This window comes from Diabrotica undecimpunctata, chromosome 9 (assembly GCF_040954645.1).
Source record: "Diabrotica undecimpunctata isolate CICGRU chromosome 9, icDiaUnde3, whole genome shotgun sequence".
Lineage (NCBI taxonomy): Eukaryota > Metazoa > Arthropoda > Insecta > Coleoptera > Chrysomelidae > Diabrotica > Diabrotica undecimpunctata.
In genome coordinates this window covers 118,454,451-118,567,181 of record NC_092811.1, presented here as the reverse complement: position 1 = coordinate 118,567,181, position 112,731 = coordinate 118,454,451, and the positions used below count along the sequence as shown (strand labels likewise).

The 112,731-nt window shown below is 33.1% G+C and overlaps 2 protein-coding genes across 2 annotated transcripts; one reads left to right on the top strand and one right to left on the bottom strand.

Annotated features, from left to right (window-relative positions):
* Positions 1-43,331: 43,331 nt before the first annotated feature.
* LOC140449927 (transmembrane protein 145) lies at positions 43,332-95,564 on the bottom strand. The gene is made up of 5 exons (XM_072543343.1): positions 95,040-95,564; positions 65,828-66,233; positions 57,114-57,251; positions 52,761-53,016; positions 43,332-45,187 (listed from the first exon to the last, which is right to left on the bottom strand). The coding sequence occupies exons 1-5, from the start codon at positions 95,516-95,518 to the stop codon at positions 44,937-44,939; spliced, it is 1,530 nt and encodes a 509-aa protein (XP_072399444.1). The 5' UTR covers positions 95,519-95,564; the 3' UTR covers positions 43,332-44,936.
* Positions 95,565-95,878: 314 nt separating this feature from the next.
* Socs44A (Suppressor of Cytokine Signaling at 44A) lies at positions 95,879-109,627 on the top strand. The gene is made up of 4 exons (XM_072544731.1): positions 95,879-96,376; positions 97,726-97,839; positions 101,258-101,490; positions 102,897-109,627. The coding sequence occupies exons 1-4, from the start codon at positions 96,065-96,067 to the stop codon at positions 103,255-103,257; spliced, it is 1,020 nt and encodes a 339-aa protein (XP_072400832.1). The 5' UTR covers positions 95,879-96,064; the 3' UTR covers positions 103,258-109,627.
* Positions 109,628-112,731: the final 3,104 nt, after the last annotated feature.

The window sequence follows — 112,731 nt, the reverse complement described above, 5'->3', positions numbered from 1 at the left end:
CCTGCTTCGAAAATCTTGTGTTTATTTTTGAGCATGGTAGATAGAGTGGAACTTGAAATTCCTCTTTGACGACAAACTTCTGCTTTATTCTTACCGTTCTCAATATCTTTAAGGATGTTAATTTTGTCTTCTAAAGTAAATGCTTTTCTTTTAGAAGTCATAGTGTGTAATCTATGTGACTATGTAATCTACAACACAAATTTCAAGACGCGAAAGCACAATCAGGAAACAAACGATAAACATCTACGACAAAAACGACTGTAAAATGAAATTCTGGTGAAATTTGTTTCATTTGTCATGTTTTTAAGCAATCTGAATCATAAATTGTAAATTTCAGACAACACAATATCGGTCGGACAGAAGTATATTGCGGACGGCAGTTAAAAAGGGTATTTATTTATAGCCACGGCCGGGCTAAAAACGTAAAAAAACACGTTTTTTGATCTTATTTTCTCTCGTTATAACCAAATTTGCCTCGCTATAGAGGGTTATAGTTCAATAGAAATTTCACAGGACATGTAATGTACCTCGTAATAACCGTGTTCGTTATAGAGGGAATATACTATATGTACAAGCAATTTGCTCTGTATGCAATTTACCTCCACTGTTTTGGGTGCATAAAAGCATTTGAAATTTATTCCATGATATTTTCCAATTTTGGGTTTCTATGAACATTTTTTTAAACTAAAAGTATGATAATAGTGATTAGTATAATACAAAGTAAGAATAGGAATATCTATTTGATTTCTGTATCTATTTTCTGGTGATATCCAAGTGTATAGTCGTCTTGGAGGATGTTGAAAGCCTGTATTAATAACAAACAGGTTGTTTTCTTTTTAGAAGTGTAGCAAGCGTTCTCCTCTGTCATTTCTTTGGCCAAGTCCATATAATACGACGGTCTCTCGCAAGTTATGATCTGTAGTTACACCAATTTTAGCGTCGAAATCGCCTATCTCTTTTTGGAAGCTTCCTAAGCGTCTACTCCAACGCACTGTAAAATATTTCGCTCTCTTCATTGTTAGCTTCGCTGATTGGTGCATATGTTTGTACTACATTAAGATTAACTGGACTGACATTCAGTCTGACAACAATTATCCTATCACTAACTGCTATGTATTCTTTTACAGTGCTTTTAATGGTATTATTTACTATCACTGCCACGCCATTCTGAGATTCTTTATCATTACCAGAGAAGTAAACATCATTGGCATTTTTTTATATAAAATGTCCTTCCAGTGGGTTTCAGATAGACCTACCATGGCATACTTTATTATCTAGTTTTCCACTACATCAAAATTTCCGGGTTCCAACAATCCTCAAACATTCCACGTATCAATTGTAATGGTAAAATAATTCCTCGATATCCGCGGACTCATCAACCGCGGTTACGATATCTGTCGAATCTTTAATGAGAATATGTTATTATTTTTATATACTTTTTATAATTTGACCAGTCGCCTTAAATTAATCATGATACGCCACTGGCAAAGGTTTAAAATACCGACGAATGTAGACGCTGATCTCAGCGTCTTTATTTTTGTTGATATGATAATACTATATCACAGATATGCAATTACATATTTTGTATTTCTACGTCGAACATTACATAGTTTTGATACTGAAAAAATGTCTTCGCCTGAAAGGAATAGTAAAGATTTTGTTCAAAGAAAAAGATGCGTAATGAGTTTAGATAAAAAAAAATCAGTTGTTAGACTGTTTAGCTGCAGGAGAATCATTTGTAAGTGCCGCAAAGAAGTTTAAATTGAATGAGTGTACTGTAAGGACTATTAAAAATAGTGAGACTTGCAGTGAAATTCGTTTCAGTGTTTTGCATGGCACTAGTTCAAGCAACAAAGTAACTTGTTTTTCGCGATCTCAAACCTTGGAAAAAATGGAAAAAGCACTTGCAGTTTAGATCGAAGTTCAAACAAAAAAGAGACTGCCAATTAGCACATGAATAATAAAAGGAAAGACTCTTCGTCTTTACGAAAATCTAAAGGCTGAAAACGAATCTTCTAGTTTCCAAGCGAGTAAAGTATGGTTCGAAAGATTTAAAAAAAGAGTTTCTTTACATAACGTCAAAATCGTGGGAGAATCAGCTTCAGCGGACCAAGACGCGGCCAACCAGTATCCAGCTAACCTTAAAGAACTCATAGAAAGGGAGGGGTATAAGCTGGAACAAGTTTTTAACGCCGACAAAACAGCCCTTTTTTGGAAAATAATGCCTGCTCGTACCTTCATCTGCAACAGAAATCTGCACCAGGTTTTAAAGCAGCAAAGGACATGTTAACTGTTTTATTTTGTTGTAACACTTCAGGTGATCATAATATGTTAAAACCAATGCTGATTTATAAGTCTCTAAATCCACGGCCTCTTAAACATAAAAACGAACTACCGGTATTTTGGAGGGCAAATAGAAAAGCGTGGGTTACGGCAACATTGTTTACGGACTGGTTTACTAACTGTTTTCTGCCTAGCGTTAAGCAATATTTAACGTCAAGATCGCTACCGTTTAAAGCACTTCTTCTTATCGACAATGCTCCTGAACATTCAGAATCCATTAACTTAATAGATTCACATGTGAGAATTGACTTTTTACCTCCCAACACCACTTCGCTTTTACAGCCTTTGGCTCAGGGAATAATAGCTGCATTTAAACGGTATTGCCTAAGGCGTACATTCAGCCGCATCTTCAATTATATGGAATTAGATCCTTCATTGACCGTTACCGATTGTTGAAGACAATTTAATATTTCTCACTGTATAACTATAATCAAAGAAGCCACCGATGAAATACGCCCATCAACTATAAAAGTGTGTTGGAAAAATCTATGGCCTAAAAATCTAAATATCTATGGAAAAAAAAATAAGTTGTTATTGTAACCTCAGAAGTGTCCCATAAAGCAGAGGAAGTAGATGATATTCTACAAGTGATGTACAAAATACATGGGGAAGGTTTTGAAAATCTGCAATCAAGTGATGTTGAACAAGTTCTAGCCGCCAATGAAAGTGAACTTACAGAACAGGAGCTCCTTGAAATACTGGAAAATAGTAAATAAAGCGATAAAGACGATAACTCCGAAGAAGTAACAGCAGAGACGGCAGTCACGTCTGCCGTCATTATCATCTGCTCAAAAACTTCAGGTTATGGTTTTTGACGTGGATCCTTCTATGGAAACGAGCTTGAAATTCAAAAATGGCTTAGAAGGCTTATTGGCACTGTATAAAGAAGCGCAAAAGGAAATTAGAAGCAGCCAACCATCCTGTCATATTTTAAAAAATTAAATTTTTAAAGCATTTTATACTCTTAATACAATGTAGGTATGTATACATTTAATAAATATAACAAGCTAACTGCATATTTTATTATTTCATTTATATATAATGTACATAATTTCGTCATATTTCTTTCTATGTACTAATATACGTATCCAAATTGGGATTATATGTCATATTCTTCTTCGGATCATGGATCCCTCGCCAACAATGGTTTCACCAACCGCACCTTTCTCTTCGAAACGTAACCACCGCGGTTGAAGAGGGATTGCTGTACTCCATATTTTTATTCCAGACAGAGTTTCCATGGTGTACCTGGTTTTCCACATCATTTTAAGTAGCCAATTTCACACCATCGTCCCCGGACTCTGATTGGCTCCAATTGCTAGTTGGATGGCTCGGCATACTGATATACTTAGAGGTCATCTTTCATGATAGTTCTGCTGTACATCTACCTGGTCTAAAACCAGTTTGGAATTCATCTAGTGTTGTAGCATTTGAAAATTCTTTGGATATGTATTGAAATCCCCTCGTATTTGTTAAAATATTAAAGAATAATCTTAGTGTATTTCTGTTTCCTTTCGTACAAGTTAAAATACCAAATCTTTCAATTTCCTTTCATTTGCGTTGCTAGAGTTATTGTAAACCATTTTATAGTTTGTTTATATTTCACAAGATACCTATTTTGCTGGTATTCTTTGATCGAAGCATCTTTTAGGATATTCTGCGTTTCATATAAATATTCCAGTTTAAGTGTTTTGTTTATGCTAAGTTAAGTGAATGAATTTTAAAGATAATTTCGTGATTCTCGTTAGAATCGCTACCAGAGGTAGTCGATTTTAGCTTGGATCTAAATTTATTCGTCGAATTTGTAAAGTTTTCTGTTTTTGCCCCTTTTCATGGAAATGTGTAGCAGTGTAAAGTAAATTGTGAAGTATGTGTAGTTACGGAGGAGGTTAAAAAAGTATTTAAGAGATTTGTGTCGCCTGCAGCAATTCTGATGTTCCAGTTTCCTGTTTTTTTAAGAAGTCCAGTTTGAAGTTTATATCTAGTGCCGCCCATTTCAATCTTCCATGTCCTAAGCAGCCGTTTCGAGATATTTTTTCCACAGTTTGGAGATGCAGTTTATGCGTGGCAGAGAAGGTAATCCCAGAACTTTTTCAGTGTATTTTAGTGAAAATCCAGGTAACTGTTTGTGTTTAATTAAAAGTAAAGTAAACATTTTTTTATAACAATAATTGCTTTCATAACAATTTAAATTTTTAATAATTAAAAAATTATAAATTTTAGAGTTTGACTTTAGCTGTCAATTTATTTGTTTTCAGTTTTTAAAATTTAATGTTAACATATGACAGCTAGCTTTATTATTTTTGATATTCATTTGTTTTGTTTTTAAAAAAGGTTAACCTTCATTGCAGTAACAATTTCTTTGTAAGTTTTAGTAGTATCTCCAACTCCTAGAGTTTGTAAACGGCTAGGACACATGTAAGTTTTTTTTTGTTATTCTTGTACTCTGTAACTATTAATCTATATATTAATTTGTGCCATTTATTTTTGTAACTGTTTGAGGTGAGGCACAATAAATGTTTAATTTTTTTTCTAATCATTTTGTTTATTTCCCTCTCTAACCCCTTTTTTGAGTTTCATTTGAAAAGATATATTGTTTATGTTTAATAATTATTTCAATAGTTACAACCAGCTGTTGTAATGGTTATAATTTGGCACCTCGAAGCGGCGTTCTTTTTAAATTGCTAGAGTTGTTTCCTTTTGTTTTGTTTGTCCCAAGAGATTCATGTAAGTACCCCTTTGTTTCATTTTTTTTGTAGTTGCCCCAATCCGACCCCTTTTCATTTACTTATCCACGACCCCAGCTCTCCAAACAAACCCTAAGTGCCGTTCGCACAAGTATCGATTATTTTGCTTGCTATCTCCACCCCCAGTAGTTTCTGTCCCCAATTTTCTACCCCTTACCATAATACTCCATGTGGTAGGCAAAATATTTTCGTTACAGTGTCGGTACTATTATATGTCTCAGTTTCTTTTCTAATATATTTTTTTTTCAGTCAAGTCTATCATCAGGTCATCATCATCAACCTATATGCGTCCACTGCTGGACATAGCTCTCCCTCAGCAGTCTAATAGGTACTTGTATCGGAAAGCTGTATGAGAGAATGCTACGTTCGCGTATCGAGGAGGTGATTGTGATGTCTGGAGGCCTGTCTCCGCGACAATATGGTTTCTGCCAGGGTAAAAGTACAGTGGATGCGGTGACCGATGTGCTCCGGGCGGCACGGGGAGTTGGGGCTGATCATCGATGGGTCATCCTGATTCTCTTTGACTTCCGAACTGCTTTTAATACATTGCAGTGGGGTCACGTAATGGGCTCTTTGGAAGCAAGGAAATGTCCTGGGTATCTGAGGAATGTGGTCGCTGATTACCTTTCCGAGAGGAAGATTGTGGTGGAAAATGGTGTGATGGTGGATGTAACGGCTCCGACGTTGTGGAACCTAGCATACGACGGGGTCTTAAACTGCGAATATGAGGAGGGTGTGACCCCCTTCGCATTCGCGGACGACCTTGCTATGCTGGTGGCGGCGCGGGACAGGGAGGAACTCTTGCTTCGGATTACGCGTGCGTGTTTACTAGTTGAGGATTGGTTGAGTGAGCATGATTTTTCTCTCGCGGAGGATAAGACGGAAGCTGTAGTACTCAGAGGCTATAGAAAGAGAGATAGGGTGGAATTTGAGTGCGCGGGAGCGAGAGTGGCGCCCAAAAAGTACGTTAAGTATCTGGGAGTTACTCTACAACAGGGTGGGAATTGGGGGGAACATCTGAGGGGGGTGACCCGCAGAGCTATTCAGAGAATGGCTGCGCTGGGGAGGTTAATGCCTAATATCGGTGGCCCCAAATCCGAAAGGAGAAGGGCGCTCCACGGTGTTGTGCAGTCTGTCGTCCTCTACGCGGCCTCAGTCTGGAGTGAGGCGGTAGAAATACCAACTTACAAGACTTACCTCAATTGGTCAGTGGCAACAGGAGTGGGAGGCAACACGTGATGTGGAGGAGTGGATTAGTCACTAATCCCGAACCTTCGAAGCTGGGTGGACTGTGGGCATAGGCTGCTGGATTATTATCTAACGCAAATGCTCACAGGCCATGGCTGCTTCCTCAGCTACCTTTTCAGGTTTAGGAGGGCTCAGTCCGATCAGTGCCTTTAGTGTGATTTTTCGGATACTGTGACACACACGATGTTGGAACGTGAGCGTTGGGCGGATGAAAGAGAGAAGTTTGTAAGAGAGTGTAACTGCATAATGTTTGATCCGTGAGAGAAATGGTGGAGAAAATGATGACGGATGAGTGGTGGTGGACACAGATCCACAAATTTATCAGGGAGCTGCTCTCTTCAAAAGAACGAGAGGAGAGGGAACTCGCAACAGAATTCTAAAACAAACGAGTAGCACCTTGGTGGGGTTCGGACTGTCGCAGGCCGAAATAAGAGCAAATGAGAGACAGACGACGCGAGAGAGATGGCAGCCTCGCTAAGGCAGGGGTTGAAAGTCCTTGGTGGTTCGTGTGGGTGTAGTTTCCTCGATGAATGTGTCGGAGAAAGAATGGGAATCGGGCGATAGCAGGGCATCAGGAGAGATGTTTGCCTTAACCGGCCCTTCCATCCTGATGTCTGGTGTGACAGAGGAGAGATTTTTAGTTGGACGCCGAATTGGTTTAATTATGTGATTCAAAGTAACATATGAATTTTCTACGTTCATTACATGGCGTACTGAATTTTTCCAACTTTCTGGGGAGATATCATCAACACATTTCCTTATTAATTCGACTACACTACCACTTAAAGTGGGAGAAACATTTTGTGACCTAACATTTGACTTTAGTTGGGGCCACATATGCTCTATGGGATTAAATAAACAATAGTAGGGTGGAAGCCGTAACACTGTATGTCCCATGTCCTCGGCCAATGCGTCACAAACATATACTTTTTTAATAGAAAATGATTTTAACACTTCTAACAGTTCATTTTTTAAATAACTTTCTTCAAAATATATATCGTTTTCTAACAGGTAGTTTTGAATTTCAATTTTCGTGTTATTTGCACTTGGAGACTTATGTAATTGACAACTGTGGTAACTTGCATTGTCCATTACTATCACACTATTTTGAGGAAGGTTAGGTATAAGACAATTCGTAAACCATTGCTCAAAAAGCTCTGCCGTTGTATCCTCATGGTAGTCCACGTAGTAGTCTTTAATGTTCTTTGCAGAAAGCCATAAGGCATTTGGGACCCAACCATTTTCTGATCCTGCATAGAGATGACTGTCAAAAGGTGCACCTATTCTTTTGAACCGAGTTCGCCGCCGTGACTCGGTGGACCTAGTTCGTCCTTTGTCAATAAGCAGGTGCAGGTGCAGAGCAACCAATTCCTTCGAATCATGTTTTGGAACTTGGAATATTTGGATTCGTTCGGCAACGGCCGAGCTGCATAGTCGGAATCGGAACGGAATTTGGAACTCGACTGGGGTTAATAACTGAATAGTGAATCGATTATACCCTGGCCCTGCTGCTGAGTTGGTTCGTTTCATGCTCTGATTCGAGATGGTAAAATTCGGTTGGTATCGGGTCACTCATAGCAGTTAGGGAATGGGCAAGGATGCTATTTGAGCAAGTTTGTTTTTTTTTGATGATAATTAATGTGGTGTCAAATTACACCACAAGGTGTCAAAAAAATAATTAGCTATTAAAAAATAAATTCTTTAATATATATATATATATATATATATATATATATATATATATATATATATATATATAAATATTATTATATATAAAAAAACAAATACGCAAAATGATATTTATAAGCTAGAATGTCTAAAATTTCAAGTCATTGTTTATAAGCAAAAATAATAATTTTTCTACTTTTTGAGCACTTAATCGCGTACGTCTTTCATTTAAAATTTGTCCAGCTTTCGAAAATAGACGTTCGCATGGACCAGACGTGGCTAAAGCAAATTTGTTTCTTATTAGTGAACTTAAAGTGGGATAATTATGTCGATTGTTTTTCCACCAAAGAAGGGAATCTTCGTCTTTATTTAAGATATCATCTTCAATATAACGCTGCACTTCAGTGATAGCTTTACTTATCCCTGTTCCTATCGGTTGTTTTTAGATATTTTGTTATCTAAAGACGACCAAAGCGAATATTTGCATCTCGTTGATTCACTGCCAGTAGTAGGTTCTTTTTCCATTTCTGACTGCGGTGGAGCCCTATTTTGTACAACGAGATATGCTGCCATATTTGTCACTTTTTTCTTGATCTGCAGCTACAGCGCTTTGAAATGGTAGAAGCTTGAAACCATGGATCTAAAAACTTATTGGCAGCCAGCGTAACATTAAATTCAATATTAGTGAATCGTGTTTGGAGTCCATTTTTTAGTTTACCAATAACTTGGTTTGATAAATCCGATTTCAGTTCCTCAGAAGTAATCATTTCCTCCATTACATTTAATAGACCTGCAGTAAATACAATTACTAATGACGCCGATATGTATTTTTCTCCACTAACTGATGAAGTTACAGTTTCAAAAGGCGTAAAATGTCTACCAAATTTTTAATCAAGTCCCATTCTTCTAACGTTATAATAGGTAATGAAATGTTTAAGAGAGCAATTGTCGATCGTATTGATTCCTCCAATTCCATAAATCGCTGTAACATGAAAAAGGTGGAATTCCACCTTGTAGAAACGTCTTGCTTTCACCATTTATAGAAGTCCAACAGTCCGTTGTCAAACAAACACTGCATATTTCCTCTTCTTGAACAAATTTTTTGCATTGATTATATATTCTCCCTCGAACTAACTTGTTACTCCTACCACAGATTAACAAAACAGACAGATGTCACAGATGCGAATCAGTCGCGTTAACACTGAGTACCGAGTGATTTAGTTACAATTTGTTGTCAAAACCTGTATAGGTTACCAGGTGCACCTGCACCTGCAAAAATGAACCGAGTCTGCAGTCGGAATCGGAGTCATTGCACCTGATCCCTTGATGGAACTGACTTTGTCATCTCTAATCCTGCATGTATTGTTATTCTTTCCCTTTGTTTGATGGAGCTTTTGTTTGACACCTGTTGGAAGAATCGGATCATCCTTTGGATGGTGTTTCATGAGTGTCAAACCATGTCTCGTCCAGATAAATTATTGGTCGATCTTCTGTACGGTACTTTCTTATGGAAGTTATATATTCAGTACGCCACTTTATAAACGATGGGACTCCATAAGCACTTGCCTTTTGTCAATTGTACGATATCTGAAGCCCATTTTAGACAAAATCCTCCAAAGACTAATGCGGCTACAGTTTATTTATGTATCATCATTAGTAAGCCGTTGTTTTAAAGCATCTAATGTAGTTATCCGTTGCTCTTCGTACATTGTGTAAATTTTTCGTCTTATTAAGTCCTTATCACTTTCGTCAATACATTTGGTAGAACCGGCATCCTTACGCTTCCTTCTTGACTTATTGGGATTTGATGTAATTCTTTTCACTGTGGTTAGAGGTATTTTTGTTAAATCAGATATTTCACTGGCAGCAGTATTAGCAGTAAGTCCCCTTGTAAGTAAAGAACTATATATTGTTTTTACGATTTCTCTAGCGTCAGCAGATAAATGCTTTTTCTTTGCTGGAACACTGGAAGAAGCACCATCAATGTTTTTCCACGGACGCCACATAATGCTGTTTTATAGGTATAAATAGATATAACACTGGGAACACTTTCAACTAAATGAAACAAAACGTATATTTAAAAATTTCTCATCGGTTTTATATACTTTTACAAATTATACAGAATAGAGGGAACCTGTATAATTATTCCAGGAAATACTTAACGATCAACAAATTTATTGTGGTCATTAAAAGATCAACCATTGATAGTGAAACTCACTGTTAAAATGTTTACAACTTTATGAAATAAAATGTATTCTAATCGTTTTTATAATTTTATACGATTTTTTAATCGTTTTTATATTACCAGGAATTTATTATACAAACAAGATAACGACACTCCACAGTAGCTTCAATTTTACCTGAATACTTACCTGCTCAACTAATGTTGACTAAGCTGGGGTACTTGCGGTCGGGTTTTATTGCAATCACTAAGCACTCAACCATTTTTCGTGAAATAAACTATACAAGAAGGACTAAAAGGTATCAAATAAAACAATATTATTAATTTTAAATCATTATAATTGTGTTACAAGAATAATATCTGTACATTAAAACTTTTCACTAATTTGCTCGATGTAGCTTTCTTAAAATTGACCATACTAAGACATAGTCTAAAGAATAACGTATCAGGTATATCTGAACAAGAGACCCGAGAAGCGTTTTTAGTTTTGGTTGCTAAAAAACTCTTTCCCATAGGAGCTATAGAGCGTTGTACGATGTGCATGAAATAATTTTTAAGTGAGTGAAATTGAAATTGATTTTAAAGATAAAATAATAACATATTAATTATTATATACATTATATTGTTCGCTGCAATTGATAAAAACAATAATTGTTTTAATAGAAAGCAAAGTAATTAGGCATAATAAAATCTCACTATACTACTTCGAAAACGATACCAGACAAGGTGAAAAATAAGTAAGGTTTATAGTAACTACAAGACTGAGAAAATTTATTATCGCATTTAATCAATATCAGACAGAATTTGCATCATAAGACTCAAAGGTAAATTGCATAACGTGACAATGGGCAATGTATACGCATTGGCGTAGGATGCCGAGGAAGAAGTGGACAGATTTTAATGCTAAGTTGGGAAAAGAAGGTAGTTTTGTTAACATATTTGAAAAAACATAGTTTACATATTAAAACCTGTCAAAATGCACTTAGAACAGCACCATTCGCAGCAGCAAATAATTATGTAGAAAGGAATGTGAAAAATACCAGGAACCAAACAAGCCAATCAAACTGGCCACTTCCTAATTTCAAAAAGATGGATAACAGGCATAACTAATATCAGAATGTATCGCGAGGCGGACTCTAACTCGAATACGGCCGGTTTGCGCTCCACCGTTTTGCGCCCTTACCTGAAATCGGCCGGTTTGCGCTTTGCAATTTTCATAATAGAAATATCTAACTACTATAGTTTCCTTAATCGGCCGATTTGAGCTCTCTTGCAATATAATTTTAATTTCATTCTACAATAATAGTCTCGTGAACCTGCAATGAACAAACTAACATGTCAAATAAACAGAAACATCTTTTTCCTTTAGATTTGAAAAAAAAATGTCAAATCAAAACTAACAAAATTATTAAATTTTTCTAATACTGTCGAACAACAGAGTGTTCTTTAATCTTTAATACCTCTGTTTATAATCCTTCCACCTGGAAGTTAATTGTTTAGATATAATTAGTAACTAGAATTCCCAAAATGAGAGATCGCCGGAACTAACTTTCCTTTCTACCTGATAATGCGAACTGGTAACTACTTAAGTCATTAACAAAGGGTATGGTAACAGAAAAATTACCTGAAAATTCTACGTGATAATGACCATATTGATGGTCAATCATTTCTATTGCGTTCTTTGAGATAGGATTATCAAGAATTATTGTGAATCAGTGTGAGTTAGTGTTTTAAAAATGGATGTGCAAATTATTGAATCTTCGAAGGGAAAACCATGTGCATTGTATAAAGGGTACAGTTTTCGTATGAAAAAAAAAACAAACAAACAAAGCCAAACTCGGCTTACACAGCTCGGCTGTGTAAGCTGAGTGTTGCGGCGACAGAAGTGAAGCAGTGTGTCTTTAATGCCCGAAAAAGAGCTAGGGAAGACAATAGTTATTTGCCGATGTCAAAAATATATCAAGATGAATTTCAAAGATTATATAGGCAAGGACTGGATTTCGTGATAGACATCCCAAAATTCTCTTCAAAGAAAAGTGGTTTAAACGATTGTAGAAAACGTGCGCGTGGGCTGCTCACAGATCCAGCGGCAGCATCCGAAATAGTATTTCCAGAAGAAATTATTACAATGAGCGACAAAACGAAATTTTTATTTATCGACAAGACCACTCTCTCGGGATACAGAATCTTGGTGTTTGCCAGCAACAAAGCTAGGAAGATTTTGGTTAACAGTAAGGACACTGTATTTATGGATGGAACATTCAAAAGCTGCAGTAAGCAATTTAGTCAAATATATACCGTTCATATCGATATTGGTAGTACGTCAGGAGACAAATACAATTCCATTGATATTTGCGTTACTTCCTAACAAAACCAAAGAGACATACGATATTTTATTTTCATCAATGAAAGAGAAACTACCAAATTGAAAACCATCTCTTATAAAACTGGATTTTGAACAGGCAGTGATTGGTGCCTTAGAAAATTATTTTCCCGAAGCCAAAATTTCTGGTTGTAATTTTCATTTCAATCAATGTATATGAAAAAATGTTCAAAATATTGGACTTGTTTCTGAATACACTGACAACGAAGAGATACGTTTGCACATAAGAATGTGTGCTGCGTTAGCGTATCTACCCATAGAAGATATCGATGATGGCTGGTTATGCATTCAAGAAACCTCTCCTATTTCTGAAAAAACGGAACGGTAGTTTTATGACTACTTTGTCAAACAATGGTTAGAAAATACTCACATTACCAAGGAAATGTGGAATTGCCATGATCAAAGACATCGCAGTAATAACGTTTTAGAAGGTTGGAATCATCGTCTGAATACATTAATAAGACCACATCCCAATGTATTCCAATTATTGAAGTGCCTGTTTAAAGAAGCAGAATATTGTATCACCTTTATGATCGATTTACTTTCAATTGATGAAAGAATATAAAAAAAATTTCAGAAATATAAAGATACAAGGGACTTAAGGTTGTGTTTAAGGACATTGGCATATACCCAGAAGCTGCAATAAATAGACAATTTTTTATTGCCAAGAATTTTTTGTATTTTACTGTATAAAAAGTTTGAAAAAAAAACAAAAAAATTAAAAAAAAACAAAAAAAAATTAAAAAATTAAAAAAAAAGAAAAAAAAAATGGAAAAACAAAAACATTTTCTAAACACGCCAATGTTTATATTATGTATAAACTATGACAGTCCTAACCCTGAATGATAGTGTGAAGGGAAGATGGTTTATTTTTATTTTTTTATAGTTTTATGATTTTTAAAACTAATTTTACTATCCTAACCGTTACCTGATCGTTATGGTAGAATAAAATTAAACGTCGATTACAAGAGAGCGCAAAACGGTCGATATAAGAAAATAATTAGCTATACATCTCCATTAAGAAAGTGTTAGAGCGCAAACCGGCCGATTTCAGGTAAGGGCGCAAAACGGTCGAGCGCATATCGGCCGACACCCTCTGACTTAGATCATCATCTTGTGGGGACAAAACTTGTTGGCTGTTGACTCAGTTGTCTTGTATAGTTTTCTTTAACATATAAGAAATTAACACCTGTTACTGTTACTAATCCCTCAATTATCTTTGCAACGGGTGGCGATACTAAACCGACCACTTTGTACGTTTTGGGATAGTTTACTAGGACCGGACTTTATATTTTTTACAGAACTATGACTCGTTAACTGCCAATGCAAATAAATTATTAAAATTAAATTATCTACACAATGCTAACAATTGGTATAAATATCTTTTCCATAGCTATTCCATTCAGAAGGAGATTTAACTTCAAAAAAGCAAATACAGACCTGGAATACGAACTAAAACAAAGAAGAAGAAGAAGTAGGCATCATGTCTCGGCAATAATTCGTCCTATAGATATGATTTGGTCCCAAATCATTTCGAAATATAATTGCAAAACAAAATGTTTAAGTTAGAAGCAGTTACGGATCGAACAAGAATTTGTCACAGTAACTGCATATAACAGGAGGAAACCGTGTGAATATTTCGTCAAAATCGAAGAAAAGTATTTGGAGAATGAAGATCACATATATAATTACTGAATAATTAATTAAAGGAATATATAGGTTTTAGTTCTCACTTAACTACTTACATCTGAAAGAAGCAGACGTTACCAATGTTAATAATAAATAATTCCTTAGTTGCCACACTTTCAAACCTTTCCAAGTTGTCGTTTATTGATATTTCCCAGATGACTTCGAATTGTCACGGTTTTATAACTGTTTTTGAAGTAGAATAAGAAGAGAATCTATTAAAGCCGCTTTATTGGTTTGCACATAAAATTCTTTCTTTTTCGAGCATGCTTTGCATTACCATTTTCATATTTGGAGTTAAAAAATTTATTTCAAGCGTGTACCACTCGTTCTTTTAGTGACCAATCCCGTGTTCAGATATTATTCAAAAACGAAGTGAACATTGCAGAACAATACATAAAATCTAAACATGCAGGTTTGAAAATGGACGTGTGAATTTGTCTTTTGAGCAATGTAAATTATTTTAAAATGTGCACTCACATATCACTTCTAAGGTAAATACACAATAAAATAATGGGTTACTTCTATACTTGTTCTGATAATGAATGAATCACTATATTTTACAAGAATCACGTATCAAAAAATTACAGGTAGGTAATATAATTACTACGAGAAGAGGAAATAATATACTAGTTTTGTGGAGCCTTAACGGAAGAGTATTGATAAATTACTAGTTAAAAAATGCCAATTGATAAATATTATAAAAAAATAAATAAATGAATAAAATATAAATTGACAAACAAACGATAGTTAAATACTAAATCTATTGTACTGTTGAGTTTTATTGATGACAGATAACTTAAACCACTAGGTAGGCAACTTGTGTAACAATTAAAGAATAAACAAAGCCAGGATTAGTTAAAGACATGGAAAAAAAGGTCACGTTAGCAAAAAAATGAAGTCGGTTAAACATTATTTTAATTACAATACTCGACTGTGTATAGCAGCATATATTTTTAAAAATGTTAATGCTAATACAATTGTTTCAAACGTAATGAACTTTCTTATACTGCAATACTACCAACTACCGAAAATTATATAAGTACAATTTATTACAAATATTACATTTTAGTTCAAACTAACAATTTATCAATACGTCTGTCCATTCTGTTATCAAAATAATACCAGTTTGCACAAAGGTTTTATTATAATAAATGTATGTATGTATGTATATATATATATATATATATATATATATATATATATATATATATATATATATATATATATATATATATATATATATAAATTGGACCATTAAAAAGACCACATTGGAATGTGGATACATCGTAGAATGATGCGCATACCCTGGTCAGCACATCGCACAAATGTCTCAATATTGACAGAACTCGACATCAATACTAGGCTTACCACAATCATCAATCAAAATATATTGAGATGCTTTGGACACATTACCAGACGAATGGAAGGCATGGAGAGGTCGGTGTATGAAGGCAAGGTAGGTAGAAAAGAACTCGAGGAAGATCGCCACTCCGATGGTCAGAAAAAATAAAGTGTGCTACCGGTTACTCTCTGTCTGAGGCAGCACAGGAGAGAGAAGAATGGATAGCAACCATTCGTCAAAAACAATAACGTCACCACATCCTTACGAAGGATAAAGGATAGAGGAGGATAATATATATATTGCAGATAAGTTAAATAGTAAACTCTTAAATATTGGGGAAATCTGCAAGAAAGACTCTAATGAGTATCAATTGTTTCGCCGAACCTTTTCGCCACAGAGAATTAATTTGGCTTCTTCAGGGCTGAAAGAGAATAAATTAAATTAGCTACCATATATTATCTATTAAAAACATTATTGATCTTACCGTAACTTAGAATTGTAGAGTTAGAATGTTAAAAAACTTAGCTAGTAACAACATAGTGGTGTTTTTTTATCACTATGTGCAAAAAAAGTTTTTTTTAACGTTGGAAATGTATGGTAGCTTTGAACTTAAAACGCAAAGGTTTACCCAAGGTTAATCGAAAAACCCAATGTAACTACATTTAAAAGGAGGTAATTCTTTGAATTGTCGGCAATAACTAAATTTTTGATTGTTAGAAAGTTTAAATGTGAGGTTCTGTTTTACCAGAACGCATGTCTGACAATTCAAGTAGTTCTTTTGAATCTTTATGTCGTTAAGGTTCATTGGTAAAACCGAATGAAGTTAAATCCCAGTATAGGGAAATATTATTTTAGATTTTCTTAATTGAAAATTTTTTATAATTATATTATATTGTTCATGTATTATTATATATCTCAATAAGATATTATTATAATAATACATGAACATATAATATAATAATATCGTGGAGGAGGTGGTAAAAAGTTAAAGTTGTTACATAGCCAAAACTATTCGACGGTTATGACCTCTTATCCATGAAAGAATTAAATACTACAATATCCCGTCCATTATTCCCCTTAAAAAACAGGGTCTCGACAAGTCCTGATCAGTAGTACTAGTAATATGTGCTAGTATATTCGCATCAGACTGCATATAAGTAGAACAAGGCTGAGTGTGAAGATGACTCAAATTATGGAGTCGAAATCTCGAAGAACCGAATAATATTTATGATAAGAGTTGTGTTGTGGACCTAAACATTAATTTGGATTATTAATTACCAACAGGAACATCATTTTACGAATTTCAAAACTTTACTAATACTTTGTCGAAAGTATTTTTGCTGGAATTTATAAACTATGTACGTTACATAGGTATATATCGATAATATTGTTGTTTGGGAGTTGTGCTAAGGTATATATTAAATGCATCATACCAAAAATGATATAGATGTAAAATAAATCAATTTGGTACTATTTTCATTCTCCACGTATAATACAAAGGGTCATAAAATAAACTATAAAAAGGAAAAAAGACTAATTCATTACAAAATCGGTGTTACAGACATTCCTTATCGTTGAGTGTAATAACATTAATTTTCAAACATATAAAGCATAAACACATCTCAAATTTCTGTCATTTATATATATTTATTTGAAAATTTATTTAGGGATTGTAAGATATCCTATTTCGTAAATGCCATTATATTAGTTTCAGCTACAAGCGATTCGTTACGACGGTGAGGGTAAAAAAAAATATTTATTTATTTAAGTCATCCATTGACCTAATCAACTATCTTAATGTGTATTGAAAGGCTACCAAACCACCTGTCTAGAAGCAAAATTTTGTCTTTTTTATCCCTTCTGAGTCTACTGTTGTTATATTGTATAGTGCTATGAAAAAATATCGCAATGGAGATGAGATCACATATACCGATTCGGCAAATTTTCAACTACCGTATACGTTATTCAGTATGTGGAACAAAGATAACACTTAATTGTTTGAATAGAAGTGAGAGGCAGTCACCATCTCGATGGAGTAGGTATGACTTTTAAACAGTGTTGCTATTATTTCTGTTACATCTTTCCTTCTAAAATTTTAGTCCGATACATGAGTCTAAAATAATATTTAAATCCACTATAGTTCATTGTAGAATGAAAATTAATAATGTCCCAAAAAAATTCAAATAAAGTAGCTACGTAATTGTTATTTTCTAATCGATTTTATCAATTACTTAATTAGTTAACAAAGAACAGTGATTTAAGTAATTTATGTGTGGCAACAAAGCATTATTCCCCTGAAGAGTTTAAAATTTTAAGCAACGCCTTCTTTTACAGTGCGAAGCGGCATAAAAATACACCGATGACCGACAGTAATTATCGGACATTGATGGGGAGTGCAGTTTGCATAAAATTATTTCGTCGCCAACTTTCCGTCGGTAAATCTTAAGAAAAACTCAAACACTTATAGGTATTCGAGTTTTAAATGTAATTTTTGTAGATTTTTAGCTGTGGTAGCTAGAAAATAAAACAATAATTAACTTAACAAACTTTAACTAAATATAAATATTATTTTTATAAAAAAAAATCAATCAAAAAAATTATTCTAAATAATTAAAATTAAAGGCATTTTTAAAAAATCTCTAACCAATTAAATGTTCAAACAAACCACCATTTTAAGCTAAACAAAATCCGAATCTATCAATTAAAGCAAGTCTATTGCATTTAGCTGATTTGGTTGTACTCGACTACAAAGTTGAACAATTTTTTCTTACAATTCTGCTAAATTGGTGGCTCGTTCGAATTCATGCCGATATAATTTTGATTTTAGTATTCCTAAGAAATAAAATACCAAAGGTGCTAAATCTGGTGATCTAGGGGGCATTTTATTGTTCCTCGTGTAGAAATTATTCGTCCAGGAAATGTTTGTTCTAAATAATTTGTAACTTCGATTGCATTATGTGCTGGGCAACCATCCTGTTGAAACCAAACATCATCGAAGTTGACCGCAAGGTTTCGAACTGCTGGAATAATCTGATTGCGTAATAAATCTAGATACTTTCGTCCATTCAGATTTCCCGTAATAAAAAATGGACCAATTATATTATCGTTATAAATGGCAGTCCACACATTTAATTTCTTTGGGAATTGTGTTTTCACAGCAATACTCAAATGTTTCTTTTCCCTAGACCAATAGCGGACGACAGATGGATTATGACGTTTATGGATTGTGAAAGAAGATTCATCGGAAAACAAAACATTTTTTAAAAAGTTATTGTTTTTAAAAAGCAGCAATAAATAACTGTATTATTTCTACAATAGAATGGTTCCCATAATACCATTTCACCATTTGAATCTTTTCTTCTTGAAAATACAGTAGAACCTCGATAGGTCAAACCTCAATAACTTAAAAACCTCTATAACTTCAAAAAATTATATGTTCCCTTTCCATCGGAGCCCAAAACCTCTGCAACTTAAAATACACAATCTCGATAACTTAAATAAATAATATCAATATTGGCCCTCAGTAACTTAAAGAAATGTTTCCACAATCTCTATAACATAAACTTGTTTACCAATGACAGCTGAACATCTTACTGTATCATAAGTTTTGATCACTGTTCTAGAAACATCGATTTAGGTACTGTGTGATACCTTGCTTAAAATGAGTTCAAAAAGAAAATTAACAACGCTAACATATGCTTATAAATTAAAAGCTATAGAAGCAGTGAAAAATGGATTCAAAAGAAAAGAAGTTGCGGCTCAGTTTGGAATACACGAGAGTACATTATCAATCATCATGAAAAAAGAAACCGAACTATTGAAAAAACAAGAATCAGGAGACAAAAATTGCCGAATTCCCTAATTTGGAACAGTGTTTGTTTACGTGGTTAAAACAGTATCGAAACAAAAACATCAGTATCAGTGGACCCATACTGAAAGAAAAGGCTGTAGAGTTCGCTAATTCACTAAAAATCGATAATTTTAAAGCCAGCAATGGCTGGTTAGAGAATTTCAATAAACGAATGATTTAGCCTTAAAAAAATGTGCGGCGAAAGTACGAGCGTAAGCAAATCAGTCTGCCAAGAATGGAAATCTGACTTGCATAATTTAGTGAATAATTATGATCCCAATGATGTTTTTAATGCTGATGAAACTGGTCTGTTTTTTAAATGTCTTCCCGAAAAAACATTAACATTCAAAAATAAAAAATGTCATGGAGAAAAACACAGCAAGGAACGACTTACGATTCTGCTTTGTGCAAATTCTACGGGCACAGAAAAACTCAAACCTTTAATTATATAGGTAAGTCAAAAAAACCTCGGTGTTTTGCAGGTTTAAAATCACTAGCCATGGATTATGAAGCCAATAAAAAAGCATGGATGACAGCAGAACTTTTTAAAAAATGGCTGATTAATATAGATTAGCAAAGGGCAACTTGAAATAGAAAAATTATTCTGTTCATCGACAACTGAACAGCACACGGGGACATACCACCATTAAAGGCAATCAAAGTACAATTTCTTCCACCAAACACAACATCACAACTTCAACCTTTGGATCAGGGTATCATTAAAATTTTTAAAACATTATACAGAAAAGAAGTTGTTAGAAGAATGATAGCTGATATGGAGCAAAATACGATTTGTTCTATCAATGTTCTTCAAGTAATGAGGATGGTGGACAAAACATGGCAAAACGTAACACTCCTCACAGTGAAAAACTGCTTTAGAACCTGTGGTTTTTCTTCAGAACCTCAAGAAATCATTTTGAAGAGGAAGATAATAATGATCCTGAATAATGGAATAACATGTACTGTATTGAAAGTGATAAAGACGATGAATTTAATGACGACCCACAAACTTCATCTAAGAGCATATCAATCAACGAAGCAAGAGTGACTAGGATTATATACTGACTAAGCAAAATTGTATTATCCTTTTATTTTTGTTGCTTTTCTTAAATTAAATTCACTATGCATTAAAACAAATGACATTCCCCCTTGTTAATCAGCGAAAGTGTATTTCCTACAATGTGGCGTTCTACCTCTATCCAAATTACATGAAAATTTTTAAACCACAGTGTAAACATACCAAACGCCAAACGTAAGATTTAAAAAAAATTACCATATATAACAAAATATATCATTAATATTAGTCTTATAACTTTGAAAATGCTCTCCTGAAAAATTAAACAAAAGTGACATTCCTCCTTTTTCCGCTTCAGCCTTTAATTGTCTTCTTCTTCTTTTTATGTAGACATGACGCTATCTGTTTTTCAATGTGCCTCCAGTAAGTTCTCGTTCCATCGTTTTCGCAATCTTCCTATTGGGGAGCCGTCTCTTGCCCGAATAAAACAAATTTTAGACGATATAAAACCGATAGTGATCCCGGCGACTCTAAGAGACTATACTATAATTCAGTCTCGCTACTTAATTTTTAGATATTAATTCTCATAACTTACTCCTCCTTCTGTAAGACAGGACAATAAAATCGGTAGGACTCACACCCTGTACATATATTTTTTCATAGAAAAAATATATGTACATTTAGTACAATTTTGTACAATTAAAAATACATGTAAACAAATCTGTCAACACCGACTTTGCTTTATATTAACCCTCTAAATAAAACATGCTACAGTTTCTACAAGTAAATACACAGAGATCAATATACTTGATTATAAATTCTATATTATAAAAAAAGTACAAATTTTTACTTTCCAAGTCAACAGTTACATTACAACTTGGCACATATTGCATCATTTACTTCTCACATCGTGGAATAACAATGTATGTCTTAAATAATATACTTAAAATAAACTTAATTCTACCTTTTCCCATATACTCCATATATTCCTGAAAATTAATACGTATATAATAGAGGTACATGACAAATGACTTCAATAGTGGCGCCAGAAGTAAGTTAGGGCATAATAGTAAGCCTAATGTCAGCTATAACAACCTATAAAGCCGTTTAACTCAAAAGTTTGCAGTGGGTCATTGATTAGATTAGTTTAAATTAAAAAAAATATAAGGTATGTGCAGGTAATATGGCCACCTTAAGAACTTTTGTCCGTATTTGTGGCCAAATATAATTTTTTTAAAAAGTAACTGTTATTACAGTTACATGGGTTATCTAAATATATATTTATTGTATAATTTTTCAAAAATTGATAAAAATATGATATTTATGACTTAATTAAAAAAATACTGCTATTGGCCATATTACCAACATGGTGTCGCTAATATGGCCACTCTACAGAAAGTAAATTTTTATATCTAATTATGAAGCTTAACACAAAATAGAATAAAATAGTTTCAGATTTTTTAACAGTTTTATTACATGTTAAGCAAATACAGTACAGAAACTTAATATTGTCTTATTTTTCACAGTCAGGGCATAAGAACGTATCAATTTTGTCTTTAGCTGTGAGACCCATGCACTCTTCGTGGATATAAGTGCTACATACGCTATACAGTCTCATATCTACCACCCTGTCTTCCTTGCATAATTTGCAGAACCAAGATTCTTGTTTTTTTGTTCCCTTTTTCTTAGCAGGCAAGGTCTTAAATTTGTTTTTTGGATTGGGTAATTTTCGTAGCATTGACGAGACTCTTTTACCATCTGTAGTATGCGTATTGGCTTCAATATTTTCTGAATCACTTTTTCCAATACATCTACCGAATAAATCTTTAGTAACAACATGGGGTCGACTGTTGATAGCTGGTTTTCTCGGCTTTTTGTTATCGTTCTTTATTGCTGCATTTTCAGGTGTTTCGAGCATAATTGTGAATGAAGTATTTTGGATGTTTGAGAAATCACTGTGATCGTCTTCTGAATCAATAACTTCATCACTGCTAGAATCATGCAAACTAAAGGATAAGTCAGAGTTGCTACTATCAGTGTCTAGAAATGGTTTTTCCGGGCGATTCTTCGGTTGAAAATCCGAAGTAGAGGGACGACAAGAGTTACTACTATCAGTGACCAGACATACTTCTTTTGAGTTATTTTTCGGTTGTAATCCCAAAGTAGAATGACAACGGTAATATTTTTGTTGAATGCCTGAAGTTGATGGCATGGATAAATCATCTGCTTTATTACAAGCGTTAGTTTCTGATAATGTGACATTCTCTTTATCTTCCTGATGTTGGTATGTGATAGTACTAGGGGCAAACGCTATCTCTGGGATAGCTTCTGGGTTGAATGGATAAATTTCCGTTGAAGAAAACCCCGATTTTATATTAGATGGTGTCATTGTTTTGTCCCAAACTGTAGAAAAAATTGCCCCAAATCTCTGTTTGGTAATAACACGATCGCTATGAATAGAATAATATTTCATAACTTCATCATCCCAGTAATATTCAAAGGCTATAAATACAGCTTTGTCCATTGGTTGGAGCTCGTGAGTAGTATTACTAGGTAAACAGTATAGAGTAATTTCGTATCTTTCGGCAGTTTCTACAATAGTGTGATCCAAATGGCATCTTGCACCATCAAATATGATAATACATGGACCAGCAACCTTAAATTTTGAAAAGTGTTGAAGCCAAACTGAAAACGTTTCAATATTCATCTGACTGACCTTTTGCAGTCATTTGAACAACAGCACCTGGAGGTAGTGAGTCAACCCATTCTGGCTTACTACGTTTACCCTTAAAAAGTACCATTGGAGGGATTGCTGTACCGAGAGCATTACCACAAGAAACAAAGGTAACACTTTCTCCATGTTCGTTTGCAACAACATGTACTCTTCTAGCCCCTTTTTGCGGCAAAACTTTCTGCTGGTGGTGAAGTGTTAACCTGCAACCTTTCTCGTCTACATTATATATCCGTTCGGGCTTATCAAGTATGTCCATTTCTCTTAAAATACCTTCCAGCTTAGTAAAATGATATTTTACAATAAATTTATTAAGCTTTTGTGCCCTAGCCGGATTTAAGTTTTGTGCTTTCCTAGGTCTGATTTGAGGATTGCGCTTCATAAAACCACGTAGCCAATAACGACCAGCTATTCCTTTGCTTTCTTGAAAAGGATTTGGGATATTATTGAGTTCTGTAAACCGATATACACACTTACAAAGTACCCTTGCAGTAAGTGGATATCCAATTTGCGAAAGACGGATAATACGTTGAACTAATTCTGCTTCTTGGGCATTTGTAAGTATAGTCTTTCGCCCTAGACAAGACTTTACTTGTTTTCCCTCTTCTAAATATCGTCGAAGTGTCCGCCTTGGGATGTGATATGTACGACTAGCTGTGTTAACTGCGGTCCCATTTTCCACCGCTCTTAAAGCTGCTGACAAATTTTCTTCCGTCCAGTTGCCTCGTAGGCCCCTGCGCTGATACTGGGGCATTTTTTATTTCTGTAATAAAAGAAATAATATCAATACAGCAAACAAAATATGCATTGTAGAGTAATATGGCCACGTAAGATAAATATGGCCATGACCATATAACCCTACTTTTCACCTGGCTATATTACTCAACACTGTATTTTGATATTTTGTCTAAGAAAAAATGTATTAAATCAAAATTTATACAATAAAATAAGAACATGTACATGATTTTGAAGGTATACGAAACATGTAAGTACAATTAATATATTAAAAACTTACCTATTAGATTCAGTTAAGATTTTTTTAAAAATTACGAAATTAATAACCAGCTTCTGCAATGACGAGTTTAGTTTTCACAACAATGGTGTATGGTTCTGACGTATAGAGAATGTGGCACCATCTGTTTAACAATTTCGGCACTAAATGTGTATTACTATGTTAATATCAAGAGTTCTACCGTTTAAACATAAAAATAGTAAGAAATTTGTTGGATGGCCATATTACTGTACATGGCCATATTACCTACACCTACCTTATATAAGATTATGATTTTTTGCAAAGAGAGAAGTTGTTACAAACAAATCGCAGGAGAATAAATGCAGAGCTTCATATACACATATTACGTTTTGTATAGTTTTTTTTTATTTAAACAGAAATGACTCCGCATATACTATTGAGGGTTATTAGCAGAGGGTACAAACACAAATTAAAAGTATTCAATTTCTTACAATGTATACAATTTAAATGTCAAATTGGAAAGAACAAAGATGATCTTAAAAACAAGAAAAAATAAATGGATCCTTAATTCTTAGAAAATAATTAATAGGTAAAAAAGACAGCTGACGGAAAAATACGGCTCCAACTACACAACAATGAAGACATTAAATAAAGATATCCATCGGTCAATCCGAAAAGATGTAAGAGAAAACAATACAAGAGAAATAACTAAAATAATTTAAAAAAAAAAGTTTAAATGTTTTGGGGCGAAATACGAACAACATAGGCAACAAAAATATGTACAAAATAAAAAACAAATATAGAAACATTACTACGGATAGAACCAAAACCCTTGAGGATATCGAATCCTTTCGTCGCGAAATGTATGAGAGCACCGACGAAAGGCAAGATCAACCCCTGCCCAAAATCTCAATTATTTCGATTCTACACTCCACTCTATTCTACGCCATAGTATATTTAATATATATTTAGTTCGAACAATCTTTCACATTGTCCTTTATTATCTTCTCCAAACATATCCACGGTTTTATCACTGGGTTTTTTTCAATCTCTGCAATAATTATTTCCTGATTATGCTCTCTCTTATCTTGAGGTTTTTCTATAAATTAATTGTATTATAGTTTACTAGAGCTATATAAAAATACTATTAAGAAAATTGATAGAAAAAGAATTAAAACAGGACAAAAAATGTTCACTGTTTAAAACATAAAACGGTTTAAGAGATGTTTGCTCTTTATCACCACCTTTTGTAAGATTTATCTGTAGATATTCGTGAGAAATGGGTAAGAAACTGTTCTTGGAAAAACTTAAGCATATTTTGTGAATAGATTTTTGCGCTATCGGAAATTACCTGAGCTATAAAACTATACTTAATACAAACAAATGCAACAGTGAAGAATAAATAAAGCTTCTTATGTCGATAACATAAAATCACCACAAAATATTATGACATTTACACATTAAAACAGATATTTATTAATAGACTAGGCGAGATCTGTAGAAATTCAGACCATAATGGACATTTTCCATAGGAAGCTATTTTTTTGCTGGAATCCCTTCAGGATGTGCCCAATATCGATAATCACGATATGCGCCAGTCGCAAACCCTGTGCTAAATTTTTTATTTAACAAAATCTGAAAACAATAGAAAATTTCTCATTTTTTTGCTAATATTTTCGTTTATAATTCGGAAAATATTGATCCTAGAGAAAAAATTATAAGAAGTTAAAAGTTTCATTATTAAATTTTACACAATATTTCGTTAGCTAGAAATTGAAAATTTTATGTTTATTGTTGAAAAAATAGCAATAATTGGAAAAAAAAGTACAAAAAATGAAGTTAATCCTTTAAATGTTTTCGACTTTCTAAACTTGACTTACAAGCTCCATATTCCGCCTAGAAAAACCTTTTAATATGTTTAAAACGTGTGCTAAATTTTGTTAAGATCAGTCGGATAGATTTTTGCACAATAATTTTGCAATCCAGCCTACTGGAAAAAAATCGCAAATTTTCAAATTTCTAGTAAGCAATAAATAAGGCTCTCAAATAGTTGCAAATTTTTTTATATATAGAGGAAGGTTCAAACTTTCAAACGCTTTTTGTAAAATTCAAATCGGTTCACTAGGAGAGCCTAGAAAATTTTTTAAAATTTTAAACATTTTTTAGGCTTATAAACAAATTGAATAACTTTACGAGCTTTAAACGTTACAATTTCAAAATTTATACACTTAAAGACCATTAAAAGATGATTCTTTAAAAAAAAACGATACATTCGGCTTACTGGTTGCCGAGATATTGAAGGTCAAGGTCAGACCTGAAGATTCTTGTCCTTCCAAAAAAAGAAAAAGACTTTAAAAAAAAATTATTGAAGATTGAGTCAAAATAAAGTTTATTTATGAAAAAAAAAAATTTTTTTTTCGTTCGCCTTTGTTTTAACAATTTAAATTATTTATTAACAATTTATAAATACATATTTGTTTACTAAAAGTAACAATTTACTTCAATGTATAAATTGCAAGCTCAAAAAAATGCATGAAGAAAAAATGCAATTACTTGTTTAACATACAATTGTTTATTGCAAATTTCCCAATTTTGCAATTAAAAATGGTACTTGAAAATATTATATTTGAAATCCTTGTCGTCCGAGACATCGATTCAAAAAAAAGAGCAAAATTGGTTAACAAGAAGCCGAGATAATGCAATTTTTAGCGCGCGCTATGATTTTGAACTCACCGATTCACATTTCGAGTGAATGTCTCCCACCACCACCTCTCATGCATTCCGAGCGACATTTTACGCGAAAACGGTTTTTTATTTGTCTTTTTTATGGATGTTGCCATAAAGCGCATTACGTAAAACTTTTCATATAAAAAGTACTTGACAAGACGAGGGTATTTGTTTAGAAACGAGCCCTCTATCACTTATAGTTACACGGCAAATATATGCAAACTTTGACCTTAATATCTCGGCAACCAGTAAGCCGAATGTATTTTTTTTTTGAAGAAGCGTCTTTTAATGTTCTTTAAGTGTATAAATTTTGAAATTGATATGTTTAAAGCTCGTAAAGTTATTCAATTTGTTTATAAGCCTAATATATATAAAAAATGTTTAAAACTTTCTTACTATAAATTTGAAAATTTGCGATTTTTTTCCAGTAGGCTGGGTTGCAAAATTATTATGCAATACCTATCCGACCGATCTTAACAAAATTTAGCACACGTTTTAAACATATTAAAAGGTTTTTCTAGGCGGAATATGGAGCTTGTAAGTCAAGTTTAGAAAGTCGAAAACATTTAAAGGATTAACTTCATTTTTTGTACTTTTTTTTTTCCAATTATTGCTATTTTTTCAACAATAAACATTAAATTTTCAATTTCTAGCTAACGAAATATTGTGTAAAATTGAATAACGAAACTTTTAATTTCTTATAATTTTTTCTCTAGGATCAATATTTTCCGAATTATAAACGAAAATAGGAGCAAAAAAATTAGAAATTTTCAATTGTTTTGAAAATGTCCAATCCAAAACAGATCCCGACTAGACTATAAGTAGTGTAGGCCTCCCATTGTCGTCGGTGTTTTGCAATAGTACATTGTTTTTCGGGCTTATACGCTCTGACGTTTTTCGTTTGCAACTTGAATTTTTGAAAAATTTTGAGTGCTCCCCCGACTCTATCGAAACGTCTGCATCGGTTTTGGAATTTTCGGTGCGTTTGGAGAGAGATTTCGTATTTCATAGTGCTGAGATACACATCCAATTTCAATTCACACCAACGGAATAATACAAATAGCGCAGATATTCGAAAAGCAATCTAACTTAGCAAGAGTGAGTTACGATACTTTCCGCATCCCCTTTGACAGGGTCTACCGTAGTTACAAAGAAACTTCAGCAAGCAATAATTCCAGACATACGGCCTATAAACCCGTAAAATATTGTACCGTTAATGAAAACATTGTTAAATATAAAAAGAGGAAAATATAGTCGTTTATATAAGATAGGTTTATTTAAGCTAAGTATATTTAAGCTGACTTACAAACTGAATGTCTTATGATTTGCACTGTTATGCACCGTTAATTACTAGTGAGATATAGGGAGCATATGGGATATATTTCGAGAAGTGAAAGTGATAGGTGCTGCGGCTTTATATCGCTTTCAAATAAAACTATTTTAAATTTGTCGTGAACATGCTTACAATAATTCACTTATTTTGACGTGACAACGTCTTAAATTAGGTTGTGGCTTGAAGTAATTCATGAAAAAGTGTAACGCCCGCTCACGTCTGTTACAGTGAGTCACCGAACGAGAGAGAGGCCCGCCGGACCGGCGAATGCCTTGCGTCTCTCTCCCACTCAAACATGATCGGTCCGCTGCGCGCGCAGCACTAGAGAATTAGGCGCGTTGAATCGGTGCGTGCTTCCGTGCTTGTGTCTCTGTCTTTCTCGAGCGTTCTTGGCGTTGAAGACACATTACAGCAGAAACACTTCCTTTCATTTCATATTTCTCCTATCATCGTCCTATCCTCAACAAAATCACTCAAATAGAAATTAGTTAAGTTTAAGTTTACATGTACAATGTTTTAGTAAACAAAATATATTTCTATAGTTAAAATTTGTGCAATTCTTATTTTCATTCAATTCCTTGTTCCTATTGTGCAATTTAATAATATTCATATCAATAAATATTCTACCGAGAAAAAGACGTTGTCACGTAAAATCTTCGCCCGTAAAACCGACTTTACAGGCAACCGATTTTTTCTCAGAAATTTTTATTTATTCACTTTTTTTATGTCTTGAGTGTGTACAGGTCCGGAGTCTGCCGTTCAGATTGCAGACTGTGGTTTTTTCTTTTTAAATTTAGGTTTTGGGTTTTCTAATCAGTGATTTCCTGGGTGTAAATTTAGGGAGTCACTTCTGTTGTTGAGAATTCCTGGAGAGGCCGCCCTAACGTGTATTCAAGGTGAAAATCATTAGTTAAAAAAGTCAACAAGCAATAAAAAACAAAACCGCATCCCTCAAACCAAACTAGGGAGGTCAGTTCTGTATACCACTTAACAACCCCGCAATGCTCACCATGTGTCTACGCTTTTAGCCCGAGAAAAGTGCGCGGTAAAGTGTTACCAACAAACAATACACAGCATGGCAATTTCTCGACTTCTCTCTTATTAAAAATATTTGAGAATTGCAATAAAAAGTTTGTTTCTTCCTTTTTTATAATGGTACATCTATTGGAGCGTTTTGGAAGTGAGACTGACTTGTATGTCGTTACAGCAAACGATACGATCTCTCTCAATATCGTCATACCTCCTCTAGGTCGCGTAAATATGTTGTATACCTGACGTGTCCGTCAGTAGTGCAGAGAAGTTAGGTTCAATATAAGTGGACGCGTATAATTCCCCCAGTGCGACAGAGAAAACTGAGACAAAGCAGTCCTGCATCTCAAGGCCACGTTGTTGTCGATAAATCCCGGTTATTATATATCTATGAGTGGACGCTTCACTACCCTTCCAGTCGACATAAGAGGTTTATTGTGGGTTAGGTTAAAGTTGTCCTTTCAGCCTTTTTAACCAAGTCTATTAGGGCCTTTGGTGACACTTTTACGAAGTCGTAGGGCTCGAGTTGATAATGCTCAAATATATTAAGCCTTATCCTAGCCAACTCTAGGTAGTTGCATAACTTTCCTTTTTATATTGTTATTTTCAACAGAACATTAGGATGATGTTTGATTTCTCAAATGTTTCAATTATATTTTTACTTACATTCTAACTATTTTCTTTCTTAAGAAACTACTATGTCCGTTATAGTTATATTGTAATGTGTTAGAACCAATAGTAAACATCATCTCTGCCAAACTAAAAAACTATATTATCTCAGATACAAGATGCACATTGAAAGGATTCACAAATACAAATAGCGGAATCCTCCAAAGTTATTTGCATAATAACTCGAAAAGAGAGTATCGGTCCGATACCGTTATTCAAAACTTAACATTAATTTGAAAAATTTGTATTCGAAATAGTCATTTTGCTAGTATTCCTTCCTAAACATAGTGCGTTTTTATTATGTTAGCCAGCTCACGAAAGGAGAACTCTAAAATATATTTGGTTTGGCAACGCCGCGTAAGCGACCGCTTTTCTGATTCCTTAACTTGGCGTACTCTCAGTTCTGTAGAATTATAACTTAAGTAGTAACAATGTTAACACCCTGTGTACAGTTATGTGCGACACATCAATGTATGGCAACGCTAAACAGTGATTTTTCACTATTCTATCATCCATTGGGCGACCGGACACCTCCAATACTTATTTTGACATCGATATAAAGTTGTATATTCGAGATTTTATTGCCGATTTGGATACCTTAGTTTCAATTTTATCTATTAGCATTTAAAATTTTACCAACACACAAAAATGAGCTAAATTTAGAATAAGTTATATAATGTCATTATTGTGACATCGAGGAATATGATGATGTTATAATTTTAATCATTTCTCCAAATCGCTTTGTTTGATAAATACTAAATTCACATTGTACTTTGTGTCACGTCGCAACTCTTAAGTAGTGACGAAGTAACAGACTGTAAAATCGCATCCCACCTCTATACTCTACACTACACACAAAATGTATACTGCTACAATATCTTGCTAAATAGATAATGACTGATTGATAGATAGACATGTCTTTGAGCACCTGTCACTTTCACTGATTGATAAATGCGGAACTGAAAATAATAAAATTGTTCTCTCGACATAAATATACTTATGATGTTCTATCAAGGGCAAAATCATCTACAATTTGATTGATTATGTTTATAGCGTTAATTTAGAGCATTCGAGTGATTCTGTACTTTATAAATTGCTTAAGCGACGCCTCGACGATCATGAATTTATTGCACAATAACTGATAGTGTGCAATAATACTGACAACTTGTAGAAAAATTGCACTATATATATAGTCAATCGAAAGCAGCTCCTAGCGAGTCAATATTAACATGCATATATTGAACATTTGTGGACAAAATTGAATTATTACACAATTTATTTTATTAATTAAAAAAAGAGTATAATTAAAAATAATAGTAAAATGAATACATTGCACAATATATTGTGTCAATCGAATTTGGACTCTATAGTGTCAAACTTTACATGAATATATAGCACAATTAATGATATTGTGCAATAATATTGATTACATGTAGATCACATTTGAAGAATACACAATATGTTGCGTCAATCTAAAGAAGTCTCTAGATAATCATTATTAACATAAATATATTGCACAATAGTTGATATTGTGCGATAATCCTATCCGTCTGTAGCACAAATTGACATATTGTGCAATATACCATGCCAATCAAAGTAATTTGATATTTACTGCGTAATCTGGTAAATATTAAATTTGTTGTCAGGACATCATTGTGTAATATTCGTTCATCTTTTTGACAGTTCTAAAAATCATCAAAAAGTATTTTTGATGATTTTTTATATTATGTATTGTTCATGATAAAATAAGTAAAATATATCATAAAATTGTTGTCCCATTTACAAATTTATAAAAAAATGATCGTTAAGGAGCTGCTTTATATAAAAATGATTAGTATTACGCCAAAAAATTAATTTGAAAAATCAATTATTATAATTATTGCACACACCTGTTTATACAATTGCCGCAGAAAAAAATGATGTGTGCAACATTTGTGTAAGTCTTACTTTACAGTTTTTTTAAAGAATTACTTTCTCCTAGTGAACATACAAAAAAAATAGACTATATTGATAAAAACTTACTTTTTGTACTTTTATTATTTTCAGTTAGAGATAATAATAACTTTCTTACGATAATTATAATAATATAAGTAAAAATTAATACTTTCTGCTATTTTTAACCAGACCTGATGGTAATTAAATAGAACTTACATTCCAGAGTGGCCTCAAGTTGTAAAATAAACAAAGGTGCTTGCTTATAATTGCAGATGACGTCATAAATAAGTAAAAGGGAGAGAATTGACATTTCTGTAAAAACTGATGAAAAATATTTAAATTTTAGTAAAAGTATACCTAAAATCGTTGAATTTACAAAAATAAACAACAAAAGACAGGACAGACAGAAAAAATAGATAGGTGATTAATATCAGCAACTAAGATCATCATATTACAATCTAAATGTGATGTTTCACATAATTATTACGTCGAAATTGCCTGATTTTAACAAACAAATATTGCACCTATATTTCTAGTAAGATAAAAAAAAAATAAGTGAGGAATAAATAGTTATAATATTTATTAAATTTAATATTATTATTATTAGATGTAGAGTAGTTGTTAATGACTCTACCGTCGAACCATTATACCAAGATGATGATGTTGTACCAAATAGTATTAAATAAGGGGCAATGAGCCCCTAAGTGAATAAAATTAGTTCAAAGCAGGGTGTAGTTCTCTCCATCCATTTTTGAAAGAAAGTTCATCCTGTATGTTGCCGATAGAGGGCGCGCATGAATATAAGTTCAAGTAATTACCACCAGTGGGCGTAAAGTTAATCTGAGACGCTTAAAAAATTTAAAGCACTCGATCAAAACGGTGATATGTCACACAGGACACTTCACTCGGTGACTATTTCAAAGGCGATTAAAAAATTATAATAACAAATATTATAATATATACAAAAATCTATAAAACACTATATAAGCATTAAATAGTAACATCACATATAGTTTTTCTTCCTTACAAAGTTTTTTTAAACTTATTTTCGTAAATGTTAATTACCAACACCTTCAAAATGTGCATTGACAAATAAAAATATCACAACAACTTGTTAAAACATGCAGGTAGTTACATATTCACAAGACACTATACGTAAAAAGTTGTGTGCAAAAGATTTGATATGCGAAATTAGAAATTTGAAAAAGATTGTCACTTTATGGCTATCGAGTCTACAAACATCCTTCCCAAAGATATTAGAATTGTTCAAAAACTCAAAAACCTTCAGTAATTTTTATGTTTTTTACAAGTAGATATAAATACAATATACAAGGTGATCAAATAATTAAAGCCATCTAATAAAAATGAATTTGTTTAAGCAGTGAGTCGCAAAATGGAATGTTTGTAAGTGTTTAGTGTCTTTATGTAAGCTTTTTATGGAGATGAATCGAAGAGCGATAAGACTACTATTAGAGGTGTGGACATACAGAAGCATTCTGAAGATCTCATGAATTACAGACGTTGAAGTGTTAAGTCTTCTTCTTCTTCTTCCTCTTCTGTTGTCTGAAACAATTCTGATTGTTCATTGGCGGATTAATACCTCTATGGAAGGTTGTCGTATTTTGACGACACGAAATACTCAGCGTATTTCCTGTAATTCTTCTCAATACTCTCATCTCTGCAGTTTCCAGTAGCCTTTGCGTTGTGGCTGTGCCGGGTCTTGTTTCTGAGGCATACGTCATTATTGGTCTTACACTTGCTTTATAAATTATTGACTTCATCTCAGTGTTCATCCTGCCAGTCTATTTGCTTTTTATACTTCATCTCTCACTTCTTTGTCCAGGTCTCCAGAGCTAGACAGTGTAATTCCCAGGTATTTTATTTCCATTACTTGTTCAATACTGATGCCATCAATTTCTATTTTACATCTGGTTAGTTCTTTGCTGACTACTATTGTTTTCGTTTTCTGAGATGAGATTGTCATATTAAATTCTTTTGCTCTTATGTTAAATCTGTGGATCAGTCTTTGCAGACTATCTTCACCTTGGGCTATCAATATTGCGTCGTCTGCGTCACAGAGTATTATTATTTCTTTGTTTCCCATTTTGTATCCTCTTCCTTTGTTAACGCTTTTGATGATTTCATCCATGGTCAAATTGAAGAGAATGGGGCTCAATGAATCCCCTTGTCTTATTCCGCTGTCTATTTCTATAGGTTCTGTAAGTTGTCCATCTATTCTGACTTCCATTTTGTTGTTTTGGTAATGTTTTCGATAGTTTTTATAATATTTAGGGGAACTTTTCTCTCTATTATCCAGAAGATGGATTATATCTGTGTCTTACTCTGTCAAACGCTTTCTTTAAGTTAATCAGACACAGAAATGCTGGTCTATTATACTCTAGTGATTTCTCAGTAATTTGCTTTAAAACGAATATTGCATCTGTACACGATCTTCCACTACGAAAACCCTGTTGTTCATCTGATAAACTTACCCTCTGATTTATTAGCACTTGTAAAATTTCAGTTGTAAGTTTTAGCGTAGTATTTAACAAGTTTATACCTCTGTAGTTTTCTGGCTGTATTTTATCTCCTTTTTTGAATAGAAGAATTAGTTCGCTCGTTCGCCATTCTTCCGGTATTTTATTGTGTTTTATAATTTTATTAATTAATATTGTTAAGTGTTCTGTCATTGCTGCTCCACAATATTTAAGTAATTCGTTTGGTATCCCGTCTTTACCTGCTGCTTTTCTGTTCTTCAGGTTTTCAAGTATTTTCAGAACTTCCTGTACATTTATATTAAGTTCTTCATTTGTGGTAATTTCTGATGTTTCCGGTTCTAGCGTCGTTTGTTCTTCCTCTGCATAGAGCTTTTTTAGGTAGTCAATCCACCTATCCTTTTCTATTAGTCTTGGTTCTATTATTATTTCGTTTACCTCCATTCTTTGACCTCTTATGAAGCGCCATATTTTCATTTGCAGACCGTAAAAACGTGTTTTTAGAAAGTGTTTTGGTTGACATATATTTCAGGTAAGCTTTTTTCTTTTCTTTGCATTTTTCCTTCACTTCTGTACAAAACCATGAACTTCTTCGCCTTGGGAACGATTTATACTTAAGTGCTAAGTAGAGTGAAGAAAGAAAAATAAGTTGAAACAACAATAAAAGAAAGAAAACTGCAATATATCAGACATACAAAGAATGGAGAAAATACGTTATCTGCCAGATAACAATCCGGGTAAAATAGAGGACAAAGGAGTGTGGAAAGAAGACGAATAATAATTGCGACTCAGAATAATTCTTTATTATAGCAGTTGCTTCGAAAATTACCTCAGTAACGGTAATGTCGTTTGAAGAAGATGAATTTCTTCTGTGTTTATGCTATGGCTAAGTTTTTATGTGAATTAACTATGTTATTTGCTAAAAAATGGACAGAGAACTTAGTAGAGCTAGTCGTAAAAAACAACAGTGGTTTAAAATGTCTAAGAACAATACTGGGTGTTTGAAAGATTATCAAAATCAAAGACAGAAATAACAAGGAAGAGAAGGGCAAATATATGTAAAATACGAAAGTTGAAGACTTTTACAAAACTTTGTATAGCTCACAAAGCCAGACTAATGAACCAACAAAAGTCAAATTTTCAGATTCGAAATAGAAAAAACTATAAAAGAGCTAAGGGCTAAAAAATAATAAAGGTCCAGGACACGACGGTATAATTGTCGAGCTTTTGAAAGTAAGCAAGACAATAACAACCCCAATACTAATACAGCTATTTAACAGATGTCTCCATAGTAGCAAAATTTCTGTATCAGATAAAAAAAGAAACGACGTGGCTAGGTCAAAAACAAAAGTCGAGGATATCGCAACAAAAATTGCCAAACTCAACTGAGCTTCGCAGGCCACACTTCAAGATGAAAGGACCAACGTTGGCTCGCCACAATACAACATTGGAGACCCTAAAAAGATAGACGAACAAGAGGAAGACCACAGAAGAGAGGCTAAGCAGAAGAATATGTGCTTGTTATACTAATTTCTCTTGAAACAACAACTGTATTAACTCCGAAAAAAGATGTCATCAAAGAAAGAGATAAGCTAAAAGACATTCTTGAAAGAAAGGACAGAGATAATAAAGATCTGCGAATAATTCTCAATCTACATTTGAATCAGAAAGCTAACATCAAAATAGAAAATGAGATATCACAAGCAATAGAAATACGTAGAGGAGTACGACAGGGATGCATTTTGTCACCGCTGCTATTTAATGTTTATAGTGAAAGCATCTGCCAGGAACCCCTTTTGCAAGCAAACGAAGGAATCGTAATCAATGGAGAGGTTGTAAATAATATTCGATACGCAGACGACACTGTACTAGTTGCAAGAACAGTAGAAGAATTACAACTATTACTTACCAATATAAATATTGCCTGCAACAATTATGGCATAAGTATCAATATCAAAAAAATAAGTATATGGTCTTCAGTAAGAACATGACGCAACCAACACATATTAGTATAAACGGCATTCAAATTGAAAAAGTATCAAGTTACAAATACTTGGGTACTTCAATAAACGAAACTGGAGACCAAAACAATGAAATAAAAAGACGTATCGAAATTGCCAGGGCCACTTTCATAAGGATGAGAAAATTCTTCTGCAACAGAGATATAAGCATCCCTCTCCGATTAAGAATGCTAAGGGGCTACGTATTTAACACACTATTATACGGTGTAGAGGCCTGGATTCTCAAGCAGAACAATATAAAAAATATTGAAAGTTTCGAGATGTGGTGCTACCTCGAATGCTGAAGATAAGTTGGGTTGAAAGAGTTACAAATTTTGAAGTAATGCGAAGGATAGGAAAAGACCCAGAAATTTTGTCAACGATTAAACGAAGAAAACTCGAATATTTGGGTCACGTGATGAGAGGACATAAATACGCATTAATTCAAAATATAATGCAAGGAAAAATAGAAGGAAAACGGAATCCAGGCCGTAGAAGAATGTCATGGCTAATTTGAGAGAGTGGTTTGGCTGTACCACTAATGAACTCTTTAGGTCAGCTGTAAACAAGGTCAGGATAGCCTTGATGATTTCCAACCTCCGATAGGAGTGGCACAAGAAGAAGAAGAAGAAGGAAAGAGAGTTCTGCCGTTATTACGCAAAGAGAGATCTCGAAAACAATGACATCAATACTCAGAATTCTAAAGAAAATGATGCTGGGACCGGCATGAGCATTTCATCAAACACAAATTTTCATGGTTATGATTCTCTTATGTATTTTGCAATTTATACCTTTGGTCCTTAAATATACTAGATAGTAGCGACAATAGTAATTTTTATGTAAGTGTATGAATCGAAACAAGCTCCAAGAATTAGTATATAGGTAGAAAAATCAGCTGTTTCTCCCTATCTACTATGGAAAAAATTTGTCTAATGCTCTAATGTGTTTACTCTATTTTTCTCGGGACTGGAAGTAAAAAAAATGTTCTGAATTGAATTTTTACTTTTTAAACGAATTAACTGTGTTAGATCAACTGAATAGAACTGAGGGGACTAGTGAAAAATACAAAGATAAATGCATCATGAAAACTATCAAACATGCTCTGTCATGGTGTAGTTCCATATTTACCAATGGTTATCAAGACACTGATAGACAGTATATTATTCAATGAACGACACAGCAAACCAGTATTTTTGAGGGTTGCATATAAAAATGATTTCACAAATCAAGGATTGTTTCCTGAATAAGAATTATATGCTGATGCATGACTTAATACATTGTCACAAGGCAACAAAATTGCTCGTCAAGAACCAGGTAAAGGTACTGCACGCCTCTTGTTCTTAATCGTATAGAAAATCTTTGGAAAATGATGACTACTCTAATCATTTAACGAAATTCTTACTGTAAACCTTTCCTTACAAACAATATGTAGTGTGTAAACTATACATTCATTCATATGTAGTTCAATTTATTAACTTTTTAAACAAAAAAATCCATTTTATCACAAGGCTCTGATAACTTGATCTGTATATATAATTTTCAAAAATGTTGAAAGGATAACTCAAATTCCGCATATAAAAAAGATTTGCACTAAACCCATGTGATTTATTACTCACTATTTTTCATAAGATCATATACAGAAACGTGTTGAAAAGAAACTACGATTAAACTGAAAACTAAGAATGTCAATAACAACTAGTAAAAGCTGCAGACTTTCTTAGACAGTATGAGCTAAATGGATTCTTAAAAGAGTTGTAAAAGTAGAGTGGTTAGTTTAAAATAAATGACTTTGTTCTTAAAATATTTGGATTAACAAAAATTAAAATTACTTAAAATATGTACAGTGCGCTAATAAAATAATAATAATAGAAAGCGACATAAAAACAGGAAATGCCGCATATAAACTATATGTCATATTATCAGTCTAACAATCTGGAACACAAGTGTTTCGGAATCAGAAAAATGTAAAAAATGAACAATATAAAAGGAACTAAAAGAAAATAACTTAACACGGATGGAAGAAATAGAGAAGAGTGGAAAAAGCTGTAGGAAAAAAGTATAACAAACAAGAACTGTCAGGCGAAATAAATATAAAAAGAGTAATGAGACAAGGCTGTATACTCTTACCTTTACTCTCTCATTTGTTTTCAGAGGGAAATTTAAGGAAGCCTTAATGGAAACAAAAGAAGGTATTACTGTGAATGGTGTAACCGTCAACAATACTAGATATGCCGACGATACCTTAGTGCTGGTTAATTGCGGAGAAGACCAAAATCTAATGAACAAAATAAACCAAACCAGTGATCAGTACGGATTAAAACTCAACTCAAACCTATGTCAACGGCCACCTGACAAAAGTGGCCACCTGTACTAACGGCCAATTTCAAAATTTCCCAAACCGATTATATGTAGATTCCCCTAGTTATGACCTAGTATTTACGGCCACCTTTATAATACGGACGCGGCTAAATGATCTCAAAATTTTAAAGCCCATTTCATAGAAATTTAGCTCTTAACCCTGCAGTAGACGCGCCGGGACTGTAACTCCGGCCCATATGTTATGCATCCATAACTTTCATTTATTAGACAGCACTCAGTCTAGCTTTTAAAAGTATCTGTTAGAATTGTTTTAGTGTGCATTAGTCTCGAAGGACACAGTTTAGCGTTCAGTCGTATGAGATATATTATCATTTTCGGAGTGTGAGTCCGACGCCTCTACTAAAGTTATATTCATTTGTATATGAAGAATTTCAAAAATCAGGTAAAATAATTAAATATTTTATAATACTTGCCCTAAAACTAATATTATTTTTTTGTACAGATGATGTGTGATTATGAAAGAGAACAGAACCGGCTGTGTGATTATGAAAGAGAACAGAACCGGCTTCGAAAGCTCATGGAAGAAGTTGAAAGTGACGCAGTCAGAAAGTGAGGTCGAGAAATCTGAAAGTGAGGATGATTTCATTGAGGAACGATCTGAAGATTCAGAGAGCGAACAGGAATTGGGTGAAACGGAGTACGAAGAGACATGTGAAACTATTGACGACAATGAAATTTTTTTTTGTCGGTAAAGATAAAGTTACAAAATGGAAAAACATTGTGCGCCTAAAAACAAGAAAGTAAAAACCAGAAGCGAAAATTTAATCAAAGTTTTACTGGGAGTACCTCGTAATCTTCAACATTTTTACAAATGAAATTCTCAATACTATAGTTCTGCATACAAATCAGAAGATAGAAGCAGTGTCTACTAACTTTGTTCGTGAGAGGGACCACAAACCAACCAATACTGCAGAAATTAAAGCATTACTTGGCCTGCTTTACCTTACAGGTGTTCGTAAAGCAAATCGCCTCAACACCGAAGATCTCTGGAAGACCGACGGCACAGAAATCGAAGCATTTCGTCTAACTATGAGTATAAACAGATTTAGATTTCTAATGCGTTACCTTCGATTTGATGATCTAAATACTCGTGATCAGCTTAAACAGCGTGATCTAAATACTCGTTCTACACGAGTAATATGGAAGTTTACGTAGGCACTCAACCGAATGGTCCGTACAAAACAGATAATACTGCCAAATCTATTGTAGAACGTTTGTGTGAACGGATATATGGATCCAACTGGAATGTAACAACTGACAACTGGTTTACCAGTTTACCTCTTGCTATGAGTCTCAAGTCACATAAGCTTACTTTTTTAGGGACGATACGCAAAAATAAATCGGAATTACCCCCAGAGTTAATACAAGGTAAGAGACCAGTTGGATCTAGTATATTTGCGTTTAGACCAGATTGTACATTGGTATCTTTTATCCCGGAAAAAAAAATAAGAATGTTTTGCTCATATCTTCTTTACACGATGATGATGATATAAATTCAGTTAGTAATAAGCCAGAAATTATAGAGTGGTATAATTCAACAAAGTGCGGAGTGGACGTTGTGGACCAGTATTGCGCTCAATATAATGTTGCCAGAAATACAAGAAGATGGCCACTCGTGATATTTTATAGTATGCTGAATTTTGTAGGGATAATTAGCCTTATAATATATTCTGCAAATAATCCAAATTTAAAAATTAAACGTAGAAATTTCCTTTTACAACTTTTCCAGTCATTAGTATGTGACCAACAAAAAGTAGGTGCGACTTTGCCAAATTTTCCGAAAACTCTAAAAGTGAGACTACAAGAACTTTGCGGCACAGAAGAAGAAGCTGCTCCGGTACAACCGACAGGTAACAAAAGGGGACGTTGCACTATTTGTGATTCTAAGAAAAAACGACCAACAAAATATTTTTGTATTTTCTGCAAAAAGTATCTGTGCTTAGAACATGCCAGTATTATTTGTAATAATTGTTCCCAAGAAAAATAGGTTATACGAAATGTTTTTACCTATACGTGTTTTCATTAATTTTGTATTATTTTTGTAAATCACATGTATAAGTTTAAGTTTTTTTTATAACTTTAGTAATATAAAACGGTTTTACAACTCGCGAGAGTAGTTTTTTGTTATCGGACTCTCAGTCCGGGCGCGTCTACTGCAGGGTTAATACACCTCTTAATATCGGCAAAAATTATTTTGTCTATTTGCTGATGGAAATACCCAATACTACTAAGTATTTAATAGGTATCTACCTAAAGTATCACAATTATAGAGAGTGACTCATGTTTTAATGGTTTTTTATCTACCTACCTTTTTTATAGGCCAGTAAAATTGCACGTTTACCATTTAGGAAAAAAAAATTTTTTTGTTGTTGGAATACCGACGAAATGCGAAAATTTAATTATTATTTAACCCGTAACTGCTACCGACAAAAAGTTATCTCGCAGCTGCTATTGACGGGTCACTGTGACCCAGTTTTAAAATTCTGAAATAAAGAAAAAACATTAGCTAATACATTTATTTTAAGTCATAAACACTTTTTTATATAACGGTAAACTAATTTAATGTAAAATAAATTCCTATTTACAATTTGGGCATATTTTTAGAGCACATTGTAAACATATAGGTAATTTGCACACAAAACAGTATGTATTTGTTTTCCGGTCTTTTTTCCGGGACAAATTGCGCATCTGTTCCTTTTAGATATATTCTGTATTGGCAATGGTGCAGGTGTGTCATCTATATCTACTCCAAGGATATTTGCTGCGAGACATCGAAGTTTCCGGGGTACATTTACGTTGTAAAGTCTTTTCTTCATATGTGGCGTGTACAGTGCAATGCCTAGTTCTTTTAAAAAATTGTAACGGGATATTTCTTTTCCTCGGAAAAACTGATATATTATTCGGCTGTTTACACCAGACACATTTAAAATACAGTGAAAAATTGCCATAGGCCATCGACGGGTCCTTCGAGAAGTGGAATATGTTGCACATTTTTCGTCCAAAGCATCTACACCTGCTTTGGTTTGGTTATAAAACATAATTATTTCGGGTTTCCCAGTGCTCTGATCAACAGTACTGTCGTGATGCATTGATGATATTAAAACAACAGATTTTCCCTTTTTTGGGACATATGATACCAGAGTATTGTCTGATGTAAATCCGAACTCTGAAGAACTAGCAGGTCTCTTTCTGTCGGCCATAAATTCTGGAGGAATCATTCTTTTGTTTTTCTTCACTGTACCTACATATGTAATTCCTCGTTTTCTTAACTCGTTGGTTAATTCCATTGATGTGTACCAGTTATCTCCAGTGACATTATTGGAATTTTCAATACATTTTATCATTCGAAGAACAACCTCAGTTGGATGTGAAAATAGCGATTTTTGTTTCTGTTGGAGAATTTTCCTGTATAGACCTGCGCGTTATACATGTAGTGTGTTTGGGAATCGGCTAAGATCTGCACTTTTATACCATATTTCGCAGGTTTATTAGGTATGTACATTCTAAATGCACACCTTCCCCTGAATGGTACCAGCATTTCATCTACTGTTACGTGAGGACCTGGAACATAGTTCTGTTGGGAGTTTTTTACAAAAGTTTCAAATAGGTTGGATATAGCTGCCAATTTATTAGTTTTCACTCTTTCAGACCTTGTAAGATGATTGTCGAATCTTAAACAGCTTAGCAAAAATAAGAATCGTGCAAGTGGCATCGAACATCTAAACAAATCTCTCCCTGTACCATCTGTTGCCCATAATGATTTTAAATCTTCATGGTTAGACTTAAATATACCTTGCATAAATAAAAGTCCAATAGCTTCTATCTCAATTTTATCTGTTCTTTCAATGAAAGTTGGGGCAAATTTTGAGAGAGAGTTTTTACGTCGTTTGATTGTAGCGTAATTTGAGGATACTAAGTCAATTCTTGTGTTGGTATGTTCAACAATAATTTCCAACATGTCATCAGTTATTAATAATTTCCAAGCTTCTTTAAGACACAGTGGTGGATTCTGACGGGTAGAACCTTTCAGTCCTGGTAAAACTCTTATAATGTTATGAGATTTTACTTTGGACCTTTTTGGCGATTGTTTTGCCCATTTTGTAGAATCTTTTCCATACCAAGCTAATTTTGAAATGTTCAAAGTAGCTGTTTTGTTACTTGAAGCGTTATTCGTGGCATCATCTCTGTCTAAGGTGTTTTCATGCAATAGTTCAACCTCAAATTCACTATCAGAGTCGTGTTCACTGTAAATTTCATTGTCTATTTCATCGCTGTCACTTTCACCTAAATAGTTAAATAATTTGTGTGCAGCTTGCTCCTTATTTTCTACTTCTAGTATCTGTCGTTTCATCGGCATCTTCCAAATCTTTCCAAAACTCTTCACTGTTTAGAATGTCTTCCATCTCAGACAAAGTTAAATGCTTACTTGAAGAAGCCATTTTATCTAAAACCAAAAATGTGTATTAAGCAAATGATATAAATATTTAAATTATTCAAACCGTTAACATAATAATATATATATATATATATATATATATATATATATATATATATATATAATAAAAATAGGTACATACCTTTATAACCAAAAAATATTATGTTACTTAAATACTATAGACGGGTCACCGTGACCAAACTACGTAATTATTTCGAATTTGACACGATCAACAAAACTGCTCACTTTGCCTTTTTATAAAATACTAACTGGCCAGAGAATAGGTGGACAGACAGCTCCGCCACTATCAAACTTAAATGGGTAGGGCGGTTTAAAACTATTGATGGGTCACGCTGACCCTGTCGGTAGCAGTTACGGGTTAATAAACAAAGTAGTGGATTATTGCAGAATCTGTTTAATCGCTTAAATATTGACAAAACCTTCTTCTGACTGATCAAAGAATATACTTTCAGATCGAAGACATCTCATTTTATATGTAATGCATTTCAATAATTTGACTGGTCTATTTTTTAACTGTTCAAATGATTTGGAAAAGATTTGGGTTCTAGGGAAAATGTAACGTTGTCAGCGTGTATGAGTCAACTTGAAGTTATCTGCAATGTTGTAGTTTATATCTTTCTCTAACGGTAAATAATGTCTGAGATCATCAATGTCGCAAATTAAGATGATGTAACTAGCAACAACGCCATTTTTCGAGTAGCTCTTATTAACAACATTTTCGAATTTGATGAATTTGCTTCCATTGACAGTGATATACCTCCAGAGACCCCTAATTTCAGTATTATGGACATTGTTGAAGAACTGTGCGATAACGATGAAAAAGACACTTCTAACAATAGTGACGTGGACGAATGTGAAACGCCAAAATCCATTTGATCTAATATGAGAGAAGTGTGTAAAAAATATAAAACAAACAAAAATTGACACATATTTTAAAAAAGCTTAAGATCTGTTTTTTCCTAGTATAGTATGAAGTTTGTATTGGTTGTATTGTTTTGTATTGGTATATATTATGTAGTTTTTGTAGTTTTCCGTTTATGTATAGAATTATATTTGCTTTAATTAATAAAATAAACAAAATTCTAAATATCTTTGATGTGTTTTTGAATGCAAAACCTAACAATAGCGACCACCTTTATATAACGGCCAATAGTTCTTTCATTTTGAGTAGCAGTTATTGACAGGTTTTACTATATTACTAAAATCAATTAAATCCCTGTACAATGACACTATAATCAAATATAATAAAAGAATTACAACTGTGCAACCGATGGATACGAGAAAACTGGGTAGACCAAAGCTCAGGAGGATAGATGGGATGACACAAGATGCTTTCAAGAATAGATCAATATGGCGTAGTAAACATGAGCGGTTCGAGATCCACAAAGGCCTGTAGCCCTATTGATGATGATGATGATGACGTAAAGTTTGCAGGTATTAAGTAAACTATGCTGTAAATATTGATATTTAACACACACGCAATAAAAAGAAAACGAATATAGCAACTGATCAAGAAGTCTGCAGTATATATGAATTTCTAATCTATATCTATTTAGGAATCCTAAATACTCATTCTTAAATTGACTTGGCAATATTGCACAAAAATACCTTTTCAACTTATCAAATAGGTAACCGCCTAAGTTTAACATAAACTACGTCAGTATGTAAAAAGTGAATATCTCGCTTTTTTCGTTTCAACACAGCCTCCGCAAACGGAACAAAAACATCTGAAAAAATTCCCCTCACGTGTTGACGTTGATCAGTTTGGTTTTTTGGGTATCGTTCGCGTCATATTTACAAATCTCGTAGGAGTTTATGCTGGACATCGAAGTGTATGAGTTGTTGACGATGTGCGGCGCTTCGTTGAACTCATCTAGCTCCTCGAGGTCGGCCGACGACGGGCCCTTCAGGAGGAAGTACTGTTCGGAACGCGTCGGCCATAATAAGTGGGCCATCACACAGTACGCGAAACAGTCGGCCGAGTAAGTTATACCTGAAATTTGTGAAAAAACAATTACATTACGAAAGAAAAACAAGTTCGTTAAGTGTGTCCTTCCCGTATATAATTTGTTACAACTTGTAAATCACATTTAGGTCAGTGAAAAAAACTGAAACAATCTTATAGAGGTATTTGAATGTTCTAAAAGGTATACTCGTATACCATCTCTGTACCTATATGCCATCTACAAATTGAATCATAAAATCTAGATCCTCATTTATAATATGTTCAATTTTCAGCTCTTAATGTTAAAAAATAATGGAAATATGATTTAAAAAAAAATGCTGTTTATCACAGGTTCTTTTAACCCACCGTTACATGAGCTATGATCGAATCCCTCACCATATTTATTTGTAAGTGATGACACTGTGGCATTGACAAATAAATTAATGAATATTAATATAATACAAGTCTATGCACCAACAGCTGACAAATCAGATGAAGAAATTGAGCAATTCTACAACCAAATTAAACAAATTCTCCGGAGCACAAAAAAACATGAAGCTACGATTATTATGGGATACTTTACCGCAAAAGTTGGTGCCGAAATAACACAAGATATAACCGGAAAGTGTTGAGTTGGAAAAAGGAACGAAAAAGGGCAGAGACTAATACAGTTCTGCCAAGAAGAGAATTGCATTATAGCAAATACTTTGTTTCAACAACCTAAAAGACGACTATATACCTGGAAATCTCCAGCTGATCAAGAAGGAAAGGTAGTCAGAAATCAAATCGACTACATAATCATTAACAGAAGGTTTAGAAACAGTATTACATCTGCAAAAACATTCCTAAGTGCAGACGCAGCAACTAATCATAATCTGCTCTGTGCTGGATTCAAACTAAAATTAAAAATTTCCGACATGGTTACCATAGCAGACGAAGTTTTGAAATCAGAAAAAGAGCCAATAAAGAAAAAGGATTGGATGACCGATAAAATACTAGACCTTATTCAGCAAAGAAGAAATTGTAAAAATAAAGATGAGACTCGATATAGAGAAATATATCGACAAATAAGATACGAGGTTAAGCGAGCAAAAGAGGCCTGGATGGACAGAGATGTCGTGAGATGGAAGAACTACAAAGAAAACATGATGAGTTTAATATACACAAAAAACTTAAAGAAATTACCTACACTCAGAGAAAAAGAACTCCTCACTTTATGAGAAACTCCAAAGGTAAAATTATTCTCGATTTAAACGAAAAAAAGGGAGAATGGACCGACTACATAAAAGAGCTCTTCCTGGATACGAGGCCACCACTTAACACCACAAAGTATACGAATACTGGTCCTAGTATTTTAAAAGCGGAAGTAGAGAAAGCCATCAAACAAAGCAAAAATGGAAAATCTCCAGGTACTGACCAAATACCATCAGACTGGCTCAAACTTCTAGACGACGACAATGTCTCAGAACTAACAAACATTTATAACCAGATATACGAAACTGGAACACTGCCACGAATATGGTTGGAGTCTACATTTTTCTCACTTCCAAAAAAACCTAATACATCATCATGTAAAGACTTTAGACTAATTATTCTCATGAGTCACTCTCTCAAGCTACTTCTTAGGATATTTCTTAATAGAATCAAGCAGAAATGTGAAGACACAATGGGAAATAAACAATTCGGTTTCAGAGAAGGATTGGGAACAAGGGAAGCTTTGTTCTCAATGCTAACACTACTTCAACGATCATGGGAAGTACAGAAACCAATTTACGTCTGTTTTATAGATTTTGAGAAGGCGTTTGATAGGGTTCAACATGGTAGGCTCTTCGAATATCTAGAAATGATTGGAATAGATGATAAAGATCTGAGACTTTTACATCTATATTGGAATCAAGAAGCTTCTATTCTGGTAGACGGCAAAGAAACAGACAAAATTTGTATTCAAAGAGGTGGTAGAGAGGGTTGTGTGTTGTCCCCAACTTTGTTTAACGTTTACTCAGAAATAATTTTTAACGAAGCCTTGGAAGGGCAATGTGGAGTTCGAATCATGGGAGAAACTATTAACAACATCAGATATGCACCGATGACACCGCGATTACGGCTGAAAGTATCGAAGATCTTCAATTCCTTATAGATCGAGTCACTAGAGAATGTTCTAATATCGGACTAAGCATAAATACAACAAAGACAAAGTTACTTGTGGTTAGTAAACAAGACCTCGGCGTTATACAACTAATTGTCAATAATGAACCGATAACAAAAGTTAACCATATCAAATACCTAGGAGGTTGGATAAACGAGACAATAAATCCGGACGAAGAAATTAAAACTCGTATAGAAATTGCAAGAGGAGCATTTATGAAACTTAGATCTATTCTGAGCAATTCTCAGCTGAACTTACAGCTGAAAATTAAGTTCCTAAAATGTTATGTGTATTTTGTATTACTGTATGGATGTGAAACCTGGATTATGAAGGTTAAAATGAACAAATTAGAAGCCTTCGAGATGTGGTTATATCGTAGAATGCTCAGAATATCATGGGTTCAACACATTTCAAACAGAGAAGTCTTGAACAGAGTAGGTCAAGGTGAAGGCGACTTAATAAAGTTATAAAAAAGAGAAAACTCCAATATCTGGGGCATATAATGAGAGGAAGCAAATACAGGATAATGCAGTTGATACTCAACGGAAAGATCGACGGAAAAAGAGGAATTGATAGGAAGAAATACCCATGGCTCCGAAACCTTCGTCAATGGACTGGCTTATCAGCAGATGAATTATTACATGCCGCGCAAAATCGAGAACGATATCGGCAAATTGTCATGGAAGCTACCTACGCCTAAAACTTGGGCACGGTACTCAAAGAAGAAGAAGATGACATTGTCATAGCTAATTTGATAGCCTTGATCATCAAGGAATGCATTTAGCATCGTTTATTCAGAGTTCATAAGAGGAGGTGACGATTTAGAATATTTCAGGCGATCAGTACGCTGTGATACTTAATCGCAGTGACAGCCCTCTTTAGGAAACTTTTATGTTTTTGTTTAATATTTGGGAAAGTTTGAGGTACTTATATTATTGAAACTTTATTATTGTTAGGTTAGAAAGTCATTGCCATTTTAAATTGTATCTTTTAGTAAAATGGATCCGCATCAAGAACAAATGGACCATTTGGGGATACGAGATGAAGTAGAACTAGAATCTAATAAATGTGCCTCTTATTATAAGAGGAAGAACCGAAAAATTCAGACAAAGTACTGAAAGCCAAATTGTGGAAACCCGATATGTAAGGAACTCACAAAAAAAAATTTATTTAATTCCTGTTAACAAATACAGGAGGAAGAATCTGTGTAGATGGATTCATTATATTTAAATACGTACATTACCTTTAAAGCTTTTCATTTGTATATTCATTATCTAATTATATTTGATTTATTTATTAGTTATTTCTAAACGTTTGATTTATAATATTTTATCACTTTGTTTTGTTATTGTTATTGTAATTTTATACAGGGTGAGTCATAACTATTGGGACATAGACTAAGGACAGGTTATTTGGACCAAAATGCCTTAATAAAATGTTGCTGAGAAAAAAGATACAGGGTGTTAAAGTTAATTTTTGTTTTTCGTTTTTTGCTAATAGTTTCCCTGTATATTTATCAATTGCTATCAAAATTGGCACAGAGGCATAATCTTAGATAAGAAATAGTATTTTATTTACAATTCCACTATCAAATACCAAACTAATAAACAAAGTTGCAACTAACGTAAGGTTTCCGTTTTGACGATAAATCAAAACTAAACACACTTTAACTTAAAAGAACTCACAAAAACTCAAACCAAATGTTCTACATGGTCTCCTCCGATTTCTATGCCTTTTCTTATTCTTTTTATAAAGGATTTTCGGACGTTAAAAAAAATATTATTCTGTCCCCTTATAAGATTAGCTGCATTTTGAATGTATCTCCAAAGTTCGTCTCGTGTATTAATTTCATTGGCATAAACTAAGGACTTCATATGTCCCCAAAAATAAAAATCTAGCGGGTTGTACTCAGGACTTCTTGGTGGCCATTGAAAATCACTGCCTCTGCCAATCCATCGTTGAGGAAATACGTCATTAAGATGATTTCTAACAGCTAATGTAAAATGAGGTGGCGCTCCATCCTGCATAAACCACATTTTTCTTCTTACATCCAGTGAAAGATCATCTAAAATATCACTAAGAGTATTTTCCAAAAAGAATAAATAAGAATCTCCATTTAAATTCGGAGGAAGAACATAAGGCCCTAGTAGTTGGTCGCCTATAATGTCACACCAAATATTAAATTTAAACTCATGCTGAAAATGTCTAGCTTTAATAGCATGCGGGTTTTCTTACGTTAGTTGCAACTTTGTTTATTAGTTTGGTATTTGATAGTGGAATTGTAAATAAAATACTATTTCTTATCTAAGATTATGCCTCTGTGCCAATTTTGATAGCAATTTATAAATATACAGGGAAACTATTAGCAAAAAACGAAAAACAAAAATTAACTTTAACACCCTGTATCTTTTTTCTCAGCAACATTTTATTAAGGCATATTTGGCCCAATAGCCATATTTTGGTCCAAATAACCTGTCCTTAGTCTATGTCCCAATAGTTATGACTCACCCTGTACATGCGACATTAAAGAAGCGTGTAACGGTGGGTTAAACAAGTGTTTTTTCACCAGATTTTTTCAGTGAGCCTACTTATAAATGTTTATAAGCTACAAAATTCAGCCCTTTTTCAAAGGTTTTTTTTTTAATAACAATTTTGATAAAATTTTGGTAAAACATTTTTTATTATACCTTAAAATTGAAGACCCAAAGAATCGATTGCGATATGCTAAATACCTCTGGAGTTACTGTTTGGGCAATATAGTTATTTAAATAATTGCTCTCCGGTATAATCACATTAAAAAACTTATGAACTATTTGGTCGATCTGGCTGACATTTAGCGCACTTCAATAACCGATTAATTGCCATAATTTCAAGTAGTCTCATGACATCTCATTATGCAAAAAACAAAGTTATTACCATTTATAAATTACTGCAAAAATAAGAGTTTTTTTACAATAATTTCGGTCAATTGTTTATGGATTTTAATTTAGAAAATCTCAGGGTTAAAAGATATAATATCTACAAGTTTTATTGAAACCATTCTTCTCTAAAATGTACACTAATGCCCAAAATTAACGCACCACCTTAAATGTACCAAAAGTTTGAAGCTATTTTTCTTCTGAACAAATGATTAGATTTTGATGATGTTTCTCTTATATTATAGATCTATTCCTAGTAAATCAATGTATTAATGTTTTCTGAAAAATATCAACGTTTTACCCGTATACGGGGTTTAAAAATAAAGTTATGTTTTTTCATCGGTTTTTGCAACACCCTGTGGAATTTATTAGAAATAAGCGCTACATCTTACTATTATTTTGAGATAAATGTTTTCTTTTTAAGATTTTCGTGAAAAAATTATCTGGATATCTATATTATCAAAGATTATACAGAACTTTAAATGTAACAAGTTTTTATCAGCATTTAAAGCAAAGAAAACATTACTTACATAAACTTTATTGGCATTTAATACAAATAAAGCCTAAGAAAATATAACCTAAATATTCTTTAACAATTGCCCTTTCCCAAAAACACTTAATAACGAGTATTTCCACCTCTACATCTGATTACTTCTTCACAGCGGCGAGGCATACTTAAAATCAAGCAGCGTATTTGGTCTTGATCGATTGCATCCCAAACTTCTCTCACCATAACTTCTATGTCGTCAAGAGAGACAGGTGGTGGTTGTCGGCTCCTAAGTTGACGATCAAGAATATCCCACAAATTCTCTATGGTATTGAGATCAGGGCTGCAGGTTGGCCAGTTCATGGTTTGTATTCCAACCTCGTTCTAATATTTGCGAACCACACGTGCAACATGTGGTCGAGCGTTATCTTGCATTAAAAGAAAATATTTCCTATGTAAGGGGCAAATGGAACTACATGGTTGGACAAAATGTCTAATATACCTTTCACCTGTTAAGAAATCGCTTCGTAAAGCAGCAAGGTCCGTTTGCGCTGTAAGAGATATTCCTCCCCAAACCATTACAAATCCATCATTGAATAAAGTAATAGGTCGTATATTACACTGTGCGTAGCGTTCTCTTGGCCGTCGATTAACTCTCACACTGAGCTATATAAGCAATACCACGATTCATCAGTGAACAACACGTACTTCCAATCATCAACATTTCAGTCAAGGTGCTCTTTAGCAAATTGTAATCTACTTCTACAATGATTTACGTTTAAAGCTCTGACTGGTATCCTTATTTGCAGATCTTGTTCAGCGAGACGCCTTTATATAGTGTTTCTACTAATTTGAGTATTATGAACATTTGTCACATGTATTTGTGAATGTCTCATTGTGAGAAAACGTTCTCATATAGCACGAAACCTGATAAACTGATCTTGTCGTGATATTGTAGTATGAAATACCCCTAACCTCAAGCCTATTTCACGATAACTTAAGCCTACATCAGCTAAAGTAATTGCCTGAACACATTCATCTTGGCTCAGATTTCTTGAACTTGAATGTTGAATTTTTACAATCCAATAAAGTCGCTTTGAACGTATTTTTCTTTTTTGATAATAAAGATATCGATGATTTTTTTACGAAAATGTTGAAAAAAAAATGAAACTTTTTAAGTATTAAGATTAAGATGTAATACCGTAATTACTTAGAAATAGGTCTGCAATGAGCAAAAAAATTTATTCAAATCCAATCAAGGATACACAAGAAAAATAGCTTAATAATTATGGTAGAGTTGAGGTCGGGCGTTAATTTTGGAGATGAAAAAATCACGCAATGCTTTGAACATACTTTTCTTTTTTGATAATAAACGTATCGTAATGATTTTTTTACCAAAATGTGAAGAAAGAATGAAGCGATCTTAAAATATTAATAACATGTAGCGTTTGTTTCTCACTGGGTGTTGCAAAATTAGATGAAAAAACACAACTTTATTTCTACACCCTGTATATAAGTAAAACGTTGACATTTCTTAAAAAACATTAATATAGTTATTAACTAGAAATATACCTACAATGTGAAAAATAAATCATGGAAATCCAATTAAGGGTTCAGAAGAAATATAGTTTTAAAATCATGGTTCATTTTAGGTGGTGCGTTAATTTTGGAGAGTAGTATATAATGAAACGGTTTAAAGGCAAAAACTTATTTTTTCACTTTTTTTTAATTGTTTGGGAATTCTTATTATCGTTTATCAACAACTAGTTTATTGATAAGAACTTTTTTATTGCTATTAATGAATTACACTGAAATACAGCAGTACTTTAGGTGATCTCAAGCAGTAAACACGTTTAAAAAAATGTTACAGGCAAAAAAATACATGTTCGGACTTTGGCCTTTGTTTATAAAAAAATAGTATCGATCTGAGAGTATCTTAATACATATTTCTCATGAACTATATCCTCCCTATGATACCAGGCGTTGGTTCTTACTAAGTAACGATAACTAGAGCTGTGACATAATTTTTCTGCAGTAGTATAATGATAACTTGTAATTGTTCGTACTCACCTAACAACAATTTGAATCTCCACAATGCAGACACATGTAAAGCGATGAGCGCTAAAATGGGTAAATAAATGAACCAGACCAAGCTGGACGCCCCGAAATGTAGTAAAAAATTCAACTTTTGTGTATTATGTTCATATAACATTGTAGTACGCAGTTCGTATAAAAACCAGATCATTATTAATGACCTAAAAACTATGATTAACCATCCAGGCCACGTTTGGTATTCATCTATGTCTTCTATAATGTCTACTTCCGTCTGAAATTAATAAAAACGGGAAAAAGTTAATGTTTGTTTATATGGTTCTATATTATAGAGCGTGTTCATAAACGGTCTATTATCCATCGAGTTAGAATCTATGGAGAAGCTATGAGCATATTAACGTATGTACTAAAAACGGCGTAGGTAGGCGTGGCTAACTGTGATATCAATATGGCGGTGAGATCATGGCCGGACTCAATAATATTAAAACTACTATAAAAATATGACTAGTTATTCAGAAGATTTAATCATAATCTAAAAAAGTGCAATACATTTTTAATAAACTATGATTTATTTATCCCGCGGTAAACACTAAAAACACGATATATTATACATAAAGATAAATTAATACAGTCAAATACTATTAATTTATTCTCTGAAGTAACCATTATTATGCACTATCACAATATATTATTACAGTTTCTATAAAAGTATTATAAAACTAAAAATATTCGAAAAACAACAATCATAAATAAACATATACGATCTGTCAAAAGTGGCAAAACAATATGGCCGAAGTGAGGTCGTTTTTAGTCACGTGATGCCCTCTCCATAGATTCTAACTCGATGCTATTATCTCATGACTAAATTGTTTTTATTTGTTAGAGTTATAGCTCTGTCAGGCCGATTTCTATTTTTGTTTTTTAACCTTTTTGAAAAAAAAAATTTTTACTCTTAGTATACAGTGGGTGATCAAATTATTATGATCAGTCACAAAAGTTTAGGTTTTTCAAATTTGTTCAAAATTTTTTGACGTTTACAGCTCTAGAACTGTCATTTGTGTCAAATTACGTTACAACATACACATTGTGCTGAATTTGCGCTTGGAGTTTACAACTGAATTTGTATGTTTTTGTATTTTTTTTTAAATACTATCGTTTTATCTTTGTAGTATGTTTTATTAATGTATTAGTGGTGATTGTGAGTGAAAAAAAACTGTCAGTTTATTTTAAAGACATTTTCAAAAGATTTCGATTTTTGAGAAGAAAATCATAATGGGTGAGGATAACGACGTCCCTGTGTGTAAAATGGAGGAGATAAAGACACTTTTATTGAATACAAAGCTTTCCCAACGTCAGATAGCTCAACAATGCCAAGTAGCGCAAGCAACAGTGAGCAATATCAAGAAAAAAATTGATACCAACAAACCCCTGACTCACCAGCGTGCCCAAAAATGGGGTCGAAATCGTGTCACTACACCCAGAGACGAAAGCAAAATGAGGGATATCTTCGTAAACAATAGAAAGAAGCCAAGAAGAATCCTCACGGGACTTATTCGTGAAGCTGGGATGCCAGTTTCTGACATGACAGTCCGCAGAAGGCTTGCTGAGTGGAGAGAGTGCAAGATCATGGTATACTCTGTGACCAGCAGTAAGGGCACAGGGAGGCTGTACATTGTAAATGGAATGATGAATCAACATCAGTATATTGAAGTTCTGGAAAGAAAGCTCATACCACAAATCAAAGACTGGTTTGGCGAATCGGAGGATTTTACCTTTATGCACGATTCAGCACCGTGCCATAAGGCAAAAACAGTAACATCGTACCTGGAAAAAAAGAAAATTAAAGTACTGAAGTGGCCAGGTAATCCCCCAGACCTCAATACGATCGAAAATCCCGGATTGCCCAGGAAACTGTCACAAATAAGCAGCAGATAATTGAGAGACTTATTGCCACCTGGTACAGAAACGATAAAACAAAAGAAAACTGCCTGAGAAACATTCAAAGCATGCCAAGGAGGATCAAAGCTGTCATCGAAGCTAAAGGCGGTCACACAAAATATTAAAAAATAATTGTTATTTAAGGTCAAATAAAAAATATTTTAAAATTTTGTAAAAGAACGAGTTTATGATTTATTTTTGTATTATATTCACATCATTAGACGCTTATATGAAGTTTTATGCTTTATTAAACAGCAAAATACAATGTTTTTTGAAGTGATCATAATAATTTGATCACCCACTGTAGGTCTATCTTTTTGGATACCAAGCGTTTCACATCTATTATGTCGGTATTCTCATTTAGAAAATCATTTCCTCCATCTTTACTCAACGATAGAAACTCACCTTTTTGTTGTTTGTCTGTTTTGAGGGGGATGTGAGAGGCGGCATTCGGATTTTTGCAGAAATAGGTGATAACTTCTGTAATAATAATTGACTTATTCTCTCTCTCAAATAAGTCGGAACATTAAAAAAAAATTAAAATATTTATACCTAATTTATAACTAATTTTGCAAACATTTTAATGCCATCTCTCACATCCAAATTTAGTCGTTTTTTATACAGATCCGCCCTGGTCTATACATTGTAAATTTAATTTCAAGTTTATTTTCAATTGTATGCTACTGTGGATTTCTCTCACAATTTGGCAACGTCGGCAGTCGTCGTTCGGCTGACCTCACAGTTGTTTATTTACACTATTATGTATGTTGGTGTATGTTTCGAGTTTTACATTTATAATCACTATTTTTCGATTTTTATTCTTCCTTCTTATATGTAGGTTTTAAAGCCTGTTTCTTCTTCAATATTAGCCTCTTAAATTGTTTAAATTGTTGCACCATCTTTTTCTTGGTCTGCCAATACTTCTTCGTCCATTTGGTGACTTATCTCGTGCTATTTGTAGTATCCTATCCTCTGCAATTCTACTAATGTATTCATTCCACTCCTGTTTCCGTTTTGTCACCCATCTATTTATGTCTTCTATAATGCATGCTCTTCTTATGTTTTCGCTTCTCTCTCTATCCATCTTGGTCTCCATTCCAGTATCCGCTTTGTCCAGCAGACTTTTCCCTGATATTCGTCGAAGTATTTTCACCTCTGTTGTTTCTAGTAGTCGTTTCGTTTTAAATGTGTCAGGTATTGTCTCCGCCGTGTATGTTAATATAGGTCTAATTGCTGCTTTATAGATTCTTGTTTTTGTGTCTTGTCTTAGGTGTTTGTTCTTCCAGAGTGTGTCATTAAGAGATCTCGCCGCTTTACTTGCTTTAAAGCATTGTTGTCGTACTTCTTCTTCAACATCTCCGTAACTATTTATATCTATTGTTACGATAAATAATGACTCATAATATCTAAACTGTACATATCCTTTCTCATTCAAGTATTTTCCAGATCATATACCTGCCGGCAGAAATTTCTAGTAAGAAGATCAACGGGTCCCCTACGCTAAAAGACCTGTTTGGCTCCACGACGATCGAGTAAGTTCTGGAAGGTCAACGCCGCTTCGAGAATAACGGTTGTTTAGTATAAATATAGAGGAACCTTTTATTTAAGTTACAGTTAGTTCTAGTTTTGAAGTCGAGTTTTTAGTTCGAATATAAATGTAAAAATAAATTAGTGAATATTGCAATAAATACTTTAATAAACTTGTAAGTGTTATAAATGTAGAACCTTTGATAATAAATAAAGACAATAAATTAGATTAATAAAAATATTACAATATTTCCAAATATCTAAACCTTGTTTCCTGCTTTATTATTTTCCCATCAATTTTTTTACATTGTAGTAGGTATTTAGATGTTGTCATACATTTGGTTTTTTCTGCTGATATTATCATATTGTATTTCTTGGTTGTTGTATTGAAGATGTGTTGTATTTGGATCTCTTTGTTCCCCATTTTGTAACCATGGCTTTTACGTACTGCTTGTATTATTTCGTCCATTATTATGTTAAAGAGAAGTGGGCTTAACGAGTCACCCTGTCTGAATCCGCTTTGTACTGGTATACACTGTGTTAGTTTTCCATTTATCTTTGCCTGTATTCGATTATGGAAGTAGATATTTTCGATGGTTTGTATAATATTGATTGGTATGTTTCTTTTATAAAGTACTTGGATGCGATCCAAAGCCTTTGTCAGGTCTATAAAACATAGATATGCTGGTTTATTGTACTCTCTCGATCTTGTGTTTCGATTTTTCGTTGGAGAGAAATAATTTTCACGTGTTGTGAACGTCACATACGGTATTGCAAAGTCCGATCTTAAATTATATGTGCCATTTTTAGTTCTGAATATACAAAGAATAATTTGAAATGTGCAGAAAAGACATAATGATTAGAAAAGTGCAAAAATATATTTCCTATTACAGTTACAATACTCACCAAATTCCAAACATATAAAAGGATGTGCACTATACCATAGCACAACCATATGGCAAACACTAAAGGCTTCCAGGTAAGTTCTAGACGAGTGACGGCCCATCCTTTGGCTAACAGGAGCAGAAGAAGCATGAAAGAAGTCTACAAAAATAAATTAATCAAAACGTAGTATTTTATGTTGTAGGTTAGTCTAGAAGGAAGTATATAATTAAGATTTAATTTAAACTTTGGAACATCATCATCATTCAATCTTCGCTTGTCAACTGCTGGACATAGATCTCCCTCATAATTTTCCATCTCTTTCAATCTTGTGCATCTTGCAACCAATTCATATGGCAATGTTTTAGATCTTCAGTCCAACGTGTTGGTGGACGACCTCTTCGGTAGACATCATCTCTTGATCTCCATTCCAGTATCCGCTTTGTCTATCTGTTATTTGTCATTCGAGCCACGTAACTCGCCCAGTTCCACTTCAGTTTTGCTATTCTCTTCAAAATCTTTAAAACGGCACGGTGAAAATTAGTCATGGCTGTTTTTTAATACATTTTAAAGAGATTTTTATAAAAAACGGGATATGGCACCTCTGGGGATGACCAAGGAGAGGAAGCATAGCTTTCTTATAGTCTAAACAAGTAGCGATGGTTTTAATTTACTTTACTTTATTTTATTTTATAATATTCTATTTTATTTATATTCCATTCGATTTGATATTTGATTTGATAATCGATTCGATCAGGATCGATAAACGATTCGATTTGATATTAATTATATTCGATATTTGATTTGACTCGATTCCGATTCGATGATCAATTCGATTCGATTTCGATTCGATTGTATTTTATATTATTAATAAAGAAGCATGGCACTGTCTTTGATACCCCATGTAGTGTGTGGTCGCGCGATGTGTCATTACAGTTTAACTTTTTTCACACCTTAGTGCTATCTACTGCTCCATCCGTGGCCTACGATAAGTAAGCTATGCTTCCAAAAACTTGTGGAAATTACACCTACTTTTATTTTTCGAAATTACTATGCTCGTTATCTATTTTTGGATCTTTAAAAAAATTGGTTAAATTCTCACATGCAAAAATGGACCTTATTTCTACAACCGATAGGTATTACACATCAATTGAGATGCATGCAGTAGAACTAGAGGGATTTGAAAAGAGCTAGATTGATTTGAACAGAAAATAATGGTGTGTTGTACGAACGACCGGCTCTAACATTAGGCTAAATGGCCGCATCAAATTAAACCGCGATTCCAGAAATAAAGTTCCTTGAAAACTCAACAATAAAAACTGATATTAGTGAAAGCATATCACAATGTTTCTCACCATTTAAAAATTATAGTGGAAACTGCAACAGGTTCAATCTAATTTCAACATATATTATTTCAAAGTCACTGTTTGCTTCCATAGCTTTGATGATGATGATAACTCAATTATTTTTTTTCATCAACAGATTGCCAAATTTGATACAGATGGTTCAAAGACAAGTTTGAGAACCAGTTGGGCTGTATATATACGACATAGAACTATATAATATGTATAGAGACTTAAAACAAGCTTTAGATAGTGTGAAAAGAGACAAAATGCTGGAAGACCTCCGAAATCTAGGTATACCAGCCTCATAAAAATGACGTTGCAGGGTTCAAAAGCCGCAGTTAGAGTAAATGGAGAACTGTCTCCCCTGTTTGACATCAACATGTGGGTGAGACGGGGACTCACTTTCAACCATGCTGTTCAACCCAGTTCTTGAAGCAGTCATCAGAAAAACCAATGTAACTGGCCATATAAACACCAAAACAGTACAAATTACTGCATAGGCAGACGACGTCGCCATTATTAGTAGAAGCAAGACACGACTAATGCAAACATTCAAGGAAATTGATCCTGAAGCACAAAAAAGAGGGCTTAAAATAAACGAAACAAAAACTAAGTACATGACCATCAAAAGAACACCTGAGAATGAAAATAATATAGCAATAGACAACTATATTATTGAACGTGTGGATGCCTTCACAGATCTGAGCACAGAAATCGTACATACTATGCTAATAAAATATTGATGACATCGAAGTTATTAGACAAAAGAACCAAAATGACTATCTACAGAACTTTGATTAGAGCCGTAGTAACCTATGGTTGTGAAACCTGGGTAATGATGAATAAAGAGGAAGCCCAACTCAGGAGATTCGAGAGAAAGATACTGCAAAGATACTGGGAAAAGTATATGGCCCAGTGCAAGATGAAGACGGCACATGGAGAATCAGGAGAAAGGACGAGGTTAATGAACTGAATGAAGGGTATGACATTGTAAGATTTGTGAAAAGTCAAAGACTGTTATGGCTGGGACATGTTCAGTGACAAGAAGACACGAAAACGCCAAAGAAGATGTTACAGTGGAAGCCGGTAGGAAGACGGAAAAAAGGAAGGCCCAGGACGAGATGGTTGGATGACATGGAAGACGACCTGAAAACCATGAATATAAGACAATGGAGGAGAAGGGAGCAAGAGAGATCTGAATGGAAGGACATAGCCAGACAGACAAAGACCCATCCAGAGTTATGATGCCAAAAGAAGAAGAATGTGCTGTATATATTCAGGAGCACCAAGAATCCATCATGTTTAAGTAAAATCGACACAACTTAATTGCAGAACTTTTGCAATATATCAAGCTCTAGAATGGGCTGTTAGAGGATTTCTGATCCTTTGCTATAAAAATAATTTTGAAAGGTTCTGAAACTGGTTTCTTATGGCATGTTTAAGTTAACCCTTTGATTACTGTGGGGACATATATGTCCCAGTGGATTTAAAAAAATCTGCTGGCATCTGTTTGTCCCCAAAGCCCATGTTATTTGAACACATCTGTATTTTTAAACATTCCTTACTCATTACCTAGTAGTATGCAACCTACATATCACGTCTGTAACCTATAAATTGATGTTAACTAAACACGTGCATCAACAACCCGTAAATAATACAATTTTAGTAAAGAAAAAGTGGCTGCTCTGTTTTCTTAATTTAGTTGCTGATTAACACAGGTTAGTGATATATATATATATATATATATATATATATATATATATATATATATATATATATATATATATATATTGTTTATTTTTGATATTCTTTTCATCGATTTTACCATAATTTCTAAACGGGACTCTAGTGTCCCAGTAGTAGTTTACACCGGGTCGTATTTATCCCATTATTCCAATGAATGCTCTCAAATATTTCTGAAAATGAATCCGAGGAAGAACCTTAGGCTGCCTCAGAGTCTGATTATGTACCTGGTGACGATTCTGATGAAGTACTTGAGAATACTCCTGACCGTCTGGATGTAAACATTACTGCTTCCGACGAAGAAAGTTCTGATAACGCGGAAATATCTGAAGATGAGTCTGAAAGGAATTAATTGACTGCACAATGGAATATACCGAATACAAACTTTTGTCCGAAGAAAGAAATTCCTACCCAGAGAAATGGGATAACAATACTAAATATTTATAAAAGCTCTCGTACTGTTGATATTTTTCTAAAATTATTTTTGCGTAGTTTATTTATGCATATTGCTTCCTGTGCAGACCAAAGAATAGCAGCACTTACAAAAAACAGAAATATAAAATTAAACACGAAAAAAAAAAAACAGACATGTACGAAATGATGACAGTGATTGGTTGTACTATGGTTATGTGTTACAATAAAGTATCATATATTTCACACTACTGGTCACAAAACGAATCACTTTCGAATTCCCTTATAAAAAAAGCTATTTTAAAAGATCGCTGTTTATTCCTGCTATAATAATACTAAAAGAAATGGCAATAAAAAAAACATACTACATCGATGAAGTGGTTTCTTGTTTTAAACAAACTTTTGTAAAGGGGAGGACTGAGAGTTCCCATCAGCCCATCGACGAATCAATAACTAAGTTCAAAGGAAGATCTGCCCTGAAGCAGTATCTTCCTATGAAGCCAGTAAAAAAGGTATAAAAATGTGGCAACGAAGTGATTCTTTCACAGGATATTGTTACGAAAAATATGACTCATATTTAAGCTGTAAACATATTTTTCTAACAAGTATTTTTCTAGTAGGTAAATATCCACGGCTCCCCCCCCCCCCCCGATAAAAACCTGTTTGACTACGATGGCATTCGAGTTCAGCACCCAACTAATCCTAACCGAATTCTAGGGAACTCCAGAAGAACGGTTAATAAATATATATACAGTGTAGGTAAAAGTTTATGGTCGTTATGGTAAAATTTAACAGGATATCTAAGGCAGATATAAAATCATATTTTCAGCGAACAGACAAAGATAACAATAATATTTCCCCTTGGTCTCTCCTCCATATTTCTTATTGCTGCCCATTGCCCAGTAGTAAGACGATTAGTTCCGATTAGTTTCGATTAGTTCCGATCTGAGATATACATATCTCTGGTTCCTATCCTAAGAAACTAGAGGTGGGTCGTTGACATTTTTATCGGAACCGTTTTTCGTAAACTGTAACTAGTTGATTGTTTATCAGTAGTTTCAAATAAACTAGTACACAAAAAACATATTGGCTATTATACTGAAAAAAACTAACGAAGGATATATTTATTATAACTTAAAAAATAAATTAAACAATACAAATAGTACTTACATTTACATGACACATTATTAAATCGCGAATCGTCTAAATTGACATTTAAAAACATACGTTTTTCCACTTTTCTTGTTGTTTCTTCTTTTGTTTAAAATTAAACCAGATTTTGAACATGTGTTCACAATGAACAGATTTTGTTACAATACTACAATATTTTATGAATATAGTGGTTAAGTTAGGATATACATGGCGATGGTTTTTCCACCACTGTAATGGACAGTTCCAATCACCGTTCGAAATTTTTTGTGGGTAATATCATCAGACAAATACATGTCGACTTCTTTTATATCTCTAGATACAGGTGTATGTTTAGATGAGTCATGTCTAATAAATTCATCAAAAATACACCATGGACTTAAGTCATCTTTATCAGTTTCTTTTTCTTGTACTGGTTGATTTTCACTAGTACAATCTTCTTTTTCTTTTTTTATAGAAGTAACCAGCTTCTTAACTCTTTCTTTTGTTTTTTATAACTAGGTATTCTGATTAGTGAATGAGTTTCGATTTACGATTGATCTGCATTTTCGATTTCAAATCTTTATTGATAGTTCGTCAAAGGATTTATTTATTGTAAATATTCAATTATGAATTACTTTTCTTAGTCAAAATGATTGACCTAGTATAAGAATAATAATTTTATTTTCAAAAAATGCGCATTTGTAGAAGATGCAGCTTTTATGGTCCACTTTCTGAATATTGCAATGATTGAAACTTCTGACGCATTTCTGTCCGTTTCGACTACTTCTACTACAAGTAATGACATACTGCCACCGCCACCCAAACGTCAAAAGGTGATGGATACTTCCATTAATAAAAATATTAGTTTAGAACAAAAGAAACAAATAGATATGGATTTAATAAACCTATGCAAAGACTCGTTTCATCCGTTTTCCATAGTTGAAGAACGAGCTTTTAAAAATTTTGCTGGGTGGATTCCTGGATATAAACCACCAACAAGAAAAACTTGTTCATTACGTCAGGCTCGTTACTTCAGGAATGTTATACCAAAACTAAGCAAATTATTAGATCACAAGTTGTTAAAGAAGTAGAAAATATCTATATTACTACTGACCTTTGGACATATGGAGTAACTGAGAGTTACATCGCATTAACAGGACAATATTTAACCGAAAATTTAGAATTTAAAACGATTTTATTAGGCTGCTGCCATTTTTCTGGAAACCATAATTCAGAAAAGATCGCTTTTAAAATTAGTGAAATTATTTCACTAATTTCAAATTTCAGTTTCTAAAAAAACACATTTCAAAAAAAGTACCTTATCTTTAGAAAGGCTTTTAAAGTATCCATTACAACTAAACAAAGTTCCCAAACGGCCAATCCAAGACGTGGAAACTAGGTAGAACTTCACCTATTACATGTTAAAAAGAATGACCGAGTTAGAAGAGGCAATCCGTTCCATTTTTGTATTAGTTAATACAGACTTAGACTTGGACCAAATCTAAATAATGAAGACTGGATTATTTGTTCTCAATTTTCCCAAATTTTACGGCCTTTTAAAGAAATAACAAGTACAATGAGTGGCCAAAAATACTTGAAGGGTAGTTCAGTGATTGTTATGGTACGCTGCCTTCAAGAATCTTGCAATAAAATTTTAGCAAACGGTAACCTTACATACATAGTATCCGACGTAGTACAATTACTAATATCGGGTTGTATTGTTTAGTTTATTTTTCAAGTTAAAATAAATATATTCTTCATTAGTTTCTTTCACTTCAATAAATATACACATAAACGATAATAGCCATTATGTTTGTTTATGTAGGTACTCTCTTACTTGAAACTACTGTCAAACAATCATAGTTATTACGAAAATCGGTTTAGTTGCGTTAAGAGCGTAGGCGCAAAATTTCAGGCCAATGCTTTTTAAATGTATTCATTTTTTTTTGAATCCTGAGAAAACTAACAAATATTTTTGAAAAATTTAAACGCAGGATGAAAGCTGACATTATTGCCGAGGGCCGAAATAAACAAAAAGTTTTTTTGAATGAGATACTTAAAATTCAAAATCACACTAAATTTTCTCTCTTTTCGCCCCTGTAACTTATTAAAATAAACATTATAGAAGTTTTCAGAGACTTTCGGCCCTCGGTAATAATGTATTCTTTCATTCTGCGTTTAAATTTTTCAAAAATATTTATTAGTTTTCTCCAGATTCGAAAAAAAAAAGAATGCCCACCTCTACTCGTTCGTTACCTGTGTTCGTACTTTGATTCGGTGCTTTGACTACGCCACATGAGACGTTGCCAAATAATTTCGTATGAAGGTTTATTTATTGTGGAGTTATATGCATTTTATTATTTTCATTGGAAATAAGGCACAATGTGACTTTAAAATAAGCTTATTTTGATGTTTAGATTTTTAATTCAGAAATCGTACTTAAAACACGAAACATTAATAAATTTTATTTACATAAAACGATTTCCGAAGTGGAAATCAAAATGTTAAATTAAACTTATTGTAAAGAAAAATTGTGGCAAATTTAAAATAAAAAACAGTAAGCTGCCATTTAAATCAATTCGCCCAAATTTGATTATCTTAGAACGTTGTTAAAATGCTAAAAAGACAACAGGTCAAATAAAACCAATAAGTTTGGCAACGTTGAACTTGTCCTCTTTTCTTAGTTCCACTAATGCTATTTCGACGATATAATGGGCTGACCTAATATACCTCTCTCTTTTTAAATAGATGTTTCTCATTCCATCTCACATAAGATACATACCGACCATAAACTTTTACCTACACTGTGAGAGGAATTTTCATTGTAAACGGTCAGTCTGAAAAGAATAATTCTATCGAGTCGAGTTTGAATTGTTACGCGGAAATAAATTATATAAATTAGAATAGTGTCAGCGTAAAATAAATTATTGTAAGATTATATATAAATTAAATAAAGACTCTAATAAACTAAGTGTTAGAACATTTTATAATAAATAAAGGTAATAAATTAGATTTATAATAACAGTTCATTATATATACGATTTCAATATTTACTCGGAAAAGAATCCACACCAACTACTGAACTCTAGGAGAACGAGTTGTTGAAATTGTAGCCAATACCATACAGTCACAAGAAGAGTATCTATGCTTTGATAATTTTTTCACTTCGTTCAACGTACTAAACACCCTAAATTTTCCATGTTTAGGAACTGAATTAAGAAGATCGAAATAAAATGTAAAAAGACGAATAAATGGCCGTTCTGGAAGAATATCTAACCGACAGAAACAGATGATCAACGTTAGAGACCATTTGCCACAACAAATAGCTACTAGGAGAAGGTACTTTAGATGTTCACAAAATAAATCAGAAACTTCAACTACGACTATTTGTACAGCGTGCAATATGCCTCTATGCAAAAATTGTTTTTTATCACATCATTCATAATATAAGTTTGTTTCTTTACTGATGGGATTTATTTATCCCACCATTCAACAATAATGGGACATATATGTCCCATGTCTTTTCTAAGTATACAAGGACACGCAAGAATGTAAAAAAAATCAATCGCTTTGTTAGGTCTCTAGGTATCAACGAATATTATTTTAAAGTTATTTTAAACAGTTTTATTTAGCTACAATGTAATCAGTAACGAGAGGGTTAAATATTACTTTATATGGGATTAAACCACAATTTATTATAAAAATTAAAAGTTATATGTAAATAAAATGTTAGATAACTGAATACCCGTTTTTATTCAGATATGTCTAATCCTTAATCTTCGGATGACTTTTCTTTTACAGTCATAGAGTTGGAAGCTCTAATATATTAACAGTCTGCTTTAAATACTTTTAAATTAGCACTTAGATAACACCATGAGACTAAAGGACCTTTAAATCGAAAAATATTCGAATTAAATGAGACTTTTAAAAAATGCCACAGTATTAAAGAGTACTTTCAAAAGTATTCAACCTGATATTTTATATAGCATAGTACAAGGATGTAGAGAAGAAATATATAGATAAAAATTAATAACGCAAATAAGATAATGGTGTCCTAGATCTTCAAGACCTTTTGAGCTTTTATATTTGTATTAATGCCAAACTTACCCTAGATAATATATCAAAAATATCTCCGGTCATAGCCAATTTGGGATAACCCACACCATCCAGAGCATACCTCAATGTATGCACTAATATTAGACACAAAGCTATAAAATCCAATAACAAACTAGCTGTAAATAACCTAGTTACAGGATGTTTCTGTGTCTTAACAGCATGGCACTGAAGAGGAACTAATACCATATAACACAACCAAAACACCAAATACAGCTCCAACGTGTTCTGCCTGTCGAAGGAAAACTGGTACGTCAACGTGCTGATCGACGAACCATTTGGGTTGCCATTGACGAGCCAAATGTCGTAGTCGATTTCGTAGGGAGTATATGTGTGGTAATATTTCCACTCACAACTTGAAACATCGTGGTAGCAGGCCACTATTGACAGGTACCAGAAACTGAAAAAGATTTACACTAATTAAAAAAAATAAACACAACACAGGGGTGGGGATAAGTCAAGCAGCAAACTTGCAAAAAAAAACGCATATAAGAAACTTTGGTTTTATTTCCATAGAATGCAAAAATATGTATTTACAATAAGTGTTAAAAATAATCACCGCTCATCTAAAATACACTTCAAATAACGTTTTTGGATCGAGCATCGCGAGATCTTAATTGATGTTATCTAGCTCGATTTTTATCCAATATTTGAGATCTTTGTCGATTTCGATCGTATGCGAAAAAAATCTGTTTCTAAGTATACACCAGATTGAGAAATCCACAGGAGTAATGTCTGGCGACCTTGGAGGCCACGGTTCGTTTCCATCTCTGCCGATCAATCCAGGAAAATGCTGGTTTAGGAAAGTGCTAACTTCCAAACCAAAATGCGCAGGGACGCCATCCTGCTGCAAAATGATATTTGGTCCTTCAAATCTGTCATCTTCATCCAAAGTTATACGTAATTAAAACATAATGACGATATTAGATTTTTGTTTGACACAGGGCCAGCGACAGCCGCTTATACGTATTTCGACCTCTTTAGGTCTCCTCAGAGCGGTATAGCCACTACTCGTCAAAAATACGAATTTTGACCATGATGAACGGCATGTGAAATGCAATTTTAGATTCCCTTGCCGAGTAATTTATCAAGCTGTTTGCTTTGCAAGTTTTAGAAAGCACAGTGGTAAAAATTTGAATTCAGTTTCGCTACGTAGAAATCTTTTGATTTATCTTTTTGTTATACGTAATTCTTGTAAAAAATCCAAGTACCCTGCTGAATTAACGGACCCGTCGAAAAAAGGTGCCAAAAATCTCGATTATTAATTCCTACACAAACCATAACTCCATAAATTAATTTCCTTTTTCATGCTTTCGTGAGAATGAACATCGGCCCAATAAATGCAGCTGTTTTTATTTATCCTACCGTTAACCTAGAATAGGGAACTTGCAAACAATTTTAAATTCGAAAAAAATGTTATAAATCACAACAGAACAATTTCAAATATATATCAAAGACAAAAAAGTTGGTTTTGTCTTTCGTTTGACCCCTAAAAACGATTAAAATCGGGAGAATATTCAAATTATAGCAGCCAGCCCAAAACGCGTTCTCATTTTGTGACGTCATATAGCGAGAATGTTCAAGGATCGGCGCCATTAATTTATTACGTTTGACATTCGTTTACTTGTTGTAGTCATTTTATGGGATATCTCAGTTTTATAAACCTTTAGATAGTTGCTGTGAACTATATATTTCATAATATTTGAGTGTTTTTGTTAAGGCAATTTTTTTTAAACGACCGAAGAGTAGCCAATTTTTACCTTCCCTCTCTATCCACTTTATCATTTCAGGATCGATGTCGTCCGCTCCTCCCGCTTTTCTTGTCTTAATTCTTGATAACCCCTACTCCAACTCTTTCATGTTTATTTCTTCCCAGTTTTGTTCGAAAACTTCGTTTTCTTGTGTAGCCTTTGGTTCTTCGTTTTGTTGGGTTTCCTCGAATTTATTGAATTTGTGTGTAAAGTATTGTCTCCAAATATCTATTGTATCTGTTTTTATTTCGTTTTTGTAATTTTTTAAACCTCGTATTTCTTTTTTTTTTTTTTCTTACTCTTAGACTTTTTTTATTTTACCCCACATACGTTTGTTAATATTTCTAAAATTGCCCTTTTCTTCCTTTTTATAGCCTCTTTACTTCTGCATTCCACCATCCTGTTCTTTTCTAGTTTTTCTTAATTTTCTTTATTTCACGTACTTGTTTAGCTGATTTCCAAATTGTTCCTTTGAATATCTCCCATCTTCGTTCTAGACTCCATCTTCGATAATTTCCTTGTATTTCGAGAAACAATCTTTCTGTTTCGTCCTGGTATCGTTCTCTTACATTTTCTCTTCTCAATCTATTTATGTTGATTCTGGTGTACTCTATGTCTTATTATTTGTTGCTCTCTGAGTCCATCTCTGCCATCACCATTCCATGTTGTGTTCCTAGTTCAGCTGAGTTTTCAGTCCAAATTTTCTTTATTTTCCGTTTCATTTCGGCATATACACTTTGTAATCTATTATACTGCTGGCATTACGTTCTTCCGCTACATAAGGGTATTTATCCTGTAGTGGTTGATGCCTGAAAGAGATTAGTCAGTCATTTATTTGACAAAAGTTAAGCATTTTTACTCGGTTTCTGTTTAATATTGTTTCGCCGTAAATTCCCATACATCTAAGTCCTTTATTTGAATCATTTCCTATCTGAGCGTTCCAGTCTCCCATCAAGGTATGTTTTTTTTCTCATCTTGCACCTGATCTAGAGTAAGCTATAATGTTTTATAGAATATGTCCATTATATCTTCATTTGTCCCCTCTACTGGGGCATATATCTGTATTTATACTTCTTCCATTTCCAGTTTTATATACATTATTCTAGAGGAGATTGGTCGGAATTCTGTTGTTCCAATACTAAACTTTGTTGGCAGAATTATTCCTACTCCTTCCTTGGCTCTCTGTTCCTGTTGCACTCCAGAAAAGTATAGTTCGTACTTTCCATGTAAGTTTGGTTTTCCATTTCCTGGTTCTATTCCTTTGGAATACACCAATACCTTAAATTGTAGAGGGAGGACTGGAGAGTTATGCACCTCTGTATATTTTGGATTCGGATTCATTAATATTTTGTTTTTGGAATATTTTCTATAAAAGTACGACGGTTATATCTTTTAACGATTCCATTAAGAACAAAAATATCACGACGACACCTTATTTTATTTTAATTTTGATGTCACGATATATGTCCACCAGTGTATATTTACAAATTTCAATATCATAATGATTCATAATGTTGAACATGATCATTACGTGACGCTCTGGTTACATTATATATAAATTCATTATTGTTTGTTAAAATATTTTCACTTGCAGCAATGTACTTTCAAGGTCTCAAATCTGGAGCAGAGAAAGCTATACATTATATAATAAAACTATCTACAATGCTGCAATTTCTCAATAAAAATAAATGAACCAAGAAGTACTACTGGTTCGTCAATAAACATTTTTATTGTATATAACATGATGATAGTTATCACATATACAGGGTGAGTCATGAGGAACTTTACATACTTCTACCATATGTAGAGTCCCTCAGGGAGCATATCATGTGGCCACTAAAAAATGTCAACTCCTCTTCTTTATTAATTAACAGGGTGATTTGTGTAATTGACCATTTATTTCATTTTACTGTAGTGTTTATACGGCTCATTTGATTTTTTTAATTTTTGCATGATACAGTACACTACTATCAAGCATTCGACTGGTATTAGCTAAACTAAAAAATTCCAGGACTGGCTTTGGAAAAATTAATTTAGGGATTCGTATTAAATATTACACCCTGTATAATTTTTTTTTAAAATGCAATAAGTGATTTTCAAACTACATAAATAGCCAATGAAAACGACATATGCGACAATGTTGTCGCACTTTTATTACATTTTTAGTGAACGATCAAATCTTACCAAAAATAGAACAACCATAATGAAGTATCAAATTATAAGGTAATTAATTTAAACAAATGTTATAAATTTCAAACATTTTAATTGAAATGATACTTCACTGCACAACAAAAAACAGTAACTACTAACAATACGAAGAACAATTAAAAAAAAACTAAAAATATGTACATAGTTATGATAAACCCATAAATTAGAACTGGAAAAGATACAATAATGGTAACAAAATAAAAATAATTCAAAATAGATTTTCGAAATGGAACCCTGCAGCCTGTACACATTTTTGTTGCCGAATTGTTAATTGACGTATTGAATTACGGATACTCTGGGGATCGTTTCTAATAGTATTACAACAATGTATAATTCTATCAATTAATTGTTGTCGGTTATTAATATTCACTGCGTAAACTAGTTGCTTCAATCGTCCCCAAATATGGTAATCAACGGGATTGAAATCAGGGGATCTTGAAGGCCACGAAATAGGACCTGCACGTCCTATCCACCTGTTGCCATAAACATTATTGAGATGTTGTCTCACTGCCAGTAAAAAGTGTGGGGGTGCCCCATCATGCTGAAAATACATCCCTCGGATAGCAACGTTCGCGTTGGCAAGCAAATTCGGCAAAATATTTTGTAGAAAGTTCAAATAGACCTGTCCTGTTAAAGGACCATCAAAAAAGTGAGGACCTACTAATTGGTTATTTATGACACCAATCCACACGTTAACCGAAAACCTTAACTGAGAACGACGTTCTCGAATAGCATGGGGATTTTCTTCTGCCCACACATGTGAATTTCGTGAATTATTTATCCCGTCTCTGGTAAATTGGGCTTCATCTGTAAATAGTGTCCTGTATAGCGTTGGTCGATTATTGTTAATCCATCTACAAAATTCCAACCTATCGATCTTATCTCCAGCATGTAGTCGCTGAACCATTTGAATGTGATATGGGTATAGATTATTTTTTTGTAAGACTCTACTTACTTTTGATTGAGTAACATTGAGTTCTCGACTTACTTGTCTAGTGCTTATTGTAGGGTTCATAGTAACGGCGTCCATAATGTCATCTTTCTGCGCTTCATCTACATGTTGCTCTGTTGTTCCACTAGGAAAAGTGCCATTTTCTCGCAAATAATTAAAAACTGACCCAAATGTTGAATGACTGGGAGTTCGACGATTAGGAAATCTCCTGCGATATTCTCTACTAGCAGCCCTACCATTCCCATTACAGAATCCATAAACAAATATTATGTCTGCATATTCTGTGGTCGAAAACTGATGTGGCATTTTGAACGAAAGTAACAAAAGCTCTACCAAAACTAACACAATGTACTTAACGTAGATATGACAGAAGAAATATGTATTCTTGTACACATAAACAGCAATTGATAATGACAATAATGACAATGGGTATAAAATATCAAGAAACGTCAAACGGTCAACGCCAACCTTCATTTTAAACTTTTTTAGATTTATTTTTATTTAGTACAGTTGATGCAATGTATTATTATTTGACATAAAATTTTATTCATTTACAATCAACAAAAACTAACGCATACAAGAGGTTTGACTTTTTAATCAATTTAATTTATTATTTATCGAAAATAATGCCCCAATACGATCTATGAGTAAAAATTTAAAATTGAAAAACAATTTATTCTATCATAGAGATAATACAAAGTGACAGTAAAGATGTTAATTTTCTACGTACTAGATTATGTTGTAGGAACTCATTTTAATTAAAATGTTTGAAATTTATAACATTTGTTTAAATTAATACCTTATAATTTGATACTTCATTATGGTTGTTCTATTTTTGGTAAGATTTGATCGTTCACTAAAAATTTAATAAAAGTGCGACAACATTGTCGCATATGTCGTTTTCATTGGCTATTTATGTAGTTTGAAAATCACTTATTGCATTTTAAAAAAAATTTATACAGGGTGTAATATTTAATACGAATCCCTAAATTAATTTTGCCAAAGCCAGTCCTGGAATTTTTTAGTTTAGCTAATACCAGTCGAATGCTTGATAGTAGTGTACTGTATCATGCAAAAATTAAAAAAATCAAATGAGCCTTATATACACTACAGTAAAATGAAATAAATGATCAATTACACAAATCACCCTGTTAATTAATAAAGAAGAGGAGTTGACATTTTTTAGTGGCCACATGATATGCTCCCTGAGGGACTCTACGTATGGTAGAAGTATGTAAAGTTCCTCATGACTCACCCTGTATTATCGTTATATATTACAGTAATTTGAAAAAAATAAAAATGAACATTCTTTCCTATTTTTGGGAAATTTTTCTTCGTGACCGACATCTAAAACGTAAATATTATACTCGATTTGGCAATGTTGATAGTACAGTTTTTAAGACACAAGTATACAAAGATACAGGCTGTTCAAAGCACAAAATCCCGAAAAACTTCGAATAATTTGAAACATAAAGGCAAATCAGCATGCCTTAAGGGTTCGCGCCAGAATTACACGCCGCAATGGTGGAGAACGTGACCAGCTAGAAAAACGCTCCGTGATAGACCCATTGTTCAGTGAAGAGTAATAGCCCAGTCTGGTTAAAAAAAAAGGTGGAAAAATGTTTCGCAGATATCTGAAGCTTTTAAGACATAGGTGGGGGATACTAGATGATGAATAGATGAAAAGATACTCCTAGTTTTACCTTGCGTTTTTTTTAAGCAATAATTTATGGTCACAATTTGATTTTTTGTCCATAAATTTTTTCCCTTATATTTTAAATAAACAATATTTATGTCATTTTTTTACGTCAAGAATATCTTTATTTTCCCGTTTTTTTAATTAAAATTGATAAATAATTTACAGAGATATTTGCAAAAAAGCAGTTTTTTTGTACTAATTTATAGATTTTATTAATTTTTCTATTAACAAAATAAAATGGCATTAATACATTTAAACATCAAGGAATTACCATCTTTTAGATTTGTGCGAAATTTCCCCCCGATCAGTCAATTATTTTATATGTTATTTAATTTGTTTATCCCTGAGGCTAATTATTTAAACTATTGAGCTTGCCCTATGCATGATGCTAGACACATTCAGCAAATTTCATAGGATTCATTGAGACTTAGACTATCTCAGAAGTTAAATGCATATTGAGTTTTCATCGAAATGATTTACAAAATAAACGTTTGAAAAAGGGGTATGTTTTTACTTATAAACAATTGTAATAACTTCTATATTTTTCAAGCTACAGACTTGTACGTACAACCATTGGATAGCTGGTAAAAAAGCTCACATTAAAAAATAAAAAACCTTCTATGACCAATAGGAACGAAGTTAGTGACTATTTTTAAAAAAATCTCCATTGTTTATAAACATTAAGAAGTAAAATTTGCACAAATTTTGAATGAAAATCTAAACTTTATATTGAAACTTATAGCTATAAAATTTATCTAATTTTTTGAAATGACGGTACTTTCGAAAGATCAGCATAGGAAATTGGAGAGGATATCTGTTTCAGCTCCGTTTTTTTTTCGGCATCGGAACTTCAAATTGCAACACGTAGGAAAAATTTACATTATCTCGGCTTCCTTTGCAGCTGCAAGCCTCTTTTTTTATTCTGGGGTAGCTCGTCGAAATATGAATAACTACATAGTTTTCACTGGCCGGAAAATATGGGAAATCTCGGAAAAATTTAGTCCATTTGAAATTCACCCTAAATACTTACTTTTTTTAATTTGCTCGAATAGTCTGTCGCAGTATTAATAATGTTGACATAATTTTCACCCCCCATAAATCTCGGAAAATCCCGGAAAATCAACATATGTTTTTTCATTTTATATCAATGATGTAATAATACTTATATATTTTATAAATTAAATTTCAGGTAATTTTTTACACATTATATTATTATATTCCTTATATTAATTATAATTGTTTGTATTTTTATAATTAACAATATTGATTTTTATTCTATTTTTCTTACAAATATGATATACAATATTAATCTAATCTGCCTTACTGCTTTGATAAAATAAGTCGATTTTTTCATCACTTGCCTTATTAAATTTTGCAATGTTTATTGAACTTTACTTTTTTTATTTTCTTTACATACATTGGTTTAAAAGTTAAAATTTGGTTCATTTATTCGACTTCACTGTCAGGTCTGAACCTTTTTGTTGCAGGTTGTTTGTCTTCACTTATTAAGTCAGTCTTTCCATACATTAACATATTAATGGGCGATCTTAATGCCAAGGTGGGTCAAGGTAAGGTAGGAGAACAAGTAGGAAAATATGGGCTTGGAAACAGAAATGACAGAGGAGATCGATTGATTCAATTTTGCCAAAGTGAAGACTTCGTAATAACAAATACTTTTATCAAATTACCTCCTCGACGGTTATATACATGGACATCTCCACAACATAGCAAAGAAAAAATAGTGAGAAATCAAATAGACTACATTATGATAGCAAGGAGGTATCATAATGCTGTTAAATGTACGAAGACGTACCCAGGAGCTGATATAGGCTCAGATCATAACCCGGTAGTTACTGTGATAGAGGCGAGACTAAAAAATATTAAAAGACCACACAGAAAGGCACTAGATTTAAATAAACTTAGAAACAAAAATATACGACAAGAAACAGGAGAAGAAATAAATGAAAACCTCCGTTCCGTGCAGCAACAAATTAACCATACAAACAACGTTAACCAAAAATTAAAGTACATAAATACAGCTATACAAACAGCAGTAAAGAAACATCTTACAAAAACAACAACAAAGAATAAGGGGTGGATGACACAAGATATACTAGACTTAATGGAACAAAGAAGAAAGATGAAGAATTACCCAGACAAATATAAAGAAATAAATAAACACATAAAAAAGAGAATAAAAGAAGCCAAAGAGGAGTGGATTAAAGAACAATGTGAAGAAATGGAAACCTATGAGAAAAAGTACGATGCGTTCAATATGCACAAAAAAGTAAAAGAGGTAACAGGAAGCATAAAGAACTGCCAAATAGGTAAACTTAAAGACAAAGATGGAAATATTATTGTAGATCTAGAGAATAAAATAAAAAGATGGAGAGAATACCTGAATGAATCATTTGAAGACGATAGAAACAACTTAACTCAGATAATCAATGCAACTGGGCCAGACATATTGAAAGAAGAAGTAGAATATGCAATAAGAAACGCTAAAAATGGAAAAGCACATGGACCTGATGAAATTCCTACAGAACTGTTGAAGCTTTTGAATGATAAATTCGTAACCATAATATTAAATTTTGTAGCGAGGAGCTAAAACAGTTTCCCCTCCACTTTCCTATGTCGATCTTTCGAAAGTAACTTCGTTTTGAAAGGTTTTAAGTTTCGAAAAATTGGATGAATTTTATAGCTATAAAATTCAATATAAAGTTTAAATTTTCATTCAAAATTTGTGCAAATTTAACTTCTTAATGTTTATAAACAATGGAGATATAATTAACAAAAAAATTGTCGCTAACTTCGTTCCTATTGTTCATAGAAGGTTTATTTTTTTTGTTTTTTTTACCAGATATCTAATGGTTGTACGTACAAGTCTGTAGCTTGAAAAATATAGAAGTTATTACAATTGTTTATAAGTAAAAAACATACCCCTTTTTCAAACGTTTATTTTGTAAATCATTTCGATGAAAACTCAATATGCATTTAACTTCTGGAGATAGTCTAAGTCTCAAAGAATCCTATGAACTTTGTTAAATGTGTCTAGCATCATTCATATGGCAAGTTCAATGGTTTAAATAATTAGTCCCAGGGATAAACAAATTGAATAACTTTTAAACTATTTTACCGATCGGGGGGAAATTTCGCACAAATTTAAAGGACGGTAATTCCTCAATGTTGAAATGTATTAATAACATTTTATTTTGTTAATAACAAAATTAATTAAATTTATAAATTAGTGCAAAAAAACTGCTTTTTTGCAAATATCTCCGTAAATTATTTATCAATTTTAATTGCAAAAACGGGAAAATAAAGATATTCGTGATATAAAAAAATGGTATAACTATTGTTTATTTAAATTATAAGGGAAAAAACTTATAGATAAAAAATCAAATTCTGACCAAATTATTGTTGCAAAAAAACGATCTTTTTATCTATTCGTCATTTAGTAACCCCCACCTATGTCTTAAAAGCTTCAGATATCTGCGAAACATTTTGCCGTGAAATCGATGATTTTTGTATAACCAGACTGTTAACAAGGTCCCTTAACTAGACTAGCTAACAAGACCCTTAACAAGGTTCCTTGATAACATCGATGAAGTCGTGAAAAATATGGGAATAAGTGCTTGGCGGAGGAAGGCAATGGATAGAAACGACTGGACAGAAATTCTTCAGGAGGCTAGGACCCAAGCAGGGTTGTCAAGCCAGAATAATGGTGATGCTTATATTTATTTTCCATAATTGAGCTTCTTCTGCGCTATTAAAATGTTATCTGTTATTCTCCACTATATACTAGTTTTGCTATTTTGGGCAAATGGGCACAACCGTTTGAAATAATGAACGTCCGAAGCGTATTAACTGAATTATGAAGCAATATTGTCCACATTCCATTTTCATTTTATATCAATGTTGTGGTTTTAATTAACGAACTTTAATTATTTATTAATGCTAGCATCTTTTAAATCAGTATCTGTTGAGAAGTTATAAACCACAAGTAATTTGCATTGTACGTAGTGTTGAAAACCTTATATTTGTACTATATAAAAATGTTATAGTGTCTCAGTACAGTTTATATGTAAATGTTTAAAAGTGATTCAATAGAAAACCTGTCTGGTGAGATTATAAATATTTTTTTAAATTCCTTTCTATTTCAAACTAAATAACCGGACATAAAACAATTTCAACTGGACTTGAAATAGTGATTATGATCTTATTATAATAAATATTCGATAAAAAATGAAGTCATAAACAAAATTATAATTATTCATAAACAAAATTTATTAAGTTATAATGAAAACGTCTGTCTTATCAAATAGACAGGTGTTTTGTAATGAAAAATTGGTTTTCACTTTTAAAGGCCATGTTAATGAAATTATTTCATCTTAGAGATTATTCTGCAATTGCGACAGAAATTATTAAATGCCATTTGGAAATTTTCTATCTGTATTCCGCTAACTGATAATATTATAATTTCTAGCGGTTATAATGAGTTATTAAACAAAAAACGAAGATTTTAACTTAAGTTAACTTGGTTGATTAATTTTGACAGTTACAATATTTAATTTCCAATAAAGAAACAACAGTATTTAAGACATCTAAACACTATATCGAATAATTTAGCATCTTTCCTCATTCTGAAATCTGGTTTAAATAGACGCATATTGTAACAAAATTCTTGGCTTTAATAATATTCTGGTCATTTCGTCAATAAGTTAAGTTTCTGAATATGTCTTTTTAGTGTAATACCACTGCCGGTATTCTCTTCTTTGATGACATAAAGCACCCCCTTTTAGTACTAGGTGCCGTAGGTGCACTAGAAACAATATTGATAGTTAAAATCCCCATAACTAGGACGAATTCCACCAGAACATTCATTGTAAATTCCGAAAGAGATTTGCAACTTTATAGGAATTATTTGAAATTGAGACCACTGCATATCAAACATAAACGGCTGTTTATTTATTTTTTCATGTTTAACCCAAATAGTAGGATTACATTATGTGGGAAAAGCCCCTAACAAAATCACAAGTATTATCTTAAATTGGAAAATCCAGCTGAATTCACAGGTCCTCAACTGTAGCAGAATGCTACCTTGAAGACTCAATAAAAACCAAAATTGATATAGCAAACCAATCCGCGTAGGATGTTGCAAAAACAGTATACAGGAAACTACCAAATTTTGTTAGTAACACTACAAAAAAAATATAACAATTCCCAGCATTTCAGACACATTTTTCCTTCAGATATTTAACGCTCACAATTGTACATTTAATATAAATATTCAAAACTAATGTATTTATTCAGTTTATGCAGTTGTATACAGTATCTAGTTTTAGTATATATCAGTGACGGATACACGGGGGAATAGGGAAATCCCCTCCAAGAATGTCCAAAATTAAAGAAAAACTATTATTTATGTCTTTTGTGTAGTTTGAGTTTCTTTTTACTACAAAGGTATAAACTTATTAAATACTACGCTAAAACTTACAACTAAAATTTTACAAGTGCTAATAAATCAGAGGATAAGTTTAGCAGATGAACAACAGGGTTTTCGTAGTGGAAGATCGTGTACAGATGCAATATTCGTTATAAAGCAAATTAATAAAAAATCATTAGAGTATAATAGACCAGCATTTCTATGTCCGATTGATCTTTTTTTCGTCTTTATAGAGGGGGGGGGGTCTAGAACCTTCAAAAGACATCTCAGTCCAGGACGCCGCCTGACTGATCTTGGTGCAGGATTTGTTCTTCGTACTTTCGGCGATAGTTCCCGAGGTAATTTAAAATATTCTCTCGTCGCCGAGTGTACGCCGAACGCCTACCTGCTACACTAAACCCTCCTCTGTCATCCAGCGATCCGGAAGCGGAATGGCCGGCATCACTTCCGAAGCACTACCTCATTCATTCATTCATTCTCCATTCATCCACATCCAAACTCCATTCATCAGCAAGGAGACTCCCTGTCTCATTCCAGGTAGCGCGTAGAAGATCCTCATCGCTCCTATGGTCTGTTTTTTAACCAGGAGGAGTAATTCAAATTTTCCGCGCTGTAATGCTTGTTTGTAATTGGTCCAACCGCAGGCAAGTTTACTCCACTAAATTATGACATGTTGACACTAATGACATTTGTGAAATTTTAAAATTCAATATTTAAGTATATCGACGATTTTTTTGTATTTTCTGCGTTATTCCTTACATTTTTAGATATTTCGTTTGTATTTATATAAAAAACAGTTCTTTTCAGAACTATTTCGCGACATATTAGTGTTATTAAGATAACAATGTGGATTCGATGCCAAGTACTAGTGGTAATTATTCCTCTACACCTAAAAAATGTCGGGTAGATTTGGGTCATATATCTTCAAATGAGAAACAAAACATGATTTGCTTATACATTATAAACATGTAAAAAATAAACAAATCAAAATTGATAATTCTGGAATGAAAATAACAGCCACGCTAGCAAAAATAAAACAGGCAACAGGTTAGTTTTGCAGAATAGTTATTGTTAAAATCAAGATTTACTAAAGTAATGCTAATTTTATTAGCACATTACTTTAGCTTGTATTGGAATATAAGCAGACTTCAACAGTAGTATTGTAAAATTCCATTGGATTTTAGATACCATTTTATCACGAATATATCGCTTTCGTATACGTTCTTTTTACGATTTTCTTCTTTAATGTGATAAATAAACTCTAAAAATTCTTCAACTTTTTCATAACAGTCCAACATTTTTTTATTGTAATTAGAAATACTAAATAATATATATTGGAAGTGAATTCGAAAAATTATTATTCAAACCCAAAAAAGAAGATGTATTTGGTGACTTTTCTAGTAACTTTCTTGGGTGTGAATCTGTCTTTTTAGTTTACTCCTCCTGGTTAAAAAACAGAGTATAGTACGGCATCACTCCCAGACGGGCATTTCCTCCTTCCCCACAGTCTGACTCACGCATTCTAACTCATACAGTCTGACTCACTTTTCTAGCTTCAACTTCCATCATCTTTCCCTCTGACCTTTGCCGTTGGTCCAGTTATCTTTCTTCCTCTTCTTTTTTCTTGATCACTGCACAGATATAGTTGTGTATGCTAGTCCAACCTGCTTTATTTTCAATTATTCTCTCAATCATTTCTCTCACTGTAAGAAAATTCACACCTGTCTCTCTTTCCATTCTGTTCTATTCTACTATCCATCTGTTGCAATCTAACATCGTATGTGTCAGTGTCCGAGTGTCCACAGTATAGGCATTCATCTGTGTCAGCCTTTCCGATCCTATAGAGGTAGGCCCTAAAACACCCGTGTCCTGTGAGCACCTGCGTCAGGAAATAATCCAGTCGCCTGTGGCCACAGTCAACCCAATCTCTTATGTTCGGGATCAGTATTTTCGTCCACTGTGCCACATCCTCCGTGTTGTTCCATTATTCTTGCCATCTTTCAATTGACCTTTCCCTTTTCTGTCTTCTCTCGGCCATAGTAAGGTTTGGACCTTTTCTCTCATAGAGCTCTTTTCTTTCCACTGCCAAAACATGCAACGGAACTCATCCAGTGAAGGTTCACAAGGCTGCCGCAGACACAGTCCTGTAGGCGCATGCCACTCGCAACAGACTTGTTCTGTCCACTCGTGTCATGAGCCTCCTATAGGCCGTTATCTCTACCGCTCCGCTCCAGACCGGTGCCGCGTAGAGGACGATCGTCTGTACAACACCGTGCAAGACCCTCCTCCTTTCGGATTTGAGTCCCCCAATGTTGGACATCACCTTCCCCAACGCAGCCGCACTATTTACAGCCTTCCGGGCCACCTCCTTTGGTGCAATTCTGGTGACATTCTGATGCAATGTCACTCCTAGGTACTTTACGTGTTTCTTGGGTGTTGGGCATGCTCCCGCACATTGTAATGTAACACTTTGCCTGTTCCTTTTCCCCTGTAGTGTCTGATTGACCTAAAGAATGCTTTTGACAGAGTAAGACTCAAAGATGTAATCCATCTTCTGCATAATAGAGAAGTTCCCCTAAATATTATAAAAACTATCGAAAACATCTACCAAAACAACAAAATGGAAGTCAGAATAGATGGACAACTTACAGAACCTATAGAAATAGGCAGCAAAATAAGACATTCCGGTGGAATTGAGTCCGATGGGACTCTTTGAGCCCCATGCTCTTCAATTTAATCATGGATGAAATCATCAAAAGCGTTAACAAAGGAAGAGGATACAGAATGGAAAACAAAGAAATAAAAATACTCTGTTACGCAGACGACGCAATATTGACAGCCCAAGATGAAGATAGTCTGCAAAGACTGGTCCACAGATTTAACATAAGACCAAAAAAATTTAATATGACAATCTCATCTCAGAAAACTAAAATAATGGTAGTCAGCAAAGATCCAATCGGATGTAAAATAGAAAGTGATGGCATCAGTATTGAACAAGTAATGGAAATAAAATACCTGGGAATTACACTGTGCAGCTATGGAGACCTGGACAAAGAAGTGAGAGATCATGTACAAAAAGCAAATAGACTGGAAGGATGCCTTAATAACACTATATGGCGAAACAGACACATTAACACTGAGATGTAGTCAAGAATTTATAAAGCCAGTGTAAGACCAATAATGACGTATGCCTCAGAAACAAGACCCGACACAGCCACATCGCAAAGGTTACTGGAAACGGCAGAGATGAGAGTGAGAGTACTGAGAAGAGTTACAGGAAATACGCTGAGAGATCGAAAGAGAAGTGAAGACATTAGAAGAAAATATAACGTACAGTGTATAAATGAATGGGCACAAAATAGAAAAAAAAAATGGAACAACCACATAAGCAGAATGGAGCAGACTCGTGTCGTTAAAATAGCAAGAGATAAGTCACCAATCGGCAGAAGAAGTATCGGACGACCGCGCAAAAGATGGAGTGACAACCCTCCATAAAGGTATTAATCCGCCAATGAACAAGATGAATTGCTTTTAAAGAGGAAGAAGAAGAAGAATTATTTGTTATATAAAGATTTTAGATTATTTACATATATAAGATCAAATAAGCTATCAAACTAATTTTGACAAATTAAAACAAGTTAATTAAGTGAGTCTTCTTCTTGTTCAAGTGCCCTGTCCGTTGCGAACGTTGGCTATTAACATGGCAATTCTGATCTTATTTGCGGCGCTTCTGAATAGTTCGACCGATGTGAGCCCGAACCACTTCCTCAGATTTTGGAGCCACGAGTGTCTTCTCCTGCCTGGCCCTCGCTTACTGTCTATTTTTCCCTGGACAATCAATTGCAGTAGACGGTACTTATCGTGTCTCAATATGTGGCCTAGATATTCAAGCTTTCTTTGTTTAATTGTATTCACGATTTCTTTCTCCTTTCCGATTCTTTGGATTACCTCTATGTTGGTGACATGTTCGGTCCAGGATATACGAAGAATGCGTCGGTACACCCACATTTCGAATGCTTCTAGTTTTCTCGTGAGCGTCTCCGTCAGCGTCCAGGCCTCCACACCATACAGTAAGATCGGAAAAATGTAGCATTTAACTAGTCGTAGTTTTAGGGGAAGAGACAAATCCCTGCTTATGAGGAGCTTTTTCATATTGCTAAATGCTGCTCTAGCTCGTTCTATTCTCGCCTTAATTTCTGTGGCCTGTTCCCATTTTGCATTTACGTTGGTGCCAAGGTACACATAAGATTCTACATGGTCAATTAGTATGTTACTTATCCGTAACTGTCGAGCAGGCTGTTGCTTCCTGCTTATCAGCATCCACTTTGTCTTCTTGAAGTTGAGGTTCAGGCCGTATTCCTCACTAACTAAATAAACTCTTTCTATTAAGTGAGTCTAGGGAAATTTTTAAAGGAGCTATAAAAAACAATCTATAAAAAAGTTAATTTTTTTAGTCTATATTTAAGAAAAAAAAAATTTGTTCATTTTTAATTGGCAATTTAATGTATAAATAACAATAGAAGATAAGATAATCGAGAATTGCTTATATAACTATTGAAAAACAAAAGTTTAATTTTTTTATAGGTTTTTAGGTAAACATTTTTTAAACAATTTGAAAAATTTACTTTTATACAGAAAAAGGGTTTTAAAGAGTTTTTCGATTTTCTATAAACAGATTTTTAATTCCAGTTCTTTTTAGATCATTTTTTGCAAATTTTCATTTTGCACAATGCAAAAACCTTTTCACTAATTGCAATTTCAAAGTGAACAATTTTAGTTTTATTTATGTTGGACATATAATACTTTTCGAGATATTCATGATATATGGTTAAACAATAAAGTCTGTTAACATTGATTAATTATTCTAAAAAGTTTCCTGATTTTCTCACAATATTTTTAGCTGGGAAGTCTCTTTTTTTGCATTGCTGGTTTTATTTGTTCACTGTAATCTAGGCATCATTTTTTCCTCCTTCTATTTGGTTTACATTTTCAGGTTCTTAGCAGTATTTCTGTCCCATTCATCCTTTGCATATATCCATAGCAGAGTAATTTTTGTTTTTTCTATTTCGTCATTTAGTGTCTCCTTCACATTCATTAGTTCTCTAATTCATTCATTTCTCAGTTTGTCTATTAGTGCTAATCTGGAAATTCTTCTCCAGAACATCATTTCCATCGGATTTATTCTCTTTTCCGTTATTTTATTTGTTACCCACATCTCTGAGCCATACAGAGAGCAGCTTTCCACTATTGTCTTAAATATTTAATGTTTAGTTTTGCTTGTAATATTATTGCTTTATCTAATCAAGTATAATTGTTGTGTTATTGTCTTTCCTTTCTTTTATTATATCCGTTTTCTACAATTCTGTATTTGTTAAAGTTACTTCCCAAAAATTTATATTAATTTGTTTGCTTTATTGAGTTGTTATTTATCTCCAAATCTTCTGTGGTGTTTATAATTACTAGACTTGGCAAATATGCCAAATGCATATATTGCATATTTTGTATATTTTATGCAAATATCTGGGGTTTTGCATATTTATACAAAAAATTGCATAAAAATCATAAATGTCAATTTATTTCAAATTGTGGATTTTGGTATTTCAAATGGTATGACTAAGTAAGTGGAAATTCCAATGTTTATTTTATTTCAATATTTTGGTTTTCAATATTACTGATAGTACCTACTACCTGATACTACCTAATATTCTTGGTATTGTTGTAGCAGGTAACCGATTATAATCCCGTAATAAAAGGGTGTTTAAAAAGTTTATTGCGTGGGGTATGAATAGAATTGTCCTTTTGCAAATCATTTTATTCTCAAAAGTGAAAACTTAAGTATTGTCAGTCAAGCTTGTTTAATTTTTTTACTATTTTTATTTTAAAATGCCGAAAATAACTGGTGTCTCTACTTGAATTAAACCTTACAAAGAGCTATCTATGGATATGGACAAAGTTTATTGTTCAGTTCATGGCAAAATTTAAGTATTAAATATTTAATAAAGAACATCCCAGAGGTACTTTTCAGTGCGTCATTAATTATGACGTCATATAATGAATTAGGTGTGTCGAGAATTATTTCATGTAATTATTGAAGAATCTGACAGATGCTAGGATCGTACTTAGCCACAGGTGAAAAGCTTGTGGAATTACTAGTATTTTTATTGCATCTGAGTAGATTTGATTATTATAAAATATGTTAAGATATATTTTTTTTGTAATGGGGGTAATCCCGTATATTAATAAAAATAAAAAGTAAACAATATTGTTTATTAAATTTATAAATATGGAAACATTTAAAATTGACGACAAAATGATTCATTTATTGAATTTTTGTATCTTCTTCTCAAGGGGCTGTCTGCGCGTCGAAAGTTGGCAATCATCACAGCGATTTTTAATTTTAAGACCGCGGCTCTAAATAATTCGTTATTACATGAGTTACGTTTCTTTCCTATGGATTTTTTTCTCCGGATTTTCCTTGAATAATGACCTGGAGTATTAGATATTTATTTCCTCTCATCACATGACCTATATATCCCACTTTTCTCCTCTTAATTGTTAGTACTTCTCTTTCCTTATGCATACGTCACATTACCTCAACGTTGGTTATTCCATCTACCCATAAGATCTCTAGTACTCTTCGGTACATCCGCATCTCGAATGCCTTCAGTCTCCTCACGTCAATTTTCTTCAGTGTCCACGCTTCCATCCCGTATTATAATACGGATAGCATATAGCACCTCAGCAGTCGTATTTTTAACTTAAGGTTTAAGTTTCTACAGTAGAGAAGCCTCTGTATTCTTGTAAATGCACTTCTGGCCTGTTCGATTCTGATTCGTATTTCTTGAGAGCTGTCATTGTTTTCATTAATAGTTGTATATAGGTATTTGAATTCTCTTACTATTTCAATAGGCTGATTCTGTACATATATTTCACGAATGTCCTGAGTTGTCTTTGTTATTATCATATATTTCTTGCTCTGTTGAGTGATGGTCCATATTTTTCTTCGCTTACTGCGGTCACCTAATTAAGGAGTATCTGTAGGTCTTCATGTAATTCAGCTAAAAGAACTGTATCATTAGCGTATCTCAGGGTCTCATTTATGATCATGTCATTAATTCTAATGCCTACATTTCGTTAATCCATTGCCTTACTTAATATGTCTTCTGACTATATATTATATAATACTATATATAATACTATATATATATATATATATATATATATATATATATATATATATATATATATATATAAAATAATAATAATAATAATAATAATAATGCATATATTATATACAATTTTTGAAGCATATAATGGCAGAGTGGAAGACTAAAATTCACCTTCAAATACCGGGTGAAATTAATATCGAAACTGAAGATATCCCTATTAACCGGGGGCTTTTCCAGGGGGACTCGTTAAGTCCACTTTGGTTTTGCCTAGCAATGAACCCACTATCTCAGCTGCTGAACTCTACTGACTCAGGTTTTAGCATCAAAAATAACAACACTGTTGTAGCGAAGCTTAATCATCTGTTGTATATGGATGATTTAAAATTAATGGCTTCCACTCGAAACCACCTAGATGAGATGCTAAAAACTGTAGAAAATTTCTCAAATGATATCAGTATGAATTTTGGACTAGACAAGTGCCGTATACTAAACATAGTCAGAGGAAAGGTTCAGCCCGGAGGTTTCGATATGCAAGATGGCCAAAACATCGAGGCAATGGGTGAAAATGATATGTACAAATATCTCGGAGTAAAACAAGCGCGGAAAATTGACCATAAACAAATGAAAACCGAACTAACTTCGGAGTTCGTGCGAAGAGTAAGACAACTAAATCGGTCATATCTTAACAGTAAAAATTGGTTTAAGGCATTAAATACCTACGCCTGTTCCGCGCTGAGCTACTCATTTGGTATTATAAAGTGGTCAAAAACGGATATAGAGGGTCTTCAGCGGAAAGTAAGAACACTTCTCACAAAGGCGCAAAAACATCATCCACGTAGTGCAGTAGAGAGAACAACATTACCGCGGTATCAAGGGGGAAGAGGACTTATGGATATAGGTGAGCAATTGGATAAACAAATTGCTAATTTAAGAACTTATTTTCAGGTACAGGCTGAGACATCTACTTTACATCGAGCAATCTGCGCAGTAGATGATACGACGCCGCTTAAACTGAGGGAACAAGAAATGCGCATAAACCACCTGACTAAGCAAGACAAAATGCGCGCCTGGATGAGTAAACCTCTGCATGGGCGACATCTTAATGAGATCAGCCAAGAATATGTCGACAATACAGCGTCGAACTATTGGTTGACATCAGGAAAGATGTTTCCCGAGACTGAGGGTTTCCTACTTGCCATTCAGGATCAGGTTATTCCAACTAAAAATTACCTGAAATATATTGTTAAAGATCCTCAAGTCCAAAATGACAAATGCCGATATGGATGCCAAGCCCAAGAAACTATCCAACATCTTACCGGTGGCTGCCAGGCATTTGTCGGTACTGATTATAAAGACCGTCATGACTCAGTAGGAAAGATTATCCACCAAGAACTAGCTGACAAACTGGGACTTCTCCAAACCGACCATCTTCCTTATTATCAATACGTCCCTGATAGAATGCTTGAAAATGACAACTACAAGCTATACTGGGACCGCACTGTGCTTACAGACCAACCAGTGGCCCATAATAGACCCGATCTCATACTAGTTAATAAAATTACTAAGCAAACAACACTTATTGATGTGGCGATACCCAACACCAATAATTTACGTGTTAAATACAACGAAAAGATCGCCAAGTACAGAGATCTAGAAATACAAATCAGGAGACAATGGAGAATGGAAAGTACCCAGACGATACCTATTATTCTTTCTACCACTGGAGTCATCCCGAAGAGCCTCCTAGAAAACATAAAAAAGCTGGGTCTAAATGAACATATATATAAGATTATGCAGAAAGCTGTGTTACTTTCGACGTCCAGATGCGTACGAAAATTTTTGGGAGATACACCGACATACCAAGTCACCTAGGACTCGATAACATGGAAAGAGTCCCACCAGAGCTCAATCCTTTTGATACCGTAGGTATCTGGGATGAGTGAATTTTCCCCTTAGAGGGAGTGTGAGCCGTATGGCTAAATCTGGATAATAATACTATAATAATACTGGTGAATGTATACACCCTTGTCGAACAACTCTTTGTACTTCTATTTCTACTGATGTTATGTCTTCTATTCTCACTACTGCTTTTTGGCCATAGTATAAGTTACATAAAAATAATTGTTTTCAAAAATTTATTAGGTAACTTATAAAAAATTAATTACATAAATAAAATATAATTCTAATCATAAAAACTATTTATTCACTAATGTGTAATAATAATAGTTTATTGAAAACACTGAAAAGTAGAATTTGAATATCAGTGTAATAGAAAATTATAGAAAAATACTGCCAGTGGAGAGTTTCCTTAAAGATATATCCTTAGACGAATTCATGGTGAAATACACTCGCGATCATAAAATCCGGGTCACCTTGAAAATCACCTATATTTCATTTTTAACGAGCTTTATCGTAAATAATAATAACACAAATACAAACTAATGCATGTTTCTGAGAATTGTTGAGGTTTCCTTTGTAACAAAGAATTCCAATAGTGCCGATTTCGCGGTAAAGTGCACACTTCCCAAAATGAACGCTACCTGTAACTCCGCTTGTTTTAAATGTCTCGTTTGTATTTCGACTTTCTGTTCAAATGCAACGGACAAACGTTTATTATTGCCACCATTAGTGTTTATTAGTGCTATTATTAGTGTTTATTTTTTGACAAAAATGCCTTTGACTGTTGTTGAAACGGCACAAATTGTTGCACTTGTGGAAGACGGTCACACTCAACGGCAAGTCGCAAGAACTGTTGGCGTAAGCCTTTCTACGGTTTAACGAGTGCTTCAACGCTTTAAGAAGGCAAGTTTGCTAACCAGGCGACCTGGCTCTGAACGAAGAAGAACGCCCAAGGCACTAGATGACCGTTTCCTTGTGTTTCAGGCTTTACGAAACCGGACCTCAACTGCGGTTATGCATCAAAATCGTCTAGAGGAAATACGAAATCGCAATTTTAGTGTTGCAACAGTTAGGAGAAGACTTCGTTCTTCTTGACTATCTTCTCGGGTAATGGCTAGAGGACCGCCACTTCGCCGGGTGCCTCGAGTTGCACGACTAGCTTTTTCTCGACAATACGCGCATTGGAGAATTAACGATTGTAGCAAAGTGTTATTCTCAGATGAATCCCGTTTCTGCCTAACTGGATCCGATGGACGTGTAAGAGTTCGGAGGAGAACCGGTGAACGATTTTCACAAGCTTGCATTGCTCCAAGAATGCCATTTGGTGGAGGCTCGGTCATGGCTTGGGGAGGTATATCTTCCGACTTCCACACAGAGTTACCCTTCATCGAAAATGGGTCCCTAACTGCACGAAGGTACATTACGGAGATTCCGGAAGAACATGTTATGCCCAACATGGCAGGGCTTGGAGAAAACGCTGTTTTTATGCAGGACAACGTGCGACCGCACGTTGCCAGGATCAGTATGTAATACTTGGACGAAGTTGGAATTACCAGCCAGCTAGATCTCCGGACCTGAATCCCATCGAACATCTCTGGGACGATTTGAAAAAACGTATTCAAACCCATACACCTCCTCCTAACAACGGACAGGAGCTTAAGGATCTGTTAGTGAGAGAGTGGAATAACATACCACAACATGTAATCCGGAGAAAAATTGAGAGTATGCCCCGTCGTCTGCAAGAGGTTATTAGAGCAAGGGGAGGCAATACACGATATTGGTCATTGAAATTTCACTGATTTTTTACCACGTTCTGTATTTTCCATTTTTTTTCGTATATCTGTTTTATCAACAATTTGATTTGTTTTCTGTTTTTTTCAATAAAAACAATAAAAAACCATTTTTTTTTCTTTCAAAACAAACATTGATGACAAATAAAAAATACATTAGCCAAAAAAAAGGTTATTACTGCACCAGAGGCAAAAATATTTAAGAAACTTTAAATTTTCAAGATGACCCGGATTTTATGATCGCGAGTGTATTTCGACCATAACCTAGCAAAACATTAATTAGAGAAGAAATTTCTAACGCTTCAGCAACACGAAATAAACAGTAAATAAAACAATTTTATTTTCAGGGTAATAAAATACTTAATTAATAATTAAATACTTCACGAACAGCAAAAATTGGTAATAATGTTTGTCCAGCTTCCTTTTCCAATTGAAAATATCTAAGTAATTTTAATATTAGTACTTGTTCTTTTTCCGTATATCTTCCCATCTTGGCCCTACACAAATACAAATAAACACCCAATACTATGTACAAATACTGACCTGAACGACAGCCGTCACTTGCTGTTCAACACTTGGAAAGAATGGCCAGCATGGACGAAGTTTTACGACAACTGTCCATAATAGGCGTATTTGATTGGCTAGAGAAAGGGCGCATTTAAATATCAATGAATCAAACGTAGGTTAGGAAAGAACCGCTTATGTATGTAAGCTTATTCTAACGTTGCAATATAGTTCTGTTTAATCACGGAACTACCGCTTTTTCCGTCACACCCAACTTAATGCATTAGAAAGAAATCGAAAAACTGTGACGCACTGAAAAGTCCCTCTGGGATGTTCTTTACTTACCTATATTTGATATGTTATTTAAAATATCTTAAAGATATTATAAATTAACGTTAATAAAACAGGAATAATATAAATAAATTTTAATATAATACTAATAAATAAAAAGACAAAACTAAATCTGGAGAAAAATATCAAGCTTGAGTTTCTAAGTCTTGTTGGTCAAGTTCGAAAGAAGTAAATGAACACGATTAATTTAATAAAGACTTGGACCATGCATTAATCTCTTCAAAATATACAGCTTTCAAAATTATCTAATAAAAACTGACTTTTTTAAAAAAATATTGTAAATTGAATATCCCATGTGAAAGGACTCCATGAGAGAGAAACCATGTCAACTCGATCTATTTAATTTCATGCAAGCAAAATAAAATCCTATTTAATTTCATGCAAGCCATTAGAAAAAACCAACTATGCAACAGTATCACATGTTAAAAGAAGAAATATCAAATTTTTTTCTTTCTGCAGGTGTTCTATCTAAAGCCTTTAACTGTCTCAATCACAAAACACTTCTTAATAAACTGGAAAGATATGGTTTTAGAGGCACTGCTCTTAAGTGGTTCAGTTCATACTTGGAAGACAGATACCAGTCTGTATCAATCAATGAGCGCTACTCTAGTAATATCTTTATTAATTGTGGAGTACCTCAAGGCTTTGTCTTGGGTCATATCTTTTTCTTGTTAAATATTAACGGCATAACTAACCTTGACATTAATGGCTGGTTTACTATATTTACAGATGACACCACAATTTTATAGCAAAACAAGGACTCTAAGACTGAGAACAGTCAAAAGAAGAAAAACCAGTTATTTAGGGCATTTGTTACGCAACGAGAAATACTACATCCCTCAGTTGATAATAAAAGGCAAAATAGAAGGAAAGCGAGGAATTGGAAGAAAAAAATTGTCCTGGTTACGTAATATCAGAAACTGGACAGGACTTGGATTTGAGGAACTCTTAAGAACAGCTGAAGATAGACAAACGTTTGCCACCATAACCGCTAACCTCCATTGATGGAGACGGCACTTGAAGAAGAAGAAGGACTCTAAGGTACTGAACAAGATTATTATTAGTGATATGCTAAAAATCTTACGAGTAGTGCAAAGCTAATCGTTTGACATTTAATTTTTCAAAAACCAAATTAATTTCTTTTAAGAATGATCTAAACAACATTACTCTGGGCAATTAAGGCATTTGTTCTGACACCATAAACAAATTTTTAGGTCTCTATATTGATAATAAACTTAAATTTGAGCAACACACTGTATGTTTAAGCAAAAATATATCATTGGGTTGCTTTGTGGTCAAATCAGTTGCTCACCATTTAGATTTCAAGATTGCAAAAAGTGTTTATGTGGCCCTGATTGAATCTAATTTGAGATACGGTATTGCCTTTTGGGGTAGCTGTTTTCTTCATCATTTCAGTAGAAATTTTATGCTACAAAAGAGAGCACTCAGATATTTATGCAGGTCAAGTTTAGTACATCATGCAGGCCTCTGTTCCAGAAAGATGTTATCTTGACACTTCCTTGCATGTAAATCCTTGAATTAGGGTGCTTAATTTAAAAAAAAAAAAACATAAAGAGGATATTCAGACAGTTTCCAGTTATAACACTCGTCTAAATTATGTTAATCCACTTCCAATTCCCTCTTCTACATTAATTAAAAAATCATTTATTTACACTGGTAAGAAAGTGTTTAATCACCTACCACTCGACATAAGATGCTCAAGCAATATTTATGTATTCCAAAGAGCAATTAAGAAGTTTTTATTATTTAAATGTTAATATAGTATAGAGGAATTTTTTGAGGACAGTTGTGCTAATTGATATGTATTTTTTTTAATTATGGAAATTTTATATTTAGTATTTTAATGTATCCTGTGCCTTTTTTGTACTATACCATGTTGTGTTTTATAAATGTAAACTCATTTTTAAAAAGAACAAATTTCTCTCTCTCATTAAATTATTGCTTTTTTTATCTGATTCTACACCATATAAACATGGTCAAGGCAGGACAAAATTTAAAAATATTTTATACTAAGTACCTTAATAGATGTTACTTAGATAGCACATGGAATGGACAGAGTTGTAGAAGAAATTAGAAAAAAATTCCTTTTCTACATTTCCTGATATCAAGGTTACAAAAGTATTCCTCAAATTTCCTATAAGAATTCAACTTTATAAAGAAATGCTTTGAAATATTCCACTAGAACCCATTCTAACATGATGAAGAACATGGTTGGAAGCTGCTTTTTCTATTCAGACTATTTCATAAATTAACAAATATAAGTAATTGATGCTTTAACAGATGAAAGTCCCCAATCTCTGCTAGATACTAAACAAACTTTTAAAAACAATGTTCTTCAGCAGCAACTTTCATTCATTAAATCAAATTTTAGTTTGCTTATGTTTGGTAGAAAGCAATGCCTTAATAAAAGAAAGTAAACCAGCTTGTCAAAATTTTAAAGGTATTGCTTGTCAAATTTAACGTGATACTTGGCCGATTTGAAATTAGGCTCCACCCACGATGCGCATTCGACCACAACACAATTTGTCCTTATTATTTCTTGGCCCTTCGAAGTGCAAGGTACTTGTATAGTCTGCGACAAAGTTTTTTTTATTTTACTTATGTTTAAAGTTACTGTGTTGAAGAAAGATCGTAATACAATAGATTTGACTTTTTAAATAATTATTGTTAAGTATTTGAAATTATAAACATGGATTTTCATTCAAAATTAGAAGGCAAAGTCTTGTCTGGACAAACGAGGGAGGTAATAGCAAATGTAATTATTTTTATGCAGAGAGAAGCGATGCAAAATCCGCATGTTAAAGATTTTAAAAAAGTTCAAGAGTGTGCTTCCTTAGCAACGGGAGTACTTATAGCCACTATAAAACGGATCTCTCGTGAAATGAAAAATATAGAAGAAGGTGCTTCTACATCATTTTCGACGCCTAACAAAAAATGAGATCTGCCCAAAATCCAACTTGGGCGATTTTGACAAAGGTTTACTTCGGCGTATAATAATAAATTATTATGTCACGGAAAAACGAGTTCCTACATTGCGACATATAACAAAAAAAATTAATGAAGACAATATTTATACAGGGTCGCATGAAACTTTGAGAAAAGTGATGAGAGATATGGGATTTCGATGGAAGAAAGCGAAGCATAACAGGAAAATCCTAATGGAAAAACCCAATATACAAGTGCTCCGGAGGAAGTTTCTCAGAAATATTAAACAATATAGGGAAGAAAATCGGCCCATAATTTACATGGATGAAACTTATATTCATTCCTCTCATACCCATGACAGATACTGGGGAGACAACACCACCGAAGGTTTGCACAAGCCAGTATCCAAAGGGCAAAGGCTGATTATTGTTCACGCCGGCGGCCAAATGGGGTTCATAAAAAACGCATGTTTGACATTTAAATCTGGTACGAAGTCTGGAGATAATCATAGCGAAATGAACTATATTAATTATAAAAAATGGATTCATGAAAAACTTATTCCTAATATACCAACCCGTAGTGTATTGAGTATTATTATACTAGCCCAACGGGGCTGGTATTATTCTATTGTAAAGAAATAAACAACATATTAAAATATTTATGACTTACTCAAATGCTAAAATGCCGAAAAACCGAAGAATAAAAGTATACGACTATAATATAAAATATTACCACAACTCTAGTATAAAAATGAAGTAATAAAAGTGGTATGTTCCAGGTATAAGATTTACTACTGTTCTTTTATTCTTATACAGTTTACTGTAACGCAAATGTAAAGCTTTCATCTCTGCCAATATTCCTCTTATAAAATTATAGAACAAGACATTTATAGAAGCATTTGAAAAAACTGCCGCTTCAACATGACTGAATGGTCAATAGTAATGAGTCAAATAAAATATAATTATTAGAAGAATTTTTTACCAAGTAACAAAAACAAAATATTTTGTATTTTGAGAAAAATTTCCGAAGGAAAAATTGAAACGTCAAAATAACATACAATATAGACATATCATAGAAGTTCCATTAATAAATAAGGCCACTCTCTGTAAACTTGTAGTATGGAGTGTACCAACGAGGCGAAGAGACAGAGCGCATTATGTATCTCTTTTCCTCCGGATGCGTTCTCACTTAATTTTCTACGCAAGTGGACAAATTTGTCAAGTATCTCCTTAAATTTGACAAGCTGTACCACTGGAAAAGATATTTTTCAAGAATTTTTTTTAGAACCAAATATTTTTATGAATTTAAAATATGTTCTCATTACATACAATTTATGTGGAAAGAAGTTTCTCAAGTTACCAATATATATGTACACAGATAGAAGCCATAAGTTTTTATTGGAAAATTTTGAAAAACAATTAGTCATTTTTTTGTTCCATAATTCTAAGGAATAGTATTTTACTTTTTTACTACTTTCATTACAATTAATTACTTAGTACATTACAATTACCTACTTAGTTTTTAATTATATTATTTTCTAATTATTAAAATAAACATTAATTAATATCCCATTATTAAATATATGTTTCCATTGACATTATGCATATTTTCTTAAAAAATGCATATTAAATTAGTGCATATTTATGCGCATATTTTTCACTTTTTTGCATATTTGCCTAAGTCTAATAATGACCATGTATTGCATTTTATAATAATTAATTTCCAAATCACAGCTTCCAAATTCTTTTTCTAGCCTTTTTTGGACAAATCTTATTGTAAACAATATAATTTACTCAATGAAATACTAGCAGAAACATCTCAAATGAAGAACCATTCTATGATATCAAATATCTAGCTCAACAGAAAGAGAATAATTTAGAGTGCAAAATGATTGATAAGTAAGAAAGTGCTAACACATAAACAAATAGAATAGTATAGATTAGTACAGTTTACATAGAATAGTAAACAAATAGTATAGAGTTACTTCAGACTGGCTATTTAAGAGGTAGTACAAGAGTTTAACATATTGCCCAGTCTTGATATTATAACCAGCTTTGCTATTCCCACATTTGCCATATCAAATATTCTATTTTTTACTATATTTGCTATAACATACTAGATAATGCAGAATATTTGCTTTTCCACTACCAATTTTAACTTACAATATTTTTCAGAATATAAAATTGATTTTGTAGTTAATGTCCCAAAAGATGTTTGAAAAAATGAGTTATGGCATACAAACAGTTATAGAACATGTTATCCTATTTAAACAAGATTAAACTGTGACTGGAAATGATAATAAATGTTTAACATAATCTTAAATAAACATGCTTATATATTTATTCATTTACCTAGCTATTTGATTAAAAACATCATTCAAATTAGTTCTGTAGGCTATGTACACAGAAACATATGCAGTTCTAATGTGTATGTATGTTCGAATACATGATATAATTAAAAAATATATAAACATAGATAAAAAAATACTTACGAGGGTTGTTTAAAGTCCTGGATAACATAAGTAAACTGATTATTTTTCACGACATGATAAGGATTATCTTCGTCTTCGCATAGTTTATTTTTTGTACAAGGGATCCTCCTCAAATAATCCTTTCCTTCTTTACTACATTTGCTATCATATGCTCTAGTTTTAAGAGTACTAAACATTCTCTTACATGCTTGATCTTTGTCATAAATAACTCTGTTTTTATAATAATCTAGAAAATACTGCCTATCAAGCACGGCAAACGTTATAGGAACTGAAAACTGTTGTTTAGAAGTGATGTTTCCGAAAATATATCCATGACTAGATTCTGCTTGGTGCTGATCAGTCTTTTGGAAACCGAACTTTATTAGAAACTTAAAGAATTCGTCCGATTTAAACGTTCCCTTTAAATGGGTGCACTGTCCATTTTGAATAAATACACAAATTAACAATATTGCTGCTTTAAATATGTTGTTCTTAGACATTTTTGTTTGAAAATACAAAATTGTGACATGATACCTCCAACTTGCCACAACTGACAGTGACAAATGCCGTCAAATATTCTTCTTTTTATATCTTCTGTCTTTGTCCTTTCTTCCATCTAGGAAATCAATCAAAATAATTATTTTTATTGAATCATTTGGATTTTCAGTTCTCTTTACTACTATTTACACTTATCAAAACACAAATTTAATTAAAATCAACCATTATATAATCTATATATAATTACATAAAAAATACTTGCAATTCTGAAAAAGTGTAACTTTGTGTCCTTGAACGTTGTTCTAACTAACTTCACAATGTTTGGTATTTACTCCCATCAAAACAATGACTTCTGACATTAATGTCAAACTTGTTGGGTTGGGGAAAAAAAGTCAAATAAGAAAATTACTTCCGTATTTGTGATTCGTTTACAACATAATTATTTAATTTTTGTTATTGTATCTCTTTTAGCATTGCTCAACGTTCCAAGTAAGAATATGGTTTAAAACTCCCACCTCCAATTCAGCGATAACTATTATCTCATAGCAATGGAGAATTCTAACAATAAAACCAAAAATTGGTTGTCACGCCTACGGCAGTTAAGAATAAGGAGAAGTTCTGTGGATAATGTAGAGAATAATAGTGCTGATGAGCCTGTTGTGTACAGAAGAGCTGTCTCATCATATAGTAGTGATAATATGGCTCAACATACTAGAAGAAGCAATAGTGTTAGAAGGAGTATTATTAAGATGCACCTTAGGGTTAAGAACGCCTTTAGACACAGAGGAGATAGCAGCAGCACAAACAGACTTACAGTTCCCACACCTGTTCATTCTAATTCTTCAAATTCCCCTAACAGAGTAAGTCTCTAATTGTTCTTTAATATTGTGTACTCCTATTATATGTTCTTTATATTATACTATTACATATATTCTTTATTCTATTTTGTATGCCTGACATGTGGAAAAAATGAAAATAAACACAATTACTTAGAGAAATCAAGGAATATGAAAACCAGAGTAAAACACATGACAAATTAAAATGGTTAGATGATTATTTGACAAATTGAGTAAGCTGCTTCAGATAAAAAATGTCCATAGAGCAAACATTGCTAGTCCCAGTAATGAAGCTATTAGAGATAGTATTAAAAAAAACTAGTAACACAATCAAGATCATCAAAGACATAGAGGATCAATTGTTAGTTCGATACTGGTCAAAAAATTTCTCATAGAAGTAAAATTATTTGCTATGCCTAAATGATTCATTAAAACTTCTTTTGCAGATAAAGTGAACAAACATATACATGGAGAAATGACAAAAAAGAGAAAATAAAAGAATAACCATTGGTGTAAAAAGAACCACAAACTTAAGATACAGAGATAGCTAAGTCAAATTAGGACTTGTCTAAATACTTGGAGTGCTTTTGAGGTGGAACAAATGTTTAATTATCCTGGATAAGTAAAAGTAATTATCCTTTTCTGGTGTGGCATTGCTACTCTTTGTAGCAATGCCACACCAGAAAGTTATATTTGCATATGGATAATTAAATTATCTGCCACCTATTGGGTGTTTTAAGTTGTATAATATTTGAAAAAATTGTATCTTATTTGTTGAAATATTGTACAAAAATGAAACAATCTTTCTTCAAAGATATGTAGAATAATCTTACCAATCAGAATAAATTCCTTTGAGATGTGAGTTTAACACATGGCACATTAATACTGGTTTGAAATTTCTACCTAAATTTGATGTATGATCAATGTTACTATGGAGTAAAGAAACAAATGGTGGTTTATTGAATATAGTTCAGTTGAAAAACTGATAAAAACATGAAATTATATAGAATATATTGTTTTATTAGACTGGTAACCAACGTGACATTGTGAACTTGTTCATAAATTATTATCTAGGTAACCATTCAGTGGAGAAGGAGGTATACCCTCCTTTTCATTACATCATCCTAAAAAAATAGCAAATTCATATTTTAGCAACAAACCGAATATAGACTTGTAAAAAGCTCTCAAGAAGGATTATAATTCCTAGTTGAAAGATAGGAATGTTGTTTATGAACCTGTACAACATGCAAGAATATTGACCATTTAAGTATTTACATTTTGTCATTTATAAGGTATTGCTCTAATGTATTAAAAAGTCCTTAATTTGAAAGTAAAGTAGATGTTTCAAAATGTTACAAATTGTTACTTTTCAGGTTACATTGGCAACTACTGTTCAACATAAAGAAAATATATATTCCCTAGAACCAGTTAGAAAGGTGAACACAATTCCTCAATGTGATCACCCTCCTCTTGTAGTACCAGTGCAGGTAAGAATATTTCCCTTGACACATTATGGCTATGTAAGTTACACAGTGAAACATTTAAGACCTAAAATGTGTCATTAACACCTGTATAAATGTAAAAAATCTCACATAGCTAATGTAGAATACTGCCTATACCCAAAAATTGGTTCACAGTCATATGATTTTGTTTTACATAAGATTTACTGAATATATATAAGTGTAAAAAAGTGACAGATTATTGAGACAAAAAAAGAACAAGGCTTGTTTGTGTGACATTTAGTAAATTGAGTCAAATGATTAAAAACAATAACAAACACAATATTTAATAATAAAAGTGGGTGTACAAAGTGTACTCCAAGTTCTTAGTTATAAGTACAAGTATAAATATAATTCTACTGGAATGAACTTTACCATACAAAGATAGATTTTTTAAGTGTGACACATACTGACATTTTATTAAAAAATTGGTGACCCCAAAAAAAAAACATGAATGAATTTCAATAAAGAAATACTTAACTCAATGAAAAAGAAATTAGATTAATATAAATTTACTTAGTTTGAATGTCTTTGACACATTTAATAGATTGATATATAGATTTGATCAGACAATCACAACAATAAGTCTCTTTTTCACCTTCTTTCTAGCTTCAGATCTTTCTACAGAATGTATTAAATTCACATAATATGGCTTGCAAATATAACGAATTTATCATTTGTGTTTTTGATAATTTGTAAAGAACTTTAAAAATTTTAAACCAGCTCTCTTAACATCCTTGTTTGTAAATTCATTCTCCTGTTATTTATAACGCTTTTTGTTACTCTAATGATAGTTATCCACTACCTTAATGTCAAGAGATATTCTTTGGCCCATTTCCTAGACCACTTTAACTCTTCTTTTAAGGTTTTTACAAAAATGGATATATGTTTCTTTGTTAAAATAGTTTTCTTCTTTTTTGGAAGTTAAATAGTAGTTGACTGTTTTGTTCAAATCAATTGAGAAGAATAGTACAGGCTGCTTCTTTCAGAATTAGGTAACAAATTTGCAGAACAAAAAATTATTTTTTGATTTTTTTTTGGTTGCTGTTGTTATGTGAATATAATATGATGACCATAAGAAACCAATTGTATGTACTTGGTTAGTGAGATATATGAAGCTGATCTTTTTTAGAAAGATCACAACAGTGCTAAAGACTTGTACAACTGTATGAATCTTTAGTACATGATCCCCAAAAGCTTTAAATATGATCCTTAAACAGAGTAGCGAGAGGGAAGATGACGAAAGAAATACTGTGGAAATAGAAATAACAATGAAGTATACCAGATTTAAGAAGTCATGGTGTTTTCTAACATATCTATCAATCAGTATACTGTGTTAATGTCTTCTTCTTCTTCTTCTTCTTAGAGTGTCATCTCCCTATGGAGATTGGCAATCCTAATGCCTATTTTTATTTTGGAACTTGCTGAACTAAACAAATCAATTGATCTGCATTGATACTAATCATGTTGATTCTTCAACTAAAATTAATAAATTAACTGTAGGAAACAGTCAAAAAATATTATGAAGAACTGCAATCAATTTCAGATAGAGCAAAAGAAAAAAACAGAAATAATAATAATGGGAGATTGGAATGAAAAAATAGGGAAAGACCCACACAGAATTTAAAACTAAATATTTTATGTAAAAAAATCTGTACACATTTGACAAAACTTTGTTTTTTACGAATAAGAATAATCTCATCTTCCTCTAAGAGATGTACGCAAATGTTTACCAGTATATACAACAATAATTAATAACAATAATAAATTTTCAAAGAAATTAACTGTATATAACGATTTCATATATAAATAGTAAATTTTTCATTTTTTGAGATCACAGTATCATACTTATTCCTCATTCTCAGAATAAGTTTTTAGTTATATCTCATTCCACCTTTAGCCACTATAAAAAATCAAGGTTGATCATAATTTATATCGATAAAGTGAATAAATTCTAAGAAAAATGCATATCATATTGCTAAGTATTTGCATTGTGATCTATTATGAACTGATAGCAATAATCTTTTGTTCTTTTTTAATATTGCCAATAATCTGTGAATAAATTGGAGTCATTGTGTGAATCATATAGAAACTAAATAAAATTTGTGTGATATTTATTTAATTATATTCTACACACTTTTAATTCAAGATCTTTTTGTTAATTGCAGCTGAATTTTAATTAACTGATAATTATATCTACATCTTTTTTTAAATAATTTCCACAGATCAAATTTTCATTAGAATGTTTTAATATTTTTTCTCATTTATTTTCCTGATCCCTCAATATATTTAGTAAGACACCTCTCGCAATACTTTTTATTCCTCGTGAAACATAATTTTGCCCGAGCTTCTCAAACCAGTGCGATGTTTAGCCTATAATGTCACTATCGTTTTCAAAACGGCGTCCTCCGAACCATTTCATTTCATTCATTCAGAAACATTTTAAACAAACACTTACAGAAATCAATGGAGAAATGTGGAGGAAATGTATAGAACATATAAAAATTTAAGGAAGAGCAGTAAAACTAGGAACATATTGCTAGTCAATTGTCTGGTCCGAAGATACGCCTATGTTTGCCAATAACAATAAACGTAGAAATCTGTCATATTGTATTTAAACCTTTTATAAAGTGAGAAAGGCAAATAAAGTAATGTTTATGTTTATAGAAACTTAAGATATTTTGTCCACTTTGTAAGTGTGTTAGTCACATGGTCAATTAAGTCGTGTCCCAATCAATATTTTTTTGCTTGTCCAATGGTCGTCTAGTGATCGGATGCGTTTTGTCTGGTGAAAAAAAAAAATTGTGAAACAAACTGGGGCATTTTTTTTCTCAAATAGGCATCGAAATCGTCCAGTAAAACTACATAGTACACGCCACTTATTGCTTAACCTACCTAATCAAAGTATCAATGTGAGTCATATTTTTTTAAAGCAAAAAGCAGTCACCTGCAGCTGGGAACTAGCTTTTTCTAGACTGTGTTGATAATTTATTTATCTTCGTCTGATAAAAATCAATCCATATTTTATCAAGAGTCCGTATCTTTTGCAAAATTCTTTTGTAGTTCCTTTTTATAATTGCCAAAATATTTTCGTGACCGTTTTTGGTTGACAGTGAGTAAACCTGCAGCCACACGAGGATAGTGTTTTCATAACCAAATTTTTCCATACTATATTATGGACAAGCTCAATTGACAAGTTTAGCGCCTCTGCTATCTTATATCACGGTCTTTGATGATTTATAAAAACACTAAATAGACTAAATTTGCAGTGTTGCAGTATCTATTGGTTAAACAGAGGTACAACGTTTGTGTATTGACATTTGTCTTTTTATCTATAATAAATTTATGAGATCAATTTATTAGTTTAATAGTTTTATGTAGCTTGAATGACTTTTCACATTTCCAGGCACTGGTGGAAGAAAACCAAAGCACTACAACAGCTCCTGTGATACCGCCCAGAAGGCGGAATTTCCCTCAACTCGTCTCTGAAGTACAGAACGGAAGAGTTCCGAAAAACGAAATTGCCCACCTCTCGAACTACTACTGGTATTGGGGACCAATATCGCGATCACAAGCAGAGGATAGACTGAAAGACTCCCCAGACGGGGCATTTCTCGTTAGAGATTCAACTTCTGACAGGTAAAAGTTTACTTAGTATTCATCTATATTAATAATAAAAAATTAATGTTGTACTCGAATAACAAGATTTTTCCTTTTCTTTGGCTGTTTTCTTATCAATATTTATGAGAGAGTTTTTGAAAATTGCAGAATTCATTCTGCTTTTGTATTTGCTTTATATTTCAAAGGTAGTGATTGACATCTTGAAAACAACGAGGTTTTTTAGATTGCTGATGACTAATGGTGAGAGTTTTCCTGTGCCCGTCATGGTTGCTGCTAGCAGAATATTCCAATCTTCCTTGCTATGCTGCCCACCATGGCATTTATCATTTTTAAAAGTTAGAGTCTTATCAGGAAGACATTCTAAAAAACCCTGCAATTTCAATGATCAGTTCACCCAAAGAAGTAAGAGAATATTGAATGAGAGAGAAGAATGACATAAAATTATGAGAGTTCAGGCATCAAAGATGATATGTGAGTCAAATAAAAGATTTGCTCCTTTAAAAAAAAAGGGACTAATATTTTGATTCGAGTGCCGGATGTTGATAGAGATCGATTGTCTCCTAGAAATCTATTAGCCACTGTTTCTGAAATTAATAATGATGGTTTGTACAAAGTCAGTAGTGAGAATGGACCACTGGATAGATTATTTTCAAGAAATTAACTCCTTCAAACCGATTCGCAATTAATGTTTGAATCAAATGATATTAGTAGTAAGAAAATACCCTTGCGGACTGCAGGAAATATGTCATCCAAAGGTTCTGGTCAAGGTTTTTTCAGATGCAACTGTAAAAGGTTTTATGACTACAATAAATGTTCCTAAAAACAAAGGAACAAACAATGTAATTCAAAGTGTCATGGATCGCTGACATGCAAAATAAATGAAGAAATTTGGTTCTAAAAATTGCATTTTTATGCAGTTTTTCTGCGTTTTAAATAAAATTAGAAGCTTCGTTATGTGGGTATTTGTATTTTTATTTAGCATCATTTACATCTTTTATAGCCATCATTTTTATTAACGTATTTTTATTTACATTTTGTAAATAAAATTAGAAGTTTTGCTTTGTGGGTATTTGTATTGCCCATAACGCGAAAAATCGTCGTGTGTGTGTGTCCGACGGTCTTCGTAGTTTCGCAAGGTATTGCCCATAACGCGAAAAATGGTCGTGTGTGTGTCCGACGGTCTTCGTAGTTTCGCATTGTGGGTCTTCACATTATATCCACAACGCGTTCTGTGCACGTCAAAAATACCCGAAACGCGCTGTGAGAAATAAACGAAATTCACAACGTGTTGTGGGTATAAATTTCGGTCAATGGCCGAATTCGGTTAATGAGTACAACATATATATGAAAAGTAATGTATAATAATACTTCTGCGGCATTATTTAGAGAATGAATATTGTTAAACATATATTTTTCTTACTTAGGTATCTGTTCACGATGAGTTTTCGCAACATCGGGAGAATTCAACACTCCAGAATCGAATACAGCAAATCCGGCTACAGCCTTTTCGACCAATTAGGCTACAACAGTATAGTGGAACTAGTGGAAGACGCCGTATCGAAATCCAAACACAGCGTTTACTGCTACACCAAAACCAGGGGCGACATCGTTCCCAACTTTCCCGTAAGACTAACCCTACCAGTGTCAAGGTACGACAAAGTACCGACTTTGAAGTATCTCTCCCGCTTTGTTATTCGACAGTACGTTATCATCAACGATATGGACAAACTACCGTTGCCAGTGTCGTTAGTGAAATATTTACAAGAAGAAGGGCCCTATTTTTAATAATTAGGCGAACAGTTTTAGACGCAACGTACTTATTTTAACTATGTTTGTTCTTATGTTTTCAAATTTTATAGAATTTTCTTTATTTTGGTTTTAAAATTGTGACTGTTTTGTCTGCAATCAAAGCGACGTTGACGGTTTAAGTTGTGATTTCTTTGAAGATGCAAAATAGTCGACTTTGTTTTACACTCGGTACATAAAATATTCTTCACTATTTCATAATTTATTTCTTAAATATACATATTCTTAAATATGTATAAATACGTAAAAAACGGAAAAGAAGCCAAGTGATAAAACAAAATAATCTAAAAGAAAAACAAAATATAACCCCAAAAATTATTGTATTAATAATAGTCTATATTATACTCCGTTTCTTTGATTTTGCATTCGTTTGCTTCCGATTGTCGTAACACCCATCAAAAAATGTTGGACGTCAATTGTGTCAGAAAGACAACCAGAAATATAAAAAATAATTAATTTTCCATATTTATTTAGATGAACTTATATACAAAAAGCAAGCAAGACAACACTTGCCTGCGCTTTACAAAGTTTAAAATAAAAAAAATCTCAATTCTGCATAAATCATCGTCATCGAGGCCTTTTATTCCTGATGGATTGTTTGCCGCTCTTATAATTGGGCTCTTTGATTCGCTTATTGTTCTTCTTGTTATTGTCAAAGTTTGTTGTATGACTTGGGTTTCGTTACCGTTTTCTTCCACTTATTTCGATCTGTTCATAGGTCCCTCCAGTTTCTCACCATATCTCATTTCTCTCTAGGTCTTTCCCTTGGTCTGTCAGTTTCTGACTTCCATCTGGTGACCTTCTTAGTCAGTAGTCGTTTTTACTTCTCCCTATTTATGCCAAACCTTGCGCTTTAATAAAGGCTATAGCGGGAGAAGATGGTAAATATACTCTATACTCGGCTGTATTCTTATTTGGGATTGGACACTCGAAACTACATATTTAGAAACCCCTTTATCAAAATTTTTAGCTTCCTATGTGGCCCCGGTCTCCTATCGCTAAAAATGTGTTTTTTCAAAGAAACAAAATTCGGGACCGATTCTTTACTTTAAAAAATCTGAAAAATTCACGAACATACATTTTCATGCCCAAAAACAACTTCGATTTTTTTTTCAGAGTTTTTGATCAAAATTAAGCTCTGGAAAATATTTGAATTTTTCAAAGAATTTTTACGTTATGTTCGTAATTTTTTGCAAACTTCTTAATCATATTTTTTCGTGTATTTTTTTCCATTCTTTTGAATGGCGGGGTTAGATTTGCCTTTTTTTTTAAACATCCTCAAAATTAAAAAAAAAAAATATTTTTTTTGTGTTTTTTCCATGTTTTTAGCATATAAACTCAATTGTGTATCAGTAAATGACGATTTTTGGTGTATTTTTTTTTGTTATATCTGATAGCGGGTCAGATTTGCCATTTTCATAACAGAACATGCTCAAAATACGACAAACCCTCTTTTTTGATATTTTTTCATCTATTTTTAGCAGATAAGCTTAACTGCATATGGCTAAATAAGTTTTTCATAAGATATTTCTTTATCTCAGTTGTCTTATAATTTCTCAGTCGCAATTACCACTTTTATATTACCTTTTTGATATTTATAAATTAAGTTATAGTTATTGAATTTAATTTAAGGTAATTTCCTTCAATAGGGGAAATGTGCCTATGATGGACCCCTTAAGGAAAAGGCTCCCTAATAATTTTAATTATTTACTTAGCAGGCTTTAAATATGACCACATAACGTCTTGTTATTTGTATAATATGCAAATGTTTCAAATTTTGATAAAAATTAAGATGACAAAAGTTATTCATAGTTTACTAAAATCCTGTTAAGGGTCCATCATGGGCATATATGCGCTCATGATGGACCCTTTGATACGCCCATGATGGACCCGTTGCATTTTGTATAAAATAAGTAAATACCAAATTCACACACAAATTGTTTACGTCCAGGATTTACATCTGCACATTTATTGTGACACCAATTCTTACACACTTGACAACGAATCCATTTTTCTTTGGATCGTGAATGTGAAAATAGTTCGTTACAGTAAATGCAAGCTGCATCGTCGGAGTCGTCTTCTTCAAAAGAAGATTCACAATCGTCTTCAGAACTGTTTGTAGTTGAAACACGAACTTGCCTTTTTACTTTTCTTGCGTCTTTTTTTCTTTTTTTTTGCTTCTTTTTCTGCAATTTTTTGTTTTATATCATCAATTTCTGGCGTTGAATTTAAATATCCTGTTTTACCCCGTGTTCTACCCCTTTTCTGAGTTACTTCAGATACTCCAGCTAAAGGAGGAGGACAAATATCTTCGACCGAGATGTTTAGGACTGACGATGATGTTGATTTCTGATCAGTGATTTTTGATAAACCTTCAATCGAAGAAACATTTTGGTTTTGATGTTCCGGTAGTGAGATCTCGTCAGAACATCCTGGTAGTGGGTTTTGTTCATAATTTTCTCTATCTGTTGTTATAGACGGCAAAAATTGCCAATCCTCGAAGACATCTGGATTGAACGGTTCTATTCCTGTCTTTTTAAATGCATTTATTGCATTTAATGGAAGAGCACTTTTTAAATATGCTTTATTAAAGATACTGGCTACTTTAAATTGGGTAACTGTTTTACCTGGATTCTGTCGCAGCCATAATTGAATTTCTTGGCCGTAGTAAGTTTGAAGTGGTCTAAAAAATCCTACGTCCAAGGGTTGAACGTGATGAGAGCAGTGTGCAGGAAAACAAAACATAATAATACCGTTTTCTTTTGCAAACTGGAGAGCTTCAAAACTTTTATGACTACCATGACCATCGAGTAACAACAAAACTTGGTTGGTTTTAGAAGCCTTTGAATGCCTTAAAAAATGTTGCAGCCAGAGACAGAAAATGTCGGAAGTCATCCATCCTTATTCTTGAGCGAAGGCTACACTTCCAGTAGGTGCATCGATCATAAGTTCGTCTTTCTTCCTCTGTCGAGGAAAAATCAAAGCAGGAGGAACATATGTTCCAATTGCATTCATTGCACATACCACCGTAATATGTAGACCGCGTTCTGCACTACTTAAAGCACCAACTTGTTTGCGACCTTTACTAGCATAAATCTTCTGCGATCTCTTTTGCACAGTTGTCAAACCGGACTCGTCCATGTTATAAATGTTTTCCGGTGGAAATTGAAACTCGTCTTATATATGTGCTAATGCTGTAAAATAGGTACATATATTTGGTTTATTAAAAGCTTGAGCCCTTGCAAACGAAGTATTTTCTGGAGTTCGTAATGATAATCGAGAATTTCGCTTTAAAAAACCTCTGACCCATTTCCAGCCTGCAATTTTGGTTTCCTTATTAAAACTGTGGCTAATATTTTTTATTTCAGCTACTTCGTATACAAGTTTTCGTAAATCTTTACTGGTCAGGCCAAAAAAACGAGCTTCCATGGTGATAACATGGTCAGCAATTTCCTTTTCAATAGCAGTGGAAAATATTGGTCTTCGTCCTCCCAAATCACCTTTGGTACTTCCTTGCTGCTTATTAAAGCGCCTTTTCAAAGTCGTTTTTGGAAGGTTAAATGTTTTTGCTGCCAACTTAAACCCCATAGTTTTTTCTTGTATGCTTTTTAAAGCTTGCTGCATATTACTCTCATTTCACTGTTGCCTTTTATGAGGATCCATCCCTGTAAAATGTATTATGTTAATCGTTAAGTAGCAACTTATTTCCTTTTTCCTATGATGGACCCCTAGTCCGTCATAGGTAACGACAAAGGGGTCCATCATAGGCAAACAGACAAGACAGCAAATTTAATTCTGTTACTTTTGTTTTGACCATTCTAACCTAAAACAAAGTATAGTATTTGACAAAGAAAGTGTAGTCATTTTATACAAAACAAAAGAAACACTTAGCTTAACGTATGTTACCAGTAAAATATTCCTTACCAAAAAATTTTATTAGATCAGCAACGCCAAATTTTAATTTTATTTCACAAATTTACTGTTATAACCGCCACTGGTCTGAAACTTTGCAACTACTAAACTACAAACTTCCTGCGCAAGCGGCAACCAGCGATGTGCATGTAACCGCGCCATATTTGAAATTACAGCAGGTGGTCCATCATAGGCAGGGGTCCAACATAGGCACACTTCCCCTAGTTAATAGGAAAAAGTATTTAAAAAAAGTGGTTTTTATTAAGCAGTACTGTAGACTAGCGGAAGCTTTACACGTGGAAGAATACATTCTTTTTATCGTCTAAGCAAGGACCGATGGTTTTAATTTACTTTAATATATTTTATTTTTTCTATTCTATTTTATTTCTATTCGATTCGATTCAATAATCGATACGATTCGAAAATCGATTAGATTCGATAATCGATTCGCTTCGATTTAATAATCGAAATATTTTATTTTATTTCAGTTGGTTTATTTTATTAAGAAATACGCATGGGCCTGCGTTTAGTACTCCACGTAGTGTGTGATCGCACGATTTGCGTTTCATCGTGTTTCTTTTGTTTTTATTTTTTCACACCTCTGCACGATACATTTCACCGATCAATGCATTCCATCTGTAGCCTGCGATAAGAAAGCTATGCTTCCAACGAGAATTTTCTGCCAGTAGTAAGGGACATTTTTGACACTAATTGTTTAATATACTGTTCTTTCCTGGATATGTTGCTGTCACTCGTTCCATTTTAACGATTTCTATAATTTTTCACCAAAATTAAGTCACAGATATTGACATTTAGTTGAGCATCTTTCCATCTCTTTATCTGCTAACATTCAGTTAGGAACAAGTGACGCTCGTACGTACAAAAGTTATGCAAATGATTCTGGATTAATTAAAATTGAATTAATTGGTTTATTTTAATTATTTTTCAGTATCTATGTACAGTCGACTCTCGTTAATTTGAAACTCGAGGGACTCTTAAAATATTACGAATTATTGAGTGTTTGAAGAAGCACATTCGTGTACATACATATGTATGCATTTATAATATGAATTAATCAATCTTTCGAAAGAACTGTATTATACTGGTTTGCCTCAAAGCACGTTGCTGCTCAGAATGCTCAATAATTTTTTTAAAGAAAAAAAGTGTCTGAAATGCTTTTTTATCACTTTCGTTTTGTAGACAGAAGGTTTATAACGTAAAGAATGAGGTTCTTGCTTCCTTAACTGACACCTCTGCTAAAGGTTCTGATGTATCGTACTCATCATCGTTACTTTTTTCATTGGTATCTGTCGCAGATAAAATTTTGCCATCGGTTAGTGAACTGTCAGAACAAAGTCAGAAAAACTCACACCGCAGATGTCAACTAATGGTTCTATTGCTGGTTGAAGAAAAAATACAATATTTTGACTGTAAATAAATTGGTGAAAATAGCAAATACAACTGTGAATAAATTACGAAATTAACTGATATTAACTAATACTGTTGTATGTACAAAGAATATAGACTCACCTTTTGAATTATTGATGTATTCGTGGCAGGCAGAAGAATTGGTCGCGGTGCGTCACGACGCCAGCCGAGGAAGGAAGGACGCCCCGTGTTACTGTTCACTGTTTCAGTGTTGAAAGGCGAAGTGTCGTCTCGAGACTTAAGATGGTCAGAAAGAACCCTCTAACCGTTACGTAGTGGTTCGTATACCAAGAGGGTATACCAATAAATCAGTCTATTGTATTGCTATTTTGAGTAGCGATAATTTAAGTTAATTGTCACGGTAATACGATACTTTACTCTTGTGTATATTGGCGACACAAAAATAACAAAAGAAGTCAAATTCTCCGTACTTAAAACATAATAAATGAGATAGCCAGTTTAACAATTCGATTTTACGAAATAACAGGAAGCAATATATTTTAACAAAGTCGTTAGAATACAACATTGAATTAGATCACATTATAGTACAGCAAAAGAAAACTATTAAATGTAAAATATGAAAATAAATACCACATGCTTTCCCAAACACTGGTTCTTTATCATCCATAACTATTGGAAGATTTTCTTGATCTTCTTTTAAGAAACCAGATTTTTGAAGCAGTTGAGAATTGTTAGGGGTGTTACACCTAGCCATGCCTTGACAATGAGTAAAATAGCTGTCAGAACCGTGATCTTTGCAGTTAGCTGCTTGTATAGAGATTCTAGAACGAGCTTAACAATTTCTTTGCGATAAAACGTCTTAAAATTATGGATGATCCCTTGGTCCAATGGTTGCAATTTGGAAGTTGTATTTGGCGGAAAGAAGTAGAGTTCCACGTTGGACAATGTAGGAGGACTATTGTAGACAGTGAAATTGTCTAAAAATAGTAAAATTTTCCGCTTTTGCCGTTTTATGTCCTTATTAATTGTTAAAAGCCAATTGTTAAAAAATTCTAATTTATATTTAAATGGGAATAAGCCACAATTAAAGGTTAAAATACGTTTATTGACGTTTCAATTTCCACTTCGGAAATCGTTCTCAAAATACAAACATTAGTAAATTAAACAAATTTTGTTTTTTGTTACTTAGTGAAAAAATTCTTCTAATAATTTAATTTTATCTGACTCATCTATATTGACAATTCAGACATACCTTATACATTTTAAAGTAGAAGACTTTAAAATGATATTGCCAATATTGTTGAGTTGCGTTCCTGGGACGACTTTACTTATAAGATAGTTCATTCGATTACATGAAATCAACTTTACCTTGAAAATATCCGTCAGAAAAGATCATAACATGTAATTCGTCTTTAAAAAGACAAATACATGCCATGATGACAGTAAAATTCTCCTGTTAGTGATTCCATAGTAAATTATGAGGGAAAAACCAGGAAAAAAACCTCATAATACTATCCCGACATGGTAAGTATTTGATCGTGCATTTAGTTTACCCTCAATAAACACCAAATTCCGATTTTATATGTTTGTTATTTAAAAAACATAAATGATGTATTCTCTATATGTTACTGACTTACCAATACTGGTATTTTCCTTTTAATAACTTCCTCTTTCAATATGGGTAACCATATATATATATATATATATTTATATATATATATATATATATATATATATATATATATATATATATAGAGAATACATCATTTATGTTTTTTAAATAACAAACATATAAAATCGGAATTTGGTGTTTATTGAGGGTAAACTAAATGCACGATCAAATACTTACCATGTCGGGATAGTATTATGAGGTTTTTTTCCTGGTTTTTCCCTCATAATTTACTATGGAATCACTAACAGGAGAATTTTACTGTCATCATGGCATGTATTTGTCTTTTTAAAGACGAATTACATGTTATGATCTTTTCTGACGGATATTCTCAAGTTAAAGTTGATTTCATGTAATCGAATGAACTATCTTATAAGTAAAGTCGTCCCAGGAACGCAACTCAACAATATTGGCAATATCATTTTAAAGTCTTCTACTTTAAAATATATAAGGTATGTCTGAATTGTCAATATAGATGAGTCAGATAAAATTAAATTATTAGAAGAATTTTTTCACTAAGTAACAAAAAACAAAATTTGTTTAATTTACTAATGTTTGTATTTTGAGAACGATTTCCGAAGTGGAAATTGAAACGTCAATAAACGTATTTTAACCTTTAATTGTGGCTTATTCCCATTTAAATATAAATTAATTTAAAATGCCACAAGAAAATAGCTTCAGAACAATATTAAAAAATTCTGTCATCTAAGCTTTTTTGTTAGCACGATAATCCATAGGAAACGATTTCACACCTTTGGAACATCGCAGTTTCATTGCTTTTCCTATCGCTAAGGGTTTAAGTTTTTCCTATCTGTCCATATTTACTGCAAGTAAAACTGTCAGCCTCTCTTTACTACGTTTTCCCCCATGACAATTTTTATATTTAAAAGTAGATAAGCGTCCTGTCCGGTAAACATTTGAAAAATAGGCTAGTTCCATCAGTATTAAAAATGTTCGGGCATCAGTTTTCAATCAAGGTCTTCAATTTCAACTGAATTTCAACTGAATCATCAACACTTCCACTTTCCCCTCAAACTTTTTTAAACACAATTCCATTCCTTTTTTTGAAATTTTTAAGCCACCCTTCATTTACCGCAAAGTTTTTGATGCTTAGCGTAGACGCAAACTTTTTTGCATTTTCCGTCAACAAGTTTCCTCTAATAGGCACTTTTTGTCCTCTCCACTGTCTTAGCCAAATGACCAGACTTTTTTCCAGACGAGGAAATTCATCTTTAGTAGTTCCTTTCCATACTCCAGCAGTTTGAGCAGCATTAATTTTCTCCTTGTGCTTTTTTATGGTTGAGAGAGTACTCAGAAGAATCTTAAATTCTTTTGCAACATCACTTTTCTTCTCACCTTCCTCTACTTTTTGGATTAACTTCTTCTTTTCAGCAATCGTCAAATATTTATACTTTCTAGGGCTCATGACTAACAAAATTTTAATCTGTATACCAACGAAAGATGAACAGTAACTAATAACTAAATAAACCAATTCGTGAGAAGGGTGTGTCAAATATGTAGTCAAATTAATCATAACAAAAACAAAGGCGCGTTGATACATACAATCTTTCCACCTTTTTCTCTCTGCAACTTTGAATTGTCGAGTGTTGGACGCCGATGAGTTCGAATTAACGCGTCGTTTTGTTATATAGCAATGATTTTTTTTGTTCGAATTACCAAGTGCATAAAAATGTATTGATTTAGTTAAAAATATAAAGAGATTTTGTAGGAAACTCGTGATAACTTTGAATTATAGAGAGGATCGAATTATCGCAGGTTTGAATTATCGCTAGTCGATTGTATTTGCAATAAATGCATAATCCAGTTGTTAAATTAGATTTCATTAACAAAAAATAACGAAAAAATTACCTTGAAAGTATGTCATATGCAATTTTCTGTAGGTTTATTTGGTCGGTTGTCAACTGACCGTTCTACTAAAAATACATCAAAATTAGATAGACAGTTTGACCCAATCTTTTCTTACAGTATACTGTCTCGTATATTTTTATCCAGTGCCGTTTAAACTGATCAATATTTTATACTGAAGACCGAACATATTCATAGTAAAAAAAGCCGCGCGGAATACAAGAACACCGCGTTGATCATTTTTCTAACGGCATATTCATTGACTTAAGAATCGTAAAGTAGCGCTAGAGAGAGTAGGAGGTGAGTCGCAACTCGACTCTGTAACTACAGTGAGAAATCTGAAGTAAATTTTATGTACCGATCCAAGTGATTTTGTTTATTTTATTTTATATTTAGCTGTATATATTTATTTGATATATCTCTTCGTTTATATATTCATATTAAGGTGCCTTAAGTCGTGATAGTATAAATATATTATATAGGAAAAATAACGAGGGCTCTCGGAAAAGATAAAAGTACAATAAAAATGGTTTTGCGTTTTATTTTTATTCTTTAAAAGAGAATTTTGTTTCGATGTGTTTAGAGTCACTTTTCTGGACTAATTGATTCAATTTTAG

What these genes read in the sequence shown, in the direction of transcription:
- LOC140449927 (XM_072543343.1), bottom strand. Translation starts at nt 95,518, where the DNA reads ATGTCTAAGAACAACATATTTAAAGCAGCAATATTGTTAATTTGTGTA. An exon ending in TTTTTGATATATTATCTAGG is followed by an intron (nt 57,252 to 65,827) that starts GTAAGTTTGGCA and finishes TTATTTTTGTAG; the next exon opens with ACTTCTTTCATGCTTCTTCT. An exon ending in TTTTATATGTTTGGAATTTG is followed by an intron (nt 53,017 to 57,113) that starts GTGAGTATTGTA and finishes TATTAATTTCAG; the next exon opens with ACGGAAGTAGACATTATAGA.
- Socs44A (XM_072544731.1), top strand. Translation starts at nt 96,065, where the DNA reads ATGGAGAATTCTAACAATAAAACCAAAAATTGGTTGTCACGCCTACGG. An exon ending in CTTCAAATTCCCCTAACAGA is followed by an intron (nt 96,377 to 97,725) that starts GTAAGTCTCTAA and finishes GTTACTTTTCAG; the next exon opens with GTTACATTGGCAACTACTGT. An exon ending in AGAGATTCAACTTCTGACAG is followed by an intron (nt 101,491 to 102,896) that starts GTAAAAGTTTAC and finishes TTTCTTACTTAG; the next exon opens with GTATCTGTTCACGATGAGTT.